This window comes from Anguilla anguilla, chromosome 5 (genome assembly GCF_013347855.1).
Source record: "Anguilla anguilla isolate fAngAng1 chromosome 5, fAngAng1.pri, whole genome shotgun sequence".
Lineage (NCBI taxonomy): Eukaryota > Metazoa > Chordata > Actinopteri > Anguilliformes > Anguillidae > Anguilla > Anguilla anguilla.
In genome coordinates this window covers 46,426,807-46,558,895 of record NC_049205.1, presented here as the reverse complement: position 1 = coordinate 46,558,895, position 132,089 = coordinate 46,426,807, and the positions used below count along the sequence as shown (strand labels likewise).

Sequence of the window (132,089 nt, the reverse complement as noted above, 5' to 3'; positions counted from 1 at the left end):
AAGCTAAAACGCTTTTGTCCCACCCCCTATTTGCATGCCATTTGCTGAATCAGCAGTGCTATCTAACCTGGGTGGAAGACCGCCAAACGCGGATGACCATCTGTCAGTAGGGGACATGATTTTTTAGAATGCCAGCTTGTAGGTCACAGTTTGTGCCCATCACCTCCTTTTTTGATCAGACAAGTCCGTGCATCTTAACAGTTATGTTGAAGCGTACAAATGAAGTTGCCCTTGCAGACTTTTTTTTCTACATTTTTTTTTTCTGCAAACTGAAGCAGTGGTTGGAATGAAATGTACATGAAATACATAATAGTGGTTTCAGAAGTACAACTGAGACAAATCCCATTACTATGCATGTTGCTGTTATGAGGGTATGTTCTGGTGAAATCTAATACCCATGATTACTGGAGGCAAGGGTAGGGGGTTGGAAATTTTGGAAAGGGTTAAGCAGTTTGAGAGATTAAGTTTCCAGCTTTACACTAGGGAGTAGTTAACAATGTTTTATGTTCAGGGGCTATAAACTTCTACCTAAAAATAGAGGTGGAGCTGCTTAAAGCTCCATTAAGCCTTTCTATTCTGTTTTTCCTTCAGTCTTTCACTGTCTTCGCCACCTCTGGCTAATGGTAATCCAGTATCCTACTGTGAGCTGAGTGATCTCAAAAATGATCTTGGTCTTGGACTCTTACTTTTGCTTCATGAGTTCTTGGAGTTCTTCACCTCTCAAGCCCCCCCCCCCCCCCCGTGCCATGCATCCTTGCTTTTGCTGTTAGCACTTCATCGCACTTTGCCAGTTGGCAATGACATGCTAACATAGACAGCTTTTCTGCCAGACTGCTCCCACTTGTTTCAAAAGTGCCAAGGCGACTAACCAGTGCAACATTTAATCTGCAATTAGTCACTCATTTGAATATCCATTTAGACGTTTGTGTAGAGAGGTCCCTCAATGCCGTAACCATTGCATTAGAATGTTCGCAGTTCTGATGACCTGCCTTTAAGCATCAGTGTGGAATCAGTGTTTCTGTTTCTCCTTTCGTAACATGGAATAATGCACCTTTTTTCATTTCGTTTTATGTTCCGTAATTTTGTTGTTAATCGCATATTAATACAATTCAGGTTTGAGCCATTACCATTTGCTTTGTCTTTGAACCTGGTGTCCACACCTTTTTTTTCAGTACCTCACTGAGTTCAACCAAAGGTCCATCAGTTAATTAATCAATTGAAGATGCCTCTGCTTACAAAAGGAATCATTTTTCAAAGAATGTTGCAGTTAATTAAAGAATTAGCTGCCATATGATTAAAAATATTTAAATGAAAAGGGTATATTCATTATTTGTACAATGAATATCTCTATGATGGCATGCAGGTAATGATCCATCACTAGACATTAAGTGTCTAGTTTCAAACAATTAACAGTGCTGTGTATCTCAGTAATTGGAATAAAGTTTGAAACAAAAACATAATATGAGGGGCACTTCAGGACCAGGGTTGTTAGGCTATATCCTACCAAACAGCTAGCCAAAGTTATCAAATATTTATTTCAAAATTTGTAATTTTGTAAGCTGACTCAGACTGTCTTTGTTTTTTTTCTTTCTGCAGTACTTTGACAAGTGATGCTATTTCTAACACTATTAACCCATGGATGTGCATAACACATTATGTCTTTTGTTTGTTGGTACAATAGATGTTTTTGTTACAGGCGAATAATGAGATGCATTGTTTTCGCAGTACTTCTGGAGAGGCATGGATTACGTGCTAGTGAAAGTGTCTTTTGTGGCTGTGTTTTTTGTCACAAGTGAATGGGGGGAAAATGGATATGTACAGCCTTGGCTTCAGGTGGTACCATTTAGAACACAGTGTTTCATTACGTAATAGCCTAAATGTTGAAATGTGATTGTGAAGAAAATCAACATTTCCTGTGTGATTGTATGGGGAAAAAAGCCAGGCTGAACCTGAAATGTCTGGAAAGAAACATGCTTGTCATTGTTTTTCCTTTTATTGTAAATGTCTTTATAAACCTTTGTGAATGGGTTAAATATGACTAATGTTCTTAAAGTTTCATGCATCAAGAAGAGCCCTTTTGAACCTGCCCCACTATTCATTCATAGTCTTGCAATCAAGAAGTTGCACCCAGTCTACATTAAATTCACTCGCATCTTGTTAAAGTTGGCACACCTAAAATTTAAATTTCTTGACTTAGAGGAGGCCCTTTTCATAGGCCAAAATACATCAAAACTAACTGCGGAATTATCACTTGTCCCAAGTGGCTCCATTACCTCTATGCTTGATTTCTCTTTTTTAGGCGGATGGACATACTGTCCCAAAAAATGGTCATTTACAAAATCTAGAAATTGTTCCTTTCTTTTTCCTTGATCTGTCACCAATTCTGAATTAATAGCTGGATTATCTATCATCATAATAATAGTCTCACCTCCCTGACAAGCTTGTTATATTTCCAAATAGCATTATATGAACACTACTGTCTGAAGCTGGCGGTGGATAGCATACTCTTGTGGTAAGGCCCTTCTCATGTTCCTTTATGACCTTAATACAAATATCATAGGTTAGGCATGATTTGGATAATTCCTGGAATTTCCTGCACATTAAGATTTTCTTTTACATAAAGAGCTACACCCCCTGCACCTCCCTTTTCACTCTTTAACCACCCTGCCCCCTCAAGTCCATAGTTTAATCTATAATTTATATTGGTTATGTTGCTATTTAGTACAAAATAGGTTTAATTACAATACATGCAGCATTACAAAGAATATGTACAGAAATTGTATATGTAATATAGCATGTTACCTTATGTAAATATAAGTATATTTTAAAAGATAAAATATTTAAACCATTTTAAAAGATAAATAGTTAAAGTCTTATTTTGAGGAGCCCTCTTTTGACTCATTTGTGGACCCCTGGTGGTCCCTGGGCCCCAATTTGTCCCTGTGTTAATGACAACCATCTATCTCTGTGATATATGGGACATTATGAAGCAGGACCTGGAGTCTAAAGAGGTATCTTCATTTTTTTTTTAATGTAAGACATATATTTTAAAAAATCATAATGTTGAAAAAGCAAGTGGCGAAGGGCAGGGAATCTACACGGCCTCTCGCCCCTGCCCAATCAAACTTGAATTTATGACCTGCCGAACATCTTTTAGCCTTCCCTGTTCAATCGTAGCTAATCAACCGACACACCAATAACAACAAAGGAGACATCAGCGCTGGTCAATGAAGAGTAGCTGCAGGGAGCTCCAGATCAATGCAAGGAAACGGAGAAACCTCTGCTTTCCAGGGGAGCGAGGCCCTCTGCTCTGTGAATCCCGCCACAGGTCTCTGTACGTATCGGTCTCAGCCACACAAATAAAGGAGTATCCAGATGGGTTAATCGGCCACAGAACCCCTATTATCCACATTGCGTAATCCACAGTCTGGGTACACCACTTCAGGGTGGTGCTGTGTTTTGCAAGAGACCAAAAAAAAATGCACCCAAGGTTGCCAGTTGCCCGTCCCTATTTTATCATTGACTTTTTATGGACATACATTTGTTCAGGTTGGATTTTCCCTGTAGACCTCTAAAAGCAGTCTTTGTCTGAACCATGCCCCTACTCCTGATTTGTGCTGATACCCTGTTATTTATCCCTCATGCTTGAATGGCAACACCCTCGTCGGCATGGTAATAGCCCCCCGCTGGGTTTTCCGGCTCACTGGGCCCCTGTCCGACTCTGTCCTGCCAGGATCAAAGAGCCGATCTCTCGCCCCCTTCCTCCACAAGATTAGGCAGCCTTCTTGCACTTTGCATACTACTTACGGTTCACTCTAAACAGCGTTCATTTTCTATTTATGCTCAGCCTTGGTAAGAAAAAGCCATGCGGCCCAGCATCATATCCTCTTCTGTTTTGATAGATGTTTAGTTTGGAGCTCAAAAGATGCCCAAACGTGTGTTGATGTGTTGGCGCACAAACTGCTCCAAATGAGGTGACATCTATTTTCCACACATAGTAAGGGCCAGAAATCCTTTTGCAAGGGTCAGAAGATGCTTCACATTGAATGTGATTCTTTGCTTCAGTTCAGCCATGGATGAAGAAGGGTGAGAGGGTGAAGAAGCAGGGTTCAAGCTGGGGTGATCTTCTGTCTATGAACTCATGACGCCAGGCATAAAACAAGAAAACTTACAGGGGAACCATCTATTTATTCATTTACTAATAGACATTTAGGTAAACTGTCTGTCAAACTGCAATGTTTGTGTTTCTTTTTTGTTCCTAACTCACCAGTTGCTTGATTTCATAAGGAACGCTAAGCACAAAACACTTTGCAATTGCACTCAACTGACCTGAGCTGTTATATATTAGGTATTATTTGCCATAAATTATAGATGAATATGAGAAATAAATAAAAATACTGTATATTTGATAAATACCTTAATGCACTGAAATTACATCAATGCATGGTTTATTTTTCAATATCACTGGGATATCGTCTTTCTCTTATCTGTGTGAAGGTAAAATTGAAATTACCATCACAATGCAAATGACTTCATTTGCAAATAAGAAATTAATGTGAAAGCGCCTTTGTAATAGTTTCACAAGTGGCTCTTTAACTGGGAAAAAATGCAAAACAAAAGCACAAGGGCTGTTTATCCTGTCTGCTTTCAGCTTCACTTCTTTAAATGTTTGAAATTCTTGGAAATATGTTTTTCTTCTAAACTAGAAACGTTTTCATGACATAATCTATTAAAAATGTAAAATATCTTTCCAAAGAAAACAATAGCCTCATTAAATCTGTTTTTGCTCAATTGAAAAACTTTTTCTGAAATTTGCATTTACTATGATTTTTAACATTTTGTATCATTGGCATCAACTTGCACATCTGTGTTTGAATGGCATTGGTTATTTGAAGGTAGAAAGTGTTACCAGGTTATTGAAAGAGAGAGTCGGAGAAGTCTCGGCCACTCCTACTGGTGGAGTGAGTGTATGCACCTGGGCGTGTGCATGTGTGTACGTGCGTGAGAGAGAGAGAAAGAGAGAGAGGGAGTTTGTGTTGACTGTGAGAAAGTGAAACTGAGCTGAGGAGCTGGAGGGCTGGCCGTCTGGAAAAAGCAAATGCTGAGAGGGATTTGGTTTGGTGAGGGGGAAGGGCGAAGATTTTACTTTGTTTGTTTTCATGTCTGTATGGGTGTTTTTTCTCTCTCTCTGTCTCTGGCAATTGCAGTGAAAACCCAGAATTGCCGTATCTTCTTCCCTGGGGTGTCCTCATCTCCACATTTTATCACCCATGCTTTCCACACGTGCAAGCACTTCAAACGACACAAACAGACACTGCACCCCCCACCTCCCTCACACCTTCACACACTGCACACCGTCAGTTCTCTGGTTAAAATCCAATGATGGCTCTCAAATGGCTCCATAGTTATTACAGCTGAGCCAAATGCTTTTCCGTACCTTTAATTAGGCAGAGGCTTTAGATGGGTAGGCTGTACCCAACCTGACACCTGAAAAATAAGTCTTATTTACCCCTTTTTGATGAATGCCTTCGATGCATCTACGAAGCAGAATGGAAAGGGCTGCATCTTTTATCAAATTGAGAATTATAATTTCTGTCCCACTGTACCATGAGACCATGTTTTGGGCTGCCATGAGTCAGGTTAACCATGTTCACACCATCAAAAAATCAGAGGTGATTTTATTTATGACATGAAGTAAGAACATGTCTAGACTAAAATCCTGCCTCTGTAACTGTGTTTACTTCATATTGATCTGAGTGAAATCCTCTGTGCGCTTGTATTTGTTTGCTGTGATCTAAACTTCATTTTTGGCAGACACCTGGAGTGGGAAACAGGCTGTCAAAACAACAGCTTCTAGGAGTTTTGTTTAAACATGGAGGAGTGAGTGTATAGAATAATTGTGATAATTGATTTTCGCTCTTGAGACAGTGGGAAGAATAGTGATTTCTAAAAAAGTTATTTTGTCTGCTTTTGCTACGTTCAGAAAGGGTGCTCCCTTATCGTAAGAACTGCAGAGGCTTAGCTGGTACGCCTCAACCACCAAGCTTTCGTGACTCATAGAAGTCTCCCAGAAGGCCCTTTCCTGTTTCCAGAGATGGAAAGAAAGGTGCAGCTGGCTGGTACAATAACAAGGTGTGTTCCCGTGTAAACGGTCTGGCTGGGATTCCCCCGCCCGCTGAGCCCCGCCCTGCGTCTGCCTCAGACTCTCCAGGTGCCTGCACACGTGGGCTCTCTGTCACAGCCGCATGCACCTGCTCAGCAAGCCCGTTCTTGTCCCTTAACAGACGAATGGACTGCAGCTCCTTTGGTGAGAGCTGATGTGCAGCTTCGCCAGTAAAAAATGTCCTGAAGATATAAACGGCAAGCTGTGATATTTCACAAAATGGGGGGAAAAAAAAGAATCATGTTTTGCCACTGTAATTGTTTTTGGATTGTTTGATTTATATATGTACACATTAGCTGTGCGAGTCAGTGACATTATTTCAGTGACAGAATTTTGTAGTTCAGAAAGTCATGCTCTGATTTTTTGATATTAGGATTTTCCAACAGGATTTAATGATTTTCTGTACCCCCCTGTACACATCACAGAGTACTTACAGGCATAGTACCTGAGGTAACAGGGCAGAAAACCTGAGGTAACTGATTAAGCCAGGCTTGCAGAACCTGAACTCTAAAATGGTGTCTCAAAGTCGTGAAATTAATTTTTGTTTAATGCCATCTTAAGGGGCATATGTACAATATTAGCTACACTTCTATGCTTGCTTCCCTTCAGCCATAATCAGTTAGTCCAATGATATCTTCAGTCCTCAGTCCATCAAACCAACCTTTAACTCCATTTAAAAACTGTATCTCTCTGGTCTGACATCCAGAAAATAATCGTGTCTGTGTGATTAAGCAAAAGTCATGCATATACTTTATCCATATCCTTTTTGAGCTGATGAGATGCACTAATCCGGCAGAAGCTACATCTTATGACAAGTTATCAATGACATGAGCAAGAAGCAGCAATGTGTGCTGTGTACAGGTGTGTGCGCATGTGCATGTGTAAAGCACCATTAAACTGCTGTGCATTTTTTGGACATGGATATTTCACGTGTGGTACAAAAATGAAAGACTTTGTCGAGACTGAATAACTAAAGAAATGAAGCCATGCCTTGCTCTCTACATCATAATCACCCTTTTAAAGAGCATATTTTGGTTTTTAACATTAAGTGCAGCAACCAGCGATGAGGTTTTGCAGTTCCATAAACCTGACCCTGGAAGCAGTCTCTCCTTCGTAATGATGCTCGGCACTCTGATTACCTCATCAAGTTGATTTTGCCTCACTGTGGATGAGCTGCAAGAAAAAAATGAACATAAGCTGCTAAATATATGCCAAGCTGTTTTTCATTACCTTTGTTTGTTTATATTCCAACAGCAGTCAGAATATACTGCTTGCCTCTATGAATTACCATAATTTTAAAAGTGCACGAAGGATATTTATGTTGAGGAACATCTCTTTTTTTTTTTTTTTTCCTTGATTGGACAGGAACTCTGAAAGTATAAATAGATAGCATTAAACTAATTATTGTGCCACTTGACATAAAAGCAGATTGTGGTCTGTGTATTTTTTTCATAATCTGTTGCTGTTTAGTCTGAAGTAAAATATTTTAATACTTAATCACTATGTAAATTTGAAGTGGATTTTGAACCGATAAAATGAATTTGTGTCAGAAGCAAAACATCTGAGCCAGCGATTAGCAAAAAGTGCTCTTCAGCCACCCTTTCATAGCTAACATATTTAATCATAATTAAACGTACACTTTTGAGTGCTTAAATTGAATTCATGAATGTAAACCAGTGCTAGCGCTGTATTTAAAGTAACCTTGAATGGTTATGGAGTGAGGATTAATTCCTGCGGAAATGTACTTGATCTTTGAGCGATCAGACTTGTTTGGCCGTCTGTTCCCTAACCTCCCTCGCTTAAAAGTAAATAGCGTGTCCCGTGTATTGTTGAAAACAATAACGTCCAAAAAGAGGGCTGCATGGCCGTGGGGCCACTCCGGTGAAAGGGGAGGAGCACTCGGCCTGTTTGCTCTGCCCTCTGTTATTTATCCACGTGAGAAGAGGGGAAATGAGATGACGCAAGCTCCATGAGAATCACAGCCTGGCAACTCGGCCCGCTTGGCTGAGTGAGGAGCATTTGGAATGTTCCGCCATCATGCGAAAGCTTTCAAAAAAGGAAGGCGGAGGAAAAAAAAAACCTCCAGTTTGGTTACTGTGAGGTGCGATTTTTCAAACCCTCAGGATGAAAGTAGATGAAGAAGCTCTTGTAGACCTCAGGGGTGCACAAAAGCACCTTCATAAAATAGGGCTTTGGTTCACATGCTGAAAACAAAGTGGCTGTCCTTTGAGAGGCCTCTTCAGTTTTGTTAAGCACTTTACTGCACTGAAGATGCATTTTTTATTCTCTTTTTCTCTCGTATTCGTTTACGTGACCAGATGTTGGTGTCTGTGTGTGTGAAAAAATCTTTTATTACACAAATACATTGTTTTTTCTGGAGAAAAGTAACAGATTTATGCTAACTCAATTTGAGAGTGTTGAATAGATTGAATAGTGTTGTTTGTCTACATGAAGTGCTTTGGCATATTAGATCAAAATGGTTCTGGTCTAGTGTGAATTAGTATATTTCACATGGACAATTTTAAGGTGGACTGGAGGACTGTTTGATTTTGTGTAAGGCCAGCTCTATAAAGAATTTATCTGACCTTGCACATCAGTTTTAATGTTAATCGCACTTTGAGCACACTGAATTCTCCAAGAAAATACCCAGTTCCCCAGCAACACTGCATGAATTTCAGTGTTGTTTATGGTCAAATCTGATTGGTGCATGACCTTCAGATTGATAGTGTCCTCATAAGCGTGACATTTTAATGTGGAGCAATGAGAGATGTCCCTGGATGCAGCGGAGAGCCGGAGCCCATTAAACAATGCTTTGTCTGCCGCGATAATGACAACACAATGAATCACGCTAGATAAGCTGAAGGCTTCACAAAATGCCATCCTTCAGCATTCGGTGTAATTACTGTACATTCTGTGAGTCCGAGGCAGAGTGGGTGCATTTCTTTTGGTCCTTTAAAACAGTAGATTGTATCAGTGGCCTGTTTACTGAGGAACAGAACAGCTGCCAGGAGTGGGCCCACCAGATGTTGTGTATCAGAGCTACAAACGACTCTGGAAAATTTTCCGCTTCAAAATAAGTCGAGCCTAAAAATAAATCCTCCTTTGGGCAGCGCATCAATGTCAGCCTCACTTGGGAACCTTTAAATTAGTGTAATTTTGACCAAGGAGGATTATGTGTTACTTGTCATCAAAGTAATTCCAATGATTTTTTTCTTTGCAATATTAGCTATCTGATGCTGAAAATCAGCTGTGAGAGTTTTATTAAGCTCTGTGTAAAGCACATTACAGACGACCAGAGAATACCAGCACACGCCACTTAAATATTAAAACCGAGATGGTAGAGCATCTCGCTTCACTCACCGAGCTGTAAACGTTCGAGGCTCTTTCTGCATCCTACTTTTATATATAAAAAAAACAACACACCTTTTTCCACAGGAAAGAAGGACTAGGAAGGACATAAATTGAAGTGTTTTATATGAGGGGGAGAGGGATTTAGGCATTCCTGTACTGTAGCACAAATGGCTGGGTCACTTTGTGAATGAGTGATTTCCCTGCATGGCTCTGGCTGACAGGAAAAAATGCAGAAGCCCGTCAAGTGCAGCGCGTGTCAGACTGCGAGGATAAAACTGCATCCGGCAAATACTGGCCATTAATCTGGAAAGAAAAACAGCCAGTTCTGGGTCACCATCAGTAAGAGCTATAGGCTAGTGTTGGCCTGCCAACACAGCACTGCTCGGAATGGGAGTTAAGAGATGAGGGCTGTGCCCCCATCCGAATACGAGCAGTGCTAGCGCAGGGAATTGGTACAGGCCTCCAGAAAAATGTAATATGAATCGGGTTGCGAAATAAGATAATTAGAAGATAATATATCTTGTTGAAATGGTCACAGCTGCCTTTTCTCTTCCCATTATCTTAATTTACATGCCTGAACTGGAGGTTGGCCTGCTTGATATTTTCATCTTAGACCTAATCAACAGAACCAGTGTTATAATTTAGTGTGTTGAGATAAGGGAATAGGTTTAGGGACAGTCCACCTAAAAATTGCAGGTTTGAGTTTAGGATGAAGCATAACTGTGAGCCATACACTTCATTGGAATTGTCCAGTAAAATATCCACTTATGTAAATAGACAATATGTAAAAAGTCATCCAGGGTAAATGTTCAGAAAAATCAATAACTACATGATATGTTGTAGTATCCACCTAGCATGTACTGAGCAAAAGGAACATGAAGTCATTACCTGCAGACATTAAATTGTAATCCTGAGATTAATTTCTCAAGTTGTGAATGCCCTGCTTATGAAATCTTAAAAGGCATCATCTTTTAGAGCTAAACTTTCTGTGCAGTTATGTTTATTTCAACTATACATGCCGTGTTAAAAAACCAAAATGGACAAAAAGAAAAAATCCAAAACCAGTAAGCGGAAATTATTTACACATTCACAGTACAAGTTTACAACATATCTACACATTAAAATACTCTGTAAAACATACAACCGTTTTCCATCTGTAAATTTGCACAGTATTTAAAAAAAAAATGAAATGTTGACAATTTCTTGTTTATTTGCACACAAAGCATTGCAACTGAAATGTAAAGGCTTGAAGAAATCAGAATGAAGACTGTATTCATACGGCAATATACAAGGCAGGTTAACAATACAGACTTCCTAGGATCAAATACCTGTACGGCTCTTTCTCCGTACAAAAACTGGTTAATTGCAGGTAGTGACATCCAACTTCACGAATAGGCATTTTAAAAAATACAATCATTGTTTGTAAACAAAATATAACTTTGGGTTCATACAGACAACCGTCATCTCAGTTTAAGTACAAGTTAACTGTAAGATACTGAAATGTGGCAATGGCCTCTTCAATAATTGAACTGAATATACTTTTTTTGTGTACCAAATTGAAAAAGTCCACCATCTCATCTCTCTGGCCTACTGAGTGCATTAACAATGAACCTGTTCAGACTGTACATGTATCCATTTAACTTAATTTCTCTTTGTTACACCGACCTTTACAAGTACTAAAATTAACCAAATTAACTGAAACACCATTTCCGCAATTTCACGTACAAATCCAAATCCACCAGGCTAACGGTTCAGCATGAAAAGGAACACTTATTATAACCAATTATTATAACTCACCCGCTGCATGGCACCTCAGTGTTAGCACCCTGTTTAAGCACAAGGACTGTGCATAGTAAAGTGGTGTATGACAAGGGAAGCCTGTAAAATAAACTTTAGGTCAATTAAGTGAGGCCATCATGATTTAGACTGATCTCGTATCCTGAAATGTAATGTTTGTCACTAAATTGGCTCTTATTTCCTCAAACCTGTAGTTTTGAGAGTAGAACACTCTACATAGCCCCCTCCAATTTCTCACTGTACCCTAGAGAACACAATGCATAATGTTCAAGAAAAATGAACAGTTTCTACATTTACGATCATTAATTGAATAAGGCACACAATGCACAGATTCAGGTAAACTCGCCTAAAAAATATTTATATTTTTTAATATTTATATATGTACACAATATTGTCATTACCAGCATGACTTTTGTTCAGGACACACTGGTTACTCTTAACGATTGCACAATTATCGTTTGTCTAGCTGCTGAGTTTGCTCATGTTTCAGGAAACCAAATATAGTATCTTCTTCCCTTTGCAGAAAACTAGAATCATTACAAATGTAGTTCCGTTTGTTTTTAATTCTCAGTGACACACAGAGACAAAGGCTATAGTGACAGACATGCATTTTGGCATACAGAGATGCACTGTCTGAGGTTCCTCAAAGATGAGCCTCAATTCAAAAACACATGGCAGCCATGCAGTCCAGGCAAGACCAAGACTCTCTGGGGAAACGCCACCTCTGGTCCTACTTCGACTCACCCAGGCTGTTTATGAAATGACCGGCATCAGCATTTTTCATGGAACTATCAGAGACTCCCTTGAAACCACATGCTCACCCACAAAGATGGCAAGGTCATAATGACCTTGCTGATGAACATTTCATTAAATAATGTAGCTGCAGATCAGGGACCTGACACCTCAAGAACCAAAATGCACACGCAAGACAACCAGAGCTAAATGGAAGCAATGCTTTTGAGTCCAAAATGCACAAACAACATTGTCATATTAACCAATAGCAGCAAATACGTTTAGTAATTTCCCAGTGAGTTAAAACTGTAGTCCAAGTAGGCACCCTGGACATTCATAGCACGTACAGCTAAACCCCCACGATTAATGTCTGTACATGAATTTCCACAAAATGTCCATTAATGTCCATAAAAACCTAATATTAATGTACCTTAGAAAGTAGTTGTTTTACGACTAACAAGTTGTTCTCATTTTTAACCGACTGACTGCACAACAGACATTATAAGTGCATTCCATTTCCTGTGTGAACGTTACACACAGGACTAGCCTTCATTTTGAGGCCAGTATTCGGCCCCAAAAGAAATGTCTCTGCTACAATCATCCGTAGATGCATTTTTCATCAAGATCATGTGTTTGCGATTCCACATATATATTACGTTTAATGTTTTAGACTTTATGCCCAGCTTGACAAATGCATACATTTGTTCTCGTTTAGTGAGTGTTCACATTTAATGGGAAGACAGTGCTCAGTGGCAGTGAGTAATGAAACTCATTCTTCAAGTATTCTTGCGTGTTAAATCGGTAATGCCGGAATGGCAAGCCTGCATAAAATGAACAATCAAGTTCCTTCATGCCGTTTGTTCTCTGTCACTCTAGATACACGAACACAACCGATGTCAGGACCAACCTGTGTCCTCGGGCAGAAAAAGAATACTTTTGAATGGGCCTGTGGTTTACACTTTCAAAGATGTAAATTGAAACAAGGATGAGACACTGCCCAAAGTAGCTTCTTTGGCCACTTGTAATTTCCCTTTTCAAAACGTGCAGTCAGTTGGGACTTCAGCAACATCAGAAAACCCTCCCCAGGCCTTAACCTTAAAGCCGTCAGCTCTTCGACAGAGTGAAACCAGCTGTGCGCACTTTTCAGTAACTGTATTTGTTCACTACCCTCATTTGTGTAGTCTGTGGAACAAACCCGTTGGGTTTTGGGGGAACGTCTGGTTTTAAAGAGGGCGTCCTCTTGACCCCCGTGCGGGGGAGAGAGCCGTGCCCACTGTAACTGCTCTGTCTGGAAACAGAGGGCTGTTGGTGGACCCCCATGGACACCCCGTGCGAGTCCAGCCGGGAAGGGGGTGCGGGAGGCATGTACCCCCCTCTGTTCATGCTGGGCTGCCGCGATACGACGGCCCCACCTGACGAGTTCACGTTTTTGGGAAGGGCTGATATGGAATGCCTCTGTGAAGAGTTCCTGTGGTAGCCCCTCTGTCTTTCTAAAGTGTTCATTTGTCCTGTTGGCGTAGTTGGTGTGGTTGGCACATCAACCCTTTTCGTGGGACTGTTCCTGGGCAGGGACGAGGAGGGGGAGTACAGCGATGCCTCCCTGCTGGGGACTTTGGGCGGTATCTCCGTCATGCTCATCATGGGGTCCAGCATCATGTTCTGCCGGGACTTGGGCATGTCCGCCATAATGGCTTTCGGATTGCCGCTGTCGTTAAAATGTTTCAACAGGTCATTCAGTGTATTCCGCGCGTCCACGGAGCGCCTGTGATCCTTCCTGCCAGATCTGGGCTGGTCTGCGTTTTGGACCTTCCTCTCGGAGCGCAGCATGTCCGCCGCGTTTGTAAAGGAGGCCCGGTAGTCGTGAGTGGCGTTGGGAAGGACCACGGCGCTAGGGATGTGGGCGTGTCCCAGCGGGGAGTGCGGGGGAGGGCTGGAGGGAAAGTACTGGGGGCTTTTCGGTGGAGAATCCCGGCGAGGACCGTTGATCTTGCTGTGGGCCTTCTCCCACTGGTTCTTTATGGTGGGCTGCAGGCTCTTCTGCTGAAGAACAGGCGTGGACTCTGGCGTCGGGAGGGCCGCCAGCTCTGGTGGCTGACACTGGCTGCTCAGTATCATCGTCTTCGTTTCTCCGTTTGATACCACGTCTTTCCCATTGCTCAGTAGGTTAGTGTATAGCTTGGGAGAATCCATGTTCTGCTGGTATTCCTTCACGGGGCTGTCGAACAGGCCGTTGAGCTTTGCAAAGCTGCCAGCAGAGTCAGTACAGGTCTGGGCGGACTCTGCATCCTTGTGGATCTTCCTGGGCTTCCGTAAGAAGGCGTCGCGGTAGCAGTAGACCACCATTCCTGCGATGAGCGCCCCCAGCAGGAAAGCCGCAAACACGCAGGTGATCAGGACATTCATGTGCACCATCTGGTTGGATTCCCCTGACTGCACCTCCCAAACACCTGGAATGCACAATTTCATATCAAAGATCACAGTTAAAGAATTTACATCCCCTTTTCATCGTCATTTGGGTTTTTTTTCCAGATACACCAGAAAAAAGCATATATTTTAATATACAGAATTAAATATTCTGGATACCATCCACTAATCACAGAATACGGAATTTAAGAAGAGGGCATATATATTTTGACATTGAGAAATTTACACATGTAATATGTGCTCAAAAAATAAGTATATTCTTAAAGAATCTTATGACCCATGAATGTCTAGTTGTCATTTTAGAATACCTCTCAGGCAGGTACGCAAGGCAGAGAGGATTTGTTTGCAGGAGTGTTAGAAAGTAGGGAAATACTTTTTTTTTTTTAAAAAGGAATTATTTTAGTCAAGTGTTAGGAACAGTGTGGTTTCATATGAAGCTACTACGCAGGTGAATATTGAATGATTCCATGTCCCACAGGAGTAACGTCTGCTTTTCAGAATAACATGCTATTCTGGGAACGGGGTTAGTTTTTCCTGTTATTATGGAAAGAAAAACACATTTCATCAGATTATCCAGCAAGCAGAAATGTAGAAGTTGGAATGCATCGTGTAATCTATACAGAGGACTTGAGATGGTTGAAGGGGAGCGGAGTTTACTTCCTACTTGGTGGAAACTGGATTACAATGTTATGAGTTTTGTTAGTAACCACAGACATTTTTAAGGAGTTAGTCATCTTGCAGTACAGTTCTAAAATTTGCTAAAACAATAACTGAGTTGGGCTTATTAATGGCAAGGCCTTTGGAAAAAATTCTGGAGAACTAGAAGTTAGATTCCTCTCATGGCACTGAGAGGCTAGGTCACAGAAAGGAAAGCATAAAGAAAGAGAAACCATATTTCAGAATGGAAAATAATTCACAGCGACATACATTCATAAGTGCATAAATAAACCACAAATATGAATGAGCAAAAATGATCAAACATAAATAAACAAAAATAGGGGGGGAAATCACTGCTGTCTTAGCTGATGGAAATCCTGGATAGGTGGCTGAAATCATACAAATGAACTTAACACCGTAGGGTGTACAGTTTTATGAAAAAGCACAATTACACATTTGATTTTTTTCCCCTGAAAATCTTCACACAAGATTGGGGCAGGAAGTCGAATGTATCAGCATATTCCAGCAAGTGCACACGACAGAGTAACAGAGCAGCGCACGCATCTGTATTCTGTGCCCCGTCTGAAAATGGCGGGCACCGTTCAGGATTTCATTCAGCTATAGAGCATTCCCAGAAAAGGCCTTACCATCCAGGATACCTGGTAATGAGTCAAAAGAATGTGAAGTGGCTGGATCGTCTTGGAGGACAAATTTCCTCGAACCAAACGGTTCAGGTGTCTGTGTGGCAATGATTTGAGGTGACTGTGTGCGGCCAGATGCCGCTGTTGTGACTGACGGTGATGACAACTCCACGTCTGTGGCGACAAACAAACTGTTAACAAACGGTGATCACAGTGGACGAGGCATACCGTTAACAGCCAGGTTAGCAGACAGGACCGACGGATGTGGGTTAGTTTCAGCGACTGTTTTACACAGCACATGTACGAAACGCTGCTAAACTAAAAGGAATGGGACTGTTGAAAATGGTGAGTTGAGGTTTCAGCGAGAGTTTTATAATAGATGCCAGAACAAATCCTAATCAAAATCTTTTTATCCCCTGAACCTTCCCAAGCTCAAAACCATTGATTATGCTTTCATTTAAAGGACTATTTGAAATTATATTGTCAAAATGACATTTTGCCATGGATTTTCTATGGTTTGGAACAAAGGGTTTTTTCATTGGAAAAGGGGAAGGAATTTTCTGCCAGCTGAAGGCTGAGATGGCTGTCCAAACAGTGATGACATGGTGCAGACAGAACAGGCCTAACGAGTGGCTAGCAGCACAGCAGATGTTGGTGAAAATGGGAGTGAGGTCGGGTCAGTGATGAAATGGTTCACATTCACATGGACAGCGATGAAATGGCAGCTCTGTCACTACAGTGTCGATGTCAATGAGATGAAAGGGTGGGGGCTTATTAAAGATGGAGAATGGGCAGCAGCAGAGAAGGAGCAGAGAGGGTTGAAATATGCTGAACTCAAGGGGTAAGAAATCAATTGGAAAAAACTAACCAGATGTTGGGTCGCCAAATGATTTGTAATCTGGCGTAGGTGTAGTAGCCAAAAATTCTAAAAGATTTAAAAGGAACAAGAAATAAATCAGTGTAAGATGGTCAAAAAATAAAGCCCAAAATAAATGTAACTTTATAATTAAATTATTAAAAGGGAAATTCATTAGCTGTGTATTTGCATGCCCAGTTGTACATACTGAGTACATTTTTAATTGCCAATTGTTCTGGTCGAATAGTTCAGCCTCGTGAATCTCTTGTGCCAGCACTGCGTTGAATGCTTATGTGCTATTAGTCAGATGTGTAAATGTGTTTGTTAGGATTCCCCACAGAGGAATGTGGTTGAGAGGTTATTTGTGTGATACTGCAAGCTAATGGTGTCACCAAACATGACATGGCTGTGACAGTCTCACCATGACAGTCGCCCAGTCGCACAGTGTTGCCATACTCCACGTCCTGCTCGAACCCGGATCTGTTCAGCAGAGAGAGCACAGCACAAGATGTATTAATCAGATTTTTCACTTAATGTGAAACTGAAGAGCGCGTGGCATGTATTATCTGTGGAGCACAGATGTGTGCTGGTGAATGGGGAAATGCATGTACTTACAGCACGCCCGGCTGGAGAGTTTCACAGGCCCCGTGCGGCATCCACCCACAGTACGGATCACGTGACGCGATGCAGGACCTGTGTTTCACAGTACAACCCCATCAGCATGGCTACATGTCGCTTGCGTAGGTTAAACATTAAAAATATATTAACATCCTGTGGCCAATTGTCCAAAGGCAGGATGCGGTTCTCTGACATTATACACATTAAACACGAGGGCATTGAAAGCGGTAAGGCTTCAGCTGCCGTGACCGCGGCCTGCTGCTGAGAACGGGGCCGGGTGGACTCACTTGTGGCAGGAGCCGTGTCGTTCGCAGCGGCTGAGAGGGAGCCTGACCACACAGCCGGGGAAGGCCACGAACAGCCCCTGGGTCTCTTTGTCCAGGTGGAGAGACATGATGCGACGGTCCTCCTCGCTGTTGTACAGGCACCTGGGATCGAGAGCAGGGCAGGCCAATTAGACCCGTTTACCTCGCTTAAATTAAAACCTCCTGTCTGCTGCTTCCCAGACTGATGCAGTAATCTACTGAACAGGGCTACAAGTACGTCTCTGTTTAATAACACAGAAATCACAGCCCTAAAACTATGGAAGCATATCCGCGCCAAAATTCAAATGGAAATGCAAACGCCTACATTGCATTTTCATTTTCAATTTAGTGTATGCACTTTATCTGGCAATTAGAAAATTTTAATGCAGTCCATTACACATTACATTTCTCAATCTCTATGACACAACCCTGTCATACTTGAAATGTAAATGACAAACCACATTTGAAACAGCAGTTTCTTATTGTAACCACTTATTTTATCCACAACAAAAATGAAATAGTAATTCAATTGACCATTTATCGTTTCATTTTCACGTTGAAATGAAAAATAGTAATGCTTCCATTGTATCATCATGAAAACTTGAAAATGCAAAGTGACCGTTTGCATTTTCATTTGAATTATGCCATGGTTTTTGTTTCATGCGATTGCGGATTTGCATTTTCATTTGAATTTTGGCGTGGAAATGCTTCCACATAAAACTGAAGCTGGAATACCACGAAGTACATATTGGTGGTGGACGTACTTGGCTCGGTTGAATGCGTCAATCTCCTCCAGAAAGACGCTTTCATTCATGGAGAAGGGCAAAGTCTTCGCCAGGACCTTGAGGACCACGCCGGCCTCAGAGCCAATGAAAACCACCGTGTAGTTCTGGTGGGGGCCGGCCGAATTATCAACAGCCAAGGCGGTCAGCCTGTACCTGTAATAAACAAGCCGGCTCACTGTAAATTCTCCAGTACCTGTAATAAACAAGCCGGCTCACTGTAAATTCTCCAATACCTGTAATAAACAAGCCGGCTCACTGTAAATTCTCCAATGTTCAGGTTAGCAATTTTCCCCTCCTTTGAACAACCGGGGGGAACCTTATGTTGCGGAGGAGCACGTCTCACCTGACGCGAGTCTTGGTGAACCAGGGCTCCTCGCTGACAGACGGCACGGCGGTGTCCATCAGAGGGTGAGATTTGATGAAGAGCAGGGTTTCGTCCGGGAAATCAATGGAGGTTTTGTACGCCTCTGCCGAGCCGTGTCCCGCACAGCAGCCGGGCCTGAAAAGAACACAGGGCGTATTATTCCCCTCGCGCTCTCCGGGGACAACAGGGTCAGCTGCTTATTAGGACCGATAACAGAGGGGGCAAGGCAAGTGCCACGCACTGGTAAAGGTACACCTGCGTGCATATGGCGTCCACAAGAGGCCCGGTTAAAAATGCAGCGCATCCAGTTATCGCCCATGAATTATTTACCCGAAACCAAAAGCGAAACGCTATTGTGTCACGCCATCGCGTGTACCTGGGCTTTGGCAAGCGCTCTTCCGGAAAAGCCGTCCACACGGAGTCGGGCGTCTTCTGTTCTTTGAACCGGCCTCTGAACGCCTTCTCGATGTCCGCCATCGAAAACGCGCAGACCGCCGAGCCGGGAATGCTGCGACGTAACAAAACGAATTTCGGTCATAGCGTCGGTTAAACGCAAATGAATCGAATAAAGGAGGCTCCGTCGTCTGAGCAGACGATAAAAAGCGAGCGCCTTTCTCAGAGGTATTTTTCTTACCTGTTCAGCTGCGTGGTGAACACGCCGACCACAGTAGGGATTCCGTTGATTTCTATTATGTCGGTGATGGATTGCAGGACGTCGAAATAGAAAAAGGACTCCCCCGGAACAGAGCAGTTTAGGCGCGCCTTAACGAAGGAGGTCCAGTGCTTCTCCAGCACGCGCTGGGACCCGCCCACGTCGTTCTTGCATATGCGCGCCACCCGGGAATACACCGCCTGAAAGACCCGAACGTTAAAAAAAAAGGAAATGTCCCGGAATCATCAATTTCGACACGAAAAACACTTCCAGCTTCTGAATAATACATGGTGGAGCAAAGCTCTTCCTGCCCTTGTGTCGAATGTTGTTGTTTTTTTATATTTTTTTTATATCCGGGACCAGCTAAGTGGTCCAACTGAGACTGCCTTTACCTGAGAGGCTGGGTACTTGGAGGGCGACTAAGCCTGACGCTCAAATCAAATTCAACATGCAAATCCCTTCGCTCAGTTTTTTTCGCAAAACGGGGGAACGAACGGGGTTTAAGGTCATAAATTAACCGTGCGTAACCGGTTTAATAATTAACCGTGGCAAATCTATATCACAGCACAGGTATCATCCTCCACATTAGCTTGGCTGAAATATTTATTAACTTCTGGTCAAGGGAAAGCGCTTAAAACCTGTTGGAGAGCCATGCACCCCATGTTGTATTGGTAAATTTCAACTGATCAGCAGGGAGTAGACGGCATACTAATGCCTTCAGGGAACCATATATTACCACAAAACAGGTCTGCGGAAAAGCTCAGAGTTAGGCATACAAAGCAGGTGGTTATTTTTATTTATTTTATTTATTTACAACTGCAGCAAAAACTATGAAATATTTGATACTGCGCCTGTATTTCCTTGCTGGTATTGGTATTCATTATTCAAATCTTACCTTTCCCAAGTTATTGTGCTCAGCTGCGATTTCCCTGAAGAAGAAATACACATAATTCCCATAATCCACGGCATGCAGGAAGTGTGGTTCTGAGGGGAGGAAAAAAATTGTTAGCATTTTGACCAAAATAAATTATTTGCTTCACGTCAGACAGATTCACAGTAACGGTTGAGCCAAACTGGCTCGATGTTGACCCAGATAGTGGAGTACAGCATTACACATCAATGAGAGAGATTTTCTCTGTCCTCCAGACATTCTGATACAGCTGACTGCTCAGTGTATTGTAAGAAAGGTCAGGGACTGGAACAAAGACCCACACAAATACAATATAAACGAGTTCTGCAAGGCCGTTTAACTTCCTGTGTCCTTTCAGCTTGGTGTGCGCTGTAGCCGAAGTCTGTAACTGCAAAAGTGCAGATGTGTATAAAAAAAAAATATATATTTTACCTTTTAACCACTTTGAGTCATACTTGATGGTTCTTAGGGCAGACCCATCCCCCATGCTGCGATAGATGACTGCATCGCTGGCCAGGAAGTCCGCCACCGTGGCTGAGTAAAGCTTCCCGTCTGGAACGAGGCAAGGTAAAGGCTGCTGTAATTTGTGTGCTGGGCAAGCGCTTGCACATTTTCTCAGTATGTGCTTGTAGCTTTTAAAAACACTTGAGCGTTTATTAATGGCAGCACTTTCCGGGCGGTTGTCGTCGTGGGGACCTGACGCACACCGCTCGTTGTGGCAAAAAAGGTGATTAATGCCTCTGATCTGGGGCTTGGCAGTCATGGGGCCTCCATGCTTTCAGCCCAAACCCCCCACAATGATGGAAACGACCATTCGTCACTCGTAATTAGCGGAGTTTTCCATACCAGCAAAGAGGGCCACGTTGGTCTGCTTGGCATCGAATGGGCACCTCGCCAAGCCACTTATTTCCTCTCCGTCAAATTCCAGGTTATCCAACTGCAGAGAAAAATGAAGGCATATGCGACATGTTGTTAAACTACTTTTTATCATGTTTGAACAGTGTTCCATAGGAGACACACACACACACAAAATAAACTGCAGAATTCCCACAGAATGGGAAAAGGTAATCAGCTAGAAAAAGAAAAGACGAAGCCGTTGACTCACCCGGTAGTATCTGCACATGGGGTTAAAGCCATTTGTGCCGCAGATGAACACAAGATCATCATTTCTAGGTACCAGAACTTTAATAAAATTATGGCATTCATCCTAAGAGGCAGAAAAGAGAGGGGTGGGGGAGGGGGGAAGACTTATTACAAAACTGATTGGGCACAATTATCTTTGGATATCAGATTTCTTTCCATGGAAAATAAAACAAGTGGGAACAAGCCAGTGGAATGGTAGCTTACTCTATGCTTCCCCTTCATGGCACATGTTTCTCGGTCTCCTGGGCCGGATCGCCACGTTAATTTCTGTGATTTCAGAAGAGAAACTACAATGATCACTGATTCCAGCTACTTATCTAGAAGCACAGTTATTCTTTCTTTAGCTGTTAACTTTGGTGTGTTTAAGGAGAAAATCAGAGCATAAACTCACCCTGTAAGGTATGATCTCGGTTCTGTATGTCTCTCGCAAGCTTACCAAGTACACCTGGTCTCTGTTGAAAGAGGAAAATACAACCATAAATTTCAATGCCTGCGACACGGACAAACCATTTAATTATTAAACCCTGCCAAAAAAAGCAATGGCCGCCCAATCTGCCATGTGATACAAATCACCCTGTAAATCAAGCGTTGGTACATATCACTGGGCAAATGTTTCCAGTTTTCAATACAATTAAGAGCATTAAGATTTACCTTCCGGCAATGAAGAGCGTGTCTTGAATTTTTGTCATCAGCTGAAAGTCCAGCCTGTGCTGAGATTCATTGCCTGCTGGACGCCCTCTAAATACCGGATACTGCTTTGAGTCTGCAGGGGAATGAGTAGCAGCAATATTGGGGATTACAGGGCTGCGGAGTCGATAGGGAGTATTGATTAGCCGTATAGTTAGCTATGTGTAACGGCTTTAAAGAAATCCCTCAGTAATGTACTGAATATTAAAGAATACAACACTGACACATTGAATGCCTTGCATTAACTGTGTCAGCAGTTTTTTTTGTATTTCCTCACACTATATCACAGGAACCACTTTTGGTTCTCTTGATATTCACGCTGAAGACTCGGGCATTTGTATGCATGCATATACTCTCCTTTAACGCGTTAACTTTTCATACTGACAGATGAGAGGAAATATTACAGTCACTGTCACTTGTCCAGAACATAAGGAAAAAAAACACATAAAAATAGTGCCCCTGGGTGAGCTCCTGTACAGTAGCTATTCTGAGTTTCTGCCAACTGCCTGACTGAACTCGATGTGACAGCAGACGGCACCTCTGGTGCCCTTCTGCATGCTAGGTTCTCATCCAGAGGCAGCACTTACAGTGGTAGTCTATGGTGTCAATGGGAACGCTGTCTTCAGGAAAGCTGACCGCCCAGACGTGCGAAGCCGCCAGAAGCACCAAGCTGAGGAGGAGCTGTGCTCTCGGGCCCATGGCTCACGCAGAGAGCTGACACTTCCTGTTCCGCAAAACTGTCGATGCTACCTGCGGAAAAAGCACAGGGACACCGGGGAATGCCGAGGGCGGCCGGAGACTATTCTCCTGTTCCCGCTCTCGCCCCACCCGAATGACCTTCCCACGTTCATCTCACCAGCTGCTTACTTATGGAAGATAACCGCCAACCTTGTGCTCCCGTCAATCCCGACTGCGGGTAACATTTCTGCCTGTGACCTGACAGGTGCTAATTTTTCACTAAGAGGCCCGGCATGAGTAACTGTCTATGATATATTGTTACACCCTGTCAAATCAAGAGAAGTGTGGGTGGTGGGTTCCTTCAGACAAAGAGCAGTGAAAGAGGAAGTGTGTACCACTCACTACAGGGATGCATGGTCAGCAAATGTCTCATTTGTTTTGGAAATGTGTAAAGCACGCGCGTACTCTTTTTCTAAGCATTTGCGGAGCGGCAGTTTAGAGGTGACCCATTGTTATCAATACGGCGCACAACATTTGCAGCTCTGTCCCAGAGATTAACCCAGAGATGCTTCTGCGGCAGCGCGGATTCGAGCCTCTGCGCTCGATGCCAGCCTTAAAGCCTGACTCCGGTGACTCCGGCATGGCTGGGCCATGTCCCGGGGTAACGGTGGTTGGAGACCAACCGTGTGCATATTAATGAACATTGTACAGTAAAATATTTATAAGGCAAACAAATTATTCATGGGGAAGCGGCCCCGAATGGATGTGAGCGGTTTACAGTGGGGGACAACAAACAGCCAAGAAAACGGATTAGCTGGGCCGCGTGCGGCGCCGCAGATAGAGGCCTGGCGCAGCGCTGATGAGCGGCGCTCGCGGGCACGCCTGGCTCGTCAGCATCGACGCTTTTTCAATTAGCTCCGGCGCGCACCTGCTCGCAGTCCGCGGCGAGCATCGACCGCCGATCCACTTAGGGATCCGATGGATCGGGGGGCGGAGGATGCGGCGAAGGGTTCAGCCGTTCCGTATGCGTTAATGTCAAACATTAATGCCTTTTTAGCGGTATGGATGGGGCAGAGCAGTTTTCATGCGTCGGAAAGGTCAAGAGAGCACGTGCGCCACACCTGTTTCACGCAGCTCTCCGGTCTCATTTATGAAGGCATTAGCATAGGGTCTGTGGAGTCGTTCGCTTTGCGCAAGACTCAATTGATCCCTTTATTCAATGAGGATGTACAGTACACTGGGCATCTTCTACAGAGACAGGATTTCTCCCCATTAGAGCCACGCTTGAGAGATTATGTTTTCAGTAGCCTAGCAACAAAATGTCCAGCAAAGGCAATGTAGATTCTAATTTAATTGAAGTCAATGCAACTGAGGAGAGAGCAACTTTTTAACAAAGTTACCAAAAAACCATGGATCTATAAAGAAGTGCAGCACTAAGCAGCGCATGCATTTTAACTAAATCAGGGGAACCGAAGGAGATGCGTCATGAGAGAATGCTAATCTATTGCCAGGAAAATCAATACAGGTTGTAAAAATGCCAAAATGCTACACTTATAAGCTGTATTAGGAATTATATTGGTTTTTTAAAAAGAATTTTCTTGATATAAAGTCAATAACGCCACAAGATTTAAAGTGAACCAGCTACCCCCCACAGTCCCAATGCATTTCTGCCATTCATTATTCATGATCACATTAAAACTGGAACAGTAGGTGCAAGGCTATTGTTGCTTGATTTTATAACAGAGTTATAAAATGGGAGGAGCCTGGGATTCACATGTAACCTAACACAATACAGAAAAGGAGACGTACAGAGGTCAAATGCTCAAATTACTATTCAGTCCATAGTAAGAACAATGTTTTCTTAAATGGAGTATCTTGGTACGGTTTCTAATTCTTGCCCTCAAGTGCATGGGCCTCAGCAAATCCTAAGATTCAAGGCAGTGTCACGCAACATGTTACTGTTTAGCATTTCCCTACAATCGCTCTAAAATTGCTTTGTTATTACAGGATTTTTCAATGTTCTTCACTCACGCAATTTCTCAGTTGATGTTGGCTTAGTTTCACAAGGCTCAAGGAAATTTGGCTCCAACATTTGGTTGGAATTGCAAGCTTGTGATTTTCGCTTGGTAGGTCATTGCCTGCAATAGACCTACCACTGCATTCTTGCAGTGATGTCTTGCAGCAGAGATTGCTGCAAAAAATATATAAAAAATAGTAAACAATAGGAGCAATATATCATTTTTTGTCTTTTGCAACATGAAGGCTCCTCATGGCTGAACAACTGCTGTCATTTCTTGGGTCACTTTTGTTGTCATCCTGTTCCATGCTCTGCAATAAAACCACTGAACATGAAATCAGATAACTGGCAAATTGGTTTTCAGGCCTCTTACTTTTGTGCAGTATTAAGGAAAGATTTAATGCTCCTTTGAAGCACTGGAGGGAGAGGCTGTTAAATTGAATGTACAACATCACTGTGTTGTCAAAATCTAAGGTTTTTAGAAAGCAATCCCAGCCTGTTTAGAGGAGAACTCTGACACCACATCAGAATGAACTTCAGCAGTGGTGGTAAAATGATTACTCCGCTTCTACTTAAATAATAAGAACACATAATGTTTTGGTCTTTGCTCAAGGATTAGATGCGAGGGGTTTGAACTTGTTTCTTTTAAATCTCTGGCAAAGGGACTTGGCTCTACTGCTAAATGGCAGCCCCGCCCACCTTCGTGAGAACAGCACAAATGGGTGGGAGAGTTTTCACACCAGAACTCACCATCTCAATACCCCACAAAAAACCTTGTGCTGCAGGTGTGTCATCTAATGAACGTGTTCGGCATTGCCGGGTGGGACAACACAATAGAAACTTCATGTTCTGGGTGTTAACTTTAGTTACTATGGCCAGACAATGGCGTCAGCAGTGTGGAAGAGGGAAATTGCCACGGCCAGCTGTATTGTTAACAGTCCGATGATCACGATGAAGCCTCAGAAGATTACAGGGCCAGGGAGCCTGTTGTGGTCAGTGACAAGGTGATTGATGACTCCTTCACAATGTCGAGTTATACAGAACAGGGAGAAGTTCACTTTGGGGTTGTTAAAATGCTAATCGCGGCTGGTTAACAATAGGTGCGGCAAACACCGGGCAATGAAATAAATAAACTTCAGAACTGCCCTTTAAAGAGCAATTTTAATCCCCGAGGTCATTTCAATATTTACTTCCCTGAAGCAGCAGAGGGCAACTGTACGCTATTATTCAGATCATTACTGAATTATCTCCAGCGTTTTAGAATTTGCTGTAAATCATAACACCAAATAGTATAACATGCTGCCTCCTGCTTTTAAAAAAACAGTAGGCTACAGCAAGGGGAACTACTGGGTGAAGTAATTTCTTTTTGTTTAGCCCAAATATTAACACTATGAAGCTTTTAAATTATGTTTACCTATATCTGAACTTATTTTGCTTCTTATCACCAGACCTTTTAAAATGAGCAAGTAAGCCAAATGTTTAAGTGGTGCGTGCATGCTCGTATAATTGTAGCTACGTAATTAACATGAAATTCACATTCTTATTTATATGACAACGCGTTCATTTCCAAACAATTCTTTCAATATTTTTCCCCCCATTAACGTACAATCTAAATGCACTCTCTACTGATATCACTGAAAATAGCCTAAATGTTGGAAGGTCGTTGATAGGGGGAAAAAATAACATCGTTGGGTAAAAGCAGATTGCATGGTAACGTTATACGGTTGTAAATTCCGAATAATCCTTAAAATACATTTGGGAAAATCCTTTTTGTGCAGGACGTGATATTATGTATTCAGCACTGATCCGTGATAATTCCTTGAGTCCGTTTGAAATACAATGGTTTGGGAACGGCAAAAGTGACAAAAGGTAATGTATTTGCATGTAAATTGATTCTCTTGCCATTACATGCTTTTGGGATTGGGGCGGAGAATTACGAAAGCTGATATAAAATAAGAATTTGCCATAATTTATATTAAATATTTTGGCATAGGTTAGGCTACTTATAATTAAACGATGTAGCCAATATGCTACGTTCGTTTTTAAGTGCGTAGCCTCTAGCCTATAAGGCAAAATGTTACTTATAGACTAGTAAGCGGAATGAAAACTTTAAAACGGAACTGCTGAGCATACTACGTGAAAACAGCATAATAGTAATTACTTCTATATGGTAAAGTGCATAGTATTTTAGGAGGTTATGGTACGGTTTTAAAAATCTGCTGCTCTTCTGGGATGCTATGGTCGATATGTTATACGTCAAGAAGCCTAGTGTTTGGAGTTTGCTCCACATTCAAGGTACACAAAATAGCCGACGTGCATTTGAAGACTATAATCTTAAAAGAAAATCTTAATTTCTGTATGTCCACCCACAATAAAGGATTTCCCATGCCGTCATCTCATATGTCTATTTATGATAAATTAGTGCACATCCAGTCTACAATGTACAACTAATATCAGAACTATTGTAGCTACTTTAAACTTTAATAGAAAATGAATCCTCCTGACTAATGAAATATTGTACGGCGACCTCATTAAGCAATCCACAGCTTGTTTTCTGTAATTATTTACCGCCAGATGCAGTACAGCAGTGATTGGAAGGGAAAACGGGTAACCAAGGATTTAATAGACTACTTTTCTGCAAACTCTATCGATGATACAGTATAGCAAATTACTCTGCTGTTATTCAATTAGACTGCTGCAAGTCCTGGGAATAACCTACAACACCTGAATACACAAACCCGAGGCCAATATCCAAATATGGTATTTTATAACTATATATTTAATAACTAGCCTATCCATACATATCACGACACCAACCAATGAACACGTGAACCTTCACCATACAAAATATCAATTTATATGACTTACAAAAAATCAATGTAATTTAACACACCCACACACGCGGGCGCGCGCGCACACACAGCTGAAAATATCTCAAAAGAAGCGAAAACACAACCATCCTACCTGAAGACTCCCAAACATTCATGAAAGCTTTGTGAGGTCCTGTTAGATGCCGAAGTCTGTTTCTTTCTCTCATCAATCCGCTTGATCAGATTCACTCATCTTACATGGACTTCATGTCGATTTCACTGCGAGTCGGAACTTTCTTTATCCAGTTGTGGAACCTCAAAATTAATTCCGATGCAAAGAAAGTAACATTTTCTTTCACTCGTCAATCTATCCGTCACCAGGCCCATTTTCAGCCTTCTGATCTTCAAAGCTTATCAAATGGTACCGCTGCTGCCCAATCCCCCTCACCTCACAATCCCCCCGTCTTTGACTTTGCAAAAACAGAAAACACTTAACAAGCAATATAGCCTAAACTATCCCATTGGTGATATTGGGCAATTGTATTAATGTTAAAAATGAATATTTTGCAAAACCTTTTATTAAACTGAGAAAACTGAGAGTCACGTAGGTAATTAATGTATATCCTCTTTGAGTATATGCTAGTATATACTATATAGCCTAACAGAAAATCTCGTTGAGTACTATTGTTTTTATTTTATTTTACCACGAGTCCAAGTGAGAATGTAGGCTATTGGCTATAGTCCGCTTGCGACAGACTTCGTTAGTGCTGGCAAATCTTTTTCCTTTCAGGTTAACACAGCTTTTCCCGAGGAAAAATAATCGGATTTCAGCAGTAGAAGTAGCTTTCCAAAAACCCGCGACTCACCTCATCTGAATTGTTATTTTGTATCCCCGTGTATTGCTCGCAAACCAAATCGGCAACTCTCTTAACTTGCTTCACAGACGATGCCAGGAGAAAAACAAACTGATGCACAGCAAATGGTGTAATTCGATCCATTCAGAGTCAATCCATCAAGAGAGCAGCCCGCTGCCTACCAATAAGCTGTTCTGTGCCTCGAGTCCCTCCCCCAATCTTTTCTCCACTGTTTTTTTCCGAGATGTAGGTTTTGGCTCCACTCCCTGCTCGACCGCTTTTTCCCTATTAGAAGTGAGGCCCCCAGATTATAGTGACCCAGCGGTACTCTTCCCCCCACCCCCTCCCCCTCCACACACACACACGCACTCACACCGCTCTTGCTTTAACGAATCCTTCATCCATTAAACCCGGTTGTAAAATCTGCAACATAGTAACAGAGTTACTCTGAGACTATAGGTGGCTGTAGAAAAAACTGTTAAAAAATTACCCAGACTTCAAGGTCTATGCTGACCGTGAGGTAGGGTCAATCTCTGATCATGTTATTTATTCTTAACTATAGGCGTAATAATTACATTTTCATTCCTAAACCTTTTATCTGAGATTTCCATTTCCAAACGATTTCCTTTACGGTAAAAACAGCTTGGTCAGATATGATTGTGTACCTGAAGTGTTTGAATTTGAAATAGACTAGGTTGTTGCCAGTGACTGTGATTAGTAGGCTAACAATTATTAGAGACTATATCATGGCAGACTGTAGCCTCGCTGTTTGTTTTCCACATTGAATGTGAAGTGTTTCTTAATACTTTAACAATGGTGCGGTTGAAAATAAACAATTCTGTTGATATTCAACTGAGGACACAAATTAAAAAAAGATTTTTTTGTTTGATAGTGGGTCTCTATATGAGAGCTTTTCAGTCCAAAAACCGCAACACATGCCCCATCTTGGATTATGTATGTTTTAAGTGCTGTCGCACTGAAATACTGAGTACTGTTCTCACATAAAACACTTGAAAGGATTGAATATATTGAACAAAAACAAAATGGGGATACGTTTCGTTGTCGATACAATTGTTACTTTGAGCAGCATGCAGGCCTATGGCTGGTTTGGAACACACTCCATTTTTTTGGACCTTATAATTCTGCATAAAACACATTTTAGGACATTGAATCAGGTTTATTGTAATGAACTGTACTAGTAGCAGTTACCGTGCATTGGCATATTTTATGGGAATACAAATTTGTGGGACGGTTAAGGCTGCCATGCTTTTGGTCGCTATTGTCAAAGTAATATTGTCCTGTTAACGTAGTTTGCCAATGAAAATCACATCAGCTGCAAGACCTTATCTCTGCTGATGGGAAGTTAGAAGGGTAAAGGGTGAAAATAAGGTTGAGTGACATTCAATTATATTCTGGTGGAATGTTGACCATAATGTCCTGGATGTGTCCGCAATTGTTTTTGAGCGAGTGCCGTTAGTTGGTCAGACTTTGAATTAAAACTATTGGCTAATTTCCTCCAAGTACAAATAATTCCCTGTCATTATTGTATTTATGCAAATTAATGCTTTAGCTTTCTCTGAGATTTGCTTATCATTACATTCTCAACACTTTCCATTTGCCATGTGCAACCTAGGCACGTATAAAGGGCTTTTCACACTGGTAAACAGAAACTGCATTGAACTGTATCTGGCTGGCTCCCAGTTCCTGTCGGAAAGCAAAACTGTTTTGACCAAAGACCCAGGGTTCTGACTCTGTTTTGAGCCAGACCATCTCACCTTAGAAACATCCATAAACACTTAAAACTGTTAGCAGCCACCCATTTGTGCTGCGAAGGAGCATTCTGCCTTTCTCCATTACCCATTCTGTGAAGGAGTTGTGTGATTTCCCCCCCCCCCCCCCACCCCCCACTGACACAAACAAATGTAAAGTGTTTATTTGCATTTGAAAGTGTTTAAGGGAAATTGATTATGAAGGTTGTTCGGTGTGCTTCTCTCTACATGTGAATCCTCACCGCATAGTCATACTGCACCCAGAACATTAAGATAACCATTTTATCTTGGTTGTGAAAGGTTGATGTGACCAAAAGTTCACCCGTCAAAACAATGATTGAGGTATGATAACATACCAACATCACATATCAACAGTACATTCTACAACAAGTCTTTTGGTGGGTCTCAGTACTAATGGATGTCTAACTGGGTGATCATGTATTGGGAAGAAACTTACATGACAATAGCTGGATTATAGAAACAGAACAATTCACTATAGTGGCATTAGTTTTTTATTTTTTTAACTCAGTGGAAATGACCCATTGGTGTGGAAGCTATAGATGCCAGTGTGTCAGCAGGGGAACCTGGGTCTGTGTCTCAGACAGGAGAAAGTGTCGGATGTCTCCCTGATTTATCGAGTGGAATGTCCCTGCAGATGGCGTGGAGATGGCAGTCGTAGCAGCTCCGTGCATTTGTGTGACAAATGGGGGTGCAGGCCAGGGAAGTGCAGATATCTGCTCTTAATCAATCAGAATGGTTCACGGTGGAGCCATTTCGCTGGGATCCGGCCACACAACTTAACATAAGGGGAGTGCCATTAAATCCTAACCGCTAAAAATGTACTTATGAAAAATTGTATGTCTTTTTATTCAAGGATATTTAAATCACCAGACTTGTATTGAATATGCATTATAATAATATTAACACATAAATATAAACCTTGGAAAGTTTGAGATTATCTAATCAGAATCACGATTTATTTGATCCACTAGTGAGGGCTGCATTTTATTTTTTTGTATTAACTCGCCAAAAGCAGCAAAAATGTTTCTCCAAATGTTTTTTAAAGGTGCATTCCAGTGATTCATTTATCCTTGTGAAGGGAGGGCTCACGGGGTTCAATGACAATAGGGGTACCAATCATGTTGACACCTATCATTTTGGGAAATAAAATTGTATAACATACATTTGAGCATACAGTACAGCTCATTACCTGTGTTTGTTCATTTTATACTACTTTTTTGCTCATCTTTATTTGGATGAAATTGTAAATGATGTATGGGGAGGGGCTTGTGTGTGTGTCAATTATCTCCTCCTTTCTGACTCAACTGTTTAATCCAGTCATGAATCAGCTGAGGTGACTTCCACTTATTTTTATTTCGTCAAATATACAAGCATGTTACTCTGCAGTGTATCCTCCTCACCATTAGTTTTTATGATACCATATTTTACATCACTTGTTTTTCACTCATAAACACAGCCCTCTCCTGAGTAGGCTTATGCTTAACAATCTCCACTGCATCAACCCTCTCCACCGCTGGGTACTGATAGCCAAAGCTATTATTGTGTCGTTTTCTACAGACAAAAAAAGCTGCATTCCCCCTAACATGACTGTGATGGTATGGGTCTGATGAATATAAGAAATTTTTACACTTTTTAAACAAGATCACAGTTGCCATGGGGCTGAATGTGACAGCCTGTTTTAAAGTTTTAGCCCCGCAAGTCATTATCTCAACAGATCTAGAATACCCGTCCACCACACATCAACAATGGTGTTTACCCCCATTTTCATTTTTTTAATGAAATGAAGTGACCTTTTCTTTTTTTTGTGCTGGAAGATAATGAGACTCATCATTTGTACCTTGTCCTGTATGCTGGGTCTCCAGTATGACTCATGCACAGCCCGAGCAGAAAAAATGTCTTATTCTATCTAACATAAGTGTAGTCTTTAAATTTAGCATCCTTAGCATCATCATGCCAACTTGGGGTTTTGTCATTTAATTTAAATGGACCATCTCCTAATGCATAGATTTCTTTTCCCTAAACAATAAATAATGTTTATAATTTTTCTGCTTAACTGAGTCATCACAGTTTAGTCTCGTGAATTATTTTATTTATTTAGTCAAGATTTCCGATGGCTGTAGAGCATATGCTTTATGTTTGAGTTCCTCTTAAATATGGGTTCTGCATTACCTGTGCAATCTACTGTTCTTATGTAAACATGATCTTTTCCATGTGGGACAGACTGTGTGAGTAATGTAGAACATCCACGTTTATGTAGCTGTATCTTGCTCTCATCAAAGCATGTACTGTTGCATGTAAGGTTAGTGCCATTAGGATGGCATGTGTACATTTAGACAGCATACAATGCAAGCTGACAGTATGGCATATCAGTAATAGAAAGTATCTGTCGGTTTGTGTCTGTCATATACATTTGGCATATGAATGCAAACTGTATAAATTGTGGATTTAAATATTAATAATTTTACCTGGTCAGTAAAGGAATGTTTACGCTCAAATATTAAATAAGTGTGTTCCATTGGATTCTGGCCTTCTTTACAATGAATGATTTTCACTTTCTATGTCAGTCCCACATTGTGGTCCCCTCTGGGCCCCCCAGGCAGGCAGGCACACAGACAGGTGTCAGAGGGAGATGTGCTGACTCTGCCCCGAGGGGCCACGGGGGAGCGTGGGTGGAGGGGGGGGGGGGGGCAGGTGTGGCATTCTCAGACGGGTCTGCCGGACGCGGCCCCGGGACAGCTGGGGCGTGGTGAGCTGAGGTTCCCACAGCCAAACGGAACCCACACCGTCCCCTGGCCCTGGGCCAGGATCAGTCCATCGCTGCTGATCGGCCATGCAGCCCGCGTTCCCCCCCCCGCCACCCGTCCTTCCCAGCCTGCCCTGCTGATTATGCATGCTGGATGCGGACTCTTCCTAGATAATCTCAATGGTAGAGCTCGGCTTTGGCGCTATCAAGGTCTTGTGCGTAAAGATTTTCTTCGAAGGGCTTTGAGACATATGTGCATAACAACCTTGAAAAACACTGAACAGTGAGTAATATACAATGTGAATATATGCTTTTAGTATGTGCAAGTCCATTTCACAACATCCATTAGTATTTGCACTATATTCCCAATCTTTCTCTTGCATCTCCTATGGCACTTAGTTGTGTTGTAGGTGTATATAATCACACTGCTAATTTGGTATCACCTCTGCTCCTGTGCCTAACCTTTTCGTATGCAGTGTCTTAAAGGATAAGAGCATATGCTAAATGCCTAAATGTAATGATAACGCAACCAAAAGTGGTGGAAATTGTTGCAGATCGCAAATTAAGATTTTCAGAAATTGGTTATAATGTCACATCTGACCATCAGATATGTATCAGATAGATTTGGAAATGTTTCATATGGAAAAGTTGATATGCATTGTAAAGCGCAGCCAAATGTTTGATTTAAATCATGATCTAGATCTTAATCCGAAATGCTAACACATGCCCCCACCATTCACTGTACACTGTGGCATTGTTAACCTCCTCCCCCATGCCCCCCCTTCCCACCACACACATACTAATGTGAGGGACAGGAAGACCATAGCTAATGTGGGATTAGCATGAACAGTCCTGGAATTTCACTGGATGTTTGGCACACACCAGGTGTAAAACAGGCTATATACTCCAAAAAAATAACTGAAAACTGTTATTCATTTTAAGAACTCTTGAAATTCAGTGAGAAGCAGTAGAATTTTCTAGGGATGCAACCATGCAGAACCTTTTCAATAAAAGGTCTCAAAATTCAATTATCCTTTAAAATAGGTGAAGAGCCCTTTCACCTATATCCCTGCTCACCATTTTTGTATCCTATGCACATAACTTTACCGGCACTCTAATTAATAACACACTGTACAGTGCTCATTAGGGGCATGGCAAATTAAACGTGAGTGATTCACGCTGCTCTGCAGATGGGTGGCTGTCCTTATTTATTACAGAGATATCAGAGAGGCCCAGAGCAGCTGGAGACTGTAATCCTGACTCAACAGGTCACAGCATTAGACAAGCTGGAGCAGGTTTTTATTACTGTGGGAGATTCCTAATTAACAGAGACCAATTGGGAAATCTTTGAAGCCAGTGTCGGGGTTAAAAGTGTTGGGTTAAAATGTTTTCCTCTGCGAAAGCGTAAATCTGTGACTAGCTGTAACGTGCTTAAACTAGGCCAGTTAGCTTAAAAGATGCATCTCTTTTTTCGCTCTTCTCAGAGAAATCTTTATGGTGAGCCCAGTGATTACACACTACTGTGAATGTGCCTGTTAGGGATCATCAGGGAAGATTAAGATGCACGCAGCAGACAGCGTTTGGTTTACCTGAACTGATCACGGACACTGAACATGCTTTAGCCATCATTAAGTGTGTTGCAGATCTGCATATCGGGGTGCTTGCTCCCAGGTGGACAGGGAGATAATCACACATGATTCAGGACTATGATACAAACCATGATCAAATAGATGTCTTAGATTCACATTGATATTGCTCTGTCAAAAAAGAAGCCTGAGACCATTAATCTCTGTGCTTCCATTTGCGGTGGTGACATGTGACTGACATGAGCAGCACTAAGGTGGAGCGGTTAAAGAGCTGTACTTTTAACAATCAATAAGGGAGTTATATGTGGACCAATTGTGGAGCTGCCAATAACTGACTAATTTGAATGAGCTAAGATAGGTAAATGGGTTGGAAATATAGGAATCTTGTGAAGTCACCAAATGCAGCCAAGGCTTGGCTTGAATACTGCCTTTCATTAATCCAGTACAAAGCAGCCATTATTTTACTTTGCTCATTGTTTAGTTATGGAGCATAAAGATGTTGTGCACTTGGGAAGCAGAACACTATTGCCGTTATTACTCAAAAAATAACAACAGTTGGAAATAGTGGGTGAAAGTAGAAAATTACTTTTCTGGGTTCCTATGGTCCTCTAATCCTTTGGTCATCAATAACATGGGAGTCTTGAATACAAATTGATCAATTGCAATAACAAGTGCTTTTGAAGTATCTCGAGAAGTATTAAGGATTGAAATGCATATGGAGTTAATTTTTTTCTTCTGATTTACATTTACAGATTTTTGGAAGATAACTGCCATGCAAAAGTTAAAGACCACCACATTTTTCTCACAGGTTAATCAGAAAAAATGGAAATAAACTCCACGCAACTCTCATGAAAAGATTATCTAGTTCAGCAAAACAAATGCCGCCACTTAAAAGGAACAAAGCTCATTTTCAGTCAGAGCACATAGAAAATGGAGGAAGAAACAGCTTGAGCTCATGCCGCTTTTGAAAGCCAAACAAAAGTGCCAGGCTTGACCTGCATGATTTTCACAATAACCACAAAGACAGTTTACACTCAAGGGCTGCATGATATGCCCCATTCACATGTTAACTAATGCCATATTGATTTGATAATGGTGCAACGACCAGGAAAATGTGAGCACCCAAACTGTTCTCCCAATCAGACATGAGGAAAATTGCGTTAAATTAGGATTCTGTTTGATTTCCACCGATTGTTAATCAGTCATTATGTGATCTGATTGCAATATAGAGCTGCATCATCTATTTCTTACTATACTACCTTTATATTTTAGTTAATACTCAATCTTTAAATTAAGCAAAATACATTTTTGATAAAAATGAATGTAAGGCCTAAATGACTATTATAATTACTTGTTTCTTGCAAAAGCAAAGTAACCCCTTATCTCTCTGTTTTCCATAGACATTAAATACTGAAGTAGCTTAACGCAGTTGTTTGCCTCTTCCTTCAGGCTCTGGTTGAGCTTTGTCTTGCGTGTTGAATTAAGGTTTCAGACTTTATTTTTTTTGTCAGGGTTTTCCAAATAAGGGAACGCCTTCAATTAGAATCATACTGCAGATCACACTATGCCACGTCTCCTTTTATATACACAAATGTTCCATTGTGGAAGTATAGTGGTCCTGAGGATGTTGTCTATTTGACTGCAGCAACTTCTGGGTGCTCATTTTATCTCCTTTTGTACTGTTGTGTCCTTCTAGACCTGTGGTTCCCAAACCTCTCCTCGGTTACCCCTAGCTGGATGCAGGCATTTGATGCGCTCTATCTTAAGCAAACCTGATGCAACTAATTAAGGGCTTGATGAGTTATGTCTAGTCAGAGAGTGATTCAGTCTTGGTTGCCTAGCTGAATGATTTCAACCACCATGTAATAATGTTCACATGATCTGATCTGAGAATCTGTGATGCAGATCTTCTTTGATTCTTGGGAGGGACAAAGACATCTTCTTTTCTAATCTTTTGGAAGTGTGTGCAGTTGATGGACAAGCTCAGGTCTCTCATCATCTGACCATGTACATGAAACCAGGAAGACAAATAGTGACATAGTGACACCTAGCAGACCTTTTGATCTTGATGATCTTCTATTGAAAAATAAATGTTATTTATGTATTTATACTTTTGTTGTATGCTTATGTTTCCTTTATGCTGGATCTTAAATGTAATTTATGTTGAAGCTGGAATATTTCATACTATGTTTCTTTGCATCTTCATACTTAAGTGGCAGCATTCCAAAATGATTTTGGATCTTGGTTTGCAACTCTGAGGTTGTAAGTTTGTTTCCTTGGTAGGGCACTGGTGTTGTACCCTTGAGCTAGGCACTTAACTTGAATTGCTTCAGTAAATATCCAGCTATATAAATGGATTGGAAAGGATTAAAAAATACATAAGCTGTGTAAAGCACTCTGAATAACAGCACTTGCTAAATACATAAAATATAAGAAAAAAAAAGAAAGAAAAAAAAACTACGCACTGAATTGGTTGCTCAGGCTTTGCATGTGCATGTGTATGTGTATGAGCCGGACAGGAGCTCATCAGACCTTTCTGTGTGACCTGCCCTGTTGTTGTGAGGGCCTTGTGCAAACCACAACATCCTCCATGCCAGAGCGGTTTGCTTTAGTGTTCGGCTGAGAGCGGTGCTTATTTTGCGGGCTGGAATGGGAAAGTGCATGGATAACAGGGTTATTTCCTCCTTTCACAGCAGCCACAGAATACTGCATCATCTTAAGGTTCATTGATCCATGAGCTATATAGCTTTTATCTGCTTATTCATGCCCATATCCTGACAAAATGCAACTTTCCAGTGAGAGATTGTCATTTTATATGAAAAATCTTATGTCATTGTTCCCTACCCAGCTGTTATAAAAGAATATATTTTTGAGGAAATGTTTAGGATGTCTGTGGGGCGTTCTGTTTCAGTGTCAGCTTGCACCTTAACATATTAAGACATTTGGAATACTTTGATGTCTTTTCTTACTTTGCATTATTTAGTCATTGTATATCCTTTGAAAATCTTGAATTAAAATAATGAGTAATGCTCTGTCACGTAGACTGCTTATTGGCTGACGAACCAGCAATGAGACCTTTGGATTCCCAGCCAGGATAATGTGTAATGCTATTGAAGAACAGTGAGCTCAGTGATGAGTGTCTGTGATTCATCCCTGAAGTCTGCAATTTGGAGATTCACTTGTGGTTCGAAGATGCGGGAGTGGCCAGACGGAAAGTGCACTTTGAAAACCAGAGCACAAATTTTATGTGGTTACCAGTTGCTTTGCAATTAAGGGCTGTTCTTTCTGATTTATTTCCAGTTGCAGCTGCACAAACCTGACAATGGCCACCATTTAAAGGACAAAAGTGAGGGGAAAAACAACAGACCTTTCAAATCCTGCTCCATTAGTTGATGTAAGGGCAATTGCTGTATGTGGGGATAGCATTCAGACACAGGCAGTGGTGTTATGGCACGTGGTCCTGTTGCTAACATGAAACATTTCAAGAATGTTGTTTGATATTCAGGTTAGATTCCCATTGGTTTTGAGATAATGACCTGTATTCAATCAACATTTGTACTTATTCTTGACTTCTTCACAAACTGTGTGTGCGTGAATAAAAAATTAGTCTTGCTTTTAATTGTTAGTCAAATTTAAGAACAAATGTTTTTTGAATCCAATCCTATTGAATGTTATTGTGCGAATGTTCCCAAAACAATCTTAGAACACAGATACAAAAAAATGAGCCAGGCATGGTGATTACATTCCTACTGTGAACATCCCCTGGTGGTTATCATTTAGTCAAGTAAAATGAACATGGAGGTCCCATGTCAAGAACATTTTTTGTTTACCTAGTAGGGTGCTGAAATACTATCATTCCTAAACTTTCCAGTAATATTAGCAAAAATTCCCAATCCATAATTTAAATTATGTTTTCATTTGAATAACAAAAAAAGAATTGCTGCTAAGACTGTCCCTGAAATGTTCCTTGTGACTTTAAAATAAAGTTCAAGTGAAACACAGAAAACAGGACAAATGTAAATGTTTGTAACATTAATTCTAACGTTCTGGGAATGTTCTGGGGTACTGCTTGCCAATTCAACAACTGTTGCACCAGGTGCAACTGTCCTGTGTTTGAATTTGGTGCGATAGTGTAAATTCTTGTCCTCTTTTACTGTGAAAGCAGGATCTTCTGGTGGGGTGGTTTATTGTCTGTGTCTGCTTTTTAATGAGACTCTGATTGCTTTGGGGGATGGAGAACAGCCTCTCTTGTATTCTTTGTTCTAAATGGAGAGTGGGCCTCCCACAACTGTACATGGCTTCCTATGGGCGAAGTGCATGGCAATTACCCAGTTCACTAGAGGTTACACTCTCCAAGTGTTTTCACCACTGCTCAGTGTATTTTCTTTACTGAGGCACATAGGGGTGAAGCATAGGCTTAATTACCCTCCGGGTTATTGTTCCAAATGCTTTAAAATTGGCTGTTGATAAGCTTGTCTCATTGTTAGACTTAAAAAAACACTGAGCAGCTAATTTAATAGGAACAAAGTGCAGATAAAAGATACATTTAATTTTTCAAGCTGGTGTCTTGATGCTCAACATTGAAAATAAAAACTTGCGTAAGAGAATGGAAAATGATTTTGTCTTTCACAGGAGAAGTCAATTTCAGGATTCTTTGTTAAAAATGATTATTCTTAGTTAGTTAATCATTGTTTTACACATCAAAAAATTAAACTTTTGAATAATGAACTTTCTATTCAAGGATACAGGAATTTATATTTTATTTAAAAAGTATTCTATGTAGGTTTTTCCTTGTTCTCTGGGAGCTGTTCTTTTCTCTTTTGTGTTATGAACTGACAAACAGCATATCTAACAGGCCGGCCTTGTCTGCTCAATGAGCAGAGACAACGCGCGGGCTTGTGGGCTCACGCCTCTGTGGACACAAAATGTTTCCTTGTTTAATACAAACTGACACCCTGACATCTTTGCTGAGCTCTTCATCTGATTCCTGTTGTGTTCACAGGATGGAATTATTGTGGACTTTAGCAGCTTTCAGATGGCTGTTACTTGACCCCCCCCCCCCCGCCCCCCAAGAGTTCTTTAACCCCAAACAAAGTCACTTTCATTTACATTTTAAAAAAGGAGAGTGGCAGGTCCTGTTCATGGACTGTTTGCTCACGATGTAGAATACCCTTCCCCCTCAGACATTTAAAGTTCCCTCCCACAGATGGTCCAACGGCACTATGTGGGAATTTGTAGCAACTCACACAATTTGGCATAGCCTACCATGGTTTCTACTTTCAGGTTGAACAATTGAAATATGTCTTTTTTGTTGCAGGTCAGAGGGAAATACAAAAGGGGGCTTTGGACTTCTGAGACCATCTGGTGGTTATAGTAGGCAGTTTTTCTGCCTACTACAATGACTCCACATAATTTTGATTGAATGGGACATACATGTTGGAAACCTCTGAAATTAATCCTGCGCATGCAACATTTTTTTTTTGCACACAGCTGTAAACTTTATGTGCTCCAATATGATTTTTGTTCTTGTGCAGAATATGATTAATGGCCCCATGGGCTCCATGTAAAGGCTCTCGAGGGGGGAAACTGAGCATGCGATAAGATATTTCAGTGAATGCATAATTCTGGAAACTCGCATTGGATCAGTCATTACCTAACAAGTCAGCATCAGAAACAGTGATCCCTTTCAATCAATGTTTGTTTGGATTTTATGCTATCCTCTGAAACATCTAGCTACATTCCAACTCAACACTGTGCAATGAAAACTAACAAAACCAGGACCAATACACTGCCAGCTCTAGAGAGCAGAGGTTTATGAGATATTTATACTCCGGCAGACAGGAAGCTCATTGAGTGGAGCATTTTATGATTTCCAAAATTTTCAGGGTCAAGAAACCATTGCGCTCACGCGTGTTTTTTAAAATAACACACCCATGGAACTTGTGCACCATAAAATAAAGTGTACTGTAACTTTCAAAACATAAAAGCAAATTTGTCTCGGTAATGGACACAGCTCTTTTAGCCAAATGTTATAGAAAAAAAGACAAAAGGGGTGATTCATGGCCCCGTCTGTATAACCACAGAGTGCTTTTCCCAAGAACTCAGCCATGGTGCTCTAGATCACCTTTGATACTGTGTGATCCCTGTCTCAACCTATGGCACTTATGAGAAGTTTGAAAAACCAGATGTTGATTTTACAGACTTTTCGCTGTGCTGTGAGCCAGGGGGGGAGGGCCTCTTGGGGCGAGAGGAGGGGATATTACAGGGAGAGCTGGGCTCTGCCTGTCGAAAAAGCTGAGTGAAGCACTTTCTGTGGTGCGATCGCTAATGCAGACAGATGAGCTCGCTCCCATCAATCCTGCATGTTTGTTTCAGGCTCGGACGTGGCCATTCATAAGGATGGGAGAGTGCTGCTTTCTGTCTCTTTCAGGCTAAAAGAGACACTGTGGAAATTGGCCAGTTCGGGAGCAGACGCAGTCTGTAGGCAGCCTGAACTTCCTTTACAAACCACTCCCATTCAAATTTATGAGTTTAATAACACCTCAGAACAGGCCCCTACAAGATCTATCTGGTGGTTACACAAGCGAAAGGCAGCTCAGTGTGCTCCAGAGGAGGTTTTTGCTCTGTGTTTTGTCTTGTGTAGTGAACGAAACCAGATGATCCAGCGAGGAAATTTTAATAAAATTGACTTTTCGCAATGTTCTGGCATATCATGTCCTCTCCTATAATGTAGCATAGGGGTGCCTGGGTTTTGGGTAGCAAACATGTGAGTGAACATGTTCATGCCAAAGATTTTTGGTAAGCCATAACTTCCTGAAATGGAAAATCAAATCTGCAGGTATTCATATGTATTACTATTAGTAGAAGACATGTGAAGTGGCATGAGGTTTGACCGGAGGCTCCCTCATCGCTATGGAGAGCTACAATGGAACAGCATGTGACCAAGGTGTCCTCTGAGCTAGATTTTTTACTGTCCTCTGTTCAGAATCTGGCTGACTTCAGACTGCATTTATTCTTCATTGCCACATTGATAATAGGAAGCCTCATTACAAGTTTATGAATTCAAAACAAAACAGTTAATTTCCTGATTTTATGAACAATACACCACAACACTCAATTCCTTTTTTTAATGACTTGACTAATCATTGGAACTTACATATCACTCAACTTTCTTTAAATGTCCATACCCTGTGTACAGAAGAATTCATGCATAGTGGCTGTACAAAATGGTCTTTTCTGTGATCATCTTTTTTAACCTTCAGCAATAGATCAAAGAGATTCTAAATGTACTCTCTAGCTTTATTATTTCTGATTTAGCAAATGAGTCCTGAGTTCGTACATGTAGAAGATTGACTTTGGGTCAAGAAGTACTATAGAGAGAACATCGATCATCACTCCAGGAGATGGAGACCGTACCTCAAGGCCTGCCATTTCGGCCAATGTCTCTCTCTCTCTCTCTCTCTCTCTGTCAGAAGCCTGTGCTAAAGAACTGGGCCTGTTGGGTGTTTGACACTGCTAATAACCAAATGAATGGTCTCTGGCTTCATTTTAATTGGGGGCTGTCAGGGATATTTGTCCCCGTCTGTGCAGAATGCCAGAGAGGGAGATTGTTATTCAGCCCTGGTGACGGAATATAATGTTTACGCTTTGGTGATGGGAGCTATAGATATGGAATTCTAGCTGTTTTGAGTAGAATGACTCAAACTGTGAGAAGGATGAGAGGTGAACCTTGGGTCTCTGTCTCTTTTGCTAACACAGGAAGTTGTAGGAAGGGACACATTTAATACATGTCCCTCCTCTCAAGAACCTTTTTCACTTTTATGGTGGAAATAAATGTCTTGAAGGAGTAAATAGAGAGGTACTGAGTTACCTGGAGGGGTTGTGTTAAATGCTGGACAAGGCAGAGAACGAAAGAGTATTTTAGTGTATTTTAAGGTATGCATTTGTTTGAGGAAGTGATTTGCTGTATATGCTGTACAGAACTATATGTGCAACGCAGACAGCCTTTTTGCAGCACAACGTGATACATTTTCTTTGGGTTTGTTGGATATCTGCATTTTTTTGTTTTTTGTTTTTTCATAATTTTGAATAATTTATGGTACTATTTATAGAAACTAGACGGATGCAGTTAGTATTTTTAGCTTGCATGCTTTTATGTCTTGTGGCTTTATGTAATACCATTTATGTAATCTTTACGTTTGATGGGACATTTTGCTGCGTGTCTCTCTAATCCTACTGCGCAAGAGGAGACAACAGTGTTCCAGTGACCCTTTCAGCAATATTCTAAGAAATAAACTCGAACTGCGAGAGTGAAAGGAAGCATTGACATAAGAAGGACGTGAGTTACGAATGGCGTCATCCCCAAACAAAAGCTCAAAGAAGTTTGGCTTTCCCAAGGGAATTATCCACATATCCAAATATCTTTTTTCTACAGGACAAAATGCCACAATTATAATCTGTATTAACTGTATGTACAGCGGTGCTTTCAGATTAAGCACTGATTCTGTTAAATACCACGTGTCATGTAATCTGGTATATTTGTCAACCAAGGTCAAACCGCAGCTGGACAAGCCAGGATACGAATAATCTCTGCCATAAAGAGCTGAAAGAGCAGACAATCTGAAAAAGAAAATCTGAAGACATTTTATATGCGTGTTTTTTTTGGGGGGAATGACATTATAGCTACAATAAACACAGAAAATGAACATAGATGAAAGCATGCCTTTCTTCCATCACAATGATGCAAAACTCATAGAATTTCACACCTTTTGTCTTTCAAATTCAATACCTTTGAGACCATGTTCCAGTGGTGTTACACATACTTATTGTCTGTATAGGTGTGATTTACAGGGGCTGTTTTCAGATGTTTGCGGGTGCTTTACTGGCACTGTTTGAATGAAATGATTTTCTTGCAGTTGAACTTTGCTTGAACCCGAATTGATATCCAGATCTGAAAATTGTAGATCTGATAAAGCCAATCGAATGCCTTGCCACTGCAGGTCGCTGAAATGGCTCAGCTTGAATTGTTTGCGGTGTGCTTGGACACAGAATGCTATATACAACTGCTGTATATGTGGAACCCATTCTGGTTTCATTTTGATGTGTGGCATGTAAGGAGTAGCACTCTCAAAGCAAGAGTTACTGTGTGGATTAAGCGGAGGCTTAGTCCGCCCAGTAGCTTGCTGCAGTTTCTTATCTGGGCTAATAGGATTGATGGTGACAACCATAATTACCAGAGAAGGGCTAGCCTGTACTGTAATTACAGTGCAATTGTAAAAGCAAAGCCAAGCTGTAAGATACAGACCACAGATTCCACCAAGATTTGGTATTCTGCAGGATGAAGCAATGTTTCAGCAGGATGGATTTTACTCATTTTTATTTAGATGTGTGTGATACCGGGGAAGGATTCAAAATGAACAGCACCTCTGCTTATAAAAACAAATTGATCTGCTGAACAGTTTTTCCTGGTTTGCCGCTTGGTGCCTATGCATTGCAAATGATCATGTCTCTCATATTGCTACAGTGCTAAATTGTTTTGCCACATGATCATAAATGCATGCACAAACACAAACACACACACAGACACATACACACACACACGGATCTGCTGCTTTTGAGGAGTCTTGTCATTCAGATATAATGAAGAAAACTAGCCACTCCATTAAGGCAAATTGAATGCTCTGTCTTGGCACTTTTTCCAGCATAAAAGAGATGGACAGAATGAATAGGATGGCAAATTATTTTGGAAAGATTGCATACTTTCCCTGTGAACTTTGGTAAGGACAGGCAAAATAAGACTTATAAAAATAAACTTTTAGATAAGCTGTAACTTCTTCTGCTTATTTAAGGTCATGTGTATTTGTTGTGATTCCACAAGTCAAAAAGGATCACATTTCTATAACAATCAAAGAAACCAGTTTGCTGGACTTATTTCTGTACAATTCCATCAAACACCAAAGAACAACCTATTTTCTCTGCACAGCCTTTGTGTAGTCTCAACAATATCCAGCTATGAAGTGAACGCAGCTCATTTTATAGAAAATAATCCTGAAGAAAGGTAGCCTTAGAGCTGATTTGTCTGTCTTGCATATGCTCTGTGAGCTCATTTTCAGGACAGACAGGCAATAAATAAGGTCTTGTGCAAAGTACCTGTATTGAACACACGTATATTCTGTCTGCAGATAAAGATAATAACCAAAGCTGAAAAGCTGACCCAGAATTCCATGACAAAGAAATCTTCGTTGCTGTGCCCAACAACCAAACAGTAATATTTACTATCCTACTATTGGTGGATAATATAAAGGCAACAGGTGCTTTAATTCAGCATGTCATAGATAAGAAATGTTGTGATATTCTTCAGATATTATGATGTGGTTCATGTGATGTGCTGAAGTCTACAAACTCTAAAGAATAACAAACAGCCTTTGAGTGATGAAAGCTTAGGTCTATACAAGAAAGAGATAAAAGACCTGCACTCACTTCGTTCCACTAGAATGTCTGGTTTATTTTATACTTTATTAAGGATTCTTTGGAAACTCCATTAGTGCTGGCCATTAATCTGATATTAGTATGCATAACAAACTCTTATGCATGCATATTATCTTTTGTAAGAACCCACTCTTGTGCAGAATCACTGGTTATTTCACAAGCTTGTGTGATTAGTAAAACAGGAATTCATCAAGACTCAAAATGAATAGAATCTGTCCACACCCAGCACAGCCAAATAGGGAGCTTGCAGCATGTGATTGACTCAGACAGTCCTGAAGCACCCCATTCTTTCTGAACCAGAGGGTATCCTCATTGGTGGGATTGTTATGTGGTCACAGACGCTGTATGTTAATCAGAATAGTTCTGCATGTATTAATTGGTGGGGAAGTTGATCATGTGGTGCAGGATACAAGGGCCTCTTGTCTAGTATTTTGATTTGGATTAGTTCATCCCTAAATTCAGCAAAGGTATAACTTGGGGCAAACTATTGCATGCTTGAACAATTGTAGGCAGGACACATGCACTATGAGTCAAAGACATTAGAAAGCATAAAGCTCATGCCCATGAAAGGTATACCACTGATCCGGGTTGGGCGGGGGGGGGGCCCGCAAAGCCTGGTGTCATGTGATCTGGTTCACAGGGGAACAGCTTTCAGGCTTATAAAGGGATTAATCCGACTTTCAAACCAAAGACAAAAACACAGATTTCTTCTGCTAGGAGGAAGTGTGGACAAATTTGAATGAGTAACTCTTGGCTCACAACACAGCTGGGCCCACAGAATGGGTCTGTGTGGTCCCTGCAGTGATTCAGGTCTGGACAACAGCACAATTCAGGATAACACTTTTAACATTTCTGCTCTGACAATAACTCTGTCTTTGTTACACTGGCAGTTTAAGCCTTTCGTGGTGTTTCAAAGGAAAGAGAATGTAAATTCTCACCTTCCTGTGGAGGCGGATGCACACAGATGACCTGAAAAGGAAATGAACAGCAGTTATCTTCTGTATTGCTGAGAATGTGATACAAAGACAGAGATCCAGTGTCAAGATTCAATCTCCCCACTTCGTTCGCAGGCACTGAGAGTGAACGGAATTGAAATGAAATTTTACGGTCTTATACTTTGTTGTTGAATTGTGGAGGCAGTTTCTTTCCAACTGACACCAGGTCAGCTGTCAGGAACACGTTGCTTTTTTCAGCTTGGTAAACACATATGCTCATGCTCAAATACATAAACTGTTTTTTAAGAACTGATTTCTTAGCAGTGTGAAGTACACCCTTTTATCTTGATTCTACTTGTATGACATTCATTAGAAATTATATTCTTGTCTTATGATACGGGTGCGTATTGTGTATTGCATATATAGCAATGTTTATGATACAATTTTCCATGAATGCCATTGAACAAAAAGAAAAGCAAGAAACAGTCAAAAGCACTATGTGTAAAAATCAATGCAATTAAATATATATTTTTAATTCTTTAAATAAAAACAAATAAAAAACTCTACAGGAGTCTGGTAAAGTGTTACCCAATACATTTCTACAGCCTATTCTTTGTGAACTACCTCAATTTTCAATATGGAAGAGAAGGCCTTTCATCGTTCTCTGTTGCTCTAAGAACTGGAAATCGGAGACAGAGGCCCCCATTCTTAAAGGGGCTCTCCACATTGTGTTAGAACTCATAGTCATAGGTCAATAAGAAACCACTGAGCAACAGTCCAAGATTTTAGCACAGACAAATGGTTCATTTGGTGGATGATTCAAAGCTGGTTTAGAACATCCAGGAGGGTAGCTTAAGGTGGGCTTCAGATTCATGCCTGCATTTCTTACAGACATGTGAACAATGCATCTTCAATCAATCAATCAATCAATTGATTTTATAGCACAATGTAAAATCAGGTTGCCATAATACTTGAAAGAACGCTTATACCACAGGGAATTAAAAACAGAAAGAACCCTTTCTGTCTGATGTGGGGAAGAAACTGAGAACTCTTATTACTGTCTTGCCCTAATCATCTCTTTGCCAGCAGAAATCATGGCTGATGAACAAGATGCACTTCATCAGGCCATGCACTGATGCATTAAGTGTTTTGCATAGATGCAACACCGCTGTGGCATCCTAACGAGAAATGTTTGATCTCAATCACTTCGGCAAACATACAGCTGTATAAATAGATGGTGCGTAAAATGTAAGCAGGGGCAAGTCACCGCAGATAAGGGCTTCAGCTAGCAAAATGAATTGAGCAAACAATGGAATAATTGATATTTAAGGAAATGAAGAATGACCTTGAGTACTCCATCTGGCTGCCGAGCTCTCAGACAGCTGCTTGACGCCAGCTTCGCATTAACAAAATCCCCGGCCTTCGATTCCTCCCAGACTGGGATTCAAATAAAACAACAACCTTCCGTTCGCTGCGCGAAAGAAAAAGAACACTGGCACAAATCTGTCAAGTTACATTGCCTGTCCGCAGTTTCATAATGGAGTTAAACCAGGATAGAGGTGACACAAGTCTTACGTGCTCAAAACGTTTATTTGAAATAGGAATATGCTACGCACATTCTTTTTCAATGGCCAGACGCTGCTTTGCGGCTGTGGCCAGGGCGAGGCCTAATGAAGCGGCCCCTTTCAGCTTCTCAAGTCGTCTTTCACTCGCCTAAAGTGATGACCGATTGCGAATCGGTTGCGTCTGAGGTGTTAATGTGGGCACGGAAAGCTGCTGAGTCCAGGGTGGCATCTGAGCTTCCCTTTGCCACCGCTCGCCCTCGTGCTTCTGTGAAGTGCTGACATTATCGGCAGGATATGTTCTGATTTGCAGGGCATATCCTTCAAGAAAACATTTTTTATCATGCTCCCCATCTGCCCCCTTTGACAGGCCTTAACTCATTGAGGGTGCATAATTCAGTTCTTTATTCATCCATTTGAATAAGGAGGCGATTGGCTGCATAATGTGACTGATGTCCTCTGAGCAATCTGCTTCAGGAACAAGGGCACGCGGCAGGTTACGGAGCCTGAGCTGTTTGCAGGTAATCGAAAGGACGCCTCAACCTTTAAATAGCCTGAGAGGTGCCAAATTCTCTCTTTGATTATTCATTACGCAAACGGGTCCAGGGAGGATGCCTCCATAACAAGCTCCGGTCACGTTATCTTGATGCAATTTAATCGAGTAGCAAAAAAGCTCAGTCCTCTTTCAGCCAATATAATGTGCCATACCATCTGCTTGAGGTCCAGGCTGCGAATTCCACACTGTATCTCTAAACAGCATATTTATACATACAGTGTCTAAATCGCCATCACTTCCAAATGTGTGGGAGTCTGAAATATCCATATTTCTCTGCTTTAATGATTATGATGGCTGAGATGTGGTTTCCAGCTGACTGGTCTTTCTGTTGTATGTACAATGTTATGTATTGTACCTTTTTGGCTGTATGTAACACCTCTAGTCTTGCCTTTCACTGGTTTTATATTCATGTTCAATATGAACCTGCACACATTAATGGAAGATCTTTGGGTTTTGGTTCATGAAAATAGCTTTTTGAGCTGCACTGGTTAGTATGAAAAGCTTACTTATCTGATTGTCTGCTGTGTCTCATTTTGTATGCACTGGTAATGCTTAACAAATAAACCTGTATTGATTGGCTCATCAATTACTTGAGATAAAAATAAATTATCTTCTTTCTTCTCCTCTAATCCCCAGGCTGTAATTAACTGAATGTTTCCGGTGATAGTGTCAGAGCGAATGGATTCTAGAAGGTCTTAAATACAGTGTCAAATGATTTGGTTGTCTTTAAGGGATGTTTTTTCCAGGCATTTTCTTTCAATGAAAGGGAATTTCAGGCAGACCTGCCCTCTCCGTCATGCTAACTGAACTCTGACTCCTCTGTGCTTTGACTCAGATTGAGTTGATACGAAACTGATGTGCATTGTTTAGCTATAGTCCACATCTTGTGGAGATAAACAGCACGCACCAGACAGATGTTTAACCTTGACAGTTCCCCTTGAAACCGACAAATCTGCTTATCTATAAAGCATATTTTGTCTGTAATGCTTCCTATTCCCTCGATACCTGCCTGCTAATTAGGCTGTTGTATTTCATGTTCAATTTTAATGAGTTTGCATCATTATCTTCAACTGCATGATGTAAATATTTGTTCATTTCCTGGTGCTTTGTTGCCAGTGTTTATTGGTTTTTTTTTGGTTTTTTTTACTTGAGCATCCATTATTTTAATTTTATGCTCTGCGAATGAAAACCTACTCCGTATTGTCATTCACTTTTTTCATTTATTTGGTTAAAAAAAATGCTACCTGGAGCCACAATTCTTTCAACAGATTTGCATTTTTAACGTGTTGATGCAGAATACATATGTTTCTTAGTTTTCAAATTCAAGTTTTACATGGGCTGATTTGCTGTTCATGGGGTTTCTTCTTGTCTTCAGCATCGGATTTGTTTCCTGTTGAAGAATTCTGGCTGTTAATTAATAAGCTATTTCCTGGACAGGAGACTTTGACTGCTTTATGCAGCCATTGTCAGCTTTAAGCACAATGTAATTATTTCAGCATGTTGAAGTATTCTGTTTCAGTTAGGAACGTATCACTTTCCTTCCCAAAGCAGCCATTTAGTAGTAATGATAGACAAGCACTGAGGGGGGATAGGGCTACCTTTACACAAATCCTTTTATTCTTTGCACTTGTTAGTATAGCCTCTCCTCTCCTTGTAGCTTTTGTGATATTACTAACGATGGCTTCTGTGAACCGACAAAAATCAGACTGAGATGCACCGTGTAGTTCTGAAACTAACATAACCGAATTACGATGGATATTTAGAACTCACCAAACATGTCAATTGGGAGGATAAACATAAAGGAAAACTAATTTGGAGCTGTTTTTAATATTTATGAAGCAGCAAAAGCACACTGTCTGCCCCGGTCTGTGGTTTATAAATGAATATTTGTACAGTGTCTGAGACAAGGTGATTTATTTAGCTGTAAAGGTTACCGTGGCTTGAAGGCTGTCAGAGTAGTGTGTCTGTTCTGCGGTTTTCATGACGCCAGTGCTACTGTAAACACGGGCTCGGTGGACGTGAAGAGGCCATTGATCAAGCCGAACAGGACTGTCAAATGTTCACTTTCGTCAGATATGACGTTCGTCAGAACACACAAAAACCCAAGTTGTGCTGTTTACAGTCTATCCCTGGCCTTCCCTATGCAAATGTGCAAGTTATTTGATGCTATCATTTTTTATTGCTCCAAACTCACGATTCATATGGAAAAATACAGATTAGAGAGGAATATAGTGGGATTATCTCTTCACGGTTCTGTTTTTGTGAAGACTGAATGGACCGTAATTTTTTGAGTCATCACGTAATGAGCCTGACTAAGCTGTTTGTTGAATTGCTGCTTTGTTTTCTCCTCTCCAGTGCAGGAGAAACATGGTGTGCTCATTTCGTTTAAACGAAATACAGTTTTACCTCTGCTTTTTTCAATTTAACACTATTCTGGAAGTCAGCTCGAAAAAAAAGAGAAGAAAGTCAAATTATGCAAGTGTATAAATATAGTACAAACCATGTAAAGAATAAATCAGCTTAACTTGGTGCACTGTGTGCATTTGAACGCGTAGTCAATTGAGGTGTATGGTACAAATTGGCTGGCTTTCAAAATATGAAGGCCTTGTCTGAATCATAATCTAAACAAAATAAATGAAATGCATAAATCAGAAGTCTGTATGTGGTGAAATAGATGATATCACTGAGTATGTATTCATTTCACTTTAAGAAAACTCAACTATTAAGAAAAATTCAGCTGAGCTGTGTTGTCCGTCAGCTATGTTGATAAGATCAACCCAACTTGATGCGGGCAACATCAAGTCACTGCTGCTTCTACTGTGTAAATTGGAATCCAGCCTTATGGAAAGCCCATGCGTGTGTTGGGTTCTAAGGTAAGTATTATTTGTGTGTGATGTGTGGTGTCTTTGCATGTGAACTGATACCAATCTATTGACTTTTTCAACCTGTCAATGCAATTTGAGAAAAGTGGGAAAACTTGCACTGTGGTCTAGCATATCGATATTTGAAATTAGTGTCTGTATCTGCAAGGTACAAGGTATAGTACTAAAACGTACTCCTCCTGCAACTAATAGTACGTTTCACTGTAGCAATACCATATATTTTATTAGCAGCTTGACACCAATGAGGCATACACTCATCTGTGATTTGATTTGCTCTCTTGCTCTGTGGGAATACATGGATATTATGTCATTTTAGCTTAAATTTGGTATATAAGTGTGTGTTTGTGTGTGAGGAAGTGCTAAATGTGTGCTTTGTATCAGAATGTCACAGAAGGCAACAGGCACTCAAAGCAACAAGCACTCAATGAAATAGTAGCTGAAATAAACTGTATGGATAAGCAGTAGAGTGGCTAAAAGCTGTTATTAGACAAAAAACAAATGCAGATATTTGACTTTATAAAAAATTTAAAAAACACCTGGACACCCTCACTCATGCAAATTAAATGCTCTCAACTGTTTGGCAGAATTTTCATAAGTTAAAAGAATGGTTTGTTTGTTGACAAGAGGGGTGGGGATATATTTCTTGTAATTTAAGCAGTCCAGGGTTGGAGTTTTTTCCTCCCTTTGCTCATTAGTGCACGCGCTCTCGGATCCCCGGTTTGGGAATTCACCTTACCGCTCTCTCTCGTGCGCTTTGTGCGATGCCCTGGCTTGTTACAAATGAACTGTAACATAATTCCAATTTAGCACAGGTGGCTGCTTCTCAGCTGCGCGCTGGCAGAACAAACGCTGCTGCAGCGCGCTGTCTCTGCTGAATACCCCCCTCTAACCGGAGCTCTTTGCACCAGTCAGAAATCCACACACTGAGAGCTCTGTTAGAGCACAGCTCTAAATAGCTGTTAATTATTCCCCCCTTATTCTCATGTCGTTTGGACACGTTTGCATGCGTTCTGTATCTCCAGAGCAGCATAGAGCGGTTTTGTTTAGTTTTTCATCATTAGTAATGACATGGTTCATTGTTTATAATTAAGTGTTTCCACGTGCAGATTGTTGAATGTATCAATAGGTTTACAGTAATTATACCCTTTTCTGTATAAATTAATGGGACTATACAAGTCCTTTGCCACCATATTTGATTGTACTTCATCAGCAAATAAACATACTACAATTATTTTAAAGGTAAATAGAAAAAGCATGTGGGCATTAGGCTTTATAAACATTGTGAACTTTTTGCCAAACGGCACTGTTCAGTCCACCATCAACTAGTCTGATACTGTCGACAGTGCATTTCCCCTGGTACCTGTTGAACAGCAGGCTCTGTTATGCTCATTCTATCCTGAAATGCACACACACACACACACTGGTGTATCAGAGCTCTATATATGCTTGTTGGTTGTCTTTTTCACAGTGTAAGGATCACTTGACATCTTTGTCTCCCAATCTTTCTCAGTTGTTGTTGTACAGGCAAGCCTTGTTTACAGGGATGAGGCTAATTCCATGGTAATACTTCCAGGTACATGATCTTATTCTTTCAGGACACTGATGGAAATAAGACTGTTGTATCATATTTGTGCCACCCGCTGACAATAAGGTGCAATATTTGGACTTAACCGCTATTATTTAGTCTTACCAAAGTGTGCAACAGAATTCTCTCTACTTGCTGTGTCCTTGACATTGTAAAACTATGTAAATAGTGCAGGGTGCTTTATTGATAAAATGTGTCGTAATGAGATGCAGAATGCATGAATCGTAAAACAATGCTTGTGCAGGAACAGCAATAATGTGTCATTATCCTTAACTGGGGGGAGGGGAAATGTGTCCACTGTACTAGCACTTTCATCCAGGGAAACATGTTTGGCATAACAGCACAATAAACACTTATTGATCACAATTAGAAAGCAATATGGAAAAATAGAAAAATATTTACAAATTTATGGTCAAACACATTTTGTTGGGGGGAAGGGGGTAGTGGACTTTCTTTTTTATAGAGCAATAACTGTTTTCCAAAAACTGAATTAAATATATTGATCCACTCTGTGGTTTGTATCGATTGGAGAAAGACTGTAATACTTAAAGTTATTTAATAATAGTGCCTCCAGCAGACTAATTTAAGGATAATTTATCTTCAGTAACATGCCTATAGTGTCTGGTTTGTTGAGTGAGGAAATGGAATTGGAATGAAAGATTTCATTTTCTTATAAGAACAACATACAGCTTACCTCCGTATTATGCATTTCAGTTTTGAGCAAATGGCATAATTGTGATAATTTGCATAATTTGTTCTTGTCGCATGTCATACAGTGAGAAACATTATTGAACCAAAGAAACAGAAACTTATCTTTTTTCAGAGTCTGATAAGCAAGTGTACTGTAGCACTGTTCATTAGGGAATTTATTTCTGAACAAATTACTGACCCTCTAATTTTATGCTACCCTCTAATGTATAATGATAATGCATAATAATGCAGTAATGAAAAGATAACCTATGTACATGTGCAATTGATGAAATAACAGAGCGCTTTTCCACTCATTAAAATAAAATCCTCGCGCTGGGCAGTTTTAATGTAGCCAATTTATTTAGAGTGATCTCTCTTATTTGCTGTAAATAGATATGTGGCAGGCTGGCATCATGATAAAGGGTTAGGATTTAGTGCATTATCCACAGTATGAAGCACAGAGCTGTTATTACTGCCAGACGCAGTTATCCATCAGACCGGCTTAGCTGACGAAAGCCCTTTAATTCTGATTACAGAATTCCTCCATTAGCTTGAAAGGCTAACGCTGGAGTGAGTTGTTGCTCGGGGCGATGATACCATCTGTCTTGGCCGTTCCATGAAAGCAATTGTTCTGATAAAAACAGTCACCTGCTTTTTAAAATTTATTATCCAGCTAAATGTAAAGATATTCTGTGCAGAACGTTTGAACACAGGACACAGCTATACATGCAGAACCTCAGTGTAATTGGAAAACAACACAACCCTAATTGGAAATTCTAACAAGCTTTTGGATCCGAGAAAGAGCACTGGGATTTGTTTGTGTTTAGAACAGGGAGTGACATGGTCTACTAAGACCCTTCATTACTGTGTCTACGATGTTGAATTCACAGTTGCATGACATCCCTCTGAAAATAGAGTCGGAGCAAAATCTATAAACATTCCTGTTGTTAGGCCTGGTTTTTGGACCATGCAGTGTAACTAGCACCACACACAGAATAGGTATACTGAAAATAAAAAATTCAGTGCTCATTGGATGCCTCAGAGTACTTCCTGGTTGTTTGCTTACTACGACGGAATGCTGAATACTAAGGTTGTACGTGTGCCATTCCATAAGAAGGTACTCCCTGTAGGCCACCGGAGGGTGGGAAACTAATAGTGCAACCAGGTGGGTACGTCACCTGGTTATACTGGGCATTTCCCTACAACCTATGTGGTCAAAATGGGTGTCACTTGAGTGGCAGTTGCTCTTTGGCCATTTTTCATTCTAAGTGACAAGCCCGGTATTGATCCAAATGCTACAGTCTGCTGAGGCTAGCGCTCGGAGCATTACCAGCTGCTGACTAACCCGATAGGGGGCTGTGCTTAACTTGGCAAATTTACTTTCTGAATACACAAAAAACAGGGAACATATCCTACATGGAAATATAATCCCAGCTCTCTCTAACTCTCTACCTCCCCCATCCTATGTCTCCTCTCTGCTTCTGATGTTGGTGCATGCAGCAGGCCTTTTGTGTCCTGTTTTGGGTTTTAAGCAGATGAATTCATTTGCAAACTGTGTGGCAGGCATTAGGATGACACCATGCAGAAAGTGATAGTATCACTGTGTGAGCGCTGAACATCCTGATAAACCCATTGGTGTGTGTTAATGGAAACTGACAGGCTTATTCCTGTGTGCCGTCCAGGGTGTATTTGGCCACGGCTACATTTCCTCCCTTTTGTTCTGAGAATAACTATACGTTAAATTTGCTAAGCCTTTGGCAGTATAGCCAAAGCTTTTGCTGCAAAGAAAGCTCTGCAATAATGTTAGTATGGTCAACTACATGTTATTAATCTTTTCCCCTTATCATAGCTTGTTTTGCTCTTGTAATGTAAAAGAAATGCAGGAATTTAAGAGCATACTTTATTTGAAATAATATTTATGTGATGTCCATATCGACAGGTAATATTTTTAATTGGCAGTAATTTGATGTGATGAAAATGCCATGTATTTCCCTGGAAATGTCCAACAAGGTCCCTGGTGTTTGGTTTTTTTCAGTTAATCACTTCTTTGTCATATGATATGCCAAGCTGCAGTCACATGCAAGGAGAAGCCTGGAACAAACAGGAAATTAATATTTTGTGTGCCAGATATGCAGACTTCATGCTTAACCATCACATCAATCACATCAAAACCACCATCCCTTAACTTCAGAGTAATACATTGATTAATACGATGGCATAACACATAAAGAATCAGCATCTTCATGCATTCTGTGCATTCAGCCTCACAGACTTTGAGAGTACTGAAAGTACAGCCCATTCTGTGATGCTAATCTTGATAATGGCTTTGGATCTCCCTGCTTCAACCAGGGAAAGACACACAAGTTCCTCTTGCTGTCTGTGTATATGTGAAGCTGCACAATTTCCCCCCATCTGCGCTTTTCATGGTAATCAGAAGCTCGATGTCTCATGGCATTAACATGACTAGGGAATCATTGTAATGTGTCAAATCTGTAATATTTTATAATATTTTATAAATAAAATATTTTATTTTAGTCAGAGTTTCCTGAGATTGTCTCCTCCCTCAGAAGACTTATTTTGAGTTGTTAGTAATTTTGGTGTGGATATGGGCTTAAAATCTGTAAGGTGAGGCTTTTATATAGAGTACATGAAATGGTACATTTTGATTTTAAAATTTAATTGGACATGCTCTGTTGTTTCCCAAAGATGTAATTCATTTGATATTAATGCTACCTGAAATCAAATCAAATTCAAGTTCAAAGACAGTTTCATTCTGCTTCAATGGAAGCATAAAAAATCTAGTGATACCTGATGATATTGATGATGTGGATTTACATTGGTTCCTTTCCCTCCTGAATTATGAAATAGTTAACCCTATTTTTCCCTTATTGTAATTAACGCATGATACTAAAACGGGTTTTAAAAGTTTTAGTGAATCTTTTATTAAGATACATTTTCAGAAAGATTTTATATATTTGCATTAGTGTCAGTACTTTTTTCCATGACTGCAGCAGTCTGGAACCATGACTGGTTGTTTGCGCCACAGAAATGAGTTCCAACTAAGAAGTAGATTACATGTAAACTTTTAAAGATCAGGAAATACACAGAGCCTCTGAAGTCATAATGTAGCTGTGCAAGCACTTTTGAGTTACACGAAGTGTATTTTATTGCTTTTGACTGTGAACCCCTTAACACCCCTATACCCGCTCTTGTAAAGCCATCAGAAACTTCTTTAAGTATTTAAAATATCCTTAATTTCACACAAAAACTGTCTGGGCCAATAAATGACATAGACAAAACCTGAGATAGAATAGAAAAACCCCCAGGAAGTGAACCTTTCCTTTAATATGCAGTTCCTTTTGTATATGAAAAATGTTGTGGCTGCAAACAGAATAATAATAATGATGGAGCTCAAAGTACTGATTACTAATGACTAATTTTCTGTGCATAAGCATATTAATGCTGTGTTGACACCCATATTTTATGCTGATAAGTTTGGCACGTCAGTGTAGTCAGTGTGTTGCTGAAATTGCAGGTCACACTGGTGATTAGTGCATTCTTTTTCAATAGGGCAGTTAGCTGCTCCACATCTCTTCTGTGTAACCTTGGCAATAACCTAATCAAATACCTCTGTTGTTCCTTTGAACATTATTCAAACCTTACACCACAGCCAGATCTCTCCTTTCGACAACCTTGGGGCTACTGGCTATCCCCTCCCTGCATGGCCACAGTGCCTGTTTGTTCCGGTTATTATGGTTTTTTTAATGGTTTTATGTGTTTCTTTTTTGTGGCCTGTAATAGCAGTGATCTGTAAGTACTTGGGATTTGTATTTAGGTTATTGGTTACCATAGCTATCGTGCATTAGTGATTTTGAATATTATTATTATTAGTTGGTAGGAGGGGGTGTTGCTGTGTGGCACACACTGTTTTGCATAGTCTTGGATTGAATCCAAAGTGTGCCAGTGGCGACTACAGCAATTGTTTTAGATTATCTGTATCTATTTGGATGGAAAACTAGAAGTGGACATCTCTTACATTATACATTGTATAACATGGACACGTGGTGTTTTGGAACACTTGCATATCATTAGTCACAAAGTATAATAACAAACCATGGCCTGGATTCACTCAAAATGTGTCCTTAATTTTAGCTTCAAATGAAATGCAGGTGTTAGTTTTATTCTTAGCAAACACAGGTTGGTGAGTTCAACAATTGCTGATATGAGAGCATGAAGCTGTTTTTGTGAAGAAAAATGGTAAAACATGCATTCATTTTAAGTCAAGGTTGAGGAAGAATGTTGATTGAACCCAGACCCATTTCTTTTTAAACCTGTATTTTACAAGCAACACATTAGATGTTCCAAATGATTGGCCATATACAGTATCATGTGTGCAATGGCTATAATGGCTGTTTAATGGCTGTTTTGCTAATTCAACAAAAAAAATACTTGCTCAAGCCATTCCACATATTGCAGGTGCCTGTGGGAATCTCTACCAACCTTAATTATTTCATCATCTAAGTTGATTGCTGTTGTCAGGATGGAACTTCATTGGGCTGTTGCTTACCAGCAAGCAAGTTAGCTGCTATTCTCCCTTACGTGTTCCCACAAATTATGCTTGTTCTGGATGTGCATGGTTCAGCACAAGAGGTAGCTGTAAATAAATGTGGACAGAAAACTCTAGCATACTAAATTTAGAATAGCTAGCCTCTGCCTATTTTATATTTGTTAGCAATGCGTAGTCAGTGTCGTAAGCAATGCAGTCGCATCGGACTTCACAGCTGAACCTCGGCTTCCACACTGTTCATTGATAAATTCATCTGTCAATTTGTGGAGAAGTGAGCTAAAACATGTGATTTATTGTGCGCAAGATATTGCCGGTTTTCTTTTTATTATGCCACTCCTTCAGGAATTACCTGACCTTTGATGGACCCCCTTAACAGAGGTGTTTTCAGCAGTGAATACAGTTAAGCTATGCCTGTCTGAAAGTAACATACATGGATGAAATGCACCAGAGGCATTCTGTGTCTGTTTCAGAAGACTCCTTCAGTCTCTGAGAATGATTGAGTATGAGGTTCTGAGCCTCATCTCACCTAGCTGATGAAGTCACAAAGTCCAAGCAGTAGAACCTGAGCATACAAATGCTATACCTGTGCAGGGTTTCTCATACTAACGAGAGCCAAGGGAATTCTAGCAAAGCTGTTAGCGTAAAAACAGCTATAAAGCCCGCTATATTTGTCTACTTTTGGCATGACCCAAGGCAAACTGGGATCGTGTGTGCTGCTTGACAGAGATCCACAGTGAATCTGATTCATGTTGAGCTCTTAACTCTTAAGCCTGGGAAAATACATGGAGTACAGATCCATGTTTGATATTGAATTATTCATTGCTGTAAATAAATACATCAATAAATAAATAGAAACAGGACTCAATAATGGACATCAACCCCCTTACCCTTGAACCAACCCAAGCATAAACCACATTATTGTGAATCCTCTGAAAGATTCCTGATTGTAAAAAAAAAAAGAAAAAGAAAAGCTGACTATATAAAAATAAGAGAGATACCATTTTTAATTGATCAACTATTGGTGCAACTGCAAAATAATTGCATAAAAATGCACATTATGGTGGCATTATCATAAAATATAGCCTGCAACTTTGCTGAATTAAAAAATAAAGAAAACATTATTTTATTCATTGCAATACTTCTGCCATGGATAATGGTGGAGTTTTATTTAAATTAATTTAACACAACTTAATTTAACATGGAAGGATCAGAGAAGTTAAACCCTCCAATTTGAGACCCATGAAATGTGCTTGTGCCATTCTGATGCACTCACTCATGAGCCAGCTACTGTTTTCACACTACAGGCCACGCAATACTAAAGGGGAGTCGGTGCAGTTTTGAGGAGAAGCATATCTTTCCTGATGACAGCTGGTAGCCTGTGAGTGCCTGGTGTTTTGCAGGGAGGAGATAATGCAGTGTTAACCTGAAGAACTCTGGCCACCTGTGAACTTACCCCACCCTGGGAAGGCAAAGCTAATCCTGACACGTGTCCTGACACTGCAGACTCCCATGTCATCATAGTGGGCTCCTGACATATTGCAGGCCAAAACATTTTTCAAATATTTACATTTTAGGGCCTAGCCTGTGCTTGTGGTTCTCGGTCAGTGCCAGGCTGAACTCCATATTTTATGAAGAATCATTAATACTGCTCTGATAATGGGATTTGAATCTTCATATTTTCACTCAGAAAATTATTTGTGCAGCTGCTTATTGCCAAATGGTATTTAGTGGGCCAGTTCTGTCATTAACATTTAAACATGAGTAAAATGATCCAAATGGCTGTGCTTTTGAAGTTCATAAAATTCGGCAGCATTTACACATTCTATTAAAATGCTCATTAAATTAAGAACCTTCTTTGCACTGAGTACTGATAATGCAGATTCAGCAAACAGGTCTGGAGTTCTGCTCCTTTCAGGATGCTTGTGAATTAGAATGCCTCGTCAAAGACATTCAATAAGAGGTCAAATTGCTGCAACAAAATATTTCATTGTACTCTGCCTTACTGAACGCTGCTCTGACATACTGGGAGACTTTCTGCGACTAGCGAGCAGTTAGAATACACTTCAGTATTGCAATAGGATGCCAGCCACAACCTCTGTTTTAAATGAAATAACAGTGACTTAACTGCCAAGCATAATACCACAACCCTCATTTGTGCTGTTTACCCACATATCCCTCGCTCACTCCTTAAACTTGTCTTATATCCACTTGTTTTAACACTTCCAAATTGGCAGTCCCCTTGCTCTTCAATTCTCTCAGGGCTGCCTCCTGCTGCCTTGCATTCAACACTAACAACACACTGTGGCACTTGGGTTCTTTGGCAAGCCACAATGTCGTCATTTTGAATCTTGAGGAATCCTCATTTTAATTATTAATTTGGCCACCCACTTAATGTTGTCCAACCAAAAATCCATTTGAAGTCAAAGGAGAAACCACTCCAACTGCAGCAGTAGAACAAGACTGACCTTCTCCAATCCCATCATCTTTTTTGCAACCAGACTATGAGAATTATGTATTCTTGCACCCTGTTACTGAACACCAGAGCAGTCAGTCAGGCCAAGTGAGGTATACTAAGTAGGCCTGGTGTTGAACAATGTGTGATTTATTGGACCCAGCTAATGCTTTGAATGAGTTTCCTATTGTTTGTGCGTGTCAGTTGCGCTGAAAATCCAGCTGTATCACTAGCTGAGTCCTGAATCCACCTCGCTGTATTTAATTACTCAACTTCAGTGATCTACCCAGACATTTAAAGTATAGACTATTGAGTGCTATGACCTGCTTTCCACATGCCATTGAGGATGTATTGAGAACACGATACAGGGGCACCTTTTGATGTTGATACCATCTTCCCACAGTCTGGCAACCCCGGTGCGTTTTTCACTGCTGAATGAGTTTACATCAAGTTACTTTTAATTGTGTCATCAGACATGCCTGAGATCCAATAGCTCTGCATTAATGTGAGACAATGGCTGGGTTTAATGACGCCATGATTTCTCAGAAATGGATAGAATGTGAAATTGAAACAGGATGTGTGGAGGGGTGGTGGGGGTGGAAGAGGGGGGTGGGGTGATGCTCTTCTCCATCTGTCCTTACAGTGATTGGCAGAGAATGTCTCCAAAGAATACGTTTTATATTGCAGTTCAAAGCTTTGGAAATGAATGTGGGTGTTATAGAAGTTGTTCTAAGAAGAAATTAATAATTTCAGAAATATCAGATTAAAATCTTTAAAAACGAATCGAATATAACAGGGTGTTTGTTCTTTGCTTTGTTTGTGCTGACCTGACAGTTTACATTGAAATTAAAATAGCAATGAAAGTGTTTTCTAGGACTAACAATATGATTCATATGCTCGGGTCTGAAATGCACTTTCAGATCTCTGTTCATTCCTTTATGGCAGTTCAGCACTCGCTTAGTAGAAGTCCTGTGAACATTGTCTCGTCTGATTAATTTCACAGCAAACTTATTTACCATTTTACATGTTCTCACTTTAGTTCTGTAAGTTTACACAGGGATAACAAATAATACCAGCAAGTTCAGCTTTCATACAAGCAGTAGTCCAAAACGAGTATATTTACTTTTTTGCGATTGGAAACACACCACTGGCCATCCATTCCATTATAGTGAAAGGAGTTAATAAGGCTTTTATGAACCATAAATCTTTCATGAGTGTCATTATAAAAGAGCAGTGCAGGGAAACACACACCGCCATCTGGAGTATGATGGTCTATCAAAACAAAATTGCAAAATGAAATTTTGATTAACTTTATTAGAAAACCCAGATCTAATTTATATGGCCATTCATCAGGCTTTTCTCCATGACTGCTTTGGACTAACAAAACTTTAATAAGTTATGAATACAGAAGTGTGGTGAGGTCCCAGACAACAAGAAACAAGATGCCAATAGACACCCCAAAGTAAACTGTCTGCTTCTTTGTTTATGGTTATAGGGATGTTTAAGTTTGCCTTACAAGGACAAAAGTATGTGGACACCCCTTCTAACTAGTGGGTAAAGCTACTTTAGACTCCCATTGCTAACAACTGCATAAAATCAAGCATACAGCCATGCAATCTCCATAGACAAACATTGGAAGTAGAATGGGTTGTATTGAATAGCTTAGTGACTTTCAACATGGCACTGTCATAGGACGCCACCTTTCCAACAAGTAAGTTTGTCAAATTTCTGCCCTGCTAGAGCTGCCCCGGTCAACCGCCGGGTTCTGAAGTGCGTAGCGTGTAAAAATCATCTGTCCTCGTTGCAACACTGACTACCAATTTCAAGTCTGCCTCTGAAACATCAGCACAAGAACTGTTCGTCAAGAGCTTCATGAAATGGGTTTCCATGGCCGAGCAGCCGCACATAAGCCAAAATGCATTCACTGGAGTGATGAATAATGCTTCACTATCTGGCAGTCTGATGGACAAATCTGGGTTTGGTGGATGCCAAGAGAACGCTACCTGCCCCAATGCACAGTGGGAACTGTAAAGTTTGACGTGGGTGGAATTAAGGTCTGGGGCTTTTTTTCATGGTTTGGGCTAGGCACCTTAGTTCCAGTGATAGGAAATCTTACTGCTAGGGCATACAATTACATTCTAGAGAATTGTGAGCGTCCAACTTTGTGGCAACAGTTTGGGGAAGGCCCTTTCCTGTTCCAGCATGACAATGCCCCCGTGCACAAAGCGAGGTCCATAAACAAATGGTTTTCTGAGTTTGGTGGGCAAGAACTTGACTGGACAGCACAGAGCCCTGACCTCAACCCAATAAAACACCTTTGGGATGAATTGGAAATGCTGACTGCGAGCCAGGCCTTATCGCCCAACATCAGTGCCCGACCTCACTAATGCTCTTGTGACTGAATGGAAGTAAATCCCTGCCACCATGTTACAAAATCTAATGGAAAGTCTTCCCAGAAGAGTGGGAGCTGTCATAGCAGCAAAGGGGTGGACCAACTCCATATTAATTCCTATGGTTATGGAATGAGATGTTCAGCAAGCAAATATGGGTGTGATGTGTATATGTGTGAATATATACAATGTTTAAATGTACAAATCTATGATATTGGGCAAATTTGCAAATATTCTGTGATTTTTGTCTGTATTTTCCAATTAATATTTTGTTCACTGTATCTATGACAGTCAATTATGTGTTGTCAATTTAGAAAAATAATGGAATATGAATTACCACAAAGATATATGAGTTCTCCATCATGATACATGTGGGTGGCTCTCGCATATGTTGCAACCATTATACAAAGAAATTTAACTATAACTGCACTTCCTTTATTTAAAATTGTTGAACATGGTGCTGAATTAACTTTATATGCTTGCCAGGAAACATTCTGCCTTTAAATATGTGCTTTCGGTTAAACATCCAAATTATATTGGAAATGTCGCACGCAGTAAAAATTGACTGGAGTAATATTCTCCTTACCTTTATGAACAACAGCAGTGATCTCCACTCATTTCAGTCCTGGGAAGTTGACAGTATATGTCAACATTGTTGAAGATTTGAAATGCGTCCAAGAATCCTGCAAAGAAAGAAAGAACAGTCATCAGAATTTCAGAAGTAGAATGTCTGTCATTTTTAACAGTCTAATTATTTGTATGACATGATCATGATCTTGCTTCATGAGAGGATGTTAAAAAAAAAATCACATTTAAGAAATTCAAGTGAAATCTCTCTCTCTCTCTCTCTCTCTCTATATATATATATATATATATGCAGTGCTCATCAACTCAAACATTTCACTCCAAACTTCTCTTGACCTATGTGACTTATTTTAATCTACAATTGTATATGCAATGTGCCTCTGAGGAGCTGGAATATATGTGAAGATTAATGAACCCAATTTGCAAAAGTGACCTTTTTACTGCCAAACTGTGAAGGTGGTAAGCCTCTTAATGTTCCCATTTTAAAATCCTGTTATACACCAGCCCGTTTAGATAAGTATAAACAACCACATCAGAACTTATAAAGCACATAAATTAAACAGATTCGAGTAAATAGCGCAGTAGATTTTAAATTAAATGGAGAGACAAAAATAATGATATGATGAATTTTGCTCTACAGATTACAAAAAGGATTGGTGGCCTTCTTTCAGAAAATGAAATGCTCTATTCCATCAGGATAAATAATGGAATCATAAAATGGCTGGAGAAATGAGGCATTTTTAAATTTTATATAGTGGATTGTTTACTGCTATATCTGTTATATCTGCTGGAATTGGCTTGATGAAGGCAATCATTTGCTTTGAACAAACACCCTCACTGGCTCTTGTACCTCCCCTTTCCAAGAGAACATTTCTAGGTATTCTAGAAGGTAAGTCTAAAATTCTTATTTTATTTTACAGCCATTAAAATGTCATATAGCATATTATTTCCATCAGGATGAAGCACTTTGAAAGGAAAGCCAGGGCACAGGAGGACACAATGTGAGCTGATAAAGTCAGGGCAGTAATTTGGCATGTGAGATAACAGAGTGAAAATAAGCAAGCAGGTTATTTCTTTTGAAACTGACATTGTCAGAGAGAGCGATTATTGAGCTCATATTATACACAAAATGTATGTTATTTTAAGCCTGGGGTAAAAACATCAGATACATTTTGCACAGCACTTTGATAAGAGGATCCACTGGAGAAAGAGTCTGTAGTGCTGTTGCTGGCTTGTCCACAGAATAGGCGTGCCTGTATCCATCACAATGTTTCTTTTGTCCGGCTCTTGATGTGAGGCTTGTTAGTGTTTTGCCTCTGTGCGTGACAGTAGCCTGTCTCCAAGCCTTTTTGTGGCAGGCCTGTGTTATATCATACTAAACTGAACATGTGTATTACGCACTCCGCTTTTTTACCCCCCCCCCCCCTTCACCCGATCTTTCCCATCCCCAGGTAATCAGTATTACTTTAGCCTTTTGTTTTTCCAAAGATCCCCACATGCATAAACAGTCTCACACATCAATATCTCTTGTGCAGAAAAAACTACTTTATATTTGTCTTTGATATAAATAGGACTCAGAATAACCAATAATTTTGCCAGTGTTTTGAATGCACCATCAAAAACCCAACAAATGTATTCATGGTGTTACATGAATAATGCAAAAGGTTTGTCAGGGACAGCATAACAACAACAACAGTAAATATAATAAACAGAGGTAACAACAAAAAAAAAAATCAATTGATACTTGCTGTACATTCTCTGACATTAAAATTGCATAGCTGGTTGTGCAGTTATTGTGAATCCTTTGCAGTTGCAGCCTTTGACATTGAAATGAATGCTCTGTTTGTACAAAACCCTACCGGAGTGACATCATCTAAATCTAACCGCAAACAACCATTCAATGCACTGGGCTCCATTAAAAAGGTGACCTCAGCCTGACCCTCATGTGCACAAATTAGTGTGCACTTCAGTATAATGTAGATAGTCCTTTCTTATTGATTATATGATGTTCAGGCCTCATACGGTTAAAGACTGCAGATGAAGAATTAGAATTAGACACTAGCATTTTAGCTGCATTTAGAATTGTGTGAAGTTGAGAAAAAATAGCTTATTAAATATTTTGGTGGTAAGATAATCTGTTGGGTCTGCATATTCTAATTTCATGTAATTAGTTACAATCCTCTTTTTTTCAAATGATCCACTTTCAATCAAAAGATCCGCAATCAAAACATTTATTCATTACTGCAGTGAGATGAATGCCTTTAATGGCCTCTAATAAATTGAATTAGAGTCATTTCAGATCAAAAGTTATATAAAATAGAATGACTACGTGCATTTAAATTACAAACACATCACCACCAACAGCAACAAAACAAGACTCAGGTTTCAATGCACTAGTTACACCAGTACATAATATTGCTTTTATAATTCAATTCAAGATCTAATTCGCTCAGATTATGACAGATTTGGTCATTAATTAAAAAAGAATGTAGGATCCAATAATATACATTTAAATATACAGCACGCACACACACACACACACACATATATGTATATATATATATATATATATATATATATATAGTGTGGTCATGTGCAGGAGGCCCATCTCCCCAGCCCTTGGATAGCTACTTTTAAGCATCAGAAGCTGTTGCATAGCAACAAAGGGGTCAGGGGAAAAGTGCAGGCTAATTTATGTGTGTGGTCAGTTTTGTTCTGTGTTCAGTCAGTCTTGCTGCAGTAATGGCAGCTGTGATGGGAAAACTCTGTCAAATAATGAATTTGTACAGTGTTTTATCAGGTCAGAAATGCATGACTCAGTGGACAGTGAAAAACAACAAATTTAGGCAACAGTTGTCTGAATTTCCTAATGTAAAAAAAATATGTTTAACACAATTTCTTGATATAAATTTAAGAATGAAATCCATTGCCTTCGTATTTGAGATGGTAACAGTAAGCGAGATCTGCATTTGCAAGTAAGAATTAAGAATTGGCTGCTTTTCCAAATAAGAAGAAAAAAGGCAGCATTCCACGTAAATGTTGAAGGAAAGCTGTTTTTACTACTGCGGGCCAAGCCTCGGAGAAGAATGGGCCCCAAAAGAGCCGAATCCACTCTGCGCATGATCTCCGTAACCCCCTGTCTGCAGGCAGTTAAATTTGGGTGACAATTTCACGGCTCTCCTTTCAGTGGCTAATGAAAGGAAGCAGATTCCTTCCTGGTTGCTCAAGTTCGAGCGGAGAGAGGGGGGTATCATGGGAAAATCCGAACCTTTGGCATCCTCAGTGAGATACTCAAACGGATACCTCTCTACGCCGGGCATTAGCGCTTTGCAAACACAGGCCTGAGTAAACCGTGTGAAATCCACAGAACTGGGTTCATGGCTCATCTTGGAGATTAGGAAAAAAGGGGGGGGGGTCTTATTCAGTCCATTCTGGAGGCCTGACGCACACCATTTTGAATGTTTGCTTTTTCTCACATAATGTGTACATGCATTGTCCTCCTTATGTGGCCTGACCTTGCCAGATGCAGTGTGTGTATAAAACCCCCTTTCCTTAATGGGACAAGTGGCCTCATAGGCTGGGGCGGCACTATGCCATCAACAGGCCAGCGATGATGCAAAACTTACTGCTGCATGCCAAGACACCCAAGGTGTGAGCCAAAGAAAATAATGCCAGTTGCCACCAGCATAATGCAGCACTGTGCACTAAACTAAGTTTATTTATTTGCTTTGACCCAGTCTAATTTCAAATTGAAGTTATATGTAGTTAACTTTGCATTTTTGCAACATCAAATGCCATTTCAAGATGTAAGTATGGTGTAAATACACGAACATCTGGGAACAAACATTATTTTCCTTGTGTTATAGAATAAGGCTTCATTGCTCATTAACCTTTGTAGGATGAGCTTGTTTTGTTGAAAATTAATATTTTTTGGAATATGGACGTAATACAAGAGACAATTACCTCAATGCTTTTTTGCATTGAAGTAATTGTCTTCTGTATTGGGTTAATATTTTTAGAAATATGGATGTAATATAGAAGACAATTACTTCAATGCTTTTTTGTTTGGTTTATTATTACCTTTGTAGCTCAGGTTGTGTGACTCTTTTCATGTTTTCCTGGCAGGGCGTATTGGTCTTTAAACAGAAAAGATTCATGGCCACAACATCAAACAGGAGACACAGCTGGTATGTCGTGGGCGTGTGGGGTACAGTAGCCCTGGCCTTTGTGCTCTCTTTTATTCGGTCTCAGTCAGCCTTGTCCATTTGATTGTGATCCAGGCCTGCTCTGAACTGTCGCAAAGCCAGATCCAACCGCAAAACAAAAGTTCTGATAGTCTCGCCATTGAAGGGCGACGGAGGGAAAGCACTCAAGTCTGTAGGAACTAATAAGCAGCTCATTTGGCAAGCTCACGCCTTCCTGCAGATGAAAAGAGTGGAAACATAAGACCAGCCACAGAGGGAGGCACTGAAGTCTTAACTACGGTGCCACAACTACTCTACAACTGTACAGCAGTCCATTATCCTCACCAGTGCCCAGCATTTCAATAAGCAGTCAGCAAAAAGCACAGAACAACACTACCTTTATTCAAGTCACAGCCATATTCAAGACGATTAGCTTCGGAGTGCTGAAAAGCCACCTACCTTGTATTAATGGTAAATATATGTTATACCTGTGGGTATCATTATTGAATAGGTGGAATATTTGTACATATTGCTTGTATTATTTGTGCATACTGGTGGGTATGAATATTTATGAGAATGTGTATACATTTTGAAAATATGGGCTACATTCATTTTAATATATAAGAAATGGAGAAAGACTGTGATGCAATTTTGTTTTCAGTCTTTTTTTTTGCCACAGCCTCAAAGCATGGTGGAGAATTTTTTTTCCAAATGTGACCTATTACAGAAGTTTATTGCTTTCACAACCTTATTTCATGAGGGCAATATTTACACACAGCCATAACGCAGTCATCTTCTCTGCCAAAGAGCCGTGCTGAATAATCCAAATAAATCACATTTTACCTGCCTAATGCAGTTCTGTGCGAATAACCTAATAAGTAGCCAAGGCAACACTGATCCAAAACTACAGAAGCTAAATCTTAGAGCTGATTTTCTGTACGCAGGGTGACTGGTGTATTTTTGTGCAAGGCCTTTGCTGAAAACCCAAGGGACGCTTTCCTTTTGGTGTGCTAGACTGGGGGGGGGGGGCGCACTGGGGATTGGATGGGGTGGGGTGGGGGGAGTTGGTGGGGGGGGCACACTGGGGATTGGATGGGGTGGGGTGGGGACCTGGGAGGGTGATTCTTAAGGCCATAGTGCTCCTTATCCTCGTATGTCAGGCCTCAACAAAGACATTCTGAATGCCAAGCAAATCATAGCTACTGGTTCTTTGGGTTAAGAAAAAAGTAGCAAGCACAACCTGGCCTAATGGAACAACTCCGCCATTTTGTTTCCCTTAACTCTGGAGAATAAGGACAATCAGCTCAGGGAGGGGGGTGGGAGGGGACTTTAAACATGCTAATATCTGCATTTAAGCCCTATAAATGGTTAAAAAGCAAAGTCAAGCCTTCACATACTTTTTGAAGGTCTGTCCTCAGGCCGCGTTGGTTCTTCAGCCTTTAGTAATATATGACACTGACACTTTAATCATGATTTTTTTATAATAATGTATAAAATAGAATTCTTTCAGAACAACATTTTCACACATTTTTTGTGCACTCGCCCAGCTCCAAAGCTGGCAGCCTTTGATTTAATGGCCTTTGATTTTATGTGATCTCGCCTAATCAGTTGAGATTTGATCTGTAAAACCTATTGTTTCTAGTTGGAACCAACAGTCACAGTCAAAATTTGATTCTAGACCTAGTGCATTAGCACACAAAGAGCTAGCGCTTTAAGCTAAATGCAGTTTCCCCTGGAAAACCCAGACTGTCAGAACTTTTCATAATAGTGAATTTACGAAGTACAAAATAAATAAATTCAATTAAATGAATGAATAAATAAATGAATTAAAATTGCAGTCATCTTTTCCCATGGACATTTCTCTGAACAATGCAGAAGCAGATTACACATAAATATCAATGTGCAGTTTGTGCATGTGACTGATTTCACTATTTTAAAATACAGCAGAAGACGACACACTGACAAATTCTTCCAATTGAGGATGCTATGCTGGAAGAGCTAAACTCACTTATAACTTATTATATTATACATATACTAAAACAAATAAGACAAATATTTGACAATTTGTCAGCCTCCTTTACACTCTTCTAATAATAACTATGGCTGAAAATTCAATTTCATGTGCCTACTGTGCTTATAACAAGGGATTCTGAAATGTTTATCTTCATCCAGGCTGTCCACCTGAATTCCAGCAATTGTCCTCCAGGTGACCTTGTAGGCACGCTCAGTTCAGCAGCCATTCAGTAATCAGCACGACCAGCACGCAACTCATATTAGGAATGGTTCATTAGTGCAATCAGATAACACGGTTATGGATAAGTGTGGAGGAAGTGAAATAAGGACACACAAACAACACAAAGACCAAAGACAGAGTAAAGCAATATCCTGCTGGTACATTAAATACTGAAACCCTTCATTTCTTTTGCACATCTTGCAGCTTAACCTCTGACCATGGAACACATATTACAATAGATCAGCTGATGAAGACACAAAAACATGAGACGTAAGTCTGAGCCAGAGAGGGGTGAGGGCAAAACAGCCGTCAGAAAGCAAAAGGAGAAAGAGCAGTGTGAAGAGACATGATATTAATTATCATTTGATAGAGGCATTAGTCAGTGCAAATGTTCTTATTGGAAAAAATGGATCACCTAAATCAAATATTTTTTATATGTGGTTAATGTGGTAAAACATGGTATTCTGTACTAATCAAAACATGTCAGGTTTTATTCAAGATTTGTGGCAATGGATATTACACCAAGGCCAAGGCTGGCACCAATGCATGGGCATTAGACATTCTTGGAAGTCATTAATGGTTTTGAGAAATTACTCTTTCATTACACAAATTGGCAGGAGTCTGATTGACCTCTTCCAGTGGTTTGAGAATAAGGAAGATAGAACTCACAAATTCTACAATAAAATGAGCAGCTAATTAATTTATATTGAGCTCTGGCACAGCAGATTCACCGCAAGCAGAGCAGTAAACTGTGATTGCAATAAAGATTCAACAAAGTAACAGAAGGGCTCAGAGAATATTGCAACCCCAATCAACTGAAAGATAATGTGATTCAATCAACCAGCTCACACATTTCTGAAGGCTGTCAGAACTTTTTTTCTTTAACAAGTTTGGAGTCTGGATATAGATACCCTCCCACTTGATTCTGTTCCAGGCCAGATGAAGACTGTCACTCTGACAATCAAAGAACATGTTTAAGAAATTCCAAATATGTGACTATGTGGCAATTGAGTTATTAGGTAAGATGTCTGCTGCAATTAATTGAACAATTACTTGAAGCAGAGGCTCTAATGACCTTTGTTGGTAGAGTTTGGAAATATATATGAAATAACAACCTAAAATCTTCTCTATGTCCTCCTTTTGATGTATAAAATTCATTTAAGCTGTATACAGGTACCTATTTTATAGATATTTTGTTGTATTTCCAAATGTATCTTGAGGACGGGCTCCCAGGGATGGGTTCTTCAGTTGAAATAGGCTAATTGGTGATTTGGCATGCCTAGCCCAGTCATCCATTAGCCGCATCTGTGCTCTGACATTGCGAATCACTCACCGTACATTTCATTCCCCATTATAATGGAGAGGTTCGCAAAAACACTTGGGCAGTTTGCTGGTGAAATATTGTGCCTCCTGCCTTTTGCTGCTTCCCTTAACTTCTGCTGCTGGTTGACTTCTTCTGCTGAAGTAGTAGACCGGTTTAAGAGTCATGACCCCTGGTGGGCAGACATTTTGAACATGTCTGAAGACTAACCAAAAAATAAATAACAGAAAACACAAAATGAAATAACAGCTTATACAACTATATAGGGAGGATATAAATAATATACCTCTGTTAAACTAGTTTCAATAAATGAAATACAGAAGTGTTTATAATTCATAATTGATTTGTGTGAATCACCAAAGGTGAGTATTTGCTCATTGAAACCAGCAACAACTAGCCAATCAGTCTTACTCCTGGCATTTAATAGTAGTTTGCAGATTTTATCAGACTACAGAGGAAGTCTGTCAATCAGTGATGTAACATTTTGACAGATTGATCTGTTAATTAGCATGGAGCTTTACGTAAACACACAACTATACCAATTATTGTCATTTCATTTCAAAACAATTTCTCAGGGACTGACTGAAGTTTAATTATAATGTATTTTTAACTTTGATTGTGAGTAACTTAATGGAATTATTTTCAACATTTTACCTAGAATACCAAAATGTAGCCTGTATCCATAATAACAAAGCCTCAAATGTATGGTTTTATACACACACAAAAAGTTCCAGATGAGTGTTGTTAGTACATTAACAAGCACTGTTCTTTACATTCCAAGGACTAATTTCCCAGTTTGCCAAATGCTTACTAAACAGTCAGACAATATGTGTGTCTATATTTATCTTGTGCCCTTGCCAGCTGAGATTTGTTTTGCTGGAAAGGCAGACAACAAAATTGTCTGATGCCCAGCTAAGTCACTGCAAAGGTCAGCTTTATATTACATTTAAAGTTATTGATAAATCGGAAAAGAAGTTTTGTTTTGTAACAACAGATCAATGATGTGGTTTCCAGAATATGGTTTGTGTGAAAGACAGAAATGCTTGGCTATATGCAAACTCTGAGGTGGACTTCCAATATTCCTTCCCCTTCTACAAAAGCCCAAGTTCAAATTTGTTCTTTCAGAATTCATTTGGAATTGGACATGTATTGAAGTTACTATAATGTGTGTGTGTGTGTGAAGTCAAGTTTATTTGTATAGCACATATTCATACAATTGAATGCAATGTGTGTGTGGGGGCGGGGGCGGGGGTGGGGGGGGGGGGGGGGTTACGGTAGCTAGTTAATGAGGGTAACAGATGTAAAATGTAGACACTATGTTTTAGCAGCTTCTGCCCATTAGATTTTCAGGCAGCTTGCTGGTGGTGAAGAGTAGGCCAGAGGCTGAAGATGGAGAGCTCACAAGGCCAAAGGGAGGAACTGCTCTCTGGTCGATGGTTGCTCTGCGAATCCCATTAAAACTTAATGAAACGGTTCACTGGGCTTCTCAGAAGTTGATCTCCTGTTCCTGTTTTCCATTGATATATCCCCCTGTACTTGCTTAGCTGTGTACTGAGAGCAATTACTCTATTTTTACATTTCTGTCCTTAAACTTGGACTGTGATTTATAGGTGGGAAAAACAAGTGAACAGATGAGAAGTGAGGGAGAATGTGTGATAATATTTCAAAACTGAGGACTGTCAGGTAGTCTGCAACATCTGTAATAAAGCAGATTATTTCCTTTGGAAGAGGAAATGGAATGATATTTCTGTACCTTTGATGTACATACTGTGTGTGTCTGTTTGCAGACTGATGGGTTTTGGTTAAAACCAGAAAGGGTGGGGTTTTGGTTAAAACCAGAAAGGGTGAAGTTCTGGTTGCAAATGGGTGTTAATCATTTATGAATATATTAACCTCAGTACTTCCTCTGCTGAGCTGTGCTGAAAAAAAGAATGGATGCAGCATCCAGTCCCCTGGAATGAAAAATGTTGTTTATCATTTATTTACTGCACACGCTGCCATTGCCTCAGGAAGTGAAGTTTAAGAGCAGTGTCAACAGACAAAGGATCGTACACTGAGCCATGTGCCAGGCCTTGCCTTTTCCCTCTAGGCTGAGGGCCATTTCCATTCATTCAACAGCGATATAATATCAAACCCAAGAAGATATACAATAACGTGCCATCACAATGGCAAGAGCTGTCCCAGCAGTCTCACTGAAGCTGAATATCAGCACACCTTATCACTATATCTCTTGGCTTAAAGTTGACTGACAATCTTAAATAAGATACAGGGTGTTGCTCTAAAAAACCTTTTGCTGTATAACATCACCGTATATTAATATACAACATTTCTACAGTGGATTGCTTGCCAGTATACCCACTGCAAACAGTAACATATGCTGTATGCACGTAATGCTGTGTTGCTGAAGATATTTAAATTTATTCTCTTTGGTTGGATGCCAGTGATGAGAAAATCATGGTACTTGTTTCTTTTTTCTTGTCCCTTTGTTGAGGTTGTTTTGATACATTTGAAATTTATTGCAATTTTAAATAATTAACCTTTTTAGAATGGATTTTCTTTCTTGATCCTTTTGCTTGATTAGATTTGTCTGAATTTGATTATTAGGATTATCATTGTGTTTCATCCTGTGATTGATGGGCTTCACTTCAATTATGGAATGATGGACTGTCAGAATAAAATGGGGGAATACAGTCATTGAATTTAAATTAGATTCCATAGCAGATTGACAGAAAAAAATAAATCCGGAAGAACATTAAGATGCTGCAACATTTTAAAATATTCATTTTGTATATATGCATATATTAATGAGAGAATTTACTATTGTAAGAACAGGCAATATCCTCATATCACCAAAATTTACTTGCAAAAAATTGCTTGTGAAAAAGAGGTGCATTTACAGTGGTGATAACTTTTGCAGAGGGGAACATTTAAGCCACAACGACCACGACCTGTCACAATACTTTATTTAAACCTTGGCTTGGAGAAGCATGTTATGACTGTGAAAGAGAGGCTCTGTGCTAATTTGCATCTCCAGTACCATGGATTTGAATTGCATGAACATTGCGTGGACATATGTTTTTGTTGGGCGAGACAGAAGGCAGGTTTCCTCACAGACTATCACTAAGTCTTCGGTGCTTTGGCCGCTAATGTGGAGCTGCTCCGTCGCTGCTGTGATCAAGGCTGACAACCCTTCCTTCTCATCTGTAATGAGTTTTGATCCCTGACCTGTCAACTTATGGTCTATGCCCTTGTGTGTCACATTTCTTTGAGAATAAAGGAGCAAAAGCAGGGAGGAGGGAAACAATGGTGGGGAATTAGGCCTCACTGAGAAAGGATTGCGTAGGACTCCTCTCAACGTGTTGCTGAATGTGAAAAAAGAGGGAATGGTGTCCTGAAAGAGAGTATTTATGCTTGCCTGAAAATACAGACGTAGAGGGGATGAGGCGGTAGTTTACAAGGACATTTTTAAGCACCAAAGATTGCTTGTTTCCATCTTTGTTTCAAAGTCCTAATCGAGAGGGGAAACATGATGTGAACTGAATTGGCAGTCTTAAAAACAATGTTTTTGGGAATGAGGAAATTAGAAATCATCATGCTTGATCAGACCCGGAATGAGAAAAGATGGAATCAGTGGTGGGGGACTGGCAAATCTCTGCATCTGATTTTTGCTTTACACAGTGGGGCCTTTGAAGACCAAAGAGAACAAATGTTTTTTTAGGGGGGTGGGGGTGGGGGAGTAAGTGTAATTCAAGGATGTTGTATTTTAATGGACTGTTTCAGGATAGATGATAAACACGATGGAGTTCTGGAGGAGGACACTGTCTACGCAGTGAGCTAGCAAGGAAGTCGCATCCAAATGTGGGTCTGCATGGCCTGGACGGCAGCAAATGATTTAATTTACTTAGTGAACTAATACAATTATGGGCACTGTAATTTACAAAGGATAACAGGATGCTCCCTGTGCTTAATGTTTTGTGTGATTAGATGTTTGATGCCTTTGGACCCATGGAGCCCCGAGAGGCGAGCATTTGTCATAATGTTCCCTTTTTTCGCAAATGCCATCTGTTACTCATAAACAGAATTTCCAGATAGCTGCTCTGACCTCCTCTTAGGAATAGTTGACCAGTCATTCCAAATTGTGTTAGATCTTAATTTCACATAAACCTTTTTTCTTAATGCTCTGAAATACAGTTGTCAGAATTAAAGGAGTAGCATTATTAAAAAGACAACAGCTGATGAGCGGCATTCTTAATGCTAATGGAATAAGGCTGTGGGGGTGTGTGGATACAGTTCTGCGGAGGGCCTAGTTGCTGATCAGTGGCTGATCAGGTTATGAATCATGTGCAGCGGGGCCAATGTCTCTTTAGTGCTGGCCCTCTTTGTCAGAATATGAACCATGCCCATCTGCCCTGGTTTACTCCAGTCAGCAGCATGGGCTTTCAGGCTGATGGTCTCGTGGTAGCGATGTTAGAACTCTAAGCTTCCATCGTCCGAGGTCACATTCTGCGTCAGCCCTGACCATGCGGTGGGGAATTACAGCACAGAGGCCTGAGCAATTAAAACTCCAAGACACCCAAACAGTTGATAGAGTCTGACACCACAAGCTGCTCTTTGGATCAGTGGCTTACTGACCCACAGGCGAGGAACCGCTGCTCCAGAGTGGCCGGAGGCAACCACCTGTCTTCAACTCAGGGGAGTCGTGAATGTGATGGCGAGAGAAAGGCATCACAGCAATCTCTGGGGGCAATGCACAAATTGTGCGTGACATTGGAAAAAACTTGATAACACTGACATTTGATGGGAAAGGTGTGCTTGCTTGTGGGGAGCGGGAGGTTGTTTGGTGTGATTTAAAGAAGAAAGCACTGGAGAAAAAGCAGAGGAATGCATTTTCAGCCATTTGTGCTATCCAGAGAAAAGGGAAAGGAATGCCACTATTAGATGGCAACCACTGCTAGCTATCATTTGCTTTTAAGGCTCTGGGCCTGTTCTGAGCAGAACAACAATCTTTTTCCAGTCAGATCTCACATATGTTATATTGCACATAAACTCTAGTGAACTTTTTTTAGAAAAAGTTCTCACATCTTGTTTTATAAATAAACAGGCTGAAATATCACAAACACTGCCAAATTAAACAAAAATGTATATTATTCCAATGATTTTCACATTATCTTACATGTTTTCAGAATGTACTTCAATTCCATATGCCCATTTTTTATAAACAGGAATGACTAAATATCACAATCACTGTGTCCCAAATGTGTAGTTATGGATTTGACACAAAGGTTCCTGAACATGAATGGTACGCTGGTACAGTTTTCATAAGTCTGTATAGTCAAGGTTCTGGTTGCAACAAACATCTTGGCACTGTTTAGGTTTGCGGATTTTGCGTGCTGTGCCCTTACTGTATCTCCCATGATGACCTGTGGAATAAGAAACCTGACTACCTGCTGCATTTTCCAGGGCGTGCATGTCAGCAGGTGGAGCACGCCATATGCTAACGATGTCCTGAATAGGCTCCTCTCCGCCACATCCTCAGGCTTGCCTTTCCAAGAGGAATGGGATTATACTTTAATTCTGACCAGACTCTCTAAAAATAGGTCAGCCAATTCCATGTAAAAAAAAAATGCATGCCATTTGCTTGAGTTTAGCAGGTTATATTACAATAAAAAAAGCTTCCAGTAGAGAGAGCTTTCTCACTTAAGAGACTACGGTTTATAGGGAAATATTCAGTGCCTTTGCTTGCAGTGTGCAGCCCTTGGATGGACGCCACTCTTTTCTGTGGCACGGAGGGGAGAACAAACATGGAGGAGAAGGCTCCCTTGGACAGCTGTACTTGGCTCACAATGCGGTGTTCTGTTTTCAAACTGTGCGTGCATTTAGTGTTTTGTTTCCCCTTGCGCCATGATTAAAGCTCACATTATTTGGATGAGGTCTGGGCCTCGCAGCTGAACTGCATGCACGATAGCATTGAGGAACACTGAACACTTGGAAGCTGGAGGGATGGCGGTTGTGGAGTTTTTTTTTTTCTGACAGGGGGGTTGGGGTAGTTAGAGGACCACAGGCCATTTCTGCTAATTTATTTCTGGAACACATTCATTTGGGCAGACTCACAAGAGAAATCAGCCTGCTTCTCTGCATTCCTGCTCCTAACTGTGGACGGCATCACAAAACCACAACCAAAGGCAGCTCAAATTATTCACAGTTGGCAGGCAGTTCTGAAAAGCCTCTGGACTGACAGAGCAGGGTTATTGAAATACTACAGCACTGAGAAGCTCTTTCAGTGGTGGCTAGTTCCCCTGAAACCAGACTTGCCACTTCTTCAAAAAAATTTTATTTATTTTTTTGACATGTATACCTGCTTGCAGTTATAAAGACAGAAAATCGCCACCCTGTGGTGTTTAAAAAATCAGCCTCACTATAACTACAATTCAGGTCATCTTGTTAATGCTTGTAGGCAAAAAATGGAACCAAAACAAGCTTAATTTAATTAACTATGGAAAATTGGAGCTGTAGCTCAACTCAGATGCCAAATATGTCATTATATAAGATCATTCTTGAATAGTAATCAGTTCAAAACGTGATATTTTGGATAACAGTAGTCCCAGCAGTTTCTTTTTATTTTTATAATGGCTGAAGAATGTTTTTGATTATCTGGACATTAAGATGTACTCCATTACTCAAGTATGAAATGCATATTACAAGTTTAATTGTCCATAAAGGGCTTTGGGAAAATGGCCTGATGAGGACATTATTAAACATATAATTGTTCTTTAATTAGCATCTGTTGATGTCCTTTAGAACCATTTTACAATTTTTTAAATGGTCTATGAATGTAGAGTTTCAATTTAGCAATGTGATTAGCCAGTCTTTCCTAAGTGGTTTATCACTTAGTTATTCATGAAGTGCTCATCTCTAATAATGTCACAGCTTCTTCTGTAATGGAGAATGAAGAACAAATTAAGATCATTAAGTGATTTTTATCAGTCAAGTGCCAAGTAAAGGTACTTTTAAAATGGCAACAGGCAATAATCGTCTTTAAGGAAAGAAAAAGTGTTTGAATCAAGAAAGGTTAAATTAATTCAATCTCGGCCTCCTATTACAAAAGCTGCTTCAGTGACTCTGACGTTTAATCTAGGCAGATAAGTAAACGACTCTTTTGTTCCTCTCAGGCAAAGAAAAAGCGAACCGCCCTGCCAATCTGCCCTCGGTGTGTACTGAACCTCTAATTTTGTAGCTCCAGGTGCAGCAAAGTGGCTTGAGGAGAAGCAGGAGATGCAAGGCGACATTTGACATAGTGTTATTTTCAGTTGTGTTGCCAGGCCCAGTGACAGACATGGTGGATTGAGAAGGATTCGCGTAGGCCCCAACTACATTTCCGGGCTGGCAGATTAATGAGCTATTAGAGGCAGGCACTCTTCTCCGGGCAGTGGGGAAGTGGAAAGCTTCTCTTCCCAACAGCTGTTCACTACAGTGACCTGCACCTGCTACACGGGAAAATGTCACAGCCTCAAAAATCGATGCAGGTTTGCCCCTTGATCTCGTCTTGCTCTCAAATCAAACCCATTACAGGCGGAACCACAATACAGCCATTCAAAATAGATAGGGCTAATTTGGGCAGAGTCCAGCTCCCCACGGATAGGTCAATGTCTTTTTCCTTTCAATGTGGGAGCTAATTAGACTTAATTTTTCTCTTTGATGAGCCCACTTTGTAAAAACAGCCCATCCTGAACAAGGTGTGCTGAGCCCGGGGAACGTCATCACAGTTAATAAATAAATATATATATATATATATATATATATATATATATATATATATATATAAATAAAAACAACGAGTTTTGTAAATTTGTCCTGTAGTCTCTTGTGCTGGATCACATTCTGCCACTTCACTGTCGATCCTCCTCCTGCATCACATTCTTATCTCTTACCTTAATGGAAACGGTAATGAAAAATGGTTCCGTTTAATTGGATTTGCCGTGCTACGTAATGCATGTCCCCAATTATCTTGCGTTGTTATGTCATATTGCTTTGATGTGATGTGTTGAATGCCAAGGCCATTGTTAATGGCGTAGAATATAACAGCTCTGAGAAACATGTTGTCTGTTATTTCCAGCTTTTTTTTTGGCCAGTTCAGTCACACACTTACTGATACACTGTTTTCACTGATTTTGCGATTTATGACAGTTAACCTCACTATCAGTTGTTTGTAAGTAAAATCGTGCTTAAGAAGGAAGCGAAGGCTGAGCCTGTATGGTATAAGTGGGTCACCCAGTGGCAGCTTATTGGAATTAGTGTGAGTTGCAGGTGAAACGGGAGGATGCGGCTTAAGTGTGACATTATCTCAGGGGTTAAGGCCCCTTGGGCCGAGAAACCCCCGGCACCATAAAAAAAATAGCGCAAAGCCATTAATGGAACTACTTGTGTGCTCGTGCTATGAATCACAAGAGCCAGAGAGTTTGGAGATTTGGGAGAGGTGCCCGTGTGCGTTTGCGTGTCAAACCTCGCAGATGGATTATGGCAAAGCAGGTTAGGCATAAGGTGGACTCTCGCCAGCCGCTGGTGGTGACAATGCCAGGCATGTTGTTAATCACCCCGAGATAGCATGCTGGCTCTCTCAGCTTATTGGTGAGCAGGCTGATCTAGAGAGCATGGTCAGGCTCCTGCATTCTCACCAGCACACATTTAATGGACTTGTGCCTTTCTGCCATAAGTCGTTTGTCATAAACATGTAAAACATGGTCCACTCTGATCCCTGGATTCAATTTACATTTGCCCTTGACTTTTATTTGCAAATAAGTGTTGCTTTTTTCAATAAAAATCCGATTGGGTTTGGTGATTGGTGCACTTACTGACATGCGTTCGTGCCCAAAAAAAGTAACTCTTGCACTTCATTTTGATGAATGTTGATCACATCAAGGGATGAGTTTCAGTTCAAGACTTTTTTACACCATTATTCATAGGTAATCCGATCTTTTTTTCTGGCAGACCAAAGAGATACGTGATCAAGAACTGTTTTGTCGTACAATTTATCTATTTTCACTATTCTGTAATTAGTAGAGGTATTTTCTCCTACAGTGGGGTAGTACTACAGGTGATTTTTCAGCGCTGGTTGAGAGAGTTCCACAGAAATAATTTATCTCTGAGTCTGAACTATTCTTTTGTTATTTTTGTAATGATTGTGAAGTGATCCAGGACAATAGACTTTCTATTCAAGAGAAAACTCAAAAGCTTTATGATAAAGCTAATTTCTTGTCATCACTGTGTGACTTAGGAACGTACAATATTACGTGCAAAGTCCATTCTGAAAGATGGTTTGCCTTGATACCACATTATAAAAGCTTGACAAAGATGGTTGGACATTGTTTCTATTTGCCGGTTTGAAAAGCTTTTTTATATAATCGTTCCATATTGTCGCTAATTTGGCTGTAGAAGCAGATGGCAAGTACAGTATGACAAAATAGTTTTACATGCAAAATGAGTCAGTGCAAGCAAATGTAACCTCAGCATGATTTGTTTCCCTTTTGCTTCCTTTGTTAGAACTAATTTTTTGGAAGGTGCCTTGAGCATAATAATTTTACAGTCTGCGTTTGCTGTTATTTAAGTGGCAACAAGAATGGTGACCCTATTCAATAAAGAGCCCATTTATTACTGCATAAATGGATTGTGTAACTGCCGTTTTAGTACTGAAAGAGGTCAGCTCTGTCTGAAATGGAGCTTTTAACCTTGGGGATATGGAGAAGGTGTCTTGTCCCTGAGGGCTTAATCCTTATCAGGTACTGAGCACGGCTATGAGCCAGGCCCCGCTTTGTCTGGGACATCGGGCTGTTGTGGATCGCATACTGTTGTGAGGCTCCAGACAGTGGGAGCTGTGGCCTTATTTGACAGGGACACGTGACCTTAAGTGAGGAGGGGAAACTGGCTCTCCTTGTTCAGGAACTAAATCCTTGAGCTACCCTAGGCCATCAAAGCTTCAGCAAATTGGAGGGAATGGCAATGTATCGGAGCTGAGGATTATTTCTTGCTTTTGGGAGGATAGCAGGCCATTGTGTGGGTGGTTTGCTGGTGGGCTACATTTTCTCCCAAGTGAATTCCATCTTCCGCTAAATGGAGCAGGCCTGGCAGGTGCCACACGTGTATGGCACAGTGCGAAAGTGTGCCTGCGACCTGCTTTCTCCTTCATCAACAGTAACCTCACTACCTGGAAGACCTGTACAAACCACCTTAGGAGATTTTAATCCCTCTTCTGCTTGCTTGTTTTTATCCCAGTAGATTAATTATAAGATTATCAGACAGAAGAATTGTATTGTTGTTGTACAACTAAATAATATATATCTTTAATAAGTATTTTTCTCTTTGGTTTTTTTTTTCTTTTAAAGATGTATTGGGCTACATTTTTTGCTACTTTGAATTCTGAGTTTACAGAAAGCACTCCTGATCTTTCTATTTCAGCTCCTTGTTTTGGCATGGTCTTTAATGAAGGATGATGTCATCGCTTCGGAAATCCCTCTGCCATTGCAGCTACCATGTGATCTGACCATGTGATGTGAATGATGCAAAGCTACCTGCATTTACGGTGAGTTTTTCCAGCATTTAACCCCTTTCATATATTAAAACCGCGGGCATATATTCTTTCATTTTGCCGTGAAAGAATACATGAATATATCGAAGTGTTGATATCATGTGAAAACCAAGTTTCTAGCATATTATACTTAAGGGGATTTTCAGTTTCTGGAGAGCCTAGGAACCAGTTTGTGCTAGTTTGGTGCCAAAATGGCAACCGGTTGGCCAGTTGATTTTGATTTGTGCATCCTTCAGGACACTTTTTTCTTTCACATTTCATGCCCTCTCTTCAACTCAAAGCGCTCATATTCTTTTCTGCTGCGAGCTTCAGCTCTTACTGTATACAATAGAACTTTGAAAGTCCCAACCCCCAGAGGATAAAGAGTGCCTCAGGGATCAGTTCTGTATTATTGTTTATCTGTTTCGACTTCTCAGAGGTGCCGACTGAAGCTGCATATTTTTTCCTTGATTTGGCTTTTACAATACAGCAGAGTAGCTGTGGGTCTCCAGAGATTTCTCTCCCCCTCCCATCCGAATAGCTTACTGGCCTCATATCGAAAAGCTCCAGATGCTCTTTCTACATTTCGCTAAGTTTTTATCGACTGTATCTAGTTTACTTTGTTTATTGACAGCACTTCCTGTGAAGGGCCCTGCGTAGCAACTACATAAGGCCTTGATAAGCATTACACACAATAATAAGGATGTGGTTTTCCACAGTAGAGCTCTGTATGACAGGCTGGTTCTTTCTCCTTGAATAATGGCTCCCTGCAAAGAGATCTACATTCACTCACACTTTCAGGCAGGAAAATTAATCATGTCAATCCATTAATTTATTTTATGCTGAATTCTTTTCTTCAATGAATATTGATGAAAAGAATAAAACGTATTTTTACATTTTTTCTTTTCTCGTAGTTTGCAATTCTTTGCATATTGATGCAATTGATGCAATATATCTTTGCATAAAATCAAATAATAAAATATTTGGTAAAATACCAAACGCAAAGCACCAAAAAACACTTGTGACAATCGGTGTGCTGTATATCTGTTCAAATAATTAAGGGTCACACAAGAGCATAAAGGGAGTTATTATATAATGTGATGGTGATTGTAATAGCAGTATATTGTAGTTCTAGTATCTCATGTTATATGGATGGATGGATGGATATATGAAAAAAGTAACATGTATCTGAAAGGTAAATGTCTCACAGCTGTGTTTGACTCCCTGTCTGTGCAGACTGATTCAGCTCAGGTTACCAGCTGGTCCTTGTGACATCTTGTGAGTCTTTACACACATACACACAGGAACACAGAGACAGAGACAGAGACCAAAACTCATCAATAGCATCAAGGCTTACCTCCAAATTAGGCACTTAGAGCATTTTCTGCCCCAATCAGAGTATTCAGTTTCAGGGAATGATAATACTTGTTCCTGGTTATGGTTATACACTTTGTTGTACGTCGCTCTGGATAAGAGCGTCTGCCAAATGCCTGTAATGTATAATGTAATGTAATAATATCTTTATCTTTACTTACTAATCTAACTTTGGAAGACTTCAATGGAAATCTGTCATCTGGAGCACAAGTGCTCTAATACATCTCTAATACAACAGCCATTTTTTTTGCCTTTGTATTTTTGCCACTACCTTACAAAAGCTAGTGTGCATGCAATTTCACATTAGTTATTTAAATATTGTACTTGGCTCTTCATAATTTTCTGATTTATATGTGTAGCATTGAAAGGAAACTTGATAGGATTGCAATTAGTCCATAGATTCTTATGATATATTAAACCAAGTGAAAAAAATCCACCAGATCTATTGCAGACTATGATTTATAATATAGTTTAAAGATTAGCATATACTTTAATACATCCATGATGCTCATAATGATGATAATATCAAATGCATTCTAACTTTCATTTATAAGTGCTTTTAAAGCCTTGTGCATCTTGCATATTTCATTGAGCAGCACTGCAGGTGTATTCCCTGCAATTATAATCATATTTCATATGCATGCTCCATAAACAAAAACTAAATGGATAAACTCGACATCTCATTTCCAAAGGTTCATCAGTTATCCCAATAAACTACTGTATATGTAAACAGAAAAGCATGAGATGTGTATTCTGTACACTTGCAGTTGAAATTTTTCTTTTCAACCATCCTGAAAAAAAATGCAGACCTGGCCTCAGTCTTGCTTCCAACAGAGAACTATGGGTCTTGTGGGTCTGCCTGTTTGGATCCAAAGATAAGATTGCATTCGAGCTCTGGGCATGGTTTCTGGGGGTGAGGACGTGACCTTCCCTCCCTCAGCTGCGTTCACCTTGGCCCTCGAGATGCTTTCTCTAGCAAGTGCAGAATTGCATTATTGGTCCGGTAAAGAAGCTATCTGAAGCATGGTTGTGTCGCAGGGAGATTGTTACTGCAACTGCTTACCAATGCTTTCTGTGCACTTTGATGCAAATTAGGCTTTCCACAATGTGGTTCCCTTACAGGAAAAAATCATTGCTGACTTAATGAAATTATGGAAACCACCACGGCGGGGAGACAGATTAATCACGTTGAATCCTTATCTGTTTAAATCATAGATTTATTCACAATGCAATTCAAATTGTGTAGAGTAATGCATTGCAAAAATGTTGATTTAAATCTCTTAATAAACTTTGAATCTCTTTCTTAAATAAAAAAGCATTATGATTCTTGCAGCCATATTCTTGGCATTCCTCTTTATATCATTCCTTTATAGGACCAGATATTCAGAAGGGGGAAGTATTAAGAAGCTGCCCTTCAGAGACTTGTACTAAAGAATTACCTATAGCCACAGCAAGAAGAAGAACCAAAATGATTGATGTGGCCTGCTAACAATGAATGGCACACATTATTCTACTTTATAATGAGTTGTTTTTGGCAGATCCATACATTAGCAATGCTTTCTATCCCCGCTTAAAGATAAGTGTAGAGCAAAGAGTGGATAGACTACCTATAAACAGACCAGAGGATTGGTGCATCTAAATGAGGAGTGTGAGACAGATGGATTGAAAGGCTGGCTAGTGTGCAACAAGGTAGAAACCCTCAGGAAGATCAATGGAGGGAGCATTTTTAAAGACCAGAATCTATTAAGGAAGAATTGGAAAGTACTGGCCAGCTTTGGAGGGGTTTCTTACGGGATGAACAAGCTGGTTGTTAGGGAGTAACAGCACGAGCCTAAAGAATGAGAAATAGATTAGATGTAGATGCCACAATGAGCTATCTCAGTGGACCATGGAAAAGGAAGAGAGCATTAAAGTAGAGCCTTAGAAAAGGAAGACATTGCACAAAAGTATACACCTCAGAGAATTGTGGAGGAAAAAAAATATAAAAAAAGAGTTTAATCACAGGATGAAAGACATACTCCAGAAGGAGGTGTCCTTTGACCCTTACCATTTTAACAATGTAATCATTGTTTCTTTGTGGTTTTTGTAATGAATATGACTGAAATACTGAAGTATGCCATGTGTTGTATTGGTGGTATGATTATATCAAAAAAAAAAAACACACAGATTAAATTTTTTTTTTGCATTGTCACAGATTTGTATTGTGCAGAAAAAAAACCCTACATTTTCAATTTTTAAAAATAAACTCATTATTTTAATCCCCCCTCCCCCTTTGAGTTTATTGCCAACATCTGCATATGCAATCATCTACTTCTTATGTGCAACTACAACAATTCAATCCCCTTGGTACATATTTAAAATTCATCTGCAGACACATGGAGTGCCTGTAAATATGCATATCCTTTACAGCAAATCAGAAATGAGAGCAAAACAATATAAAAGATGAAAAACTAGGGCTGAACTCCGAAGGGAATTGGCACAAGCTTTCTTTGAAAGAGTTGAACATGCACTTCCCCAAAGAGCACAAGGAGCAGATGATAAAACCTGTTCCTCCTTTTTGGGGGAGAATTTTCCATGGACCAAAAGAACAGTGCCACTGATTTATTCCTCAAAGATAGTCCCGTTTATCAACCAGTAAAGCATGTTATACATCTTACTAATAAAGGATTTCAATTCTCTTCACATTTTGAAGCAACATTGGTTGATCGGTCTGTTTGGTGCGCACCACTTAGAAACGCACTTCAATTTATCAAACAGAGAGAGGCAGGTGGGGTTTGGAGAAAGTGGATGCTCAAGACTGACTGATTCATCACAAGCTTTGGCAGAGGAACAAGAACCCTGGGAAACTATGCTGTGTGCTGAAGTGCTGAAAAATAAAGTGAACTTACTGGATGTTATTGTGTGTAATGCAGGACAGCCCACACTGCCCTCCCTCCACAGCATAAAGTGCTGTCATTACAATGGAAAATCTGAAGGGGGACTTCATCTTTAATTCGAGTACATCAACGACATTTAATACCAAATCAAATCAATTTTATGTGCATAGCCGGTTTTACAGAGAACTGTCTCAAAGACACTTTACAGAGCAGCATAAAAACAGCAAGAAACCGAGCAAAAGAGCAAAAAACTGGCCTGAACCCCCAATAAGCAAACACATGAGGTAGAAAAAACTCCCAGTGGGGAGAAAACACATCTATTGTGTGGACAGAAGTGTTATCAACTTTTGAGAATGCTCTACCCATGTTGTGAGAATGTTAAGCTTTGAGGGCTGAATTTCAAGTTATCTCTGCGATTCCTTGGTCTGAAGACAGTGAGCACCAATATTACATTGTTAGATTGTTTCTGTTCTTTGTGATATGCTACTAACTGCTTTCTGTAGATAGGTTTTTCAGCATGCATCAGCTGTAAGATGGCCATAAATTATTCATTCAGTTTACTGTTATTGTAATTAGACTCTATTGATACACTGCTGAGACATGTTCAGAAATCAAAGGAATATGAGTCCAAATACAAACATAGCCACGATGTATCAAAACTTTGTAACTTCTCTCCATTGAGTCAGCACATACAGAAACAAAGCCAGGAAGCTAACGCACACATCATGCCCCAAGGCATGGAAAAGCACAGGAGATTTAAAGTTTATTGATACCTGATAAGTACCATGTCCATGCAGGTTCCATTTTTTTCAAGCATCAATTATTAACCGGCGCAATTTCATCGAACACAAGATGGAAATCATAATGCACAAAAACCCTCGCGGTGTCAGGGAGAACGGGGGAGAAGAAATGATTTTCCTATCTCTTTTTTATTCTCTGTGCGCCTATCATTCTTACCCTGATGCAAATTCAAGACTGAGCGCGGAGCACCTTGACACCCGCCAGATGTTCGGAATCTGAGAAACAGCCACATCCATGCTGATTCCCGAGCATGAGGGGGGTGAAAAAGCAGCTTCAAACCACTTGCAGGAAAAAGTACGCTAATGCATCCCGGCTTCTCTGATTGCCGCGCACTGCCTCCAATTCAGAAAATGAACAGAGAGCAAAAAAGAAAAAAAGAAAGACTTACTTTTAAATAGACTCCGCTGGAAACAAATGGGAAGCAGCTCTTCGGCACTCTTCAGGCTGATTGAGCTGTTGAAATCTCAGCCTTCTCTGGGATAGAGAGAGCGAGAGAGGGGGAAGCTTCCTCGCGGCTGGATTTGCTGTAGTATCCTGTGGGCTGTGAGGATTTGTGACAGTACTTTCCACTGAGCCGGTTGCTCTGTGTTTGGAGACGCAGCTCTGTACTGAGGAGATAGACCCAGGCTCTGCCCATTTCTTAAACTCCAGGGAGTTGCACCCCCCCCCCCCCCCCCCCCTTGCAAGAAGCCCAAATTACACAGCGACAGTGTTTAGCAATCAGAAGATAATGCTGCGCTCTGTCTTCCGTTTTTCACTGAAAAGCAATTCAGAACGAAATAATGAAAGCATTTTCTCTGAGAGCAGGAGGGGAATTTATGTGTTTTCTGCAGATAAGAAATTTGAGCCCCGCTCAGACAATTGAAACAGTGTGAAACAAATTGATCGCTCAATCCCTTGATACTTTTGTTTGTAAGTAAGAATAAGGACAAAAATTGCTTGACTATGCAGACACACACAGATATCAAAGATTAATTAAAACTGAAGATTTTTCCAACTTATTTCAGCAGGCACAGTTTTGGGGCTGATTTTATAAGTTGGTGATGTCTAGAAGAAAGAGAATACATAAGCTGCAGTTATTCCACCCATGATTATTTATTTATTTTCCAGGTTTCCATGTATCATCCAAACAGGTCATCGTTAATGGGAAGTGATTTTACTACAGATATGGAAATATTTAAGTACATGACCACATCTGTACAGGTTTTAAACCACTTTGGAAAACACTAGGTTTCCCCTCTGTTAATTCTCAAAGATAAAGACAAAGATAGTTACTTTGAATTTACAAAAGAAAAACATATTGAACAAATGTTCAAACAAATGAAGTTCATATGATATTTAAAGCATTGTTTAGCAAGTACAGTGCTTACCAAAATGAATTCAATGAAAAAGATTTGAAAAAGTAATCACTAGGAAAAAATGTTTTCGAATCCAGATCAAAGCCACTCATTTGATTGGTGCCTTGGCATCATGGAAAGACTGCCAGATTGCCAAAGAAGAATTGCCAGATTTCTTACAGTACATATGATCTGCTACATGATCTATTTGCAACAACAAATTAACTATATATTCTAATCATACACCCTGTATAAAACCACACCATGGCAGTGCTTTTTTTCTTTCAGGAAAAATGACTACCATTTGATTGCTGTTTCCAACAAAGAACAGACCATAGATTCAGTCCAGATGCACCACACCCTGGCCTCTGCTACCAATACTTAATGTCACTACTGGCCTCTGACCACACTGGCACATGCAACAATTGGTCCAAGATAGCTCTTCCTTGCCAATTCCAATCAAGTACCTACAACTTATGTGCCTATACCCGGTACCACTGAGATCAGAGATTAAAAGGGCAGTTGTCAGAAAATGTATTTGAAAATATTTTCAAGATTTAAAAAAAAAAATGGCTAGCTGTGTGCTCATTCTCTCTCACCACCAACCTATTATTCAAAAAAGGCCCTGAAGTGAATTTGGAATGGTAGACTTTGCAATACACAGCCTTTCACTTTCAAAGACACTGTGGCACACAGCGGAAACACACTTTAAATATAGAATGGCTGACAGTCACATGCCATTGATGTTTTGCAGACATCGCGGATTGCATGGCTTGTTGTATTTGTGGAAGATGCTGTTAAAGGATATAGGGGGATTAAGGGTTGGGTGTGATTATTTAAGCACAGACACAGGGATTGGGAGTGACAAAGTGTATTCACAGTACTGTCTGCTAGAGACCTCAGGATTAAACAGGGACACCATACAGCCCCAGGGCTGAATTCAAACGGTGCTCGCCAGGGTCTCCCGCCAAGTAGAGTTCAATTAGTCACTGAAGGATTGACTGTTTGCATACACGTGAAAAGACACAGCTGGCCACAGCCTACTGTAATAATAATTGTCTGCGTTGGAACGCTATTATTAGCAAGGTGTGGGCAAGTCTTGTAACTCGCAGAATGACATATATATCATTCTGAATTCGCAGAATGATATTATAAATTATCTGAAAATTTTATATTTTTAATATATTGAAAATATCTTTGCCTTATGACCGGGAAGTTCATGCATGAATGATAATTATTTTTTAATATGTTGTAAATATATAATATTAAAATAAGACATACAATATACAAAAATAAATAATACACTTTAAATGATAAGGAATATCATTGTATTCAGTTATTTACTAATAGGATACATTTAAAACTACTTTTGATTTATATTGACATTGGTCAGCAGACTCAGGGCTGTCTATAAATGTGACTGACATTTTTTTTATATTCATGAATGTAAATTCTATGTTCTGTATGTATAAATTGTTTTTAAGCATGTATATTTATGTTCTAAGAAGAAGCAACTTTATTTTTTATTACAGCTGTCCATCATACACCCATTCTTCACAAATCTATTGAAAACAAATTGTCATTTAAAAAAACACCAATGTCTCACAGCAAGCATCTAAAATGTTGATCAAAATGAAACTAGCTTCTGTTGCAGATAAAAATGACTTAATAGTACCAGGCTGTTTTTTTCAATGTTGGAAAACCAAGAACAGTACAAAATTATTCTACAATGATGCTTTTATTTGTCATGAAGCAATTAGCCATTTTCTGTCTTGGGCAAAGCACATTGGATTTTAAAATATAAATTAAAACCAGGGAAATGCACCTCTGGGAGTGTGGAAGCAGATAAAATGATTTTAAGGGCAATCTACCACATTCCATATTTAATTTAGGGGACATGGACTGCAACTACAACATTATTCTAAATTGAACTAAGACCATAACTCTTCTGCACCTGTCTCTACATGTCTTCTCAAGATACTTTAACTTTAACTTTCACATTTGAAGGTGATCCACCTCCTGTGGTTCAAACCAGGCTATAGCAGTTTGAAATAATGGAAAATCTTTTTATGCACGCGCGCGCACACACACACACACACACACACACACACAATCACTGTTCAAGGTGCACTGCTGAAGTACACGCACAGTTACAGATTGTTTCACCACCTGTACTTGTAAGAGAACTGTACTTGTAATTAGGACAAAATTTGGAAGGTTAACCCTTCAATGTAATCTAACTTCCATGCATTTTGAAGGGAAATGTCCTGTACTGACTGTTAAGCACTAGGACACCTAAAATTTGGCTAACATTTGGCTCTTGTTACAGGGCTGGAGCAAAATGCTATCCTTGCAGCCATGGAGCATATGCAGTAATTAATGGTCTGTTTTTAATGTGAAGGTATGTTAGAAGGACATTTAAATGCAGAACTGAAAAGCATACATGTATTGTTAGCAACAATAAGCTTTCTAGCAATAATTTGATAGCTATATTGTATATCTCTGGCTTGCTCAATTAATAACTATAGTTAGTGAGAGTCTCTAGCGGCCCATTTTTTAACACAAGCCTGAAAATGACATAGCCAACATAAAATGGTTACTATTCTTAAACTTGTTTGAAGGCATGCATCATTCTGGTCTCTTCTGAAGGGTAATCATTAGGAGTTTTTGTAAAAAATAGAGGTCCAATCATCTTAATATTTGGTATGTATGTGAGAGTCATATGCCCACACTAGCATGATTTGGTGAGAAGCCAGTAGGTGGGACAACAGTAATTCATCAAACCTTTGAGTTTTTAAACAACAATATTTCTCACTCTCTTTGAACTACTGTCATGAGTTTTATATTTTCATATATTTCCATGTCTCGGCCTGGTGGACACATTAGCCTAAAAAACCCCATTATGTCTGCCATATTGGATGTTCACCATTTAGAATTTTATGAACAACTTAAAAAATCTATCTCTTCCTTGAGGGTTTGATAGAATTTCATGAAACTTGGTTTCTAGCATCTACTATGGAATATCTCTAAAACTTGTATAAGGAAAGCTTCTATGTTAAAAGGCATAGTTGCACTAAGCCATTAAATTTCAATGTGTACATGGCTCATAAGAAAAATGGTAATAACTTGAATGTGATGTCTGATTATCACAATACCTGGCATATATCTTTGCGAAGAGAGTCCCTGAATGGTTTTCAAATTTGTTTATGCTTGTTCCATAGGTGGCGCTATTGCAAGGGAAAAGTTGAGAATGACCATCACTTCTGAATGAAATGACCAATCTTCTTGACATTTAGTACAAACATGCTGCCATCAATGTTGTACTGGCATGCAAAACCTCATGAGAATCAGCCAATAGGAAGCACTAAAGTAACAAAAGCTTTACATAAAAATGCACCAGATGCTTATGTTTTCTAGTCCATATAAAGTTCTTTACTTTAATTATGGTATGCAGTTTACCCAGAATGTCCTGACAGTGGTGGTCTGTAAAAAATTTGACCTCTTATATACAGTATATTCTTCATTTACGCATGTTCTTCTTATTATTACTATTTATTATTACACTTATAGTCAGTTAAAAGTTAATATAATTAATACATTGTTGTTTAAATAAAACATTATCTGAATCAAGGGCTTTATATGATCCAGGAAAACAGGGTTCCTTGCAAAGATTTTTGTGGCAGTGAAACATAAACTCAGTACGACACATTCTTTTTTTCCAAATGGATAAAAAATGCATTTAATTTTTCTTCTTTGAAATAAAAAATGTTGGTATTTAAACTGATAAGTATGAAAGGTCACTCTAAGAAGCATTAAGGTCAAAGATAAGAGGCTAGGTTACCCCCGCTTAATACACAGACATGCTTTGAGAAGGCAATTGAGGCATGATATATTTTTGTTCATGGTTAAATCTCAATTATGTACTTATTATATGTACTAGACATTAAACAAGAGAAACGTAAATACTATGATTTCAATGCTTAAAAATTCTAATGACCATTTAATGTTTAATCTGGACACTGAATGGTCCTCAAAGATTGCTCCATCACCCTGCAAAATCCCAGCACCACCCTTTGTGCATTTTCCCAAAACAGGTCTGAATTATTACAGTTTATTCTCTCTTGCAATCTGAAAACATTACAGTGCACTCATTCCATCCTGCACTGGCAGGCAATCTCTTTCTCTTCTTCCATGGGTGGATTTATCCTATTTATGCTGAGATTTGAATACATTGCTCCCTATGCCTCCATCAGACGCTTTTTGCTGGAAGTACCTATTAGATTGCTGGTGTTAACTAGTGCTCGCCTGGGCCATAAGTCATCGGCCCCTTTGGCAGAAAGATAATGTTAACTGCTACAATTCTTCACCCATGCTTGCGCCAACGTGCATGGATGAGTCACACAGTACCCGCTTTTGCATCAGAAATACATATTATGCCAATTAAGATTTATGGAGGAAACTTGCTATTCATTTATTTAATATCAAGCTCAGCATTTCATTTTTGCAAAGGCTCAGCATCTTATTAAAAGCATATACGGCACATGGATCTAATTTACTGCAAGCTCATGGAATAGCTGATCACCATCAGTGTTGTTACAGTTGCATGTGCCGAAGGTAATATGAAGTTAAACAACGCAAACCCAAACTGACCCATTATTTGTTATAAGGTGTATTATATTGTTGCAATTTTGGCAAGAGACAAGCCAGGCGGATTGCACTTTTGAGCCATTCTGCTCATTTATTAACCAAAAAGAAAGCAGCTTAGACTCAACCAAAGGAAAAACAGAACTGGCTGTGCACTATGACTGTATGCTCCTTTTATACACAACCTGTCACCCATAATGCACATCTGATGCAAAAAAGAGTACAGAATCTAACTGATCATTTCTCTGTCCAATCCTGGGCTAGCTACATCAACACAAGAAAGCCATTTGTGACCATTGAACTATACACAATGTGCGGTGGCTACATCCAAGATGTTCTAAAAATATATTCTTTCCCATGCTAGCAATCGATTTTGAGCACATCATGCAATCACTCGATTTGTGAAATAATTGAAAATCACCATCCCTATTATAAATTATTAAATTGTTAGTGATTTGATCTTTTAGATCATAGAAATATCATTTTATATAGATTATTGAAAATTAATATTGGACTACAGTTAAAATATCTTGTTTGAATTGACAATATAAAATAAATAATCATAACAAATTAATTCTACAATCATTAGCAATGAAATGGCATATCCCTAAACACACTATTAAAAAGGATATAATCGATGAATCAATGTCGTGTCATAAGTTGAGTAAATTCCATGCCTCACAGATAAATCATTTTAATGCAGTACAATTCAAAATAACTGAATCCTTGTAAGCTCCCTCAATTACTGTGATATGTTGCTTGTGCCTTGTCATTTTTTCTTATCTGTCAGAGTAGGGGTGACAGAAATTCCGTCGCTCAATGATGGCAATTATGTGAGAAATAGAAGGGTCTATTCTGTCAAAGGACAGATGCCACATATCTGAAAATGGCAGATATCTCATATTTGTCAGTTATCCCAATTTATGCACCAATTGACGTGCCGTGCAGTGGCTGTATGCATTAGTGTTGTTAAAATATCAAAAGTGATTTGGAAATGTGTCTATTCGATCAGCGACAGTGTTTGCCCTAGCTTTTGTCAACTGCCTTTTCTTCCATAGAATAGAACCAAATGCTTTTACTGAATTGCACATATGGTCATATGCATCGATATAACTTTTTATTGAATGTAAAGCAACCAAAACTACAGCCAAGTAACTGTTGTAAATACAGAAGTAGAAGTTCACTGCACTCTTGAAATGTCACCTGCTGTGCGGAGGCAGGGAATGACAGCAAGGAGAGGCCCTTGCATCACGCTAAATTCATCTTCTTCACTTCTTCCAATACCTTCTGGTTATTTGAACTGAGAAGGTCAAGTAGATGTCGATGAGTCCCATTCTCCATCAGTCAACAGTGACTCTAAAGATTTGTAAGCATTTCCGAAGGGGTGGGCGGGTGGGGGTGGGGGGTGGATCCGCCAGACCCAACCATATCTCCTGCATCATTATGCGATCATGTCTTGCTGTTACAAATGGTTCCAGTTGACAACCATTTATCATTATGCAATTGTTCCCCCACTGTTTCCATTCTCCGAACCCAGCTTTGCTATAATGCAGGCAGTTATATTTAAACCACCCAGCTTGACTATAATGGAGTGGCTGACATTTCAGAGTCTTCCAGGGATGATCTTCTTATAAGCCAGGTTTCTCCTTTCATCATTGTAACAGAGAGAAAATTTGCAACACTGTAATTTACCTTCAGCATTCACCCCAGGAGGTGATGCAGCTGCTTTAAAAGTGAAATGTGATTGACACACCTCTTGTCTGCCACCTGTATATGTCTCTCTTCAGCCATGTTCATGGAAACACTTGTGCAAATACATTGCCACCCCACTACAAACCATTTTCTGCCGGACCCACCTGAGCACAGTAAATATATATTCCACCTAGTGTGGGTGTGGGTGTTCGTGTGTGTGTGTGTGTGTGTGTGTATGTTCCACCAACAAAAATAGTATAGATGATCATCCAAACAGAAATACTATGTACTGTATTGCATATCAGAACTCAGGCTTAATATTGAGTTTAATAAGGGTGCTTTTTCTCGACCCCAAATTAATAAAACATTAGGATATAGAATCTGTGATATCACATTGATACTATTCCTTTTACTGTTGATATTTTGAGAATCTCCTTACCTAATTTCATCACAAGTATCTCCAGCTACAAAAATCCCCTCAAAGCAGGCATTTTGATGTTGTTTAATGTTACCCATTTTGGAAAATTTCTCCAATTTTCTTCTAAATGCCCAGTCCAATACCAACCATAGGCTCATCTCATCACATGAAACACTCTCCATCAGTGAGGCAGGAAGACACCAAGCATGTGCATATTAAATCAGCTTCTGACTCCTTTCCACTCTGCAAACTGCTAGCTAACTCACCTCGGCTACAGCAGAGGAGGAGCGTGCACATAAAGGAACAGAAAGACCGTGGGCACCCAGTTGACTAGGGGCGCTAGTGAGCGATGGAGTGGGTGTTGCACGGTTCAGCGAGGCCTTCATTCCCTGCCGTAACTGTATTGCTCATTTTAAGGCACCCCAATGGAACCTTTGGTCACAGTCTACTGGACTTTCAAATAAATGCCTGAACTGTATGTGCCACTTCACACATACTGTACATTGATCTTTGAAAAGAAAGACAATGGTATCCAGTGAGCATTGGGCACATGTGGTTAACATATGGGCAGCAGAATCAATCTAGATGGAGCATGAAATTCCCACAGAAGCATACATAGAAACAAAAGACACATTTTTAACATACTGCTTGAATAAACACTTTTGCTTTGTGACAGCCAAAGCTAAAGCCAAAAAGATATACCGTATAAGAGTACACCATGAAGCAGACTACTGTATTTATAATAAATAATTTTATGAATGAACCAGTATAAATATAGAATCTCTATGTTCTGTTTAGAAACAGTTGTTGAATTAACTTATTGTCAAATTATTAAGGTATTAGACTGGAGCCTGTGCATGGCCTTGCCATATAAATAAACACAGATCTGTAAAATTCTGATTTTATGTTACATCACTGAACCACTTCAGATGGAAAAACTGTAACAGCAAATTATAACAGAAAACAGGGGATGCTGGGACTTCTGTCCTGGTCCAAGGCTTTCATTACATAGTGTGAACTACTATAGCAGGGTGTTCTACACCAGTAGCCCTTGCCCAGCTTCAATAAGGTTGGCAATAGCAGCCTATTTGCTGTCTGCCTGAGGGGTTTCAGACCTGTGGGATTACATGAATGTATTAACCCCTGGTGCAAACCACAAGAGTGTGGGGCTAGCCATATTGGGGTCCTATATTTTATCCCCACACAGAAAGGTTGAGAATACATAAATGTGTAAAGACAAGACATGACTTGCAATTTCATATTCGGATTTCAAAATCCTCAATTTAGACCAAGCTCAAGAAAATATTATATTGTTGATGATTTAGAAATGCGTACATACACTTTCTGAGAAAATCCACCAGGTTCCTTCAAAAATATTTTTATTTAAGCAAATATGTTCTAAGTATGCTGATGTGCAAAAGAGAAAAAATGAAAATAATATAGGTAACATTTTGCTTTGCATATGAATCTAACAATTTGTTGGACAGGGGTGCCCTTAATCTTAATCTTAATTTTCCCCACAGTACATTATGGATGTGGTTGCAGTCTCATTATACAACAGAAAGATTAAGTGGGCAATTAGAATTCTGAGCAGCCCACAAGATGGTAAGATATGTAGTGTCATTCATTTTTATGCATTTCTTGACAGCATTCCATGATTAGGGCCCAATATCAGTGTCTTGCTTGTACTTACTCTTCATTCACTGCTAGCTTATTAAATGCAGAGCTGGCCAATGAAGACTGAAAGAAAGAATGAAGAAAGAATTAAAATTTGCTCAAAGGAAAGGAAAGAACGATAAACTGTAGAAAAATCCACAAAACGGCCTCTGAGCTATAAGAATGTCAAATGGCTGAGTACACTATGCCCAGTATTATTTTTTTTATAATTAACCAGCTCCATGAGAATCAAATGTTTAAATTATGTTTTTTAAATATGAATCTCCTTTCACTTTATTCCTGATTTTCTTGCAGACATCAGACATTTTTTGAGAATGTAACAAAAATAACCTTCATAACTGTACTTCTGTGAAGTATTTGTAAAAAAAAAAGTATATTTATTTATCATACAAGTGCCCAAAAAATCCAAGAATAGCTTCTTTTATCAGGTTTCTTTTCTTTCTTTCTTTCTTTTTGGTGGGTGGACCAGCAAGATAGCCAGTCCTGTCCTCTGCTACCACAAAAGTGCAGGTCAGGCATACTTCATTCTTGTTATCACAGTTTCTTGACACATGCTGTATCAATTCACTGCAGGAAAGTCATCCTGATCACAGGTTTTAAAACATGGCCAGCAATGCCTTTGCACCGCATGCACTGATACTGAGACGAATGGGCCTTCAAGTCTCTTCATAACAACTGCTACACAATTTAACATTCAACATTTGAAAACTGGCTTCGTTTCAAAGGGTATTCGCATTGTAGCTTGCTTTAGAATGGTGATGTGAATATATATGAAATCAAGTGCCACTAGCCTGTCCAGTGACTTCCAAACAATAGTAAGTAAATTTAAAATGAGGGTATCGATTGATGAATTAGGTTGTCAATTTACAAAAACCCTTCAGAAAAAGAGAGGGGTATAGTGACAATAAAACAAAACATAGAAAGGGGAGGAGGAGGTTTGTTCTGTGAACCCATTGAAAAACAGAAGTAATTTCAATCTCCATAGAAACAAAGTTTATTTTATGGTGATAATGCTTTCCAAAAGAAACACTAGTAAAGTAATCATGTTTTTGTGGGGAGGTGTTACTAGATGTGTTTATCAAAATCTGTTGAAGATGAAGGTTTAGATTAAATACTGAGGAGCTGCAGATGTAACAGCGCTACCAACTGTATCATTTTACTTTGACAACTTTTTTGTAATGTTTTAATTTTGGATGGATTAATGATGATTCATATTGACGTATGGCTCTTGGGCGTTATTGGGGAATAAGCACTACCTTTAAGTATGTTCATTCAATCTTAGTTTATTTGGTGGTTGCGGTATAGGCCTAGAGGAAATTCATAATGGTCAGTTTCTTGTTGTTTGTTGTTGGTGGTGTTTGTTGTTATAAAACACTAATATTTTACCTTCCAATCGGTTTTGATCTGGAACCTGTTAGGAACCTAACTCAAACATGTGCTTTTTTAACATGTGTTTTTTAACTGTTTTTTTTTTTTTTTTTACCACATTTTCATAGTTAAGTGATGTGCCCAGAGGCAGTCCCAGAGGCCTTATTTTAAGTTACACTCTTAAACCAGCAAGAAAATGATGGCTAGTTTGTTTTGAGGTGAACATTCGTGGCTAGTGGGAAAGGTGATTGGAGTCCAGCAGTCCAGTCCAGGAGCATGGCATTTTATAACTTTTATAGCCTTGTAGAAGATTGTTCTCTCTTGGCTAAGCTCTATTGCACCACTTCTGTGTAATTGGTGTGCCCATCTGGCATGGTATCTAATATTTCTTAGGTTAAATTAGCCAGCAATGTCCCTACCTCTCATGAATGGATGCTAAGGCTTGTTAAATGACCATCCTGTTTAATTCATATCCTCAGTTGTTACTGTGAAACACAGTGTTGTAGAAACTGTAAGGTTATCCTAAATGGTTTTGTGTATAAATTTCTTAGCAGCACTTCTGCCTGCTGTTTTTGTGGCCTATTACAATGGTTGAAATAAGAGGTATTGAGACATGGTAATCATTTTTCACCAGCTGTTCCCTTTGACTTTGAGGTAGATAGAAGGGATCCTGATGTAGCCAAGTTTTTGGAGGGGCAGAAAATGTCAATGTTTGCCTCTGTGATCTGCAGCGCATTTTAGATGAGGAGAGAATTATATTCAGCTTGAGAGGAAGACCCTCTTCACCTTCAAACACTTGAAAACTTAGAAAGAAAACATATGCACACACCCACAGATACAATCATGAACTTTAAATGGCTTTTATGGACTGTTTGTGTTATTTCATGCATTAAAAAATGTGACACATTCAGCAACCCATTCATCCCTATCAAGCCTTGCTATACATATCAATAATAATTCTTGCATGGAGGTACAGGTGTTCCATGTTTTATTCAATGTACAGATCTGACCTTTGTCTGCAATGCTTTAATTTAGAACAGGTAAGTTTGATGATTATATGAGACATTTAAAAAAATACTACATGAAAACAAATAGATAAAACATTTGTAGCCCCATCAGTTATGTGGGGTAATGGGTCCATACATTTGGATGCCGATGACATTCAAATTGTGCTTTCCTCATCAGCTCCTGAAGGGCAGTCTATGCAGATCTTTTAGCAGGACAAGCATTGAAGATAGGAGTGTAATTTCTCATTCCCTTCTGAAAGCAATGATCCCATTCGTTATTTATTCACAGCTTTATGTTCTCATTTTTTTTCAAGTGTGAGGAACAGTGAAGGTGCAGTGAGCAGCTATTTCATAGTAAACCAGCTATAGTATAAAGCTGCAGTCACATCAGTGCAAAATACAACAAATCAAATTAACCAAAATACACATCCAACATGGAAGGACTACAAATCACTATCATAATTTAACCCCTTCTTTATCATCCCCCCCCCCCTTTTTTTTAAACACAAGCCTGAAAATGAGTTGGTTACTATTCTTGAACCCTTTTGACTACAGGCATAATCCTGGTCTCTTCTGAAATGTAACCCTTCAGAATTTGTTTTCCAAGAGAATTACTCTAAATGTTTCTGAAAAAAGTAGCAGAACCTGAAATACTGTGGAAGTGGAAGTTTTTTCTCACCTAAAAGATGATTTTTTAAAAATATATACAGGTGCTGGAGGGTATGTCTGGTGGGTTTAAAAACATAATGAAGCCACAGTCATAACACTGGAAAAATCCTGGTTCAAATTTGATGTCAATACCACCTAAAATGAGCATTCCGTGTTGTTTTTTCTATGCTATGGCGGGTTTCCAAAAAGGCCAAAGGATACTTGGTAACAAAATGATATTATGGATGTTTAGAGGTGTAAAATACGATGTATTGTATACTACATGCTAGCAAATGAACTTGCTTTCCCTCTGCCTGTCACCGTCCCCCCTCCCTCTACACCCCTCTACACCTCCCTCTCCTTGCTCTCCCCTTGCACTTCTGTCAGCAGCAGGTCTTGGAGATCGTTGGATGTAACTACATTAGGTAACTAGTTTACTAGTACATTTATTGAGGTCCACTGATTTAAGTTTTCCTCAAATACCCCATCCTCACCAACATGCCAAACACAATTTCACATGCCACATTCATTTTTCAAAATTAGGCCTACTCCTTATTTATATGCATCCTGAATAATAATAATAAATATATTTTGAGAATGTATTTAGATGCACACAGATATAAAATAGGATCAAGTCCTTCACTGTACATGCGCTGCACTGTGGAGTCAAAGCTGTTTTCATTGTCCTCCTCGTGGAATAGTTTTACAGAGATAGAACCTTGAGTTTTGACACTTTCAACGATATATTGTGTGACCAGTCTGATTGAAAATTTCACCATAAAAAACTGAATGAATGCAAATAAACCCATTTGGGGTTAATGAAGGTGATGACAATGCTTATTCCAGTACAATAATGGTCTTGAAAACAGAGAGAAACTTGACGCAGCTGCACACAATTTTGATAACTTGTTTTGTGATGTGAAGAAAATGAATTCAGTTAGCACAGGAAATGGGTAGAGAGGTCACATTACTCAGTGGAGTTACTCTGAATTTAGTGATGAGCTTCCTGGCACTGCTATTCCCATTACCAAAATGCATTGCATCAAACAGCCTGTTGTGGCTGTGGTCAGACCTCTTCCCACTCCCTGATGTTGCAGTTTTGTCTGCCTCTAAGTCATCATCAGCATTTAAATGGAACTCACCCCCCTCCCTGCAGTTAGCTGTATAGCAGTCATCAGCATTAGTCGATCAGGATTTTGCAAAGATTGGAGTGGACGGCAGAGATGCATAAATTGTCATGACTGGCTGTGTGCAATAGGGAAAATGGAGCCATTTAAAAGCTGACGTGACCATTGGCCATCCCCATATAATTAGAGAGTGAAGCACCATAGATGAAAAGGCACCCAGTTTTTTTTATTTAAAATATTTCTCAGTTAAATGACACTTAAGATGTTGGCAAAGTTTCATTAGAATAATTCCATCACTGAAGGAAGCTAGAGTTGGTGATGTTGGCTGCACATTCTTAATCACCTGGGTTATACAAAAATGAATGCCAGAATGCACAAAAGGTATGGCAGTCACACTACCTCAGTGGAATTACCTTAAATGTGTTGTGTCATTCAAAACTCATTTGGTTTAGTGATGACCTATCTGGCTCTGTTATTTTTTTACTTTAAACTTATAAAAAACTGTACATTAAGCCATGGAGGTTTGAAAATCAGGGAACATCCGTATCTCTTCAAGCTAAAAATTATATATCACTGATGTATTCCTTGAATGCTCATCTGTAAAAAGTTATTTACAAACATGTTGGCTTTCTGCCATTTTTAGTTTTTGTAAAATTCTTAAATGAAATCTGTTCTGTGATCATTTAATGGGTCAAACTAATTCACTCTTTAGTCAATCTTCTTCAATGGTTTATAGAAACTAGAAACCGTACCTAAAACATTGCTACAGTATGGTGATCAATATCCAGTGTTTGCAGGCAATATGCAGGTTACCTGCAAATTTTAGACTAGGTCTAAAAATAAGAACCGTTTGGTCTATCAGTACAAAATCTGGTACACATATACAGCACTGTACATTCAAGTATGTCTTCAATAGTCATGATGATGCTTTAAGAAAATTTTAATCCATTTAAAATGGCTAATTGCTGATGACCTGCAAACTGCTCGGAGACATAGTGGCGCTGCAATGGCTCTTCAAATGCTGACCTTATGGTTTCCGCAACAACTTACACATCAGGCTACCAGCTACAAGAGTTCTTGTCACAGTTTTAAAAGCCAACAGGTGGTGTAAGCCATTAAGGTTTGCATGTTGAAGCGATCATTCAGAGCAACAAGCTTTAATGACATCATTGAGGATAAAAGGCCCAGAATAACAATAAAAGCAACATTATTGTATTTACATAGCACCGAACCAAATGATTCAGATGACAAACTTGCCACATATTACCATACCATTCATAATAATTAATAATGTTATAATAACTATTTATGTCTTGAAATGGCTGTGCTGTGCTATTATACTCTCAATGCAGGTTGCACCCTGGACATCGTTAGTTCAAGTCTGAGGTTTTCCATAAGCCAGCTATAAATGAGAGTCTGAAACAGCCTGACACAACTGGCTTTGTCCCATTTTCAGTGTAGAATGGACGTAAGTCAGCCAAATTTCCTGCCCCATATGTGCCCCCCTCAAGCTAACCACAGGCACCAACAGGCTACCAATTGTCAAGCCCAAATTCTGGGAGCCACAGTGAAGTCTGAACAGCGGTCACTGTCAGAAGATGCAGAGTAATTCTGCACTTCTGACATATACACATTTATCCTGACACCAATTTACAGGCACCTTGCAATCCCTAGGCCTCACAATGGAATGCATCCATTGATTTAAGCTGTTGTTTTCTTATTTTGTGCTCATTGAGTAACATACTTACAACTTTTGCCATCCAGCAGCGTTATAATTACCAGCTAATTAGCTAGGGCCATTGCCATTATGCTACTGGGGCAGAAAATTCAGTTTGTGCCTTTGTTGCATAGTTCTGAGGAAGATGGTGCTTAATGTACTCTGACGTTTAATGTTTATGGAATGGATGTTTGTGGATGAGTCATCCTTATATTGTTGTAGAGAGTCGTTTTATTTGAGGGTCCAGGCAGAAATAGTATGCAGATTCTCATAGGGGAAGGGTCATCCAGAGGGAGATAAGATCACACCCTCTTTGAAAGTCGGTTAGCATTTAAAATGGTAATTTTGGCATGCACACTAAGATTAAAGTGTCTTTTAGATCTTGATGAGTTGGATTATGTAAATCGAGTGCTTCGAAAAATTAAGGTTTTGCTCTTTTGCATGCCCTGTAAAAAATGCCCTCTTTTGCTGGCTTGTTAAAATGGCTGCTTTTTATCTAATGTAAGTAGGAATTGTACATTAGATAATGGAGGAGTTCTTAAATAAAAGGAAGAAAGTTAAGCAGAACAAGTTCATATTATTCTGCCTCTTAATGGTTTGTATGCATCATGAGATATTTGTATAGCAGTTCAATTTTTCTCCTGCTGGTAGACTTTAAATGATAATAAAGATAAAACATAAATAATGATGCAATTTACTTTACCATAGTCAGTAATTGAAAAATATTGGTAAGTTGAATTGATGTTCTCTTGGTTTAAATTTGTGCAACTGGTGTGTAGTGTTTACTATTCGTTGAATTTCTAATGTTCAATGACTAATTTGTACAACTGGTTCTCAGTCCTCCTCACTGCCAATTCTTGTTGCATAATCATAACTTCACATGCTGTGCACAGCGCAACCTTTCAGAAAGTTCCCAGTGCAATAATCAATTTCAAAGCAATAACATGACTCATCTTCATATTTCTTCCAGAAATTGTATGTTCTGCAATTATTGAAAATACATTATCAAGGTCAGAAAATGCTGTAACACTTGTGTATACTATATGGCTGAACATACAGTATAAATTACTGTCTTTCTATTAAATATATTTATCACAATAGTTCCATGTATTTACAAAATATTACAGCATCTGCCATGTTCCTTTTTTCATCTACATACACCTACCTAGTAGCTAGTAGGACCCCCTCTTTGCTTGCAGAACAGCCTGAATTCTTTACCGCATGGATTCAACAAGGTTTCCTTTGGGAAATTGGTCCATGCTGACTTGATAGCATCACACAGTTCTTGCAGATATTTTTGGCCACACATTCATGCTGTGAACCTACCATTCCTCCTCGTCCCAATTGCATTCATGTCTGGGGACTGTACGGGCCATTGGAGTAAACTGTAGTCATGGTCATGTTTGTGTAACCTGCTTCAGGTGATGTGTACTTTGTTACATGGTGGATTGTCCTGCTGGAAGTATCCATTTTTAAAAGGGCATTCTATGCTGTGGCATTCAAATGGTGCTCAGTTGGTATTAATTAAGGGGCCTAATGTGTGCCAAGAAATATCATCCATGCCATTACACCACCACCATCCTGCAGCATTGACACATGGCAGGATAGATCCATGGATTCACACTGTTCACGCCAAATTCTGACCCTACCAACTGCATTTTGCAGCAGAAATCACGACTCATCAGATCAGGCAATGTTTTTCCAGTCATTAATTGTCCAGTACTGGTGATAATGTGCCACTTGTAACCTAATCTTTTTGTTCTTAGCTGACAGAAGTGGAACTTGGCTTCGCCTGCAGATGATGTTCTCCATTGTCCATAAATGGACTGCATTTATATACATTTATATAGTGCTTTTATCCAAAGCGCTTTACAATTGATGCCTTGCATTCACCAGAGGAATTAGGGGTTAGGTGTCTTGCTCAGGGACACTTCGACATGCCCAGGGTGGGGGATCGAACCGGCAACCCTCTGACTGCCAGACAACCGCTCTTACCTCCTGAGCTATGTCGCCCCACAAGCTCCAGAGGCCACGTTGCATGAAAACCTCAGGACAGCAGGTATTTCTTAGATGCTGAAACCACCTGGCACCATGATTGAAGTGACCATAAACTATGGTCACTTAAATCACACATCTTCAATTCTTCACCTTAATGTTTGGATGAACAACAACTAAACATCTTCACCATGTGTGTGTGGTTTATATATTTAGTTGCAGCCACACGATTTGCTGTTTGGAGGAGCATGCTATTTGTATAAATGAGCTGTACCTAATAAAGTGGCCACCGAGTGTATATCAGTCATATGTTTCCTCTGCTGTTTGTGAATGGGATGTTGTGTCGGACTGTAGGTTGTTTACGAAACACTGTGATACCCTCTTGGTTCCTCTCTTGTGGACCAACCTGCATTGCTCTTTGTTTTTATTATTTATAAGCCCTTTGAAACTCCCACGCAGCTGCCTATAAACATATCCTTGTAGCAAGGGCACTGATTGGGTATTACTTGCAACCTGTGAGCAGCTGTAAGGATGAAAATTAAATACCCTATGACCTACTGAAAAATATGTATCAATTCTGAAGTGGCGTTAAAAAAAACACAAGAAAAAATGAGCACTGCATGCAAAATACTGTCTGAAGGTCTCACATCTTGATTTTGAACAAGGTGAAACTGAAAATGTCATTTTTCCACCATCCCTCAGAGATCAGATGAATTCACTGTGCACCACGATCTCTCCAAGAGCTCAGTGAATTGTCAAAAACAGGATTAATTCTTCCTTAATGGTGATGTTAGAAATGAAGTGAGGGTCAGAAATGTGAAGGAAAACATATCAACTAAAATTAGAGATATTTTTTAAATTGAAAATATTTCATTGCCTTTTTCAAGTTATAAAGACGTATATAGAAACTGAAATGGTTATGTACTGCAGCCGCATTAAACATTGCATAGTGTTCAGATTGTCTTTGCTTCTATAGGACAACTGGGTGAATTCAGAGTCACGTGACAAAGTCATTTTGCACAGGTTCATTTTATTTCTTAAACAGGGAGTGGATCAATCGGAGTGACATTACTGAATGTCACTGATGGATGAAAACATTATGGTGCTATGTAGAAAATGTTAAAGTTTTAATGCAAAAAATAGTCATAAATCAAAGCCTGGCATAATATTCATTTTTGGCTACTGCAAAATGTGCATTAATCAATTTCTACAAAGCAATGGTCTGGTTATTACAGTACACGTGTACATTTTTCATTGCTTGTGTTTGGCTTAGACAGGGCACAGTTACATTATTAATATGAAATTATTTGTGTGCGCTATATTTTCCTTGTTTCATTTATTCTGTGAAAGGGCAGGCTAAATGCGTTGGTTACCAAAAAGCCACAGTATACCCGCAGACAAAGCCTCTTGTGGAGGTATGCTAACCTTTAATAAGAAACGCAATGGCTACAAAATTGTCAACATTTCTTTTTGGCAGCAGCATGCATGTGCAATTACACTTTGCACTTGGAGCACAATTGCATAGGAATTTGCAGCTGCCCTTTTCACATCTCTTTTGATAACCAAATGATGTGCCTTGGTTTAAAAAAAAAACTGCCAAAAAAGTGAAGTAGAACAGTAAAGAATCTTTGATATATTAGTGACCTCCGGCAGAGCTGGACAATTTGCTTTTTAAGTACCGATTAAGGTGCCTGCAAATGACATGCGTTAAAGTGTTGAAATGTATCACACAAGTGTCTTCCAGTTACTGATGTGGCTTGATGTTGTCTAATAAAGGGGATCGCACAGCACGTGGACAGCAGCTGGGGCCAAGATTATAAATCACTATTAACCCCACAAGCCTGTCTCTCCAACTTTAATGAGGGAACAAGTAATTTACGAGACCCATGCTGTTTATGGGAAAGCATGCCTCAGGTGTCTTTCTGCTAAGAGATACATGATACATAAGCCAATCCTCCCAAAACAAACACACACACACACACACACACACACACACACACACAGACACAAACTCACGCGCACACACACACGCACACACACTCAAAAACACACGCTCGCACACACACTCTCTCACACACACACACACACAAGCACACACACACAAACACACACGCGCGCACACACACACAAACTTCTGACCCATGTATACACACTTCCATACTTCCATTTAATCCCAGATAATATTCATAATACATATTTATTTCTCTTTACTTTGTTGAATTTACAGTAATTGCTGCATTCACTTGTTAAATCCCCTTTAAAATGCTTGTTAATCCTAATTGTAAACCAATGCACGTCTCCCCCTTCTCACACTTCCTGGTTCATGAGCTGTCCTTGTATGGAAAAATATTGCTTTGACAAATCATTCCTTGTTGGATTTGTTGATGGTACGCAGGTCCTGATTGTGACTTGTGTTTTCAACAATTTGTTTTAGCTTGTTTTAAGTTATCTTTTTCTTAAGGCAAACATGTAGTGAGTACTTTGGTTTGCTTTGACTGCCCTTCTGAAAATTCCATCTTAAACCAGCATAAACTGATCAATGTAGTTTAAGCTGTGTTTTCGCTTGTCAACCAACGCTTGTTCAGCAGCTGTGTACTGTGTATATACAGTACTGTGTATAGTTGGCCAGTCTACCAGTTTGACCACCAGCTGACTCTACCAGCTTAACCAGCTTTGGCCTGCTTTGTCCAGCTAGAGACCAGGTATGACCATCTAGAAGTCTTGAAGCTTAAACAAGCTGGTTTAGTAAGAATTTTCAGCAAGGTGGAATACATTTTAGTTGGAAGTTGCATCAGGATGTTTTTTTAGTAGTTTTTCAATCTATTCATCTTAATCCATCTCAAAAAGTTAAATTAAACACAAATGTGTTCTGATAATACTTATTTGGTGTTTTTACAGAGAAAAATAAATATTTATATATGAGAATATTAAATATATTCTTTATAAAAATAAATATTTATACACTGAGATATTGCAATTGTGAAATATGTAAATCTGTCGAACTAAAACGCATTATACTTTATTTGGTCTAAAATAGTTTTTGTGCATAATGTTACATTTGTCAAGATAAAAAAGGATATTGAATACATGGCTGCTTGCAGATAATCACAATCTATTAAAGTTGCTATGCATAATATGCAGATGTGCATGCGGATGACATGATATATTGTACCCACAGGTTCAAAATAACAAACTTTCAATCATCAGATACCAGTGGCATCCTCTATTATTGCATTTTTGTCATACTGTATGGTTTCAGATCTTAAGACAGAATATAATATTAGACTAAGTAAACACAAAGCACATTTTTTTAAACTGTTATTTTATTTATTTCATGAAGAGAGTAATGAAACACCCATATCGCCAATGTGAAAAGGGAATTGCCTCCTTAGTTACTCAATCAACCAATTAACAAAATTTAATTTATCATTAAATTCAACTGATTGAACACAGACAGGCTTGATTTAAGCCAGCCCTTTTGAATCAAAACTTCATTCATATTGAACCTGCCATCAGAGTGGCCAGCCTGCCAAAATTAGTCCAAGGCAGAGTAAAAACTCATCCAGGAAGTCACAAAAGATCCCAGAAGCTCATTCAAAGAACTGCAAGCCTCTCTAGCCTTAGATAAGGTCAATGTTCATGACTCCAAGATAAGAAAGAGACTGGGCAAAAATGGGATTCATGGGAGAGTAATGGAAACCACAGCTGACCAAGAGAAAAATCATCTCACATTTGCAGTTCCTGGATGATCCGCAAGTCTTTTGGGAAACTGTTATATGGATCAATGAGTCAAAACTGGAACTTTCTGAATGACACGGGTCCCATTATGTGAGGTGTGAATACTAAATTTCACCATAAGAACATCATACCGACAGTCAAACACGGTGGTGGTGTCAGTGATAGTATCCAGTCATCTGTCCATGAGCTGAAGCTGCAGTGTAATTTGGTTATGCAGCAAGACAATGATCCGAAACTCAAAAGTAAGTCCACACCTGAATGCAACCAGTTGTTAACTTTAAGGGGGCAATTATTTTTTCACATAAGTGATATGGTTGTTAAATTTTTTAATTAAGGAAATGAAATAATTTTTTAACATGTGTTTTGTGTTTGCTGAGGGTCCCTTTTCTCATATTACATTTTCTCAAAAAATCTGAAACTATTAATTGTGACAAATATGCAGTAATCAAGGAGATCAGGATAGGGGCAAATACTTTTTCACGACACTCTAAAAAAATGCCTTTAGCTCTATGATGACTGCTAATTGTGTTTACATCCATTGTGTTTTCTCTGTTCAACTCTTTTGGGGGTATCTTGTAACTTGTACCACATTTGTCTTGCACTGAAATTAAAAAAAATAAGAAGCCAAGCAGGATTATGAGGAACATTTTGAATGTATATAGGCATTGGGAAATATTGCATATGCCACGCAACAATGATATTCAAACAAATATCCTGTGTAATCAGGCACACATGATCTAATCTCCATCACAAGGTCTGTAAATAGCCTCCCTGCTGAAATTTAAACCATCTGCTATGGTTCATGTGCTACCTTTTCAATGGAAAAACCTCTTCTAACTAAAGATACAATTATTGGGCTTTACTTCTTTTCAGTGCTGCCAAAGTGGAATCCTTGAAAGCAATAACTCTCAGCTGTGTAATTTGTTTCATGGTGTAATTTTGTCTTTATGGATCGGCATGATTGATAATAGATTAGAAAGCCAAAAACGTTGTTCTGTTCTGAGTGCAAATGTGTAAACTTGGGTAGGGGAATTCAGAATTCAGATCTGAAGTACATCAGGATGTTGATGTGGGTTACTTTTTAACTGCAGCTGCTTTAGACCTGAAACACCATATCAACTGATTTTCTAATTGCTTCAGTAAATCAATGGCTGAGAGAATTCAAACCAGGAGACAATGGGATGAGACTACAAACTGGACAAACAGACTACTGCTGGCATTCCAGTAAGACTTGCCCAACACAATGGAATCTCGAATACGGTCAGAAATTGTGGTCGAAATCACACATTGGATGATCGTGATGCTCGTTCATTAATGCGATATGTAAGAAAAAACAGAAGAGTAACTCTCCCTCAGGTGCCTAGGAATGTCAATGCAGGATGTGATCAGACTGTGTCAGCAGTGATACGGTCAGATGAGTCATCCTTCATCATGATCTCGGGGGGGGGGGGGTATATGTACTTTTCATAGCATTTAAACTGCCATCCATGGATACTTTCCTTACTGACTCTCTCCGTATTAGATCAACAAATTTTTTAAAATAAATATCTCAATTAGAAACTCAGTTGTACAATTAGTCACTTGCCTGTGTCATTGGAGTGTCTATGGGGACCTCAGAAGGATAACCATTAAAATACAATCCCGGCAAGTCACATGGTGGAGACAAACCGGTGGCCCTAGTCAAGTAGTCATAACATAATCTTTTGTTTGGAGACTTGAAAGCCAAAAGGCTCAGAAGCTGGTGCATTCCACTGTGGTAGAACAGGTGTTGAACACCCCTTGATAATTATAACAGCTTTCCGGGTTTAAAAAAATCCTTGGATTTTCAGATTTTGTAAGGATACATTTCTGCTTTTTCTCCTTACAGAATGTGTGCAGTTTTGACCTCGAAAAAGTCTCTGGTGGAAGTGCTTTGGAAACGGTATTTTAATGCATAAGTTGATGAGGGGCACACAGGCCTTCTCTTCACAGCTCATTTGCAACACAGTGGCCTGGTGTGTACTATCGATGGGCAGATTGTGCAGGTGGATTTGCCCGAAAGCGCACGTGCCATGCTGTGCCTCGGTAGAGCATGGAACAAAACAAAGCCATAAAAATACAGGGATAATCTCCTATGCTACAAACAAGGTCAAGAAGGTTGCTGATTTGCGATCTGTCATATCTTCGCTGAAGCGTACTGTTTCTGCATTGGCTTCCAGTAATCTGCTTCTTAATAATAAAATGAAATGCTACCTACTGAAACAGGGATGAGGCTTGGTGGTCCCAGTACTCTGAGACCACTGTTGACTGGACCTGATGCCCATCCTGGCAGCAAGGTAACAGAATAAAGAGCACTTGTTTGTCATTCCCTAGCAGCCTCTGGCTTACACCCCAAACCCTGTAGACTGATCGATAAGCCGTCCTCCGTGACTGTATTCGTGGGTTTTTCCCTCATAACAGGAGTCTCGGGCTCGGATGGTCTCACACAGTCCACACTCGGGTAACTCTCATTAGAAGGCAAAACAGAGCTACGTAATCCTTTCTCTTTATTGCACCGTTGCAAATGATGCAATATTTTGAAAATATAACCCCTCTGCATGAAACATGTTTGGAGAGCTACAAAGTATCCATGCTGTGTTCTGTCTTTTCCTCATAAATAAACTTTAATTGGCCTTTTCTACTGACATAAATGCTATATTTCTTGGGTATCCCACTCATACCAATGAGTGATAATTGCAGTGCTAAATCTGTTCTTTGGCACATATAAAATGGTGCTACCCACTGTTCAAGTTTAAGAAAAACGACCATGGAAAACAACTTCTAATATTAATATCCAGATCAAAGGAGGAAGTGTGAAAAGTGGGTGGTACAGACAAGATTGCATCATAAGGTCTCACTTATTGCAGTTTTATAATTGAGGAGCATTTTTGCAGCATTTATGGATATATTCAAACAGTGCCAGCTAGACTGTTAAAAAAACATTGTAATTGAGTTCTGTCAGTGGAACAAGGCAACAAATGGACATTAGTACAAAATTAATTTTACACTGACACTTACAACTGTTTTTCATATCAAGAAATATTAAAGGATGGAAAGTTTACCTAAGGCTTGTAGTAAAAGCAGAGACCCTTAAAGTGTTCAAGACCTGGGTTAACACTGTAGACTGTACACACAATTGTGAGCCTGGATAGACTAAATGGCCTCTGCTCTTCATCAAACTTTCAGACATTCTTATGTTCTTAATATGTATGATTCATTTTTAAAATATGCACTGCAGTGCAGTAGCTTACCTCTCCCTACATTCTCTTTTCCAATGCCCTTTTTTCCTCTGAATTAAGAAGACCCAGGCATTAATGTTAATTGTATCAAACTGAAGGAGTATTAACTCAGTACAGGCTTTATTATCTCTGCTTCTCCAGTAGGAATCAATGTTATTGGCAGATCGCTGCTCCGTTCTCTTGACAAATCAAGTTGTTGGCTGAGGCGTGAAGTGTAAGATTGTGATCGGCTCGGCTTGACATTGTGATTCGTGGATGGCGTGTTGGCCGCGGGAAAATGGGGATTCATGCTTCGCTTCCTCTCTGAACCGCTTCCAGAGATAACCCGATCGATTCTGCATACAGCGTCGCAGCTTTGGCGGAGGCCGCGGGCCAACCCGTCACAGACACGACTCTGCCTCTGATATGCCACAGACCTTTTGTGAAATGCCGTCCCATGCGTAATGCCTGTCATTGACCTTATGACTAATGGCACATAAAATGAAAGCTCTTCCTTGCCATTCCCACCTGTGGCTCCTCTGGGTTGTGAACGTTGTGCTCATGAAATGGCTCTTGGTTTGGTGGTGTGTTTTTCTTCTTGTCGGCTCTTGAGGTCAAACAGAGGTGAACCCGGCAAACATCAGTGTTGTCTCGTGGGTTTTTATCCATGAATGGAGGTCATGTACAGGTTGCTTTCTAGCTGTTGGGATCTTATCAAAGTGATCATCATTACAGAGCAAAAATAAATATCTCTGATAGTGAGTGGAGTTCTCCTGAGTATATGTATTCAGTTTGTCTTCCTTAGATAAAAACTGGTCATCATGCAGTAACAGTATGAAAACAAAAAGATACTCCACACCTAAACGGTCATCTCATAATGTGGTACTCTATTCTGTCCAGTGTTATTGTGTGTATTTGAGTCTCAGGATCTTTTTTATGGTTTTTACAATAACATTGACAGGTGGTTTTGTAAGTTTATTTTTTTCCCTTGTGTTGTTTTTAATTATGATGGTACCAGTCACTTTTCGATAGCTTTGTTTTGAGTATAACAGATTTAGCAAATAGTAAAGCTTGCAGTGTTTTTAAAAAATCCTTTTAACTTCAGAAACATTCTGCATGCTTTTGTTCAAGTATTTATTTTTGCCACTCAAGTGGTTGTGGAAATTCAAGCAGTCTCATCTAGGGCTTTGTGGTGGGTTGGGAAATTTAAATGTGAAAGATCAAAGGTGATGTATCTAAATTCAGCAATACGGTAATACTACTCACTCAGAGAATAATCAAACCTTTTTTAAATTGTTTTTTATAAGGTTCTATGCATATTGCATGTTCCAAATACACAATTGTTTTGAGTTTGTGCTATAAATTGCATACAGGGAGTGTCCAATTCTGTCCCTTGCTGATTATGTTGGAACATGATTTTGTGTGTGCACATGTGCGTAATGTCTCCTGACATTTAGACAGGCAAAATTTTTCCATGTACATATACACTAGGCTCTTTGAGAGAAGATTTGAATTTTAAGCAATCTACCCAGTGGTGAGTACATATTATTTGAAGCACAGTAGATGGTAATTCTGCGTGTATAACCTGAAATACGTTGTTCAAGCTCGATGCATCTACCTAAAAAGTCTGTTTAACATTTTTCCCCCGTGTTATATTTTCCACCGATCTCCCCTATTAGATCATATAGTAGTGTATCAAATTAAATTTAAATCATATTTTCTATAATGCTGCACTACTTTTGTGCATTGAGTATTGCACTGTGACACCGTCACTGGACATAATGGTCTCCCATTGTTCTCATATAACGTTCATTTAAAACTTTAGAATGATGGAATTATTCAAACTCGGAGAAGCTAGCTTGATTTTGTAAGTTAGCTTTATGTCTCCCTATATTACTATGGAAAATTGAAAAGTATGCATGTCCCAAAATGGCTGATGGAATGAGAGGTTTTGTGTCAGGATACATTTTATTTTTAGGGAGTGTTTTAGGCGGTATATGCAACACAGTAATGGCGTAATGTAGCCATACCAAATTTGGTGATCATAGTCCACCCTGTAGAGGTATTGAGATTGGTTTTGAAATGACAGAGATATGAAGGTTCTACTGCATTCAGTATTACACTGCATCATTCAGTGTAATATAGTGAGGTGCAGAATTCTTGGTATCCTTAACAAAGAAAAAAAAAGGGCGGGGGGGGGGGGCTTTATAAATCAAATAACACCGTTATATTGTAGTTTCCCCAATTCATTCATTCATTCATTCATTCATTTGTTAATATTACAATTATTGGCACCACTGTGATTAAATATTGGTACAGCCTGCCTTGCCAAGGATGAAGGCATTGGGCTTTTTTCTATATTTAGTACTTCTCCTTTGGAGAACATATTTGGAGAGATTTTAAACCACTCCTCCATGCAGAACCTTTCAAGATCCTTGATATCAATAATGGATGGCAATGATACAGCTCCTTAAGCAAATAACTTAAATAAGCTACATTTATAGCAGATTTAACTCTATTTGATTTTATTTAAAAGAGTCTTTAGGGGTAGAACTAATGTTGACACCTTTTATGTTTTATTACAAATAGTAGACTATCAATAAATAAAACCAGCTTTTAAAATTATATTTGTAATGGAATAAAAGTATTTAGTATTTGAGCATGAAATATAGTTTATTATCTGTGTTGTTTATTTTACACAAAATGCTATATCTTCATTTTCATAAAGGGTACCAATACAGTTCTGTACCTGATTGTACATACTTTTCTGTTGCAATTCAAAAGTTCTTTGCAAAAAAGTATTGTAATTGTAAATATCATTCTGTTATTTTACAAACAGCACATATAGGATGTACTGTTGGATGTACTGTAGATTTATATGATTGCTTTATTCTGTATTCTCTCTTGGCTGTCTTCCATGCTTGTGGGCACATTTTTACTGTAATATTTCATAAATCCATATAAAGTGACAAAAACCCTCTATAACTGCTAACAAGACATGGTACCTAAAAACCACGAAAACTATACTGGACAGATGGAAAATGAAAACATATGGTTATTGAGCATTTCCCATGTCATTTCAGACATGCTGAATATTAATTTGCATCACATTTCACAGTTTGCTAGAAGATCAATAATGAATAGCTCATGCCAGAAGAACTAATTATTCCCCTGTTGTAGTCCTATTATGTAGGATGTTGTGTGGCAAAGGGTGAGTCCTCATGAATGTGCTAATCACATCACATAGTCTTAGTAATAACACTCAATCAAAAAACTTAATGTTTAGCATCTGAAGTGCAAAAACACTTTTATAATGATCAAAATTCTCAAATTTAACAGAACATACCAGTTTCCTGAATATTCATGTTGTTGGGTGGAATTTCATAAACAGAAATCTTTAAAATGGCAAACCTAAGTTTTGCTGTTGGACATTTATGACCAGGCTGCTTAATGACCTTGTGCCTTTAGCCCTTCCCAGATGAAACCACTGGCCCAAGACTAGCCACAACAGGCAATTCTTTGTGACTAATTAGTATTCCTTATAGCAAAGGGCAGGCCAGGGTGCTTAGAATTTGCTTTTTTGAATCTGATTGGGAAAAACAAAAACGGAAGGGTCATACTTTTTGCAATCGTCTTCACAAGGGCAAAGAACAAGAAGGTTTAGGACTAAATTTATCCATACTTTGTACACAAAAAAGAATAAAATAATAAGGATTGGAAAGTGGTACTGACTAAAATCAGGGGAGCTGTGCTGTTGCCTGTGGTAGGCTAGAAGCTTTTACTGTATTGAAAGCCATACTAATATCATGGAAAGAATTACTTTAATTTCGAAGATCAAACCCATTAATTTTTATGGTAATTTAGTTTATCCTTTATTTATCCAGGTGAGTCCCATTGAGATAAAATCTATTTTTCATGGTGACCTGGCCAAGAGGTTCCGGAACACATAAAATACAATATAATGCAGTACATTAAAAAACAATAACCATAAAACGGAGAGTTTTATGAAGTTACTGGTTCACAGCACTTTAACTGTCGTCAGAAGAATGTGTCAGCTTTAGTAGAAGTATCAAAAGAAGCATATTACTACTTGTATGTTTTATGAAAAAAGTTAGGAATTTTCTTTCAATAAATCTTAGAAATGTAATTCAAAACGTTTCTATGTAGAAAGTCCTGCCCAATCCACTCCACTTGGAATTGTGTAGCGAGTGGCCTGTTTTACAATTACCTTTTCGCTCTGAAAGTCTGCACCACTTTTTCTTGCATACATCAGGGTGGTCTTTTTTTTCTTTCTTCAAAGAAAACTTGACTTATTGCTGATCAGTTTTCCAGGATGCTGACACTGGCTCATATTTTCTTTATAAACATTGCTGAGCCCTGGATCTTCGTGTTGTCTTCTGGTCTGTAAATGATGGCTGTTGTCTCCTCATAGTTGAACTGCTGATGTATTGTTACAGTTTGGTCTCTTATGTAGTGCAATTGGCAGTTAAAAAACAATCTTGAAGATGAAGTGTAAGATCTATCTATGATGGACTGCATTTGGCTGTAATGTCTTGTCAGTTTACAAATGCTACAAACAGCCCAGATGTCAAAGGGCAGTGTTCTGAATTAATCCTCACTTTGTCATATGAATCAGTCATTATTGTCTTAATACACTGTAAGCAGGATTATTAATTCCACAGGTTAAAACACCCCAGTAACTGAATTAGCTCTATGAGTAATGGGGAGGTGTGGTGTGGCATACAGTACACGTGTCAATCAAAGTCATTTAGGTCTATTTCTGTAAATTATTCATCTGAATAAAAACTCATTTTTAACAAACAATAATGCTTTCTTACGCATACAAAGTACTGTCTGTAAGTCATTAAATGAAATTTACAAAAATCCAGGCATGCCATTAAAAGTATAGATATGAAAGAGGGCACACTGTACAAAAATGAGGCCCAAAGACAACAAAAAAAAAACATTTGCTTTTATTTTTGAGTCAAAGTTAAGGACAATTGGCCCTTAACTTTTAATCTGAAAATGGTTAAGGATAAAGAACTGTGGAAGTATAACTGTAATAGTGTAACTGCTTCCTTCCCCATATTCAATTTCCATTGAAGCAAAGATAAGGTTTTGATTTGTTTGACATCTTGCATGAGTAAACACAGAGGAATCACCTTTCTTCTGTAGACTTTCTGGCTTAACACTCTTAAACTGATGTTAGTACACAGGCTTTGGGACCAGATATGGTCCCAGTCTTATCTGAAAAGGGCCTGTGTACAGTGTGTGTCTTTGTTTAAGCCCAGCACTAGGACACCTGACTCAACTAATTAACTAATCATGTTCTTCAATCAATCAATACCTTAATAAGCAGAATCAGGTATCTTAGTGCTGGGCTAAAACAAAAACTTGCACTCACACTGGTCCTTTCCGGAAAAGATTAGATACCTCTGATTCATAGCATCCCCTGTATGGCCTTGGCATCACAAAATGTTCCTTCTTGACTGATGTTTCCTTTTGGGACTAGAAGGCTGGGACAAGAAATTAAGAATGATATTAAGTGCTCATATTCTTGGCTGCAGCTCGCATTAATGAAATGAGTGATGATGGGTTGACTGACACAGGACTACATTTTACAGGTAGTTCTTGAGGGCTTTATTTGGTTCACCAGTCCCAATTAAAAGATATCATTATCAAGCGGGCAAAATTAAATTACCAGGTTGGCAATTCCGACAATTCTTCCGTGATGCAAATGAGGTAACTTACACAATATCCACAGTGCACAGGAGAATCATATCCAGTGTGAAGTCTTCACAATGGCTTTTGAACCGCACGTGTTAGTCACGGTTTTGGCTATTAGGATGAGACTGAAATCATGAATGCACAGGCACAGAATAAAAATAGACCCCCACCTCGGGCTTAGAACAGACTCTGTGGAATACCTTATTCACAGTGTGCTCAGTGTCTGTTACTTGGAATTAACTATTGTTAGGAAAAAACATCCCTTGGGAGATATCCTGGTTACATGCAGTGCCTGCTGTGGTACTGTCAGCATTGCAAAACAGGAAAACTGTCGTCAGGATGAATAATATCCTGTCCATGTTACATAAGCAGTTTTAAAGTGTCCTCGGAAGATTGATTTTAGGGGTTAACAACAACGCGCACACACACACACACTCAGGGACACATACACACACAGGGACTTCTCTCCATATGTCCAATCGCCTGTTGAAGTGTCCCATGGTTCCTCATTGTTGTCCAGTGTGGTAAAGCACAGTATACTCTACCAGTTCTTAGCCTCGCATTCTAAATATAGGCCTTGTTTACTTTCTTCCAGATGACCATGTGAGAGCAACTCTCTGCTGGGCCAAGGAGGGAGCAGCATGTTCCTGGGACATGGAGACCCACAGGTAAACAGTACCCCTCATTACCGCCTTCCGCTGTAAAACCAGCTCAGACACTACCTGGAGGGAAGGATGGCCTTTTTCCACTGCTCAGCTACACATCAGCACAAACAGCGCATACACATTTGATGCAATATATTCATGCATAAAATATGTTTCCGCCTCACGGCATGTTAATTGCCTTCTGTACAATGCTCTTTGCCTGATGGGAAAGGATAAGTAGTCTTGATGCAGAACTATTTCTGAGCGTATTCGAATGTTTGGCTTAATTTTGTGCAGTGATTAGGATCGATGATGTCACTGAGGGTGTCCTTGGGGAGCTGAAGCTTGCACATAAAATGGAAACCTCCTATTCCAAGTTTATGTTGTCAAATTATGTTTTCCATTACGAGAAAATGAAAAACCATAATACTTTGATTGTTGAGGCCATTATTGGCTGACTCTGCTGTTACATTCTTCATATTTTCTCTTTTGTATTTAATAAACCAGCTAGGTGAGTTTAATGCCTGATGCCAATAGTTAACTAGCCCTGATATATTTCCTTATTTGCTTTATAAATGGTTTGCTAACAAAACTGCTGACTTTGTTCACGGGGAAAACTAGCTGGTTAGCTATTTATCTTTCAGCTTTTTATGTTTTATGTATGTTTGCACACTGCCAATGGATTTGTTTAGTCACTGTCCAGTAGTCCTGCTTGCTACAATAACTGCTTCTCATTTTTTCTGGCTCTGAAGCTGACTTGCTAGCAAGCTCTGTATGCTTGACTGCAGCTGACACCAACTTGAATGTGGCTGGTTCAGCGGACTCAGATTTATCTGATGCTGATTCAACTTGCACACTCTTCTGATGGTATTCTAAAATGAATGCAGTAATGCCGTCAGCATAAAGCAAATCAGCAATCTGGATACTTAGTCCTTACATGTTCATTAGTTTTTGGTTGGAATCACCCCTTCATTTACCTAATTTCTTTAAAAATACACAATATTTGGACATTTACCTTTTGATTACAATATTTGTGCTGAATAATGCTTCCCTTGAATGATAAATTAGAACATGCCAGCTTTCTCTTCTCTTTTTCCCCTTGTTCTTTTGGAATTTTCATTTTTCCCCAATCCTTTGTCTGTCTCAGACTGTCATTTTGGGTCATTCTATTGTTTTGCACAGATAAACACCTCATAATCAGTACCTAATTGTATAAATAGTCACATGGCTATGCTGATTGCAAAGCAATTACTGGAATGTCTACAGGAACACCTAGAAATTCAGGTTGAGGGCCCAGATAGTCACATGCTCAAGTGTTTCTCTGGGTTCCATGTGGCCCTCTCCATAGTTTAGTGAGAAATGATAGATGGCAAATGGCACTACTTGTGTTTTTGGGATTTTTGGAAAAGTGTGGCACGTCTTTCACCTGTCATGGAAGGCTATGCATGCCCTCAAGCATCAGATCTGCCCTGACCCCTGGGTTACTAGAGTCACAGCAAAAAATGTATAGGCTTGACTACAATGCTACTGTGTTTGCTAAATAGCCTAAAAAGCCAGTCCACTGCACCTATGTTCCAAGCCTCTGCGTGTGGTGATGCAATAGATTTCTGCAATGGTGGGTCAATATCATGTTTATTAAAGCAGTAATTCTCACAAAATGTACAGCTGTTTAGGTATTGTACCATGCAGAATAGGGTGAGAGTATAACATTCGTGGAAGGTTTCAGAAGAGATAGAAAGACAGGAAGATTGAATAGAGCCAAAGGTTTTTTTGTTTTTTCTTTCTCTTCATTCTCATTCAAGTAATTTTTCACTGAAAGATTTTCAATGGATATTCTCTAGTTTTGCGGAAGCAAAAAAACATGGCAATTAATCTTAAATGATGCATTTGGATTAGAAATAATAATAGTTGCTGGTTATGCAGACATTTGCGCTGCATTGGTTGCTCCGTCAATGCTTTTTGAGAATAGAAAAATTAATCTCTGTCTTACAGTCAGAATGGGAAAATACAATTTTCTCTCTAATGTGTAGTTTTTATTACTGGTATTTATCACTGGGCAATGACGTTGTGGCAAAGATTGGCTTTTCTAGCATGCATAAATAGTTTTCTTGACTACAGCAACAAATCTAAAGATTTCCTTATAACGCAAAACCACGTGTTTTTCATGGTCCCGGTTTGCACAATATATTCCTGCTGTTCTGTTTCCGGCCTGGCCAGAAGACATCCCAGACATCCGTTTAATTTTTGATGAATCCATAATAGCTTCAGCAGAATATATTGTCAAGACTGCCTTTGAGTGAATGAGGTGGCAGCAGTGTTTTGGAGATGCCATATGTTACAGATTCTAGATGAAATTGGCTCCTTCTGAAGCAGAGGAAATAATAGAATGTTTTTTTGGGACGAGGGCTGGGGGTAGGGAAGGGAATCTTCACTGGTGTTCATCTTTTCCACCTAAAAGGAGTTAGATAAGAAGCACCTGTGGTTTGAGTAATGAGATGCAGAACCCTGCCTCTTCCTCAGCCTCAGCTCCTGCTGATGCTTCTGTAAGACTCGCCTGGGGCATAATCTCTTCACCAGACAAAGAGAAAGAGAGGCTTGACGTTTAAATAAAGCCGAGGAATCGCAGCAAGTTATTTTGTGAGCGGTGACTGCTCTTTTTTTATGGTGATTCAAATTATTTCATTCCACTCAAAATTGTGGGGGGGGGATGAGAGAGGATTGCAATGATGTGCTGACAGCATCAGTGTCATGGAGAGACATGCAAAATGGCAGTAATTTTGGGGGAGGGGGAGGGGGGGGCGTAGGTGGATCTGATGGGTATCCCCCTTTTCGCTGCTTTGTCCCCTACTGCCACAGCTCCCTGACAGGTTTCCAGCAACACATTTATTTACTTCTGATGTCCAGTTTGTAAGAGTCAAGTCAAGTTGAGCCAAGAGCAATGAAAGTTCCATCCCAGTTGATTTTTCAAATTTTGTTCACATCTGTTGATATAGTAAAACTGCTGTGGAAGATCAGGCTACACCATTGAATATGCGTCGTTGAATTTTAGGGATGTTTACAGATGTGTTTTAATGTTTCCTTCTGTAGGAACAGCATCTGAAATAATCAGTTTGTGATTTGGGCAATGTTTCACAACCCGTGTACAGATACAGACTCACTCTACTGTAAGAACCCCTGTAGTTACTGTCTTATGAATATGGATACGGGACATGTGGGGTGGGGTGCGGGGTCAGCTGAGTATATGTGGAAAGGCTGGTCTTCTTCTTCTCACAAGATTAGCGAGATGTGACTGTCCTCCATCTTCCTGTGCTTCCTTCCTGTCTGTGCCCTGTTGCCCAGCACAGATCTGACACCTCTGCACCACACCATTATCCCCCCGCCCCCCAACTTTATCAGTGTAACATCATTTTCCTCTTCCTTGCTTTGTCCTCCACAGGCATGGAACATAACGAGCGGCTCTGCTTTTAATGTCTGAGACCCTGGTCTCCCACGGCATAAAATTAAACCCAATTAAGAAGGATATTAAGACCTCTGAAATTACGCATTTGATCTATCCTGCCTCTGCGTGAGCGGAGCGAGCAGCTGAGTTTTTTTTTTTTGCTGGAATTTATGATCCCGTCTCATTTGCAGCTCAGCTGCCGTTCCTCGGGGCCAGGCCCATCTTCGCTAATGAACTCGCGGCCGCAACGGGATAATCGGCCTCCCCGATTTTTTTTACCCCGGCAGCGAGCGCGAACGGATCAGACAAAAAAAAAAAAAAAACATCCTCCCCGTCTTTCCACGGAGGAAAAAATCCTGGCAGCCGGGGAGCGGCGATAATGATCACATAAACGCGCTGATTATTTGAAAGGCGGTTTGTCTGCTGAAAGCGGCGGAGAGGCTGTCGAGAGCGCTCCCGTGTCGAGGAGACGCGTGTGACGCGGCTCGGTGCCAGGCTCCTTTCTGTTCCCCCCGCTTCTGTTCCCCCCCCTTCAGTTTGCAGAATAAAGCCTCTTTCACAATACAAAAAAAATCCTCGATAAAAGATGCGAGCACTTTACGCCGCGCTCTCGGGTGATTGCGGCGCATGAATTTGAGCTTCCGCGTCCCCTTCATGTCGGGCATTAACCCATTTCCACGTTGTCAGTTTTCAGTTTCACAGAATCTTCTTAACGTGATCCAGCAATTTTAGTTTGAATTTAAATGAACCGCTGAACACAAGTAGAGTCAAATAAAAATAGAAATTAACTTTTCATCCATCTCAGTTGACAGTGTGTTATTTTTTTAAGATTAATTTATTGGGAGACATTCATTTTGAATCAGCAGCTCTGTTATTTTTCTTAATTAAGAAAAAATTTGTGTTTGTATGGTTGATGTTTTTCAATTACAAAATAAATCATAAATATGTTTTGTTCATTTTGCTACAGAGGAAGTCTGTGCCAAAATGACTTTATCTGTTGCACAAAATGTATCCCCCTCCCACCAACCATATGGAGCAAAGATTTATTGGTGTAGAACATGACCATGTGATCCCACTATATTGCCATTAGGGAGTGAACAATGTCATCCGCCCAGAGGGTTTATGTGTTTCTATTGTCCTTAGGGGACAGAAATCATGGCCTGTAAACCAGACCAAATGAATGATGAAAGGCCTTTATGTCAGAGACAATGAACATACTGTGTGTTTTCTGTCCACTTTCACAAACTCTCGGCAGTGAGCTGGAATGATCAGTGCTCGCATATATAGAATGCCTACAGACCACCTCCAACCCCCAGTGTAAAATGCCAGAGCAGAAACTTTGGCATAATATCATCAGAGGTGATTTATATTATTGCACAGTGAAAAGCTTGGCTATTGCGTGTTGCACAATTGCAGCTGGCTATCGCATTCTACAGTCAAGATCTGAGAACGTCGGAGCATAAATAATATTCAACGTTTAATTATTAAAAATACTAAATTCAAGCACTATTATTAAATTTAGTAGTAAATGAGCCTATTTAGATCAAATTACCATTGGCAGTATTTTACCTTCTGCAATATCATTATCATCACCAAGTAAAGATACTAACACTGATGACTCTATAATGTTTCCATTATATGCAAATTATTCCCCTCCTAGCCCATAAGTCAAATGAGTTCTTTGGAGCCTTCTAGCAGTTGGAATATCTTTGGGAGATATGAGAAAATTATGAAATATGCATGCACCTGCTTGTGTACTATAGGTCATGAGGGTGCTTTTTGGATGCATAATTAGGAGTGATGGACAGTTGAATTTACAATAAAATGCAAGATAAAACCATATCATTGAGCTACTCCAAAAGTAAACTCCTAAAGTACCTGGGGTCCAAAGTTTGGGCAAGCTGGATTGTTAATTTAACCCCTTCACGTACATGCCAAATCTGGCCAATCCTTGCCCATTTAGGGGGTACCCTATTTAAAGCTTTATATCTCCAGATGTGAGCAGCACAGAGAGTCTACTAATGAAACTAGAACACAGGGTTTCAACTCATAGTTTGGTTGAAGGAGCAATTAATGTCTGAGTTGAGCAATCTAGGGATGCCGGCATGCCGACCACTAGGGGGATTGCCTGAAGGGGTTAATTGTGGGTGGGAAGTGCTGTCATGTTGGCGGCCTAGTCAGTGGTGGCTTCAACACAGATTTAAAATCCAGATTTTGAAATTCCCTGCGTTCCAAAGATGCAGCATTCCACGGGCTAGCCCAACTACTGCTATTTCATTTAGAAACAATGGGTAAGTTAGTCTGGTCGAAGGTACAGGAAGAGGAGGGGTAGCTGTTTGTGTTTTGATTTTGGTTTTGGTTTTATTGTTTTGTGTGTTAAAAAGTTGACTAACTAGTGACATGAGTAAAATAAAAATAATGTACTTGAGGCAACTGGCAGCTGGTTCTACACAGTTTTAGTATATTTTTAGGAAGGCTCAATGAATGCATTTCTACCGACTTGAAAGTTTTTCACATCCTGTTCTGAATTCTGGCATGGTTAGCCGTCCATATTAAATTGTTTCCACTGGATTTAATGGAGGATACGTATTGCAATGCAGAGACACCTTACAAAGACTTACCTGACCAGCATATGTATCCTTCCAATTAACTTAAAATCCTTAGCAACTATCCTTCAAGCCAAGGCATTATTTTCTGTCACTAGAAAACAATCACATGCATGATGTTTGAATGGATTTTCGAACAGTCATCTCTCCGTAATGAAATTTCTTAACTTCAGAGAGAGAAAAAAATGGCTGGCTTTCTGTTACAGCCTCATAAAAGATGGTGTTTTCAGTAACTGCAGCAGGGCTGGCTGTGTCAAGTGTCTGTTCACTCACTGTGACATTCCCGCCACACACTGCGTGTCACCGAGGCAAGCCTGTTCACTCTCAATCTCGCCATCTTACATCTTCTCCGTTGCTATTTGTCAAATTTGAGTTCAATCAATTCTTTTTGCATCTGCGGGAAAGCAGAGCTGATGGTTTGAAGTGATAGGTGCCTGCATTCTCTCAGGTTGACAAAGATGAATCTCTTGCGCGCTCGTGCATTCAAATGCCGCGAAAGACCTGGACAGCCAGTCAATCAACTTGTTATGAGGTTTAATCAGACAACGGACAGATCAATTAGTCATGTTCAGGCAAAAGATGAATGAGGAGAAAAACATCCTTCTTTTGCATTAATTTAAAAGAGAGGAATGCATTCCTTCATTCAGCTGTTTCATTGTCTTCCCCTTCCAAGTATTTATTCGGGTAAAAAGGACGTTATTATCCTGCACATCATAGTTGAGTAATGGAATGTAGACAATCTCTGTGAAAAATTGATGGTCCAAACTCTATTAAGTCTGATTTATACTGTGCAGCACAGAACAGTAATGTATGTATCTCTGCTCACATCACAGCAACACCAATACATAGTTTAAAATAAAGAAGAGTGTTCTTTTGTGTGACTGTACTCTGTCAGCCAAGGGCAAAATGAGCCTTCAACAGTATCATCCTTTGCCTTGGGAGGTCAACTGGAGGTTATTGTGCAAGCAAACAAATATCACATAAACACCATGAGTGTATTGTTGGCCATCAATTTATAAAGATCTTTTTCTTAATTTTAATCTTTTAAAAAATACTAAATCTAAATCAAAGTCTGAATAGGATTACGCACAGATTTATTTTTATTTGGGGAAAACAATTCAGTTTGTGACATGCATTAAGCAATTTACAGCATGCACCTATGGAATTGTGGGATGTATGGAACCCTTGAGAGATTTTGTCAGTTCACCTCTATTGCTTTTCTCACATATTACCCCCCAACCCACCCCCCCCCCCCCCCCCCCCCCCCCCCCCCCACCAGCTTTTCCACCTTATAATAATGTTCTGTACAGTCACCGCTAACCAAGCTGCAGTGGTCTTCTCCTCTTCTGGGAATTTCAGCTCTTTCCCCCTGGCCTGGCCTGGCGATTCCTGCTCCATTTAACACCAACTGGAGGCAGACTTGGCTCGAGCTGCTTGGCTCGAGCTTGAAAAGGGGGGAAAAAGAAAGGGGTGTACGTGGGGGGTGCATACCCCCACATTTTTGCATCGGGGAGTACTCTGCCTTGTTGCCCTCAGGAGAAAACAACACTCTTGCCCCTCCTAAACCGTTAATTAAAGTGCACTTGTCTTTACAGCCATCCAGTTCATGGTGGGTCACCAGAGAAAGGCTGGGTTGTGCTATCAGCATGCAGCACACATGCTTACTTTGCATTCAGAAGACCAAACAGATGGAATTGTATGATTGTAAAAAAAAAAAGAAAGATAAAAATCCACAATCTGGCAAGATAATATCCAGCACAAGTGGAGAAGGCACTCCTGAAAATATTTGAACGATCATATTTGAAACTGTGGGGCTGCAGAAATTTTGTTTTTTTCCCAATGCTTGACAGTAACATTGCCATGCAATGACAGACATAAAGCCTTCAGGCGAATATGGGTGGCTCTCTAAAGTTTGAATATAATCACACTATACCTGGTACAAAATGAGCGTAAGTGCAAATAATGCATCTTTGCTGCATTTTAAGTAGTGAATCAGCCTTAATCTCAACCAACACATGGTAAAAAAAATTGACATTTTTGTGCTGCTGTGAATGCAAGATATTTTGTGATTTCAGTCTGACAGGGCTTTTCAAATTGGTCATTTCACTGTGTTACATTCCTGTAGAGTCCAAGGCCTTTATTCTTCATATCACTTCCATTGTTGCCATGCAACTTTGTCCTTGCTAAACAAATGATGAGCTTGAATCGGTTTCCGTCTTGTTTCTTTAAGATTTTTTTGTCCTGCTATGATATAAATCCATCAGACTGGCAGCCCTCATACAGTAAGTGTTATAATGAGTATTTCCAGCGTAGCTTTAAAAAAATAAAAAAAACTCACACAAGGATACTGTAGGCACAGTTGCAGTGTGAGAATATATTTGTGTCATGAACCAACCCAGGTGCCGTGAAATGGCATATGCTAACCGATTATGGTGTGGTCACACATTGCACCAGTGAACTCTGGATTAGGACCTGTATGAAATTGATCTTTGTAAGTGGAAATTATAAATTATGGATAAGAGGTATTAACTAAGATTCATTTAAAATTCTGTAGAGAATTATTTTGGATGGCATGTTGAAGATAAGAAAATGGTCAAACTTGACTAGTATTTGAGTATTATTAATAATATAAGAATACTGTGAAACTGTTAAGGTTTACCCAATATGTTAGATTTAGAAGGTGGGTAAATTTAAGATGAATATTTTAAGATGAAGATTTTGGTTTTTAGTATTATTTATTAATAATGGTATCATGCACAATATAAAACAGTTGATGGGTAATGTTAAAATGTTATGTCATTATAAAGTGTCCAGCCACATGCACTGTAGATTATTATTTTGAAACCTTGAAATGTTTCTAAACCATCATTTGGTATTGATTTTTCTCTCACATAGTATTCATTTTTTTAAACAGAATATATGGTTTAAGACATTAAGTATGCAATAGAACGGTTATGCATGTTGTAATCCTGTGTATAATTTCTGGAAAAGCTGGACTTTTTCTAATAATTTCAATAATTTCTAATAGTTTATTTGTAATAATTTGTCAACATGCATTTATGTTGTAAAATACTGTATATTAATGCTAAATAGAAATTAATTTTTGAGGAAGTATAATACAGTTATAAGTGCTTTATTATTAGTTTTAATGTTTTAATAGCATTGTGTTTTCCTGAAGGCATTCAGTGCCTGCTAACAGTTCTTTCCCTATGGATGTACAAGTCTTACCTCAGGCCATAACTTTTTGTGTCATGTTTTTGTATTTCTATACTATATTTCTATAGTACTATAGCTGTGAAATCAGGTAATGTTTATTTAGCGTACATTAGCATTTTCTTACATTGTTTGTAGTACTGTATACCCTTGTATATGCACATGTGAATCACGTCATAATGATGATAATAACTGTAGACTAATACACATGCCAGTAACGGCTTGGCTAATGGCTATTAATTTCATAACATTTCTTGCACCAATCATGTTCGAATTTGGTCATGCTGTCTCAGGGAATGTGCACATGCCTGACTTAAGGTAATGTAATACATATTGTGTTGGTGAAACTATTGCAAAAATCATGATTTGGCCACAAAATGAGGGGCATGGTTGGGTGTGGCCAGGGTTCATGAGTTTTCATAACAAGCCTCATAAGTGTGCTGAATATTAAACGAGTTTGTGAATGCTATTAAAATGTTATGAGCTCATGTGAATGAGAAAAAAAGGATTTAAGCTGGTTTGAAATTATAAGCATTTATTGTGGTACACGTGGTCACCCTTTGATGAATGCAAAGTGCACATGGTTAAGAATTGCATTACGGGCAACGTAAAGTCATTTTCATCATGTAATCTCATGGCATTAAATCATTTCACTTTCATTAGCTTGAATCCTGAAAGCCTGAAAAAGTAGAGCGAGGAAGTGCAATTATACCGGTTATGAAAATCAGTTATTCCAAAGATATATTCCCAGATACAGCTGCTTTATGTGTGCCTGTGGATTAACAATGCAATGATAACATTAGTATTCAGCCTCTGCTAACATCATTTCAGTGTCATATACGAGAAGCTTGAAACCAGATGTCATCAGAGGCGTGTTTTTCATTTCTTGTTCACACACAGAATGGAAATGGAAGAAATCAAACATTATTTATGATGGGGGTGAAAGGAAAGTTAATTTCTTCTGCTTTTTTTTTTTGGATGTAAAGGCTGCAGCTGCTGATGAGCAATTCTGAAAGTGCACTTCTGGATAGCATTGCTAATACAATTGTAATGCATTAGGCTCAAGAATGGGTATAAAGAATGTGATGAAGAATGTGACAATTTTATGGAAAGTAGAGTAGTCTACAATTGTTTGATATGGCAGCACATAGTCACAACTTAAAGACTTTTTAAACAAAGTTATGCCCCTAGGTGATGTGCATGTTATTAGAAAAAAAGGTGTTTATTTATTTGTTTATTTATTTTTAATTTCGGGATTTGTATTGGCATTAAGACACAATGAAAGTTATGGTTTTAAAAAAAACAATTCTTTAGTACAGAAACTGCTTTTAAATCAGCAATAAAATATATGTTGTTGGCATTGCAACTGTTTTGAAGTTACTCATGGTTTTAAAATGTTAAACTGTTCAAACAGACTAAGCTGATTTCTCCTTCTTCAATACCGTAAGGTCACAGGAAAGTCACTGTTCTTATAATGCCTGGTATTACCTTGAAACCAAAACAAACTACCTTTTCCCACTCTAATCCAAAGAAATGAGTCATGCAGAGGTGTTGGGCTGTGATGGACATGCCATTATTCCTTTCTCCATAAGACTCACTCAATGCAGCGCATTTCTACTGGATTAAAAACAGAACCTGCCTGTATTTCTGTATCCAGCAGCGTTAAACCTTGGAACACTGCCGACCTTGAAATACGAGTACCGAATTTCCCCAGAGGTGTCTCCTGTGCCTCAGAAACAGAACTGTAAGTTACAGGGAGAACAAAGGTATTTGCTCATAGACAACTTTGCTACAAGCTTACAGTGTTAAAGTATTACGTATTTGATGACTTATTTTAATTATGCATATCCTTGTCCAATGTGTTGTGTAATATGTAGCTTACATTTTACTGATAGCCAATCAAATTTTTATAGATTTCTTTTTATTATTTCAGTTGCATAAAAATCAGACATTTTGCTCAGAATAATTCTCCACATGTATTTGTAATTTTCATGATCATGCTAATGTACACAATTAAGTATTCCAGAAGAGGATCTAACAACGCCAAAAATGACACACTAGAAGGTTTACCCCACTAAAAAACATTAAAGAATTGCTGTGCATTATTTTTTCAATAGTGCAAAACAACAAAAAGCTGAAACTCAAGCTTATTGGTAACTTAGCCAAGAGCAATTTAAGAATTACACGGTACCCCACTAAGTTGTCAGTCTCGTAAACCTGATTTATACTTTGTCGCACGACCCTTTTTTCCCATCGCGTATCTCTATTTTATGTCGCTGAACTTCATACTTTGGCGCACAGTGTTGATTGGACAACCATATGGAACACCGAGATTCATTGTCATGGATACTTCATTGTTTTCTATTTGTGTCATTTTTTAAACTAGATATACAATTTATTCCTCCCCTATTTCTTAGTAATTTTGGCAGGCGCCACTTTTCACGGATGTAAACATTGCAAGTTTGGCATTTTGTTACCATAGACAATAGAACCCTCTCCACAGCCCTTTGCCAAAGTATACAGTAAATGCAAAATGTCCTGTTACACTTTCATTTTTGTCGCACAACACTTGCGACAAAAGTATAAATCAGGCTTTACTCTAAAATGAAATTATTTGTGCAGGGACGGGAAAAGTGTGTTTATGAAAATCACCTGACAAAGTTATTTTCATTACAAATTACTTTTCTCCAACAAACCACATCTTATAATGCAATGGTTTCCTTACAGTTTTATCAACACTATTGCTATGTCCTCTCACACAATCACTCTTAATGTTATAAAAGTGTAATTTTGTGCTGTATATTTTGCAGATCTGTCTTTGCCTAGTGCATATTTGGTGTAATGGAAGTTGAATATCAATTATTTAAATTCAAGCCTCTATAATATTAATAAAATCAACATAATGAAATGCATACTGTGAGTAATAATGGCAGGGCAATTCATGGTATATAAGCACTGAATTTTCTACTCTACTAGTGAATGCGCCTGGAAATTTCCAGAAAAAAACTGTTATGTAGTTCTTCATGTTATCAGTTTACATTTAGTAAGTTTTAGTAGTTTTTTTCTTTTTGTTTACATTGTTTATCTTATCCATGTAAGATTTTCCATTTGTGTTTGGGAGAGGTAAGTCTTTTCAGATGTCCAGGCTTATTTTTATGGAGAAAAATACTTAGCTACCCATTCATGACACAATGGAGACTAGTTTCCAAATATACAGTGCATCTGTCAACAATGTGAATTATCATAACTGGATCCAAAGCCTGAAGGTCAGTGTGTCCACCTTGTTACCATCCTGTTATTGGGTTTATTGTCATATGAAGACATAGAGTACGTCTCATATTTACTTCTGGGGTAATGGCCTGTGCCTTATTGTTACACTTGATTTTATGAATTTTAAGGTCTGTATAGTACTCTGATCTTTAATAAGAGCTATGCAAACTGCAATAGGTTAATGTGGAACTATGAAATGAGGAAAATCATGGATGATGAAAATGATTGAAAATGATGAAAGTGAATTACATAATTTTGTTCTTATCAATGTGATTTCTGATAGAACAGTTAAACTTGAATTCGCCCCCAATCATCCCTTGGTTGGTCGGTTGTGTGATCCAACACCATGCAAATAGAAATGGAAGCAATGCTGATCAAAGACCCTTGGCTACACTGCAAGGTTTTGCACTGTTATCTTACTCTCCGGGCATCAGCAGACAAGTGAGATTGCCCTTCAGATTGTGTAATGAACCTACTTTATCAAAGCCTTTATGGGCAATTGCTTTTCACTTCACCCTTTCGTAAAAAAGAGAAAATAACATATTGTTGCACAGAAGTTGCTGTAATCAACTGAGATATTCATTTATTTGTCTATTTGTTTATTTATTTACTTGTACGGTTGATACCCTTGTCCACGGCGATGTTTCAAAGCATTTGCTTACTATAGTTAATTTGTTGAAAGGGTCTGAACTACAACCTGCTACTGCCATTAAATTTTTCACTGCTGACTTTTACCTTGCTCCTACCATTGGTCACTGGAAACATATAAATCCAATCTTTTCACAGTGCTTCTAAGCTGGACTCGTAACAAGCCCACTTGTCTACATAAATAAGCATATAAGGCAACCCTCCATGAGAATGACACATGGGGGCCACACAAACATATGGACAGGGTTTCAGAGACATGTGGTTACATGTGTTGAGGACAAACTGGGAGAAGCACTGACTGCCAATCTAGTTAGAGCTGTGGGATGACTTTGGCAGGTATCCCGCAAGGGCGAAGACCTCAGAGAATGTCTACCTTGGCCATATTTGTTCTGCTAATTAACCTAGAGTCGCCTCCCAGCAGAATCTGCACAACAGTTTGGAGGAATGGTGGAACAGAGGGCCCAGAGAAAGTCAGTAACACACAGAGAGCAGAGTTCTAGAACACTCTTTTTTTCCTCCCTCCATTTTCTGGTGAATTCTTTTTTGTGCTTTTTGATGCATATCCTGCCCCATCAATAATTTTAATGTATTGTATATGTGGATACACCCAGAATCCAGCTCTACCGGTGCACTGCTGGGCTCTGAGTGATGAACCTAACCTCCGAGGAGCTAGAGAGTCTATGCAATATATACACTACATGGCCTAAAATATGTTCACACCGGACATCCAACATCTCATCCAAAATTATGGGCATTAATATGGAGGTGTCCACACTTCGCTGCTATAAGAACCTCCACTCTTCTGAGAAGGCTACTAAATGTTGGAGCATTGCTACAGGGATTTGCTTCCATTCAGCCAGAAGACCATTAGTGAGGATGGGCATTGATTGGACGATTAGGCTTGGCTCGCAGTTGGCTTTCCAATTGATCCCAAAGGTGTTGGGTGGATTTGAGGTTAGGGCTCTGTGCAGGCCAGTCAAGTTCTTCCACACCGTTCTTGAAAAAAACCTTTCTATATAGACCTTGCTGTGTGCCCGGGGGCATTATCATGCTGAAACAGGAAAGGGCCTTCCTGTTTCAGTTGGGGAAGTACAGAATCGTCTAGAATGTGAATGTGATTAAGACTAGCCTTCACTGGAAATAAGGGGCCTAGCCCAAACCATGAAAAACAGCCTCAGACCAAGCAATGTTCAGATAGAGTGAGTGTGTGTGTATGTATGTACATACACATATATATATATACACATATATATACATTCACCGGCCACTTCATTAGGTCCACCTGTTCAACAGCAAACTGCACCCGTTAACGCAAATATATAATCATCCAATCACG

At 39.5% G+C, this 132,089-nt stretch overlaps 1 protein-coding gene across 7 annotated transcripts; it reads right to left on the bottom strand.

Moving 5' to 3' along the window:
* Positions 1-10,503: 10,503 nt before the first annotated feature.
* sema6dl (sema domain, transmembrane domain (TM), and cytoplasmic domain, (semaphorin) 6D, like) lies at positions 10,504-87,214 on the bottom strand. Of its 7 annotated transcripts, XM_035418521.1 has the most exons (21): positions 86,991-87,214; positions 63,257-63,353; positions 45,990-46,020; positions 22,673-22,835; positions 22,050-22,161; positions 21,790-21,850; positions 21,603-21,665; positions 21,361-21,462; positions 21,102-21,192; positions 20,688-20,807; positions 20,241-20,329; positions 19,328-19,545; positions 19,070-19,201; positions 18,673-18,828; positions 18,309-18,482; positions 17,527-17,667; positions 17,237-17,314; positions 17,043-17,101; positions 16,634-16,690; positions 15,772-15,939; positions 10,504-14,490 (listed from the first exon to the last, which is right to left on the bottom strand). In XM_035418521.1, exons 4-21 carry the CDS (start codon positions 22,782-22,784, stop codon positions 13,187-13,189), a joined length of 3,237 nt encoding a protein of 1,078 aa, XP_035274412.1. In that variant the 5' UTR covers positions 22,785-22,835; positions 45,990-46,020; positions 63,257-63,353; positions 86,991-87,214; the 3' UTR covers positions 10,504-13,186. The 7 variants fall into 7 exon arrangements, with proteins under 7 accessions (XP_035274412.1, XP_035274413.1, XP_035274411.1 ...); XM_035418522.1 differs by lacking the exons at positions 45,990-46,020; positions 63,257-63,353; positions 86,991-87,214 and adding exons at positions 27,745-27,905; positions 28,457-28,726; XM_035418520.1 differs by lacking the exons at positions 45,990-46,020; positions 63,257-63,353; positions 86,991-87,214 and adding an exon at positions 28,457-28,726.
* Between the last annotated feature and the right edge of the window lie 44,875 nt (positions 87,215-132,089).

Excerpts from the sequence above, each read along its gene's own strand:
- sema6dl (XM_035418521.1), bottom strand. The coding sequence starts at position 22,784 with ATGGGCCCGAGAGCACAGCTCCTCCTCAGCTTGGTGCTTCTGGCGGCT. Across the intron at positions 21,666-21,789 it reads CCGAGATCATACCTTACAGG|AAATTAACGTGGCGATCCGG; the intron begins GTGAGTTTATGC and ends CTGAAATCACAG. Across the intron at positions 19,546-20,240 it reads AGCACAATAACTTGGGAAAG|GCGGTGTATTCCCGGGTGGC; the intron begins GTAAGATTTGAA and ends CGGGTCTTTCAG.